This window comes from Pongo pygmaeus, chromosome 1, assembly GCF_028885625.2.
Source record: "Pongo pygmaeus isolate AG05252 chromosome 1, NHGRI_mPonPyg2-v2.0_pri, whole genome shotgun sequence".
Lineage (NCBI taxonomy): Eukaryota > Metazoa > Chordata > Mammalia > Primates > Hominidae > Pongo > Pongo pygmaeus.
The window spans coordinates 205,928,377-206,072,555 of NC_072373.2; the positions used below are offsets into that span (position 1 = coordinate 205,928,377).

Sequence of the window (144,179 nt, forward strand, 5' to 3'; positions counted from 1 at the left end):
GGTGTGATCAGCCTTCCAGGCTTGTCCCAGACACCTCTGTGGGTGAATATTTCTGGAACTGAGTATGAGTTATTACGTGGTCACAGACCTCAGTCTGCCTGCCTTTAGCTCACTTCTGTTTACAGCCCAGGCAACAGAGGCACAGAGAGATGGAGCAGCTTGCCCAAGGCTACACGGCCAGCCAGACAGAAGGACTAGAGCTCAACCACCAGGCAATGGTAAGGAGGAACCCCACTCTCCAGGGAGGAGGTGATAATGCCTCTCACCAACTGCACTGGGGAGAAAATGACATTCTAGAAAGACCCATCATGATCAGTGGATGGACGTTGGACATTTTGAGGTTTTGAGGGTGTGGGAAAGCCAGGTCAACCAGTCCAAGTCCCTGCCTCTGCTAGGGGTGCTCTCAAAATTCTGGAAGTGTGTCCCTGAGCCTCTTGTGGAACCAACACCAGGTCCCTGGTGGTATGATCTCAGCCCCTCTCTGGGCCTGCGGACCTCCTCCCACATCTGTGCAGGTCAGGGCCATTCCTGCACCGCTGCTTCCCTCTGCTCTGCCCACATGCCCCATTCCTGCCCCCCCATCCTGTCCAGGGAGAAGGGGCTCAGAGCAGGTGCCTCACCCTCCCACCTACCTCCATGGTCCTGCCTGACAGCTCCTCCCTCTTTCTCACCTGCCCAGACCTGGGAGCCTCTCTCCGCTGTCCTAAGCAAAGGACACGTGTCCACAAAGACATTCCCACCTCTAGAGACCACCTCTAGTGCACAGGCACTGCCCGGTGGGCCCCTTGCCCGTTCTCCCTGCCCCGGCCTTCTGTTCCTCACCCGCTCTAGCTCCTCCCTTCCTTGAGGCTATCCCTTGACACTTCCCATAAACAGCTTTCCATCACTGACCCGCATCACACCGCTCAGCCTCTGTGCGGACATCACAAAGTCAGAGAGGCCCCTCCCTTGCTCAGCAGCCCAGCCCTGAGGCTGCTCCATCACGCTGTCCAGCGTGGGTTCTCCACGGCACTCAACGCCGTCTGAACTGTGTCAGGCTTTCCTGGTTGATTACCTGGTTCCAACCACTTGAAAGTAACTCCAGGGACCAGGACCTCATCTGCTGTGTTTGCTGCTGTCTCCCCAGATCCCAGAGAAGGGCTTGGCATGAAAGTGGGTGCATGATAAATGCTCATTTCAGGAATGAATAAAGCGTACCTTATAGCGCACATGGTGTTTTCATGGCCATAACACTCAGTCCACACAAGCCTGCAAGGTAGGTGATTACCCGCCCCTTTTGCATATGAGCACATTGAGGCTCGGAGGGGTGAAGGGATTTGGAAGAAGTTACACAACCAGAAAGTGGCAGAGCTGGGACCACAGCCCCAGTCCTTCTGACTCTGAACCCCTTGCTCTCCCAGGTGAAGGCATAAATCCTGCCCCGGTGCCCTCAGCATTGGGCAACATCTCCCCTTGTGTGAGGAGTCTGCTCTGAGTCACTTGTCCTGTCTTGCCCGTTGTTGCTGTGATCAGTGTCATTTAGGGACCCATAATTCCCCACTGGAGTCAGTCTTGCTTGGAGGTCAGAATCTGCTTCATCCTGTTCTGGCTATGTGAGCCTGGGCAAGCCACTTCACCTGCCTGGATTTCAGTTTTCTCGTCTGTAAAATGAGCACAGTAGCCATCCTCACAGCCTGCTACAGGGTCAGAGCCCAGTAAACGGGAACTGTTATTCACGTCACTTTATTCATATGCGGATATTAAAATATTTTCACTACCAAAGTAGTTGCTCCATCCATTCTAGTTACAAAAAATTATAATGACACACAAAGTGAATGAGCTCCTGGCACCCACTGCTGGTTTGGTGAGTAATTTCCAGGACTGTTTTTTGCCTCATCGAAAGAAATAGAGGAGGGGCTTAAAATTATAAGCCTCGCCATCCTGCGTTGCTGAGTCCTAACTTGATTCTTCCACTCAGCTCTTTGTCTCAGAGACGTCCCTATGCTTTATCTTTCATTTTTATTTATTTCTTTTTCTTTCCTTCCTTCCTTTCTTTCTTATTTTCTTTTACAGAGACAGAGTCTCACTCTGTGGCCCAGGCTGGAGTGCAGTGGTGCGATCATGGCTCACTGCAGCCTGGACCTCCTGGGCTCAAGCCATCCTCCCCACTCAGCCTCCCAAGTATCTGGGACTACAGTGTGTGCCACCATGCCCCACTGGTTTTTTGTTTGTTTGTTTGTTGAGACAGAGTCTCGCTTTGTCACCCAGGCTGGAGTGCAGTGGTACTACAGGTGTGCACCACTACACCTGGCTAATTTTTCTATTTTTAATAGAGATGGGGTTTCACCATGTTGGCTAGGCTGGGCTCGAACTCCTGGCCTCAAGTGATCCGCCTGCCTCGGCCTCCCAAAGTACTGGGATTACAGGTGAGCCACCGCACCCGGCCCCAGCTGATTTTTTAAATAATTTTTTTTAGAGATGAGGTATTGCTATGTTGCCCATACTTGTCTCAAACTTCTGGTCTCCAGCAATCCTCCTGCCTTGGCTGGGATTCCAGGCATGGGCCACTCTGCCCGGCTGCTGTACCTTTTATGGAATATGTTCCCTCCTGCCTTCTGTTTTGGCCTTCACAGGTCTGTGACATGAACTGGGCAGGCAGCATCCCCTTTTTGTGGATGGAAAAACTGAAGTTCCAAAAAGTAAAGGACATCTGCCAAAGGTCACACAGGGAGGAAGCGGCTACATCCCAAATTCAGATCTTCCCACTCTGGATGGCTGAAGATGTGTTTTCCAGGATCCACTGCCCACTTGGAGACAGACTGCTCTGCACACCTTCATTGTTTTCATTCATTCGTTCCTTCCTTCATTAATTCCACCTGTGCCGGAAGCCACGCCTCCTGCTGTGATGAGTAAGATTCCAGTAGTGGCTGTGTACAATTGGCATTCACGAAGGCAGATGAGAAGTCTTCAGCTGCTCCCCACACCACGCAGGTCTTGTTCCTGTGGGGAGAGCAGTGGGAGGAAAGGAGAGAAAGAATCTTCATTTCTTTTCTTTTCTTTTCTTTTTTTTTTTTTTTGAGACAGAGATTGCTCTGTCGCCCAGGCTGGAGTGCAGTGTCATGATCTTGGCTCATTGCAACCTCCACCTCCCGGGTTCAAGTGATTCTCCTACTCTGCCTCCCAAGTAGCTGGGATTACAGGCACGAGCCACCATGCCCTCCTAATTTTTGTATTTTTAGTAGAGACAGGGTTTTTCCATGATGGCCAGGCTGGTCTCGAACTCTTGACCTCAGGTGATCTGCCCGCCTCAGCCTCCCAAAGTGCTGGGATTACAGGCATGAGCCACTGCACCCCGGCTGGGATCTTCATTTCTATGCTGCTTATAGTTTTAGAGACAAATATGATTTCTTTTGTTACTAAAAAGCAATAGAAAAAACAAAACCAATGGGATCCCTACAGAGGTACGCTCAGGGTAAAGCCAGGTGAGAAACTGGGCGTGGGCTGTGCCCTGGCCTTGCTGAACGGCTTTGCTGAAAGGCCCAGGACACCTGGAATCTGAGACGCCAGCTCCCGGGCAAAGTCTCAGAACGTGAAAGGGTAAAAAAGGGAAGCGTGGAACTGTCAGCAGTGCTCAGGCCTCATTAAGAGGGCCCCCAAAACCCAAAGGTCATTTCCTCCTGCACAGTGGATGTGTTTATTTTACATATCTGGCCAAGCACAGGGGAAAAAGCCAGGCTATAGAGCCAAGGGGCCGAGAAAGAAAGGGGAGAAAAGAAAACAGAAAGTGAAGTGGTGTTTTATGAGCAGCTTTAAATCCCCCTCCCACAATGAATCATGAGGGCTGCTAACGAGGACGACTCCAGAAAGTCTAGGGGTGGGAGTCAGGGGAAACAGGGAAATCGGATCAACATGGATGAAAACTCACGTGTGCTTGTTCACACATACACACGCACACACATGCAGACACACACACGTACACATGCACACACATGCACACACACACATGCAGACACGCATACACATGCATGCACGTATACACACATGCACGCACACACACGCTCACACATATGCACACACACGGAGCTGTTCTGAGGAGAACAGAGGTGGGGAAGAGAACACATAACCTACGAGGTTAAAAACCCCAGCTGGGCTGGGTGCGGTGGCTCACGCCTGTAATCTCAGCACTTTGGGAGGCCAAGGCAGGAGGATAACCTGAGGTCAGGATTTCGAGACCAGCTTGACCAACATGGCGAAACCCCAACTCTACTAAAAATACAAAAAAATTAGCTGGGCGTGGTGGTGTGTGCCTCTAATCCCAGCTACTCAGGAAGCTGAGGCAAGAGAATCGCTTGAATTGAAGAGGCAGAGGTTGCAGTGAGCTGAGATTGCGCCACTGCACTCCAGCCTGGATGACAGAGCGGGACTCTGCCTCGAAAAAAATAAATAAAATAACAACAATGACAACAACAACCCCAGCTGTCCCAAGAAGAGCCCTGTGTGGAGAACCTTCACAGCCGAGGCCAGGGGCAGCAGGGAGACACTGCCACTGGCAGGTGCTCAGCTCCGCTCCTGCGGGCTCCCCAGCATCATGGTCACCCTCAGGGAGCACCTGGGCCTCACTACCTTGTTCCCCACCATCCCCTCACATGGGGCCTAGGAGTTAGGCCTGGTACAAATGTGGTCTCACTCACATACACACTCACATGCACACGCACACGCACTCACTTACACACACACCTCTTTAATGTCTTTTCCACTGGGGGGCACATCTTGGCCAACCTCCGAAAGGTTGACTGTGATTCCTGTGTTTTCCACAATTGCCAGCCCCTGCCCCTTGGGTGGCAGCAGGAGGCGGTTTCTGGCACACGGGGTGACGTTGGGCGCCTGGGTCCGGCCGCCCGCCAAGCTCCTAGTGCAGGGCCTGGTTCAGAGCCTCCAGGAATGGAAGGTTTTCTTTTCAGCATCGCTGTGCTCATCCTAGGTAGGGACCTTGGGAAGGCCTGTGGGAAGGGTGGAGAGAAGAAAAGAAGGACAGAAGATGCAGGAGGAGGGTGGCCAGGGAGGGAGAGCCCAGGGAACGGTGTCCAGGTCAGCCAGCTCATCAGAGACCCAGGCCCACCTTGAGGGACTGGAAGTGGGTCCACTGTAGGGTGAGGCAGGAGCTGGTGGGCAGCCTGTGCCCCTGGTGTGGGGCCTGGAGTCACTACAGGTCACTGAGCCTGGCAGTCGGGAAGGAAAACTGGATGTGGACCCCCTGGGCCCCATGAGGATGGGGTCAGCACACCCACCACTGAGTGTGGGGAAGGGAAATGCGGGCTTGGGTGCCAGGAGGAGACAGAGTTGGCCCAGAAAGATGGCCGGTGTCCACTCAGTCATGCAGGGAAGCTTTGCCCCCAGCTGTCAGCCCTCAGCACACCACTGACTACTCCGGGGCTCAGTTTCTCGCAGTCTCTGAGAGACTGGGGGGTCCCATCTCCCATAGATTTAAGGCTCATTCGAATGCTACCGACTGTCCCTACCCACACGGCCCCTCCCCGCGTCTGCCTCTCCTCCCAGCGCCTCTCCCTCAAGACACTGCCATCAGCGGCTCAGAAGCGGCCAAGAATTTCCACTAATTGCCTCTCCCTGCAAAACAAACAAACCAAAAGGAGTCACAGTTTAAGTGTCTTTTGGTCTGCTGCCTGATCTTCTTTAAGCCCAGCCTGATTTCTTCTAGGTCCAGGTGTACGAAAACGTCATCTTTTCTGACAGTGGAGAAACAGCCACCGAGTTTTCATGCAGGCCACAGGGAGGAGCTCATTCTGGAGAATAATACAGCAAAGAAGACTGGCGAGTGCAGCCTTGAAATGATTCAGGGCCGTACCTCGCCCCTCCTAAGCACCTCTCCAAACTGCGATGCCTCTGTGGGGAGCGTGGCAAAGCTAACAGCAGCTTCTGCCAGAAGGGAGTGCCCGTCTGAGAGCCCGCGGCCACCGTCTAGGACAGGGATGCGGTAAACTGTCTGTTGTCTGAAGGAGGGGCCTGGTGGCCCCAGAATCTGCCCCTGGTCCACTCCCACCCTCTCCTTTAAGGAATGTGAGCTGCAGGCTTCAAGAGCCCCAGATGTTGGCCACCAGCTTTGCAGCTGCCACCAGCCTTCCCAGGACCAAACTGATGGCCGCGGCCAGGGTAGGAGGAGCCAGCAGCATCCCCCACCATTTTCTGAGGGAGTCCAGGACAAGTCACACTCTCTAGCCTATGCAAGGTCGCTTGTCTGGTGGGGGTAGCCAGGATGGCCGGGTGTCCATGTGGGTCATGCCACCTCACCTCCTTCCCCGCCGACCACACTCTGTGTATGGGAGGGGGAGTGATACCACAGAAGTTCTGGCACCTTCCTGATCTCCTTTTGCACTTCCAGGTGTCATGATTTCTGCTCTTGAGGACCTAAAGGTCAGCAGTGTCACCTACAATGTCCCAGAGAGGGCTGGGTTTCCATGTGCCTGAATTTCCACGTGCGCTGACCGCCCAGTGGGTCTGAACGGGGTATGGGGCATATCTGGCTGCTGAGATCCCACTGCAGACCTAACAAACAGAATCCTCAATGCCCTGGGCCCGAACAGGACTCCGGGACGCCCCCTAACAATAGCCATGTGAGACACCCTTCTTCTGACACAGCCCCAAGAGCCAACAGATCCAGGATGAACCTTATGATGTGTACAGCCTTGAGCAAATGACTGAATCTCTCAGAGCCTGTGCGCTAGTCCCTAAAGTAAAGATAACACTGGCACCTACTCCGTTAAGGTCACGAAGAAAACATGAGCTAACTCAGCCCAGGGCTTCACACAGACTAAATGCCTAATAAATGGCAGCTCTTATCGTGCTGTTGCTGTGTGGACAGAGAGAGTCCACTGTGAACGACCACCTTGCCTGCTTTCAGGCTGGAGTCTGTCTGCTCCGCCTTGCTAGCCAAGTCACCCCTGCCGGTCAGGGTTGCCACATATGAGTGTATAGCTTGTGCACTGCACAAAGTGCTAGCACCGGAATTGGGGCCAAAATCCAACGTGCCTCCACCGCTGAGCCATGTATGTTGGCATAAGAAGAGCTCTGCAAGGAGCACGTGTTGTCGTCTGCCCAGGAGCACCTCGCAGGCAGTGACGGCTGCTGTGAAGCCCGGGCTGGGCTTGCCCCAGCCTCCGCCAGTCCCAGAACCAGGGTCGGTGTTTGCCAAGTTCTGTCTCGAGCCCCAACTCAGCCACCCTGAGAAGGTAGTGGCCAGCATCGGGCTCTCAGTACCTCCCCGACAGGAAACTGCCCAACCCCGCCCCATGCCTCCACCTGGTCCTCACAGGCTGCGGACTCCTTATGTCTCTGCCCGACATCGCCACTGTCCCTGATGGGGTTTACAGGCCCAGGCCCAGGTGGGATAGGAAGAAGTTTCAGGTGGATGGAAGAGAAGAGAATGGCATTCTACTAGAAGCTGGTTTTTAATTTGCATATATAGAAATGCATATATAGGCTGGGTGCAGTCTCTTACGCCTGTAATCCCAGCACTTTGGGAGGCCGAGGTGGGTAGATCACTTGAGGTCAGGAGTTCACGACCAGCCTGGCCAACATGAGGAAACCGCGTATCTACTAAAAATACAAAAATTTGCTGGGTATGGTGGTGGGCGCCTGTAATTCCAGCTACTTGGGAGGCTGAGGCAGGAGAATCGCTTGAACCCAGGAGGCAGAGGTTGCAGTGAGCCGAGATCACACCACTGCACTCCAGCCTGGGCGACAAGAATGAATCTCCATCTAAAAAAAAAAAAAAAGGAGTGCACATATATAAATATATTTTTTATTTTTACAATATAATTATATATAGAGAGAGAGTGCGCTTGTGAGGGAGAGAAGGAGGACAACTTGAGAAGCTTGAAAATCTATTTATTATTAGATGACATTAGGAAATGATTGGTAGTTTTTTTAGATATTAGATTACGGGGCCGGTTACAGTGACTCATGCCTGTAATCCCAGCACTTTGGGAGGTCGAGGCAGGAGGATTGCTTGAGGCCAGGAGTTTGAGACCAGCCTGGTCAACATGACAAAACCCCATCTCTACTAAAAATACAAAAAATTAGCCGGGCATGGTGGCATGTATCTTTGGTCCCATCTAGGGAGGCTGAGGCTCAAAAATCACTTGAACCCGGAAGGTAGAGGTTGCAGTAAGCCAAGATCATGCCACTGCACTCCAGCCTGGGTGTCAGAGCGAAACTAAAAAAATATTATGGGCCAGGCACATTGGTTCACGTCTGTAATCTCAGCACTTTGGGAGGCTGAGGCAGGAGGATTGCTTGAGCCCAGGAGTTCAAGGCCAGCCTGGGCAACATGGTGAAACCTCATCTCTATAAATAAATAAATAAATAAATAAATAAATAAATAAATAAATAAACATATATGTATGTATGTGTGTGTGTATGTGTGTGTATATATATATTAATTAAAATTAGCTGGGCAGCCGGCATTATGGCGTGCACCTGAGGTCCCATCAAGTTGGGAGGCTGAAGTGGGAGAATCACCTAATCCCAGGAAGTCAAGGCTGCAGTGAGCCAAGATTGTACCACTTCATGCCAGCCTGGGTGACAGAATGTTGAATTAGTGAAATGTCAAAATGTTTACAGCTTACTTTGAAATGTTTTGGAATAGACAGATAAAACAAATACAGCAAGTGTCAGCAGCTATCACATCTGGTCAGTGGCTGTGTGGATACTTGTACGGAGATTTGTTAGATGACTCCTGCACCTTTTCTGTATGTTTGAAAATTTTCATAATGAAAATGTCTACATAATTTCAGGTGAGAAATAGCCTCCAGGGTCACCTCAGTTCTCTTGTTCCCTCCCCACCCTGCACTTCTGTCTTTACCTCCAAGAGGAATGCCCCTGGGCAGACCCCTGTCTCCTTTGGGTGTGGGGGCAGGGGTCCTCGCAGGGTGATGCATTACAGCCACTCAGAAGGGTGGGCCATTCACCATCTCTGACTGTGCCTCCTGGAGCAGCTGACGATGTTCTGCTCATGTTCCCCTCATCTCCTCAACCTCAGGGATACTCCTTTTGGAGTGAGACACTCTATAGAAAGATGTTATTTGCTTATTTTGTATAATTAAAAAAAGGAGAAAAAGTAGACTAGTCCAACTGCCCATCAATAGGAAATTGGCGGCAAAATTTAACAGCTGTGTTAGTACATCCCGACATGCAGGTATGTTCATGATGCTGTGAAGGAAATAGCAACTTGCAAACACTGCGTATGATATGATGCTTTAAAAAGAAAACATGGGCCAGGCGTGGTGGCTCGTGCCTGTAATCCCAGCACTTTGGGAGGCCAAGGTGGGAGGATCGCCTGAGCCTAGGAGGTGGAGGTTACAGTGAGCCATGATCGCACCACTGTGCTCCAACCTGGGCGACAGAGAAAGATCCTGTCAAAAAAAAAAACCTAAAGAAAAGAACAGAAAACACTATATGTGTAATCATGATGTATTTCTAAAGAACGATCTGGAAGGTGGCCTAGGGAAGGAACTGTTCACAGTGGTTTCTTCTGGAGAGTGAGATTAGGTGAGGCAAGAGAAACTTTCAGTTTTCATGTCAAACATGCCTCCATTTTTGGAATCTCTTTACAATTCTAATAGCACACATCTCAGACCACTTATTACATCTCAGGCACTGTAATGATATCTAGTACTCACATAGCACCTACTACGTGCCAAGCACTGTTCTAAGGGCTTCACACATATTAACTCATTGAATCTGCACACAACGTATTCCGTATTATGATCATCTCTCCCAGGTTAAAGATAAGTGATGGCTGGGCATGCTGGCTCACTCCTGTAATCCCAGTGCTTTGAGAGGATCATTTGAGACCAGGAGTTGGAGACCAACCTGGACAACATGTTGAGATCCCGTATCTACAAAATATTTGAAAATTAGCCAGGTGTGGTAGCACTCACCTGTAGTCCCAGCTACTTGGGAGGCTGAGGTGTGAGGATCGCTTGAGCCCAGGAGGTCAAGGCTGCTGTGAGCCATGATGGGGCCACTGCACTCCAGCCTGGGCAACAGAGCAAGACTTTGTCTCAAAAAAAAAAAGAGAAAAAAAAAAAAGAAAAGAAAAAATGAAAGGAAAGGAAAGGAAAAAAAAAAGAAAAAACTGAGGCACAGAGTAGTTGAGTGACTTGCTCAAGGTCACACAGCCAGGGATTTAAACCCGGACAGTCCCTCTCTACTGATAGTGCCATTACAACTCTATTCTGTTGCCTCAGAGGCTTTGTTTCATTGGATCCTCACAACAGCTCTTCCAGCGCTGCCTCACTCAAGTACTTGCCTCACTCAAGTACTCAAAGAGCAGCTGAGGAGGCTGACAAGACACAGTTCAGGTGCGAAGGCGATTGAAGGCTGGCGTGAGGTTTGTCCTCTTCTCTTCTTAGCAGAAGGAGAGGACCCCAGAGAAATAAACATCTACACATGCATGAGGTCCCACCAGCAGCAAAGCACCTTCTCTTCCACGGACGCCTCTCATGACACACAGTGTTAGACCTGGAAGTCAAGGGGCCCAGCTGCTCACTTAACAGATGAGCAAACGGAAGCCCAGAAACAAGAAATGGCCAAAGTCCGGATGAGTTTGGGATGGCCACTCCCTAAGGCCAGGGCCTTGCCGGGGAAAGGGGGCAAATGCAGGGCAGAACTGTCCCCCTCAAGGCTCCTGGTCTTACCTTCTGCAGGTGGCGAGGACTGAGTCTTGAAGTCTTATCTGTCACCACATATGCAGCAGCAAAAGTGGCCCGTTTGGGGACCCCTGTCCAGCACTCACTCCACCCCTCGATGGGGCCTGGACAGAGGTGTCACACTGCCCCGGAGCCACCCCATAGAATTCTGAGAATAAGAAGTGGTCCGACACCCAGGAGGAGACACACCCAAATGTTCACAGTGACAGATCTGGGGTGTGAAATTGCGGGTGATTTTTATTTCCTTCTTTGTACTTTCTAAATTTTTCAGTGGTGAACATGCATCGCTATTATAATTAGAAAAAAAAAAAAAAAAACAGACTGGACTTTTTTTTTCTTCAGGAGAAACCAAGGACATATCACAGGAAGTATTTCAGCCAGTAAGTGTCAAATGTGCGAACCAAGAAGGGGAAATGGGAGAGGCAGAGAGGTGGAAAACCAGCATTTGCTGGGTGCCCGCACTGCAGGAACTGCGGTGCCGGGAAGGAGGCATCGTGGCCTCTTCAATCCTCCCAGCTACCCTGGGAGGTTGGTGCTGTGATCTCTGTTTACCAATGGGGATACTGAGGCACAAGAAGGAAAGCAGCTTGCCCAAGTTCACCCAGCCAGCACGTGGTAGAGCTAAAATTTGAACCAGACTGTCTTCTTACAGGGCCCCTGTCCTCCCCACCTCCCCATGCTGCCTTTCCAAGAGGTGGTAGAAAACGCCATTTCAAAACCAGTTTGGCCCAGGCACGGTGGCTTACACCCATAATCCCAGTACTCTGGGAGGCCGAGGCGGGAGGATCACTTGAGGTCAGGAGTTCGAGACCAGCCCAGCCAACATGGTAAAACCACATCTCTACTGAAAATACAAAAATTAGCTGGGCGTGGTGGTGGGTGCCTGTAATCCCAGCTACTCGGGAGGCTGAGGCAGGAGAATCACTTGAACATGGGAGGCGGAGGTTGCAGTGAGATGAGATGGCACCACTGCACTCCAGCCTGGGTAACAGAGCAAGACTCCATCTCAGAAAACAAACAAGCAAACAAAAAACAGTTTGGTTTAAAACCATCCAGCAGAGGACCTGTTATCCAGGGCCTCCCAGAGAAGAGTCTCCAGTCTTCACTATGGAAGGTCTTCTCCAGGCAGCATGGTATTGAAGCCCACAACAGTGCCTGGTGCTTATTATTTGCCATTATCTTGATGACAGAGCATCATTTTCATGTTCTGGCACCCTGCTCTGTCTGGCGGCATTAAGGTCTAATGTAGATGGAGCCGAAGTGGACTTGGTTTACCATCGGCTTGCTAGTAGCACTGAAAATTGGTACAATCCGAAGAAATAGCCACAAATGGGTTGAGATCTTTTGACTCAGGAGTTCCATTCCCAGGGACAGATTTCTAAGAACTACTTCAGAAACAAGAAGCTGTGTGCACAAGGATGTTCGTATCAGTATTAACTACAAAATTTACTCATTTACTACAAAATCAACTCGTTAAATTTGCAAAAATTTTACAATACAACACTGTGAGGGGAGATGCTATAGAACATGATCTTTTACTATAGATGGTGGTCACCAGCCTCTAAAGGCCCCCCAAAATCCTTGCCTCCTGGTAATCACATCCTTGTAAAGTCCCCTCTCACACTGAATAGGGCTGACATGGCAACCAACAGGATATGATGGAAGCAGCCATGAGTGACTTCCAACGAGAGCTCACGAAAGATGTTGCAGCTTCTGCCTTGGTCTCTTGATCATTCACTCGGGGAAAGCCGGTGTCATGTCAAATCATAAGAAAACTCAAGCCACACTGTGGAGAGTCCCCTGCAGAGAGGAAGGAAGGCCTCCTGCCAACCGCCACATGAGTGATGAAGTTGGAGATGGAGACCCTCGAGCAACGGTCAAGTCCCAGTCAGATGTCTGCAGCCCTGAAGGACATCTCAGCTGCAATCACATGAGAGGCCCTGAGCCAGAACTGCCCAGCTAGGCTGCTCTTGAAATTCCTAACGCATGGAAACTATGCAAGATAAATGTTATTGTTTTAAGTCGCTAGGTTTTGGGGTAGTTTGTTCCACAGCCATAGATACAATAGATAGATGGCTCATACAGCGGGGTCCCGTAAGGCAATGAGAGTGAATGAACTATTGCTATGCACATCAGTGTTGATGAATTTTATAAACCTAATGTTGAATAAGAGCAGCAGATACCAAAGAGAACACATGTCTTGGTTCATTTTCTGTTGCTGTAACAGAATACCACAGATTGGGTAATTATAAAAAGAAATGTGCTGGGCATGGTGGCTCACACTTGTAATCCCAGAACTTTGGGAGACCAAGATGGGTGGATTGCTTGAGCTCAGGAATTTGAGACCAGCCTGGGCAACATGGTGAAACCCCATCTCTACCAAAAATTTAAAAATTAGCCAGGTGTGATGGTGCATGCCTGTAGTCCCAGCTACTCAGAAGGCTGAGTTGGGAGGATGGTTTGAGCCCAGGAGGCAGAGTTGCAGTGAGCTGAGATTGCAGCACTGCACACACTCCAGCCTGGGTGACAGAACCAGACTCTGTCTCAAAGAAAAAAAAAAAAAAAGGAAAGAAAGAAAAAGAAAAAAAAATTATATCTTATAGTTAGGGAAGTCCAAGGCTGAGGAGCTGCATCTGGTGAGGACCTTCTTGCTATGTTATAACATGGCAGAGGGCATCCCATGGCGAGAGGGCAAGAGCATGGCAGTTCAGGTCTCTCTTCCACTTCTTATGGGCCACCAGTCCCAACCATGGGGGGGGCCCACCCTGATGACCTTATCTAATCCTAATTACCTCCCAAAGCCCCTTCCTCCCCTCCAAATGCCATCAACATATGAATTTGGGGATTGTTTCCAATGCAGGAAATTTGGGGGACACATTCAAACCATAGCAACATACTTTATGATTTTATTAATCAAAGGTCAAAAACAGTCCAAATTAATCTATGCTGTTAGAAATCAGGGTAGTTGTTACCTTTGAAAGGGGGAGTTGGTGACTGGGACAGGTAAGGAGAGGACCTCCAGGTGCTGGTAATGTCCTCTTTCTTGATCTGGGGACTGGTTACATGTGTGTGCTTAGTTTTCAAAAATTCAAACTAAGGCTGGGCGCAGAGGCCCCCAGCATTTTGGACGGCCGAGGTGGGAGGATCACCTGAAGCCAGGAGTTTGAGACCAGCCTGGCCAACATGGTGAAACCCCGTCTCTACTAAAAATACAAAAATTAGCTGGGCGTAGTGGTGGGCGCCTGTAATCCCAGCTACTCGGGAAGCTGAGGCAGGAGAATTGCTTGAACCCAGGAGGTGGAGGTTGAGGTGAGGTAAGATTGTGCCAATACACTCCAGCCTAAGTGACAGAGTGAGACTCGGTCTCAAAAAAAAAAAAAATTCTAACAGAGCTGTACATTTAGGATTTGTGCACTATTGTGTGTGTGCTGTGTACAGACTATTGTGTATCCCAATAAAAAAGTTTTAAATATTTACATATTGTGTATTTCAGTAAAAGTGTTCTTAAATGATCATTTTATGCTCACTGTATAAAATCTAGACACACATAATCAGGCCTTGGTCAGTGAAACCAGCAGAACCACAGGAGTGTCCATACAATGATTTGCGGCCCCGTGAAATGTACACGCACATGAAAGGCAGGACGGAAACAAATGGAATGTTTGTGTTGGGAGGCAAGGATTCTGGGTAGCTTTTAAGTATTTCATTGAAGAATGTATTCTTGTCAAAGAGAGTGAAAAAAGGGCCTAGAGGTATCCTACATTTCCACATAGTGTCTAACCAAAAAGTAAAATACAGTCCTCGAAGGAATACGCTTTTTATTCACCAAAAAATTGGCCACCCAGAATAACTCCTTCCCAGAGATTTTACAAATTGTTTAAGTGTGGTTTCTCTAGCAGATTCAGTTATTGAAACTACCATTTTCCTTAAGGCAGAAAAGTGGAGGTCTACTCGCCACGCTCGCGGTTCAGCCAGGCTTGGAGGGAAGCCACGCCAAGCGGGGAGAGAAGGTGTCGGCGACATGCTGGGCAAACAAGCAGCAAGTATCAATTTGCTGCAAAGTAAGAAGGAAATGTGTGGGCCTAGAGGATCCTTCCTGGTGCTGATAGAATCAAAGCAGAAACACCACGCTCAAATCCCCAAACAGGCCAGGCGTGGTGGCTCATGCCAGTAATTCCAGCACTTTGGAGGAGAATCACTTGAGCCCAGGAGTTCAAGATCAACCTAGTCAACATAGCAAGACCCAGTCTCTATTAAAAAAATAAAATAAAATCCCCAAACAGCTGCAGACTCAAGAAATATGGGAGAATTCTTCAGTTTCGCTGAGCAACGAACTCTGGATTTCCCATAATAGATATCCAGAAGACTCATGTAGTTCTCGCGAGAAGTAAAACATTCCAATATTCATGTATCATTGTGAAGATGTAGAATCTGTATTTAGCAGCCCCTCCCATATGTCATCATCTTGCTCGAAAATCTTCAGTGGCTCCCCCAGCTTGTGACTGCACAGCACAGTCCTTTTTTTTTTTTTTTTTTTTTTTGAGATGCAGTCTCTCTCTGTTGCCCAGGTTGGAGTGCAGTGGCACGATCTCGGCTCACTGCAACCTCCGCCTCCTGCTTTCAAGCAATTCTCCCGCCTCAGCCTCCCAAGTAGCTGGGACTAGAGGCGTGCGCCACCATACTTGGCTAATTTTTGCATATTTAGTAGAGACGAGGTTTCACTATTTTGTCCAGGCTGGTCTTGAACTCCTGACCTCATGATCTGCCTGCCTCAGCCTCCCAAAGTGCTGAGATTACAGGTGTGAGCCACTATACCCGGCCAGCACAGTCTTAAAAGGTGTCTCTGACTGGGCCCGAAAGTGCAGGTTCAACTCACCATGCACCCAAGACAGTGTCTCCTTCAGCTTCCAGGCCAAGCCCCCATTGTACCCTTCACCTGAGAACTCCCTTCACCAACTGGTCTTTACAGGGTGAAGGGCTTTCCAAGCTTCAAAGCCGTGGAAGAAACCACAAGGGAAATGTTTGACAGATCTGTGTCGCATAAAAATAAAAACTTCCAGTATGATGAAAAAATACAAGCAAAATTAAAACACAAACAACCAGGAAAAATCTTGCAGAAATGCCACAAACAGATGGTTAGAATCCTTAATTTATACAGCGCTTACATAAATGGATTAAAAAAGACAAAAGTGTCCATGAATAAAAGGTAAAGGACATAAACAATAAAACACAAATACAAATGGCCAATAAATATTGGCAGGGGGTGGCGTGGGGGAGAATGTTTAATCTCTCTAAGGGCCAAAAAAAAATGCAAAATAGCAATGAAATAACATTAAGTCAGCAAAGATACTGCTCTTTGTTAGCCGAAGTGTAAGAAGATGGCATTTGCACCGGCACTGGGGGTGTGTAAACTAATGAAGTATTTCTGCAAGCCACTTGGTGAGATTTATCAGAAGCCTGAATATGTTCCTACCTTTCATCCACTTTTTTTTTTTTAACATTTCCTTAGAAACTCTGGCAAATACTTTGGTGATATTTATCATTCTCCTTAAAAATGTTCATATTTCCAATTATTTCCTCTGAAACTTAGAAGTTGAAGTACAGTCAAAGCGGTATGTACAGAGACGTCCACTGCAACATAAATGTGTGGTGATTAAAAGCTGGAAACAACCTCGATGTCCTACAGTTGGGAATGAGTGAGGTGATTATGATGGGTCCTTGTGATTGAAAACATCGGGCAAATAGCCTTAAAATAATCAAGAGAAGCCAGGTGTGTTGGCTTACACCTGTAATCCCAGCATTTTGGGAGGCCAAGGTGGGCATATCGTTTGAGCTCAGGGGTTTGAGGCCAGCCTGGGCAACATATAGAAACCTTGTTTCTACAAAAAAATACAAAAATTATCTGGGCATGGTGGTGCATGCTTGTAGTCCCAGCTACTCGGGAGGGTGAAGGGGAAGGACTGATGGAGCCCAGGAGGTTGAGGCTGCAATGAGCAAAGATTTCACTACTGCACTCCAGCCCGGGCAATAGAGCAAGACCCTGTCTCAAAAAAAAAAAAAAAAAAGAGTTCCAGATGATGTGGGAAAATGCTTATGGTATAACAGATTTGTAATAGAAATTAAGCTCTACAATTCTTAAAGGAAAAAAAAAATCCTCGCCAAATGGGCTGGAAAACACACTATAAATAGTCGTCTCTGGGTGGTAAATTTGGGGGAAATTTGAGTATGTGTTTCTTTACTCTTTTCTGTACTTTCCAAAACTTGTACAATGAGCAGAATTGCTTTGATAATCACTTAAACAATTCAAAACCTGTACAAAAAAAAAAAAATCCTCCCTGATACCCTTTTAATTTTCCTAGTGAAAAGTTCCCTTTATGAATCTTCATCAAGTAGGTTCAGTAAATTTTTGTGAATGGATGAATAAATAGTACTTTCAGTCTCTTGAGAATCGTTTCTCACCTTCTGCTTTTATGGCCCAGTTATTTGTGTTCATGTCTTTTCTCCCTTGTGATCCTGGAAGCCTCTTAAAGGCAGAAATCATGTGTCTTCATTAATTCATATCCAGCCAAGGCCTTGCACCCGGGAGGCATTCAACAGTATTATTTTTTAATGAATAGAGCATGCCATATAGTTAAGTGCGTGTGTTTTAACATTAGATAAATATATTTTTAAACATGAGATCAACATTCTGGTTGCCAAGGATTATTTGTTAAGCCCATTCCTTAGGAAGTCAGGCAACTGCCTGAAAGCTGACAAGAGGGGATAAAGATGTCATTCTAGTAGCAACTCTGTCCCAGCCTAGTTGCCATCATATGTTTATGCTAAACACACTGTCTGGTCCAAGGAGCCCCCATTCTGCAACCAACAGAGCCTAGGGTGAGTCACTCATTCTTAGCTTTTTCTTCAATGAGACGAGGGTCCTGGAATATTTCCAGCTTGATGTCATCAAGGTTTCTAAAAAATCTGATAATGCAAGCTGGCTTAGAATTTCAAGTTGAAAGGTAACTTTAGAACACTGCAGATTGAACAACGAAAAATCTCTATTGATAATCAAATCAATACTGTGCACCAGTGATTTGGGCTTCACTTTATGTACATTTTTTATATTTATTTACATTTTCTGACCAAAAATAAATAAATATTAAGGGGCAAATTCATGATGCTGGCATAAACCATAGAATTCTTGGAGGATCTGTAAAGATTAGCAGCAATTCTGCAGTAAATTATTTAAGAGATGAGATTAAATCTTTTTTCTTTCTTTCTTTTTTTTTTGGAGACAGAGTCTCACTCTGTGGTCCAGGCTGAAGCACAGTGAACCTAGTTCACTCCAGCCTTGACCTCTTGAGCTCAAGCAATCCTCCCACTTCAGCCTCCCAAGCAGCTGAGACTACAGGCATGACCCTCCGTGCCCAGCCTTTAAATCATTTTTAAAAAGCATGTCTATGAAGGAAGGGAATGGAGAGGGCCCTGGGCTTTTCTCCTCTTGCCCCTTCCTTGATTGGGAAACCTCCATTCAGCCACGTGAGAATGAGTCTGCTGGCTTGCAGTGACCTCTGCAGACGGCAGGGAGTTGCGTGAACATCTCTGAGCCAAGGAGGGGAGAGGCCCCTTTTGCCCTCCCTGACCCCTCAAAGTGCCCCCTGCCAAGCAGGACCCTTTTACCCAGAATTGTGGTGCCAATGCGCTTGGTGCGTGGTGTTGGAACCATTTGGTTCTGCTTGCATTGCGTTCATTAGGCTCCTAAACTTCCTGCTGGAAAAGGCCACTTGGGGTGGCACGTGCCTGTAGTGCCACCTCCTCAGGAGGCTGAGGCAGGAGGATTGCTTGACACTGTTTCTAAAAAAATTAAAAAGAGAGAGAGAAGGAGGAGGAGGACGAGGAGGCGGAGAAGAGGAGGAGGCGGAGAGGAGGAGGAGGAGTACACTTGGGTAGCTGGGAAGCTCTGGGCAGTTCCACAGCTGGGCTAAGAAATCAGCTTCCTTGAAGGTCACAGTGAGCCAAGATTGCACCACTGCAGTCAGTCCAGTCTGGGCAATGGGAGTGAAAGCCTGTGAAAAGAAAATAAAAAATAAAAGAGAAAAGAGAGAGAAAGAGAAAGGAGGGAAGGAGGGAGGGAGGGGGGATTGGAAAAGAGGAGAGAAGAGGGGAGAAGAGAAGAAAAGAAGACAGAAGAGAGGAGAGAAGAGAAGAGAGAAGAGGAGAAGAGGAAAAAAGAAATCAGCCTCCTCCAGTCTCCTTAAACCCTGCACAGCGGAGGTGACAGCAACTACGCCAGTGCGATGTTAAGCTCTGGAGCCAGATGACCTCTATCGGTTCCTGGTGTGATCTTTGGGCAAATTATTTAACCTCTCTAGGTTTAAGTTTCTTTATATAAAACAATGGGGACAAGAATAGTCCCTCCTCTAATAGACTGTTGAGGATATGAAAAGACTTGAAACATTTTAAAAACTTTAGCACAATAACTGGTACATCGAGTTTAATGAAAATTATTATCTGACTGAGGAAATTAGAGAAAGGAAGCTCAGGAAGAAACTGAGGTTTATCTATTTCTTATTTTATAAGAAATTGGATCAGAAATGTGTCACTGGCTTCCCCAAAGGATGTCCTGAGGCCGTCCCTCCCCGTGGATGGGTGCCTCTTCTTCTGGCAGGGAAGTGAGGCCTGTCCGAGTCAGCAGAGCGGGGACTGCCCCGCCTGGAACCGTGGCCCCTTTTCCTAGTGCCCAGGCGGGCCCCTCACGCCTGTGCCGGGCGTCCAGGAGGGCTCGCTCGGGCTCCCGCGCGCGCTCTCAGAAGCGGGGAACTGGCGCCTGGCGCGGCGGCGGGGACGCTCTCAAGTCTCCAGGCAGTGATCGGGGGCCCCCGGAGGAGGGACGCCGCTCGGGGCCAACCTCGGCAGAGCCCTCGCCCTGCCGCGACCCAACTGCCGCCCAGCCCTGTGGTTCCGCGGGCGAAGCGCTTCCTCTAGCTGCCGGTGGCCGGCCGAGAACTAGGGACGTGCAGAAGTGCCAGCGTCGAGGCCCACGTGCAACCTGACCTCGCGTGGACATTGGCTGGCTCCGTCACACCCAGACCGCTGGCACTTCCCACCCCACCCCACCTAGGGTGTGAGCGGGTCCCTGCCCTGCCCCGCCGGGGGAGGCGCGGAGGTGTCGGTGCGCGGAGGTGTCGGTTCGCAGCGGCGCCGGGGAGCGTGCGTTCGACACAGGAAGGAGGGAAGGAGGCCGGAGGCGCCTTCGCAGCGCGCAGCAGCTCTGACAGATCTGATAAAGAGGAAGGAAGCCGACAACGCTGCTGATCGGGTCTGGCAGCTCCCCAAACTGACGAGGTCCTGCAGCTGTCCCAGCCCTACTCGCAGAAGTGGCGCCGAAAGGAGGGGAACCGCGGCCCCTGCTGGCCACTTCGGAACCGCACCCGAGTGGTGACAGGAAGGCGAGCAGGGGCTTTAGGGACAAAGCCGGCTGATGCCTCTCGCAGCAGGAGGTGGGGGATGCAGGGCCCCTCTGGGCCCGGGACCTCTACCTCCTGCTTGGTGCGAGAGACCTGCCCCTCAGGACAAACCAACCAAACGTGCTCTTGGCCGGCCGCGGTGGCTCACGCCTGAAATCCCAACACTTTCGGAGGCTACGACAGGAGGATTGCTTGAGGCCAGGGGCTTGACACCGCCCTGGGCAACAGAGCTAGAATCCTGTATTTTTTTTTTTTTTTTTAAAGAATCTATATGTTCCAGCTGGACCTCTGCTTACCTGGCAACCAATTACCTTAGCTGTCAGGGGCCAGGTAGCCAAGTCCACTCTTGTAAGGAGGAAAACAGACACACTTTTAAAGATTGCTGAGCACTATCTGCATATTGCTATATTGCCTAACTTTGGCTGTCATTTACTAGCTGTGGGATTTTGAGCAAGTTTATTTTCTTATTTAGAGACAGGATCTTGCTCTGTTGCCCGGGCTGGAGTGCAATAGCACGATCATAGTTCACTGCAACCTCGAACTCCTGGGCTCAAGCGATCCGCCTGCCCCAGCCTCCCATGTAGCTAGGACTAGAGGCTCTCACAACCTTAATTTTTTTTTGTAGAGACAGGGTCCTGCTATGTTTCCCAGGCTCTTGAGCAAGTTTCTTAACCTCCACATGCCTGAGTTTCCTCACCCATAAAATGGGAATAATAGTCTCTATCTCATAGGATTGTTAAAGAGACTAAGTTAATATATGTAAAGTGTTTAGAATAGTTCCTGGTATATAATAAATACGTGTGTTAAATTTAAAAATTTAGATTTTCAGGCAGGATGTGGGATCACGCCTGTAATCCCAGCACTGTGGGAGGCCAAGGCAGGTGAATCACTTGAGGTCAGGAGTTCAAGACCAACCTGGCCAACAGGTTACAATTTTTGTATTTGTAAAAATACAAAAATTAGCTAGCATGGTGGAGGGCGCCTGTAATCCTAGCAACTAGGGAGGCTGAAGGAGGAAAATCACTTGGACCTGGGAGGCGGAGGCTGCAGTGAGCCAAGATCATGCCATTGCACTCCAGTTTGGGCAGTAGAGTGAGACTCTGTCCAAAAAAAAAAAAAAAAATTCAGCATGGGTTGTAGGGTACTGTAAGTAGTTCCTTATTCTGGGGATTTTCTTGGTATCTTTCAACTACTATTTCTAGTTTAATTCCACTGTGGTCAGAAAACGTATTTTGTATTTCATTCCTTTGAAATTTGTTGAGGCTTGTTTTATGGGTCGGCATAGGGTCTGTTTCACTAAAAGTTCCACATATACCTGAAAAGAATGTACATTCTGCAGTTGTTGGATATAGCATTCCATATGCATCCATTAGGTCAAGTGGTTGTGTTCTCTTTTCTGCTATTCCTGTGTGTACGTATGTGCACACGCATGTGTTTTCCTCCTTGTTCTATCAGTTACTGAGAGCTATGTTAAGAATCTCCAATTATGAGGATGAATTTGTCCTCATAATTGCAGATATTTCTCTCCTTTTAGCTTAGTCAATTTTTATTTTATTTAAAGGTGTTACTAGATACACAGAAATTTAGGACTGTTAACATTTTCATAGTGAATAAATTGTTCATGATTATCAAAGTCCTATATTGTAAAACATCTTTTTTCATCTCCAGTAACACTTCTTGCCTCAAAACCTACTTTGTATGATAGTCACATCTTCTTTTTATTTACTGTGTCAATGAATTAACTATTCCATTCTTTAATTTCACCCTTCTGGGCCCATATATTTGTCTCTTGTAAATAGCATATACTGGGTTTTGATTTTTTATCCAGTTTGACACTTAATATTGTTCAGCCCATTTACATTTCATAAATTTACTAAGTGTTGGATTTACAGTTAACCTTTTGCTATTTTTCCAATTTGTCCTATCTTTTGTTCATTTGATCCTCTTGTCCTTTCTTTTGGATTAATTGAATTTTTTTAAACTTCCATTTCCTCCTTGAGTCTTAGATTTTTAAGTTATTTATTCTTGTTGTTCTTTTAGTAGTTACCCTGGAAATTGTGATATTTATCCATGATTTATTATCATTTTCTTAAATCGGTATTTTCACCACTTCCCAAATAATGTAAGAATCGTGCAAGTACTTAACTCCATTTACCTTCCTTCCATCACTATTGTTATATATTTTTTGTATTTTTAGTAGAGTCAGGGTTTCATCATGTTGACCAGGCTGCTCTCAAACTCCTGACCTCAGGTGATTCCACCTGCCTTGGCCTCCCAAAGTGCTGGAATTTGAGCGACCGCACCTGACCTATTTTGGTGTTTTAATAGTTTTTTATGGTTGTTGCAGCAGTAGTATTGTGTTGCTGTGACCTATATCCTACCCATCGATTACTGTAAGTTTTTATTAAGTCTTGGTATCTTGTCAGACAAGTTCTCTTTCCCCATCTTCAAATATATGTTGGCTATTTGGGGGCTTAACTCTTCCACATGAATTTTTGAATCCATTTATCTAGTTTCCAAAAACACCTGTTAGGATCTTATTGGCAAATATATTTATAAGTAGTCAGAATTTAAATTTTCATGCTTTTGAGCTCTCCATCCATAAATATGGTATGCCTATCCATTGAACAAATTTCTATTAGGCCTTTCAATAATGTCTTGTACTTTTCTCCATAAAGAATTGCACTTAAAAAAAAAAAAAAAAAGATACAGGGTCTTGCTCTGTCACCCAGGCTGGAGTACAGTGGCACAACCATAGTTCACTACAGCCTCAAACTCCTGGGCTCAAGAGATCCTCCTTCCCCAGCCTCCCGAGTAGCTAGGACTACAGACTCATGCTACCACACTTGGCTTTTTTTTTTTTTTTTTTTCCCTGTAGAGACAGGGTCTTGCTGTATTGCCCAGACTGGTTTTGAACTCCTGGCCTCATGTAATCCTCCCACCTTGGCCTCCCTAAGTGCTGGGATTACAGGTATGAGCCACCATGCTTGGCTAGGAATTGCACATTGTTTGATTTGATCCTTAATCACTTAGGATCTTTATTCTTTTTTTAAAGCACTTTTTGTTTATTAGAATAGGTAATATATTTACCAATTTCTAAAAACTTAAAAGTATACATTGATAATTTCCCACCCCTTTACCTCAGGCACCCAATTCTCCTCCAGAAAAAAAACAATGTTACCAATTTCTCTATTGGCTTTCAATGTGCTTACTATTTGTATATAGTAGTTATATTAAATTTTGTTCCTCGATCTTACGACTAGAAATCCAGCTGAATTATTTTTAGTATTTGTAAGTTATTTTGGATTTTATACACATACACACCATCAACATCATCATTACCTGCAAAGGGCAGTCATTTTGTTGCTTCTTTTCCATTCTTTATTCCTTTCACTGATGTTACTGCATTGGCTAGGATATCTCTAAATAAAGTAGCTGTTAAAGTAGCTGGATAGTAGCTGTGATAGAGGGCAACCTTGTCTTATTCTTGACTTTAACGAGATCGCTTCTGTTTCATTTGCTATAGGTTCTCAATAAAAGTCTTTATAAGGTTAAAAGAAAAAGTTACCTATTTTGCTAAGAATGAGTAACATGAATATTTTAATCAAGTTATTTTCTGTACCTATCGAAATGATCCTATGGTTTTTCTCCTTTAACTTATTAAATGTGCTGAATCACCCACAGAAAAAAAAATAGTAGTCTCAAAACTTTTACCCCAAGTTGTTGTTTATTTTCATGAAGGGGGAAAAAAGAATCCTTTATGATAGTGAAAATATACTTTATTTTTTAATACAATAGCTGCCAGCAATATACTGGTGTTGATGTTCCAAAGAGAAAAGAAAATACATGCATTCTATAATAAGCTTTCATTTGCCTGTTCAAGAAATTATAAAGAAAATATTCCAATTCTGTTCAACATTATGGCTTGAGGAGTTGAAATTTTTCCATGATAAAAATATACTTTGTGTGGCCCAAACCTTGACTGTTTATAAAGGATGGAGTTTTTTAAAGCCCACATATATCAATAATGAATGCTCCCCTCTCTTTGAATTAAATGCTTAAATTCAAATTAATGCAAGAAATTGGTGAATCATTAAATGATGAAATTTGTATCAAAATGTTCATGAAAAAATACATTTCTATTTCCTCTACATTTTTACTTTGTAGTTATTTTCTAAATGGGTTTAAGTGCACAGAAATAAATGCTATCTACATGCAACTCTGGAGAGATTCAAAACACAACAGAAGTAAAGTTAACATGCCTAAATCCTAGAGTTGATCTCTTAATTGTATACAGATTGCTCAAGGATTTAAAGATAAATTGTGAAAGCCAAAATTACCAAGAAATAAAATCTTATTTGAATTTTATCACAAAAGTTAACAGTCCTAGTAAAAGACAACAGAACTGTATAGAATATCTGCAACTACATCAAAAAAGGGAAGTTTTATCAACTAGAACAGAGAGCTTTCCAACTGCTGAATACAAAAATTTCTCAGAATCTCTTGGAAAACAGATCCATCAGACTCCAATCTCCTCACTGAAGTAAAACACAAAAGGTGTTTAAATGAAGGGGAATGGATTTGTTAGTTGTAAAAATAGAATCAGATTATTTCCACTATGTCAATTCATATACTGCATGAACTGTCTACCATGAAAACTTTCATGTCCCAAATTTCTCAAGATGTTAAACTATGCTCTTTCCACAAACATACAATGGGGTTAAAGCATGTTGCTGGATCGTCCTTTTTACTAGCTAGCTTTTGTCCATTTACCAATTTCCATTTCATTTGACTAACTTCCCTGATAAAGTGGTATCTGTCTTTCTACAGAGAAAAATAATTCTGTCTTCATCAAAATCACAATAGACATGCCTTCCTAGAACATTTAGAGGGATGGCCAAGTGTAATCACTGGGTTAATAAAAACAGGAGAATATCCAAAATGAAAATATTTGAGTTTCAAAATGAATTTTCATCACTGTATTCTGAAGAATGGAGTTCTTTCCTCTGTTAGCCCTCCACCCCGCACCACTCAGTCCACCATTCACTGGAAAGAACAAACCTCACTGCTCTTGAATCTTTTTTATACTTTAAGCTATGAGGCAAGGTTCAGAATCACCAGAATGAATCCCAAGTTGCCACTATTTAAAAAGTAGGTGAAGAGTGATAACGCCTGCCTGTGTACTGGTGCAGATGGGACACTTTCACCCACTAAAACCACTGCAAAATAATTTCTCAACAGATAACTGAATAGTGCATCTTCCTTGAACCAGATAAATCATACAATATTTAATTACCAAAAAAAAACCAAGCGAGTACTCAAACTTTTGATAAGCAATAAAGAGTTCTAAGTAAGGTAAGGCAAAGAATCTTCCTGAGCCAAATGGATACAACATGGAGATTTTCTTATCTTTCATACTAAGCTAATTAATGATAGGTTCAAAAAATGCAGTACACTTATAAAAAGCTGCTTTCATAAAGCCAGTGCTTACTAAATGTTAGCATATCAAAGTGGGAGAAACACTGCCATTTTAAAGCAATAAACTTAAAATTTCAAGAAACAGCCTATGAGAAATAGCACTTCCTATACAAATTAGGTATAAAAAAATTACCAAAAATGTATTATAATAAGTCACAATCACAGTCTTTGGAGTAGTACGTAGAAAGTCTGGTTTTGCTTTTGTCTTTTAAAAAAGAGTAAATACATAGCAAAGTTTTATTTTCAGCAAGTTCATCCTCCCTTGTTAAAGCACAAATAATTCCTGGTTTAGGGCTTCAATTTAAAAAAACCCCAAAAAACAAAACAAAAACATGCAGAGTGCTATTCCTCAACATGGCTGTTGGAAAATTCAACTCCAGGAAGTGCAATGAGTGAGATCAGGCAAAACTACAGTAAATACACACTCACCATGACTATAACTTAGTCCCAAAGGAATGAACAATCCTCTATGCAAGGTAAATGGGGTGAAATGAGAAAATTGGTGACCTGTGTTTTATCTTTTTTTTATATAGGATGGATAATGCATTCTTTAGGTCATCTACATTAAATGTACTTTAGAAACAAAAATTTACTTGATATTTTGACAAACCCACCCTTCATTCCTTAGGTTAATTTCTGTGTTAATTTTTACATTGCTAATCACTGTACTGTTATAGCTAAGTCAACTAAAAATCAGTTACGTAGTGTTGCTCAAAAGATGTACAAATAGCAAGCTCTATGATTACCTAAAAACAAGCTTTTTAAAATAAAGAAAGCAATAAAGTTCCAAATGAATGACACAGGGCAAAACACATATAACAAACGTATTTAGACAGAGTATCAGGTGCCCATCAGTTTCTATTATAAAGATAAAATGCTTGAGGAAGGTCTTGAGAAAACCCTCACTCCCTCTAAACTTTTAGCTTCTACATGGTGTCAGATGTTACAATTGGTATGAAGGATAAATGCTTTTAGGCAAAAGTAAAAATCTATCTACAAAGCAATATAGCAAAATCTGTAGTGACTTTTGTAGAAAGCTCTCTTCTCTGGTGGTAATATTCGTTAGTACATATCCAGGATAGACTAAATTGAAACAATATTTCTGATACAGTAGCAATCCTTTCATATACTCTTACTAAATATTACAAAATTCCAAAAAATACATAAATATTCCTTGTACCATGCATTATGCACCAGTTTGGGGCTGCCTGATAAAGTCGTGGCTACTATTTTTAACAATTAAACATTGCACCTCAAAAGTTCTGCCATCTATATACACAGTGAATGGACACAATGGTGAGGGCTCCTGAGAGATGGCAAGCTACCTCTAAAGTGAAAAGTTTGTGGTGGAGTGTCTCCAAATTAAAGAGAGGGGAACCCGGGTAGGGGAGGTAGCCAGGGTAAAAGGATTTTAAAATAATACTGCTTAGGAGTGTATATTTTAAGATAACTACTATACCTTGTCTATCCTTGATCCTAATCTTCAATAACTGCATGTTCGTGCAAAATACAATTTCTGCTCTATAGGAAGGAGTAGCCTGTTAGGAAAAGCGTATTCTTAGGGGAAGACATGAAGACACCTCTTTTACAAACGCGATTTTACTTGGTGAGTCTTTTGGCTACATCACTATATGCTATTTCAACCTCCTTATCACTGGGACAGGTATTGGTGAACTCGTCCCTACTGTATGCATTAGTTAGGTATCTCCAGATGCCAGTCATTTCTTTTGGAATATCAAAGTTGCGATATTTTTTGGCCACCACCTGAAATACAAAGAGATCAAAAGTTAACAGACTTATTTTCCATGTCTTGTAAACTAGACATATCTCTGATTTTGGAGCAAATAATTAATGCTCTCGATCTTTGAGAACTGCTTCTATTTGAAAAGAAGTCCATCACCATCATTCTAACCAGAGTTTTAAATAATGACCAAGACTGCAAGCTACACCAGGGATTTAGAAGTGTGACAGTGACTGCAAATAACTGTCTTGGACACCCAGAAAGACAGCCAAGTATAATCACTGGAAAGTACTTCACAACACACATATGCTATTTTAGATCTGTTTTTGTTATCTTAGGTCTTTATTTACAACTAGCGCTTATTATTATTCTATGTAACAATGTGCCCAGCCCAGTGTCTCATATAATAAATGCTCAATACTTTTTGCCTTCAATAGAGAAAGCAAGGTGTGATCACAGAACAGAATTTGATAACATAAGTCAGTGTGGCAAACTCCAATTCAAAGTCACGCATTATATCTTTGAATTTTTATGCAGTCACAGAAAAAAAAAATTCATCTTTCTTATATTCCTCAAGTTTAAGACATAATTTTCCATTTAACTAACTCTAGGGTACTTCAACTATTGCCTAAACAGCATTGAGTTAAACAACTAGTCATATAAAATCAGAAATGTTTTGAGCACAAAGGAAATGCCACTTTAGTAAATACAATACAAGGTAATGGCAATGCAACATCACCCCCATACAGACCTACCTTGACAATATGCAGTTTGGGCAGCAGGTTGCAATCAGCTAATGTCATTTCATCGCCATCCAGAAATTTACGTGTAGAAAACTTTATGTCCTCCATACTATTTTCATCAATTTCATCAGGGAGAGGAGAATTCAGATATTCATCCAGTTTCTGCAGGGTTTTCAGGAGACCCCTCTCCAGTGCTGGGCGGGGCAGGGGGCGGGGGGGGGGAAGATGAGAATACTGTTAAGAAGGAAAACCACTCAAGTCCCCAAGTAGAAGCAGATTCTTTGAGTCAATAACTGTTTAAAAATGTTTACTCTGACACAAGGTACTGTAGAACAAAACAGACAAGGCTCCTGCTCTCCTAGAGCTTAATTAGGTGGGGCAGGGGATGAAACAAGTTTGTTCAGGTAAAAGTATAAATAAGCATAATAATGTCAGGCAGTGGTATTCGTAAAAACTTGCTAACAAATGGCCAGGCGCAGTGGCTCACGCCTGTAATCCCAGCACTTTGGGAGGCCGAGGCGGGCGGATCACGAGGTCAGGAGATCGAGACCATCCTGGCTAACACGGTGAAACCTCGTCTCTACTAAAAATACAAAAAATTAGCTGGGCATGGTGGCGGGTGCCTGTAGTCCCAGCTACTCAGGAGGCTGAGCCAGGAGAATGGCGTGAACCCAGGAGGCAGAGCTTGCAGTGAGCTGAGATAGCACCACTGCACTCCAGCCTGGGCGAAAGAGCGAGACTCTGTCTCAAAAAAAACTTGCTAACAACTAAATGTCCCACACATGAACACAAATGGTCCAACACATTTGACATTTAAACTGGAAAAATGGATGAGAAAAGGCAAGCATATTAATTCAAATCTAGGGATTAAAAAAATCTCAGAGACAGATTCTTGCCCTCATTTTTAATTCCTGCTCCCTCATGAATATTTTGATTTATCAGCAAGAAATGTGTTAAGAAATACCAATTCAAACAATCCAAACAGAAAACCTGAGATTTTCAAAACTAGACTTATAATTCACAGGAAGCCAAGAATAGCACTATCTTATACAAAAAACACAAAGGTCAGATTAAAGAGTTCAATTTACAATACTGAACTGGGAGCCTCTTTAACCAAATAGATTAAGATGCTCTGATTGTCATGATTCAGATTGCCATGATTCTGATTGTCATGATTCAGAAGAAAGGATAACAGAAGATCTGTCTGTCGTTATTCCATATTTTTGATGGCATTCATTAAAGTGGGACAGAGCACCACTGTGTATCTGGAAAGTAAAGGTTAGTGGCCCTCAGCAGAAAGTGGGTAGGAATGTCATTAAAAATATGGAATAACAACAGACAGATCTTCCATTATCCTTTCTTATCCTTTCCTTCCAAATCCACCTTCCCCCTCACTCTCAGAATAGATGAACTTACACAGATGATTGTGGTAAAACTGGCCATAAAAGAAAGTTAAATATCATGAGGTGGCAAACCATGTAGTTTTAAGTCTGAATTCAGTTGTGTCCTTTAAGGAAAAAGGTAAAGGCTTACATGCTGCATCTTAGATATTTTACCAGCAATGTACATACGTCCTAACCCCAAACCTCTTCTTCCAAATTGCAGCCACCCACTCAGCCCTTGGTCCCTTCATGGTAGTCCAGGTAATAGATGGTAGTCTTAGGCAGGCAGGCTATAGGCATAAAAAGGAATGAATGGATTTTAGGAAATAAAAACTAACAGAGTTCAGAAACCAAAGTGAATATGGAGAAAGGGGGGAAGATGTATTCGACAAAATATAATTGAGCCCCTCCTACATGCCAAGTCTTATTCTAAGGATTATTAAATTCACTGTTGAATAAAACTTAATACGTTCCTATCTTCAGAAAGTTTAGATCTTGGGGACAGAGGGTAGTATAGAGAAGCTGATCAACAAACTAAAGACTCCCAGGGTGAATGCTGGTGTCATTTACTGAGCCATTTACCTTCCCAAGGAGAAACCAATTTAGGGGCTATGGAGATGAGTTCAGTTAACGTTCTGAGTTTGAGGTGCCTGTAAGACATGGGAGTAGAGATGTCCAATAGACAGACAAATATGGTTTCAAGTGTCACAAACTGAGCTGGAGCAACGTGTTTAGAAGTTATGAGAACATAAATGAACACTGAAACCATGGAGTAAAGGAGAAGCAGAGGGCCTAGAGAAAGCCCTAAGGAACATCATTTAAAGGATAGGTAGGAGGAAGAGTCTGCAGAGAAGACCGGGTTTCACCATGTTAGCCAGGCTAATCTCGAACTCCTGACCTCAAGTGATCTGCCTGCCTCGTCCTCCCAAAGTGCTGGGATTGCAGGCACGAGTTACTGCAACCGGCCAGATTTCTGAATTTTTAAACATCTTCCATTCCTGAGAAACCCAACTTGGTAGTACTACCTTTTGTTATGTTGCTGGATTTGGCATATTTTGTTTCAGACTTTTGTATCTATATTAAAGAAAGATTGGCTTGAAATTGTCCTTTCTTTTGATGTTCTTGTACGGTTTTGGTATCAAGGCTCCCTGCCTTCAAAAAGCAAGTTAGAAAGTATTCCCTCTTTTCTGTTCCCTGGAAAGGTATGTGAAAGTATGACCTTACTTCTTCCTCAAATGCTTGGAAGAGTTCAACAGTGAAGCCATCTGGATCTGGAGTTTTCTTTTTAATTATAAGAAATTTAAATGATATAAGAATATTCACATTTTTAATTCCTCCTTGTGTCAATTTTGTTACACTGTACTTTCTGTAAATTTCTCCAATAGTTTCAAAATTATAAGCATAAATTTTTTCATAATATCCTCCGAAAATCATTTTAATGTAAGATCTGTAGCAATCCTCCTTTTTATTTCTAATATTGGTTTTTGCTGTCTTCTCTCACTTTTCTTGCTTTTTCTTTTCAAGGATTTATCAACTTTTTTTATTTGTTAGACTTTGCAAAGAACCAGCTTTTAGCTTCCTTGTTCAACGTCATGTTTGTTTTCTACTTCCTTATATTCTGCTCTTTAGTATTTCTAACTTTTACTTCACCAATATTTAGCTCTCTTCTTTTCTAATATAGGCTTTTGGAACTATAAAATTCCCTCTAAGCACAGTTTTAGCCATATCTCACAAATGTAGACATTCTGTATTTTCATTTATTCTTTTTCAATCTGTGGATTATTTAGAAATATACTAATTAATTTTCAAACATGTAGAAACTTTCTAGCGGTAGCTTTTTTCATTTTTGAGACAAGGTTTCACTCCTGCCACCCAGGCTGGGGTGCAATGGCATGATCTTGGCTCACTGCAACCTCGAACTCCTGGGCTCATGCGATCCTCCCACCTCAGCCTCCTGAGTAGCTGGGACTATAGGCACATGCCACTGCACCTGTCAAATTTTTGTATTTTTTGTAGACAGAGGGTTTAGCTATGTTGCCAAAGTTGGTCTCGAACTCCTGAGCTCAAGTGATCCACCCACCTCAGCCTCCCAAAGTGCTGGGATTACAGGCATGAGCCACTGTTTCCAGTTCTAGCTGTACTTTTGTTATTGATATCTATCATATTTTCTTTGATTGAGAAACATTCCACGTTTTCAATTTTTTTGGAAAAATTTTTAGCTTTGTTTTATGGCCCCGCTTTACCACCAATTTTGTTCCATGTGCATTTGAAAAACAAAAGTATATTCTGAAGTACAGTGAGATATGTATATACATATATGAGATTTCATTTGTTCACTGTATTGTTCAATTTTATCTTCTCATTTTTTTCCTTTTGTGGTTGATTCTAACAGTTACTAAGGGGGTAAGTTAAGATCCCCCACTATGACTGTGGATTGGTCTGTCTCTTTTAGTTCTGTCAATTTGGCTTATATTTTCAGGTTAGTTATTTGGTAACATAAGTTTAGAATTATTTTATCTTCCTGGTAGATTAACCTTTTTAAATCAGTCTGGAACACGCTTCATTATCTCATAATGCTTCTTTCCTTAAAGTCTACTTCATCCAATGTCAGTGTGGCTTTGTCAACTTTCTTTAGGTTGGTATTTATACTATTTCATTTTTAGCTCTCCTGGATCCACATTTCATGTGTGTATGTGTGTGTTTCATAGGTAGATAGATAGATACAGTCTTGTACATAAGCAACATTGTTTTTAATCCAGTTGGTAAACTTTGTTTTTTTATTTGGAATATTTAAATAATGTATATTCAATGTCATTACTAAAAACTCTGGTTCAAATCTGCTATATACTTCTTATTTGTCCACGTGTTCTGTGTTCTTTTCTTCTCTCCTACCTTCCTATGGATTACATTTTTAAAAATTATTCCTCTATTTCCACCTCTATTAGCTTAATATACATCCTTTTCTAGTCTTTGTTTCCTTGACTCATTAAAGTTTAATTATAACTGTTGCCACTTCCAGGATAATGCAAAGACCTTAGAACCCCATTAACCTCCTTTCTGTCCTATATGCCATTATTGTTATGTATTTAATTCTACATTTTTAAAATTTATTTATTTATTTATTTATTTATTTATTTATTTATAGACAAGAGTCTCACACTCTGTCGCCCAGGCTGGAGTGCAGTGGTGCAATCTCAGCTCGCTGCAACCTCTGCCTCCGGGTTTCAGGCAACTCTCCTGCCTCAGCCTCCTGAGTAGCTGGGATTATAGGCGTGAGCCACTACGCCTGGCTGATTTTTATATTTTTAGTAGAGATGGGGTTATGGGGTTATGCCATGTTGGTCAGACTGGTCTCGAACTCCTGGCTTCAAGCGATCCACCTGCCTTGGCCTCCCCAAGTGCTGGGATTACAGGCGTGAGCCACCGCACCTGACCCAGTAATATTTTTTACTTAGGAAAATATCAAACAAATTAGAATGTGTTACCTAAGTGATAAGTGACCAGGTCAAAGATCTACCCACTTTATTATTAAAGGAACATGCTAGCCACAGCCAATGATCAAGTTAGCTTATTTCTTAGAGGAAACATAACCAGCAGAGGGCACTGGAACCCAGTAAAATAAAGTTGAGACATTAGCAGAGCTCAACTACAGAAGTGACAGAGAAACAAGCCACTTAAAAATAAAAAATCAAAAACACAAAATAATAAACATAAATTTTTATTAATTACATTCAGGCCAGCGATAATGCATATAGTTAGCTGAAATGTAAAGTTTATAAATTAACAAGAGAATACAATGTGAGAAACAGCTAGGTCAGTAAGAATTCCAGGAAATGATGAAGCACTTTCTGTGGGTATATTTAAGAGGAAAAAAGAGAAAAAGGAGAGAGCAGAATCTCAAGGTTGTAAAACAAGATTTAATATGCTTCTTATTAAAGGCAGTGAATGCATGGCCGGGCGTGGTGCTTCACACCTGTCATCTCAGCACTTTGGGAAGCCAAGGCAGGTAGACCACCTGAGGTCAGCAGTTCAAGACCAGCCTGGCCAACATGATGAGACCTCGTATCTACTAAAAACACAAAACTTAGCCAGGCATGGTGGTACACGCCTGTAGTCCCAGCTACTTGGGAGGCTGAGGTAGGAGAATCACTTGAACCCGGGAGGTGGAGGTTGCAGTGAGCCGAGATTGTGCCACTGTACTCCAGCCTGGGTGACACAGCAAGACTCTTAAACAAAACAAACAAAAAACCAAAAAAAATAAAAGTAGTGAATGCAGAACAAGAACATATTAGAGTACAAGGACTTGTTCTTTGATCAGATTACAATGAATAGAATCAGTCTGTGGGGAAGATAATGTTGCCTGAATTCAAACATTGAATTATTGTCTCAAATGCTATTTGAGTGTTTTGACAAGTTTTTGAGCAAATGTTTTAACCTTGGACCTGCTCTAAATTAATGTTTTTCCTGAATTATATATATAAAAATCAAATATCCTAAATTTACAAGGTTTATAACATAGTATTCGTCAGTGCAAGGCACAGTGGTTCACGCCTGTAATCTCAGCACTTTGGGAGGCCAAGCTGGGTAGATTGCTTGAGTCCAGGAGGTCAAGACCAGCCTGGGCAATGTGGAGAGACCTTGTCTCATTTAAATAAATTTTTTTCAAAAGAAATTTAAGAGTCTAGCATAACATTACAATGACTGTTTTTTCTATAATTTTGGACTTAGCAAAGCACTTTTGATGAAGTCGAATTGCTATACCTGACTAGAGTGTTAGTAATTTTTCATAGTTAAGAATGTCATAACAAGGGTATATTAATGAAAACAAAGAATGATGAATTAGTTTGATACAATTATATGTATCAACGTAAGGTATGGCCAATAAAACAAACACAAACAGAGGTATCAAAAAGTACTAAACAGCACCATTCAATAAACACAATACAGTTTTCAAGACTAATCATCACAAAGGAGTATGTAAATATAAAGAAAATGTCAAAATTAACCACTAGAAGGCAGTAGCAAGCCATCACAAAGTAGCTCTATTATTCTCTAATACCTCTGATGTAGTAATGCTGGTATCCCTAAGAAGCTATTTCATAAAGCTCTCAAAAAATTTTTAAGTGCAACACAGCAACAAAATCAGTTTAAAATTAATTATGGAAGTCAAAACACCCTTTCTTGTCTAAGAGAACACAGCAAAATTACAAAGATTAACACACACCAGGGTCTGAAGTGTAGGGAAATGAATACTTTCATGTTTGTGGGAATTTAAACTGGTATAGACTTTTGGAGAACAATTTAGCAAAATAGAGCAAAATTTAAAATGCACAAACTTTTTGAACTATTTGGAATCTAGCTCAAGGACATTCACCAGCAGCATTGTTTATTATAGTGAAAAAAAAAAAAAAAAACTTGAGACAATCTAGATGTCTATCAACATGGAAATGGTTAAATGAAAATCCATATTATAAAATACAAAGCAGAATTTCTAAAAATTGAGGTAGATCTATATTTTGATATAGAAGCATTTCTACCATATAAGTGAAAAGTATAACCGCATAATGCATGTACATAATACATACTTACAGAAATGTTTGCAAAATTACATAGAAAAAAAGAACACTAAATTGTTGAAGAGGTCATGTAATGTGATTAAAGAGGGGCAATTAAGTTTTATTAAATTTATTTCTATACTATTTTAACTTTTTCAACAATCATGTATTCTCTGTTATTTGTATGATTTGAACGAGTAAAATTCAAGGCAGAAAACATTAAATGTAATAAGAGCATTTCTGTTATTGAAAAACAAGATAATTTACAATGACTACAACAAAGACTAAAAATTGTAAGCACTGACATGGATAAAACTATATTTTCAAGCTACCTACCGCAGTCTTAATAAAGGGTAACCTTATACAAACAAGTTTTAAGGCTAAGTGACACATCAGTGGAAAACAGAAAGAGGTAATGGGTATTTAAAGATAATCCAATATACAACGCAGGCTTACTGCTACAATAATGCACAACCATCCTCTGACTTCCAACACTTTTCCAGAGAGAAAGGCAGGAGTAGTGGGGAGAGGAGAAGGGAGAAGATCCTGAATAAAAAGGAACTAATCAGAACCTCTAGATTCCTTGCCTCCATCTAAAAATAGGAATTTGGACATCACGAAATATGCCTCAGAGTACATTCAACAACGCTAAGTTCACATCTCTCTTATGAGTATTATAAATATCAATGACTAGTCACAGTTGGGACCTTAGCAAATTACATAAATTAATACCATCACAGAACTTAAAAAAAGTAGGAGATCTGGGGACAGGTCATACTTAATACATCCCCACAAAAGAAATTACCCATGAGCTTCTCTTTGAATGCCTAAATGGTTACATAAACTTTTACTCCCAATCAACTTGAACGTGTTACCAAAAGAATTATATATGTGTTATCTATCATCAGTGTCTCTCCCTTTATTCTTCACATTTTACTTGTTTACTTTGTACCCCAACCTAACCACTAGCCCTTCTATTTCAGTTTCATTAGCCCAAAACTGCAGCATTCAGGCATCGAATCCCTTACTTAGAATTAAGTCCTAAAAGGTCTTAAAATTGTCCAAACATATTGGATTTTGAAAATATTTAATAGGTGGTAAAACTAATCAGACTTGTCTACTCTGATTTACCATGTAAAATGACAAATTCATCTCTGTATAAATTGTCAGCATCTGGGTGGGGGTTGGGGGAAATAAAAAGGTGAATTACTAATTTCCTAGGATTACTAAAGGCATTTGATTGCACTAAACGGATGTGAGGCCTGCAGCAAACATACATAAGGAGGGCCCGTTAAGCTCCAAAGTGATTTGAAATATTGTTTTCTAAAGTCTCATGGCCTCAACAGGTCCCTGTGGAGAGAAGCTGCTTGGCAACTGGAACTTTTATTTACCAGTAGGTAATTTAATATAAAGCCTTCTAGATTATGTACCATGTATTATATTATGTTGTTTGTTCTTATTGGTTACAGCATTCTGAGGACAGGAAGAGTAGGTGGCTACTTAAGATAGTAACAAATTGATAGGGAAAAAATAGAATACAAAGTTATACTTAAATGAGTAACTTTCTAACCTTTTTATTCCTGCCCGACCCACACCCCGCCCCATCCTCATCCCTCAAAGTGGAAGCAAACACATTTTATTCCTTTCTCCTCCCCACCAAGTGTCAGAGGAAATTTAACCACCCTCCAACTCCCCAAAAAACACATGGAAAAATAAAAACATAACTGTAACTAAGATTGTTCAAAGAAGTATGCAGCAGGGGCATCTAGGTATAAAAGGGTAGTTTTATGAAAAGAACAGTTATCTCGCATGAAGGAAGGGCAGAACAGAAAAGACACTGTCTGTGGAAAGGAGGGGATCCAACATAACCACTTACTTAATGTATAAATTGCTTAGACAGAAACATTAGTCAGGGGAAAAAAAAAAGCCAATTACTAAAGAAAATTGCTTCCAAACCATGGCAGCTACTGGAATACATTATTAACAGATACAAGCCAGACCTGAGCACTAACATTTTTCCCTTCACTGTAGAAAAACATTTCATGCAGTAAGTGTTATTCCAAAAACCAAGAGCAAAAGACATTGGAATCCAATACTATTATTATAAAATGCTGCAATTTTAAAATTTAGTAATAAAAAATGGCCTGAATAGCTTGGGAATTTGCCTACTGAAATAACATAAGGAAATTAGCAAGTATTTCACTTTTTTAAAAGATATTCATTCTTGTTTAACCAGCACTGATATTTTCCCCTTTGGTATTCTTGTTCATTTGCTGACATAAACTTCTTCTCAAAAGAACCCCACTCAAGCTAGGAAACTATCTGGAACTATGATAAATATTTTTAGGAGCTAGCATTTTTGGTTATTGGATTACTTTCAAATAAACACTAATGTGTGCTACACAGTTTTCCCCAGAGAGAAGAACTATGCTTAACATCCCGAAGAGAAGAGAAAAGGAAATTACTAAATTACTAAATTACTAGAGTTAAGACAAGGTTCACTGAATGGAACCTCTTCCAAAGAGACCTCCCTACACTATACATTCATTTGGTGAATAAAATAATAAAAATAGTGTCCTTTAATAAATAAAAGAAAATTGCATCTGTACTTCCTAAACAATTCTTACCGCGAAAACACGACTTGAAAATGAAATTCCAGCTTGAAGATGCAGAGAAATTTGGAAGGATAGTATGTCTAATTACCCTCTTAAAGCAACTCCAAACACTGCTCAAGGGTAATTAGCAAAACAACAACAACAAAAACAAAACAAAGCAAAAAAAAAAAAAACACCTCAGACTGACTTTAGGCTGCAGGCACTCAACAATAAAAGTTTAGTTACAGTTTAAGTTCGACCAATCTATGCTAAACCACCACAACCACACAATCCACTGTTTCTGATGCACCATTAATTCTTTGCCTAGCTCCCTTCACAGTAACTTCTCAAAATAACATGAAATCAACTTCATTCAAGAAGCATTTTATCACACACTTACTATATACTGTGCTACTAGCTAGAAACATGGAAAAACAGCAACATAGGGGCTTATTCCAGTTTATCGTCCAATTTCTGACCAACTCTAGACAGTTTTTATTACTTATGGGAATGGCTGGACTCTAAAGTATTCATTTATAATCACTGTCATAATAACAGCTTGTTGTTGTTTGGGGTTTTTTTTTTTTGCAATGTTAATTCAAGTTTTTGTTTTTTACCTTCATTAGCCTCTGGCCTTGAATTCTTGATATATGCAGAGAATTTGGCAAAGATGTCCATTCCAGCAGTATTTGATTCTGGGTGTTTTGGTGAAAGCTTTAAGTACCTAAATAGAAAAAGTGATATGGATTATCGATCCCTCAAAGATGAATTAGCATAAGTTCTCTCAAACCACCGTGCTAGCAGTTACTAGACGTCTTTTAATAGTTATTAGTATAAGAAATGCCATCATTTGTTTTCTATGGTATTTTTTAAAAGTGTTTTTTCCTTAGGAGACAAAGCTCTGCACTGTGTTTTTGTTCACATATTAATATTCTTGGCAACCACAGGGCATGTGCACTCCACCTCCATCTGATAAATTAGAATGCTGGGGAAACAGTTGACTTGTTCAGAGATTTGTGCCAGGCCAATGGGAGTCTTGGAATGAGATTGCTAGAGCAGTGCTGCCCAAGAGAACTTTCTGTGATGATGGAAATGCTCTCTATCTTCATTGTCCAATACAGTAGCCACTACTGCCATGTATCTATTTGAATATGATTTTAAATTAATCACAAACAAAATTAAAAATTCACTTCCTCAGTTGCACTAGTCACATATCAAGTGCTCAGTAGTCACCAGACAGCACAGCTCATGCGCCTTCTCAAACAGCAGTGCCAACCAGATCCTTAGTATGCCCTGCACTAAACCAGCCAGAGAACCCCAACGGCAGGAAAAGCGCCTAGGCTGGTCAAGCATCATGATCACCCATAGCAGGTTAAGGACAAAAACAGTAGGAGGCAGATCAATCGCTTGAAACCTACACCTGGGATTTCCCAAAACCTCCCTTATATTACACATTCCCTAGAATATTTATGAGGGTAGCACCAAACAACAACAAAATAAGATGTCAGAAAGCACGCTGACAAGTGTTCTATTGTGTTGTCACATTTTTCTACTTTTAGAACAGATGTAATACACCAGCTTTCTAAAACACACACAAAAATGTATATTTCACATGTTTAGATTTAAAACATACATACTCTGTGTATATTTCTTCTTCAAACTGGAAAATATATGAAAAAGCTCAATTATTCATCTTCCCTTTAGGAGGACTCATGTCAGCCCCAGGAGTCAGGGCTAGCAGAATTCAGATTCTTAGCCCCATTTTAGGGAAGATTAATCAGCTTGAAGGTCCTGCAGAACATCACTAGAAAATGGACTTGGGAGCAATAAGACTTTACAAATAAACTTTACAGTGTACTAATTATTTCAACTCATTTATTTGAAGACATTGTCTTGCCAGCTTTCTTTAAAAACGAAGGGGAAGTAGTTTTCAAAATTTAGTTCAGTTTCAAGTTGTGTTTCAGCTTTTATATTCATGTATCTTCTGTTTACTATTTTGAATTCAGGAAGAGATATATCTTCTAAATATTGGACAGAGTAATATATTGGTAAGGAAGATATAAAATATCTATTGAACACCTATATGCGCAAGACATCTTTTTAAATAAATCTACCTAGTCTCTAGATAGCTCTCATTTTTTAAGCTTAAAGATTTATCTTATAAACACAACTATTTACATAAAGTTTTTCTGTAAAAAATTACAGAGAGTTTCACCTGAATTTAGATATCTATATCTATCTAGCCATACATTAACCACACATCCCCAACTATAGGACCCTTTACCCTCTCCATTTTCTTTGTTTCTGCCTGAGCTGAAACAGTTAATCACAGATCCACCACCCCTGAATTTCCCTTGACTATACAAACAAGCCTCCAGTTTAAATGTTTGTACTGCTTGTAATACAGGACCATCATTAACTCATTTCAAACAAACAATAGTGCAGTGAACATACTGCCTTTTCAATACATCTATGTCTTCCTATAGCCAAGTTTCCCAAATTCTCCTTTTCCCCAACCACTATTTAGCTGTACCTAATTGTACCAATGAAGTAAGCCTCACAGTTCTCAAAATAATTTACAGGAAGGCAGGCTTGAATTACAGATCATTTATATATTCATCATTCATATATACAGTGTAATTCTTGTAATATGCCCTGTTGTCCCTCTGAGATGAGCCCCTCCTGGGCTCAAGCGATCCTCCCACCTTGGCCTCCTGAGTAGCTGGGACTACAGGCATGTGCCACCACACTCGGCTAGCTTTTTGTATTTTTTGTAGAGACGAGGTTTCACCATGTTGCCCAGGCTCAAGTGATCCTCCTGCTTCAGCCTCCCAAAGTGCTGGGATTACAGGCCTGAGCCACTGCACCCGGGCTGTACTATTAATTTAATGCACAGAATAGTATAGCTATAAGAGAATGTTCACCTCAGATCTCTCATTTTACCTAAAAGGAAATTATGTTCCAGAAAGCTTACACACTTGGCCCCCAAATCACTCAGCTAATTAAAAGTATTGACAAACGAGGCCAGGCACAGTGGCTCATGCCTGTAATCCCAGCACTTTGGGAGGCCAAGGCGGGCGATCAATTGAGGTCAGGAGCTTGAGACCAGCCTGGCCAACATGGCAAAACCCTGTCTCTACTAAAAATACAAAAATCAGCTGGGCATGGTGGCGGGTGCCTGCAATCCCAGCTTCTCAGGAGTCTGAGGCAGGAGAATTGCTTGAGACCAGGAAGCAGAGGTTGCAGTGAGCAGAGATCACACCACTGCACTCAGCTCGGGCTACAGAATGAGACTGCGTCTCAAAAAAAAGTATTGACAAACTAAAACTGAAATCTCCTGTCCCCAGGTCTAGTGTGTTTGTTTGTTTGTTTGTTTCTATTACAGATTAGATTATCTCTAAAAGATAAATCAAATTCTAAACCAGTAGGTTCAAAATCAACTTTTTTGCATCTTCCCCAAACATTACATTGTAATTTATGCATTATTATTGGCTTTAGCAAATAGCTTGATCGAGCAATGGTTTTCAATTATTGTGAGAACTCATTTTAACATTTAGCAAAAGGGAGGCAAATAATACAAGGCTAAGTGTCAATGACAGAATAGACCTGAGCACCCAGGGTATTCAGACTTTCAGATAAGTCCTCAATTCTGCTTACATCACACACTCTTAATATTTTAGACTAGCTGAGAACGTTTCTATGCTTTTAGGAAAGATCTCAGGCATTTTCTCCTTTCTGGTGTAAATATAAAATGAAGGCTGATTAGCCTTGTAAATTCCTTTTTTGTATATCTCTCTCTCTCTCTTTTTTTTTTTTTTTGAGACAGAGTTTTGCTCTTATTGCCCAGGCTAGAGTACAGTGGCGCAATCTCCACTCACTGCACCCTCTGCCTTCTGGTTTCAAGCGATTCTCCTGCCTCAGCCTCCCAAGTCGCTGGGATTACAGGCGCCCATCACCACGCCCAGCTAATTTTTTGTATTTTTAGGAGAGACAGCGTTCCACCATGTTGGTCAGGCTGGTCTCAAACTGCTGACCTCATGATCCGCCCGCCTCGGCCTCCCAAAGTGCTGGGATTACAGACGTGAGCCACCATGCCCGGCCTGTATGTCTCATTTTTAAAAAAGGTTTAATAACATTTTATAGCATGCCCCTCCAAATTTATCTCGCTTCCTTCTATTTTATCCTTTTATCAGTAAGTTAGGTAAGTATCTAGGCTGTTTCAGTTAAAAATCCAAGTTTCAAAGTTTTTTAGCAAAGTGGTTTCTTCGCTCAAGCAAGAACTATAAAACACACACAAAAATACTTTCCCCAGAGAAGAAGAAAAAGTTCACTTTAAAACCTATAGTTACATATACCAGTAAAAGTTATTTGATTTGAGTTTTTCATTAGCCTCCCAATGTTAAGCAACTCTAGAATAGAGAATTCTGTATTTATATTTGTCATGATTAAATCAGGAAGTGTTCACAAAAAACCACTCAGTTCTCAGTACATCAAATGCCAAAAACATGTTATTAGAAATGCTAGATTCCAGTCTACCAGCTTGCACAATTCTTCTCCCTTTTCTCCTTATCCTATTTAGAAACAAAGTCTTATAAGCAGAGCCTGAAGAAGACTAGCAATAAAGACCTGAGACCTCCTTGTTCTGGAAGGAAAAGGCAGTGAGACAGAATGGTCCCTGGGTGTCCTAGAACAATACAGCACAATAGAGGAAAGGAAAATAAATGCAGCTTGTGATCCCAGAAACACTTCCTCCTCCCACTCATCCCCTAGAAACAATTCTGCATGATGAAAATTACGCTAATTAATTAGCATTTCACATTCTGGATCCATAGAGCCCACTAAGAAGAAGGCATTCCCACTTCAAACATGCTGTTTCAATGCATACGAATAAATAAAAATTCATCAGAAGAGTTAAGATTCACCTGCTTTTTCAAAGAATTCACTGAATTAAGTAAGGGCGGGCACTGTGGCTCACACCTGTAATCCCAGCACTTTGGGAGGCCGAGGAGGTGGGATCACTTGAAGTCAGGAGTTCAAGACCAGCCTGGCCAACATGGTGAAACCCCATCTCTACTAAAAATACAAAAATTAGCCAGGCATGGTGGTGCACACCTGTAATCCCAGCTACTCGGGAGGCTGAGGCAGGAGAATCGCTTCAACCTGGGAAGTGGAGGTTGCAATGAGCCAAGATGGCACCACTGCACTCCAGCCTGGGTGACACAGCAAGGCTCTGTCTCAAAAAAAAAAAAAAAAAAAAAAAGAATTCACTGAATTAAGTTTAATAACCACCTTTGGTCCCACTTGTTCACAGTCAAGTAAACTGTCTTTGATTTCTCTCCTACCTTTCCTCTAAATTTGAGCTAGCTTTCAATTTTGTACTCATTAAAGCACAATCCCAATTAAAGACTTAACATTTTCCCTCTTTTACAAAAGCCACACTCAATAAAATAAGAAGCAGAAAGCAAAGAACAGATGAAACACAGATTTCTGAAGTCATATTGATGTGGCTTCAAAAGTATCCCTGCTCTGCCACCATTAACTGTGAAACCTTGGACAAATTATTTGGATTACATCTTCAGTTTCTTCACAAAGTCTTTGTGAGGATTAACAGAGATAATCCACAAAATAACCCACAAAGCGCAATGCATGGCGCATAATTAGCACTTGAGTGTTATTAATAACAGCAGAGGGATAAGCAACATCAAAAACAATCCCTGGCCAGGCTCGGTGGCTCACGCCTGTAATCCCAGCACTTTGGGAGGCTGAGGCAGGCAGACGGCTTGAGCCCAGGAGTTCAAGGCCACAGCTTGGGTAACATGGCGAGACCCTGTTCTCAGACACCAATTGAAAGTGATCTTACGCTCTACAAAAAAAATACAAAAATTAGCCGGGCGTGGTGGTGTGCACCTGTAGTCCCAGCTACTCAAGAGGCTGAGGCAGGAGGATTATGAGCCTGGGAGGTTGAGGCTGCAGTGAGGTAAGATTGCACCACCGCATTCCAGCCTGGGTGACAGAGCAAGGAGCGAGACCCTGTCTCTAAACAAAAACAGAACAAAACAAAAAAAAAAACAAAGAAGTAAAACTTTACCCCTACAGGGGATTTGGCACATTGTGAACATTTATAACACAAAGATTCCCATGTATTTAAACTGAATGAAAAAGACCATCTCTGGTTACAGTGTTTCTATGAATATGCTCAAATATAATGGGGCTAGAATTTTTATATAAAAAAGCAATATGAAAATGTTTATTTTCAAGGTCCAATTTAAAGCTATGATGTCTTACAGAGCATTAGATGCTAAGAATCCAGAATATTCCATATTAACTCTACTATTTCTCTTAATGTCACTTTCCATCAGAGAGAAATGAGCAGGAATAATGAAAATTCTTTTTTTTTTTCCTTCTTCTTTTTTGAGACAGGGTCTTGCTGTATCGCGCAGGCTGGAATGCAGTGGCATGATCTCAGCTCACTGCAACCTCTGCCTCCCAGGACCAAGCGATCCTCCCACCTCAGGCTCCCCAGTAGCTGGGACTACAGGCACGTGCCACCACATCCAGCTAATTTTTGTATTTTTTTGTAGAGACAGGGTTTCACCATGTTGCCCAGGCTGGTCTTGAACTCCTGAGCTCAAGTCATCCACCCGCCTCGGTCTCCCAAAGTGCTGGGATTACAGGCATGAGCCACCACGCCCAGCCGAAAAGTCTTCATTGTTGTTGTTGTTGAAGGATGTAAGAGAATATGAGGAAATGTCCATTTAACTAAATCATATGTATGTTTTCAGCACACTAATTTTAAAAACTTAAATATACTTGGAAGAATTTATATAATAAGCACTTCAGACAATACTTTAAAACAAAATAGTTTCCTTCACAGAGAATGAATAATAATTCAAACTACTTCTCCATTTATAATTTAATGTTGATACAATGATCTACAGTGACATGAGAGGACGATCATTTTCAGTTAGTGTCTGACAGCAAGTTGGCAAATATGGAACTTACCTCAGAGCTGACACTTTTAAGACTAAAAAGGGGCCAGGCATGATAGCTTACATCTGTAATCCCAGCAATTTGGGAGGCTGAGGCAGGAGGACTGATTGAGCCCATGAGTTTGAGACCAACCTGGGCAACATAGCAAGACCCCATCTCTACAAAAATTTTTTAAAACTTAGCTGGGCATGGTGGCACACACCTGTACTCCCAGCTCCTCAGGGGAATTGCTTGAGCCCAGGAGGTCCAGGCTGTGGTGAGCCATAATCGCACCACTGCACTCCAGCCTGGGCAACAGAGCAAGACCATGTCTCCAAAAAAAAAAAAGACCAAAAAGGGATCTAGAAGTGGGACATAGTGTTGCATGCCTGTGGTCCCACTTATTTGGAAGGCTGAGGCAGGAGGATCATCCTAGGCAGGAGGCTAGGAGTTCGAGGTTGCAGTGAGCCAGGACAGCAACACTGCACTCCAGCCTGGGCGACAGTACAAGATACTGTCTTTTTTTTTTTTTTTAAGTATGGCTGGGCGCGGTGGCTCATGCCTGTAATCCCAGCACTTTGGGAGGCCGAGGTGGGCAGGTCACAAGGTCAGGAGTTCAAGAGCAGCTTGGCCAATATGGTAAAACCCTGTCTCTACTAAAAATACAAAAAAAATTAGCCGGGCATGGTGGCGGGCACCTGTAATCCCAGCTACTCAAGAGACTGAGGCAGGAGAATCGCTTGAACCCAGGAGGCGGAGGTTGCAGTGAGCCGAGATGGCGCCACTGCACTCCAGCCTGGGCGACAGAGAGACTCCGTCAAAAAAAAAAAAAAGTTATGGTCAGGCTCGGTGGCTCATGCCTGTAATCCCAGCACTCTGGGAGGCCGAGGCGGGTGGATCACCTGAGGTCCAGAGTTCGAGACCAGCCTGGCCAACATGGTGAAATCCCATCTCTACTAAAAACAGAAAAAATTAGCTGGGCGTGGTGGTGGACGCCTGTAATTCCAGCTACTTGGGAGGCTGAGGCAGGAGAATCTCCTGAACCTGAGAGGCAGAGGTTGCAGTGAGCCAAGATCGCGCCATTGCACTCCAGCCTGGTCAACAAAAGTGAAACTCCGTCTCAAAAAAAAACAAGTTATTTCCACTAAGTTGAATGCATGTTCACAATAGTACCCTACTGAGACAGATAAAGCTTCAATTTATATTCACAAATATCCTAGCTTTGATTTATTGGCATTCTAATTATATGCATGGCCTGAAGGAAAAATCAAGATATGGTTTTCTTAATGTTGGTCTGGAGATACTTTACTGGGGATGAAAGGAAGGACTCCTGGGAAGGTAGAGAAAAAAAGAAGCTCCAGGCTTTTAGAAGGGCAGGAAGGATAGTAGAGGATAGGCTTTTAGAATTTTAGTAGAAAAAAAGAATTAAGAAAATAAAATCTTAGGCTTAGCACAAGATTGTTAACCAGAGAGCAATTCTGCTCACAACAGATGAGAAGCTAGTTATAGACAGAGGTGTTGTTCATCAGCCTTCCTGCCTACTACTCCAACCATGCACATCACAGTCCAGCCACTCCAAGTCTCCCCCAAATATACGTATAATATTAATATTATATTAATTATAATATACATTACAAACTATTTATGTATAGTATGTGTATAATATATATGTTTATACTATTTATTTAAAATGACTCTTCTGCTCTGGAATACCTGTCACTCCTTTGTTCAACTGCTGAACATCTTTTTTTTTTTTTTTTTTTTTAATTAAGACAGTTCAAGTGTTCTCTCTTCTCTAAAGCCTTTCCTGATTCCATTCACTTTCCCATCCCACCACCATAAACACCTCTCCACCCATACGTGACTGTACTTGTTGAGGGCAAGAACTGTGTTTTATTTACTAATATATTCACAGTGCTTTGTAGTCCATTAACTCTTTGCAGAATGAATAAATAAATCAATAAATGAATGGATGAATACTGAGTAACTGGGCCAGGTGCAGTCGCTCACACCTATAATCCCAGCACTTTGAGAGGCCAAGGTGGGCGGATACCTTGAGGTCAGGATTTCGAGACCAGCCTGGCCAACATGGTGGAACCCCATCTCCACTAAAAATACAAAAATTAGCCAGGCATGGTGGCAGGTGCCTGTAATCCCAGCTACTTGGGAGGCTGAGGCACAAGAATCACTTGAACCCAGGAGGCAGAGGTTGTAGTGAGCCAAGATTGTGCCACTGCACTCCAGCCTGGGCGACAGAGTGAGCCTCTGTCTCAAAAAAAAAAAAACAAAACCAACAAAAAAAAACCAAATTGAGTAACTTCAGGTATACCTTGTCTTATTGTGCTTTGCTTTATTGAGCTTTGCTTCATTGTGCTTTGCAGATATTATGTTTTTTACAAATTGAAGGTTTATGGCACCCTGAGTCAAGCAAGATGGCGCCATTTTTCCCAGCAGCATGTGCTCACTTCATGTCTCCGTCACATTGTGGTATTTTTCACAATATTTCACAACTTTTCATTATTATTGTATTTGTTATGATGATCTGTGATCCGTGATCTCTGATGTTACTCTTGTAATTGTTTTGGGGGCACCACAAACCACTCCCATATAAGATAGCAAACTTAACTGATTAATATCGCCTGTGTTCTGACTGCTCCAGTGATTTGCTGTTCCCCTGTCTTTCCCTCTCCTCAGGGCTTCCTGCTCCCTGAGACAAAATAATATTGAAATTAGGCCACAGTTGATGACCCTACAATGACCTCTCAGTGTTCAGGTGAAGGGAAGAGTCACATATCTCTCACTTTAAATCAAAAGCTAGAAATGATTATGCTTAGTGAGGAAAGCATGTCGAAAGCTGAGACAGGCCAAAAGCTGAGATAGGCTGAAAGCTAGACTTCTTCCACCAAACAGCCAAACAGCATACACAGAAGAAAAGTTCTTGAAGGAAATTTAATAGTGCTATTCCAGTGAACACACAAATGATAGAGAAAAACAGCTTTATTGCTGATAGGGAGAAAGTTTGAGTGGTCCAGATAATCAAACCAGCTACAGCATTCCCTTAAGCCAAAAACCAATCCAGATCAAGGCCCTAACTCACTTCAGTTCTATCAAGGCAGAGAGAGGTGACAAAGCTACAGAAGAAAAGTTTGAAGGTAGCAAAGGTTGGTTCATGAGGTTTAAGGAAAGAGGCCATCTTTGTAACATAAAAGTAAAACATGAAGCAGCAAATGCTTATGCAGAAGCTGCATGCAGCCAGTTATCTAGAAGATCTAGCTGATCTATCTAGAAGATCTAGCTGATCTATCTAGAAGATCTAGCTGATCTATCTAGATCTTCCTTCATCACTTTCATCTGATGATCTATCTAGAAAATCCGATCTACCTTCATCAATGATCTATCTAGAATTGATCTTCTAGATAGATCATTGATAAAGGTGGCTACACTAAACAGATTTTTAATGCAGACAAAACCTTCTATTGAAAGATGTCATCTATGATTTTCATAGCTACAGAGGAAAAGTCAATGTCTGGTTTCAAATCTTCAAAGGACAGGCTGACTCTGTTAAGAGTCTAATCCAGCTGTTGACGTTAGGTTGAAACCCATGCTCATCTTCCATTCCAAAATTTGAAGAACCCTTAAGAATTATACTGAAGCTACTCTGCACATGCTCTATAAATGGAACAATAAAGCCTGGATAATGGCACATCCATCTGTTCACAGTATGGTTTACTAAATATTTTAAGCCCACTGTTGAGACCCACTGCCGAGGAAAAAAAAGATTCCTTTCTAAATATTACTGCTCATTGACAATGCACTAGTCACCCCAGAACTCTGATAGAGATATACAGGGAGATCATGGTTGTCTTCACACCTGCTAACACAACATCCATTCTGCAGCCTATAAATTTTGACTTTCAAGTCTTATTATTTAATGAACACATTTCATAAGGCCATAGAAAGTGATTCCTCTGATGGATCTGAGCAAAGTGAAACGACCTGGAAAAGATTTACCTTTCTAGATGCAATTAAGAACATTCAGCCAGGTCTGGTGGCTCACACCACACCTGTAAACCCAGCACTTTGAGAGGCCGAGATGGGCGGATCACCTGAGGTCAGGAGTTCAAGACCAGCCTGGCCAAAATGGCAAAACCCCAACTCTACTAAAAAATACAAAAAAATTAGCTGGGTGTGGCGGCAGGCACCTGTAATCCCAGCTACTCGGGAGGCTGAAGCAGGAGAATCTCTTGAACCTGGGAGGCAGAGGTTGCGGTGAGCCGAGATCGCACCACTGCACTCCAGCCTGGGCAATAAGAACGAAAACTCCATCCAAAAAAAAAAAAAAAAACACGAACATTCATGATTCATGGGAGGAGGTCAAAATAGCAACATTAACAGGAGTTTGGAGGAAGTGGATTCTAACCCTCATGGATGACATTCACAGGTTCAAGACGTCAGCGGAGGGAGGAACTACATATGTGTTGAAAATAGCAAGAGAACTAGAATTAGAAGTGGAGCCTGAAAATGTAATCGAATTGTTCTACCTTCATAATAAAATTTGAATGGATGAGGAGTTGCTTCTTATGAATGAGCAAAGAAAATGGTTTCTTGAGATAGAATGTATACCTAGTGAAGATGCTAAGAACATTGTTGAAATGACAACAAGGAATTTAGAATATTACATCGACTTAGTTGTTAAAACAGCAGGAGGGTTTCAGAAGATGGATTCTAATTTTGAAAAAGGTTCTACTGTGGGTAAAACACTATCAAACAGGGGTGCATGTTCTCAGGACCTCTTGAGATTAGCCTCAGGCAAAGAATATTTACTTTAAAATTTTTAAATGCTATCAAACACTACTGCATGTTACAGAGAAATCTTTCATGAAAGGAAGAGTCCATCAATGTAGAAAAATTCATTGTTATCTTACTTCAAGAAATTGCCACAGCCACCCCAACCGGCAACCACCATCCTGATCAATCAGTAGCCAGCAACATCAAGGCAAGACCCTCCACCAGCAAAAAGATTGACTCGCTGAAGGCTCAGATAACCATTAGCATTTGTTGGCAATGATTTTTTTTTTTTTTTTGAGACGGAGTTTTGCTTTTGTCACCCAGGCTGGAGTGCAGTGGCACGATCTCGGCTCATTACAACCTCCGCCTCCCGGTTCAAGCGATTCTCCTGCCTCAGCCTCCCGAGTAGCTGGGATTACAGGCGCCTGCCACCACACCCAGCTAATTTTTTTTGTATTTTTTAGTAGAGACAGGGTTTCTTCATGTTGGTCAGGTTGGTCTCGAACTCCCAACCTCAGGTGATCCACCAGCCTCGGCCTCCCAAAGTGCTGGGATTACAGGCATGAGCCACCGCACCCAACCTAGCAATGAAGTATTTTTAAATTAAGGTACATGCAATATTTTCAGACATAATGCTATTATTGCACACTTAAAACACTACAGTATACTACTATAAATGTAACTTTTACATGCACTGGGAAACCAAAAATTTCATGTGACTCATTTTATTCCAATATTCATTTTATCACAGTGGTCTGGAACCTAACCCGCAATGGTCTGGAACCATACCCTTCAGGGTATGCCTATAATTATTTTAGAACCCTCCATCTCAATAATCCCATTCCTGGACATGGAGGGCAACAGTCAAGTTAACCAGTAAGAAAGGTTTTGGTCAGTAGAAACAAAACATGTCAATTTTCAGGATAATGAAACTGGAAAAGCCTAAAAGAAACAAATAATGCTTTGAATCTATGCCAATATTATAGTATGATGCAAAGCTGCATATCTGCAATTTAGGTAACTATCATTACAGTACATCCAGGACCTAGAGATCTGGAATACCTCAAATAAATGAGTAAATAAAAACTCTGAATCCTAGGGACACGGTCTGAAAAGTCAATTTCCTTGGATTATAGCTTTAGAAAGTTACCTTTAAAATGAACTGAAATCAAATCTCATAGCAGTCCTGTGCCACACTCCTGCTAAGACATTCTTACTGGGTTCAGTTGGAATGTGTCTTTCCCCACCCTTCTCTTTAAACTTCTCTCTCAGTTTGAGACCTACAGTCCACAAATAACCAGTCTTTCTTGACCTATCAGACACATCCCAAATCTGTTTCTACCACATACTCTACAGCTTAGAGAAATCCCCACCTTTCTTAGTATGGCTTATTGGTCTAGCTGGAAGTCAATTCTTATATCTGTGTAGCATTAATTATAAGAAACATAGAAGAGAGTCCTAGTCATTCCAAATTAATGCTGCGAGAAAGATCTCTACAGACAAATAACACAAGCTTCAAAGAAGTGACAATATTTTCATACATATTTTCCTTGATACTCACTTGGGAGGGCATAAGACTTCTTCAAGAAATTCCTCAATCTTATTTACATCCGTTTTGACTTCACTGTTGAAAGTTATAAATGGTGGGTGGGTCCCGGGAGCCAAGTTCTGCAGGTCTGCAGGCTTCCTGTTGGGCAAAATATTGGTCAAAATCAGATCATTTTTTACTCTTAAACAACAATACTTTAAATTCTCACAGTTGGCCAGGCACGGTGGCTTGCGTCTGTAATCGTAGCACTACAGGAGGCTGAGGTGGGAGACTGCTTAGCCCAGGAGTTTGAGACCCAGCCTGGGCAACATGGTAAGATCCTGTCTCCACAAAACATAAAAAATTAGCCAGGCAGGGTGGTGTGCGCCTATAGTCCCAGCTACCAGGGAGGCTGAGGTGGGAGGATCACTTGAGCCTGGGAAGTTGAGGCTGGAGTGAGCCATGATTACACCATTGCACTCCAGCCTGGGCGACAGAGAGACCCTGTCTCAAAAAGAAAATAAATAAATTGTCCGGGCGCAGTGGCTCATGTCTGTAATTCCAGCCCTTTGGGAGGCCGAGGCGGGTGGACCACCTGAGATCAGGAGTTTGAGACCAGCCTGGCCAGCATGGTGAAACCCCGTCTCTGCTAAAAATATAAAAATTAGCTGGGCATGGTTGTGCGCACCTGTAGTTCCAGCTACTTGGGAGGCTGAGGAAGGAGAATCACTTGAACCCGGGAGGCAGAGGTTGCAGTGAGCTGAGAATGTACCACTGCACTCCAGCCTAGGTGACAGAGTAAAACCCTGTCAGAAAAGAAAAAGAAAAAGAGAAAAAGAAAAAGAAAAGAGATCAAAGTAGTTTTAAATTTTAAAGTATATAAAACTGAATAAGAAATGGTATTTTTCAGCTGGGCACGGTGGCTCACGCCTGTAATCCCAGCACTTTGGGAGGCCAAGGCAGGAGGATCACGAGGTCAGAAGTTTGAGACCAGCCTGACCAACATGGTGAAACCCCATCTCTACTAAAAATACAAAAATTAACTGGGCGTGGTGGCACGTGCCTATAATCCCAGCTACTCAGGAGGCTGAGGCAGGAGAATTGCTTGAATCCCGGAAGCAGAGGTTGCAGTGAGCAGAGATCTCGCCACAGCACTCCAGCCTGGGCGACAGAGCAAGACTCCATCTTAAAAAAAAAGAAAGGAAGGTATTTTTCGACCAGGTGTGGTGGCTCACGCCTGTAATCCCAGCACTTTGGGAGGCCGAGGCGGGCAGATCACGAGGTCAAGAGATCAAGACCATCCTGGCCAACGTGGTGAAACTCCATCTCTGCTAAAAATATAAAAATTAGCTGGTCATGGTGGTGCGCACCTGTAGTTCCAGCTACTTGGGAGGCTGAGGAAGGAGAATCACTTGAACCCGGGAGGCGGAGGTTACAGTGAGCCAAGATCGCGCCACTGCACTCCAGCCTGGTGACACAGCAATACTCTGTCTCAAAAAAAAGAAAGAAATAGTACTTTTCCACTAGGTATAATAGCTGTAATAGTATTCTAATAAGAAGCAAGCCTCCACAAAATACATAATTTATGGTAAGAAAATTCTTTGATTTTTTTTAACCAAAATACAAAATCCATCATTCTCATTCCAAATTAACTAAGTCACTCATTAGAGATAGTGATAGAATGAGGAGGGGAAAAAAGATTTTGGAGAGTTAGTCTCTGGTTTCAACTCTGGCCCCAACTAATTGTGTAAAGATGGGTAAGTCATGACTTCCCTAGGCCTTTTTTTTCTTTTTCTTTTTGGCAAAATAAAAGAGAAAAGCAGCTGAATCCTGCAGTCATCTTCAACTTCATAAGATTCCAAATTCTAGTGCTATTTCTTTCCCATTATTCATAGAAGTCCAGGCTTGACAAGGAAAAGGATCACCAGATTAGACTATCTAATACCAAATTACTTCAATATACAAAAGATGGCATAATGAAGGGTAAAAAGCAACAAAGAATGGACAAAGTATTGAGTGAGAAAAGCTTAAAATCTACATTACCTAATGATTTTGTCCAAATTCATTTCAAAGGTCATCAAAAAAATCAAATAGGTATGGGTCAAAAGAAATTGACGACAGACAGATAAAACAAGTGAACACACAGAAAATGTAAAATAGCACAACTATAAAGGGAATTTAAAAGTAAACAATAAGATGTCTTCCTCCTGTTGATTAGGAAAAATTGAAAATATCACAAAACACTGATAAAGATGGTGAAACTGTTATGCTGACAACTACTAACAGCAAGAAATGTTTGTACTATCTTGTTAAAAAGCGAAATGGCTCACCCAAACCCACCAATGAATTTTAGGATCAAAAAATGAGATGACCAGATATGGTGTGTTTCCTATAGCACCATGAAGTATTCTTACCAAAAACGTTGACCATGAATCTAATCAAGCCTCTGGGGCAGGCTGGGTGCAGCGGCTCATACCTGTAACCTTAGCACTTTAAGAGGCCAAGGCAGGAGGATTGCTTGAGTCCAGGAGTTCAAGCGAGACCAGCCTGGGCAACATAGTGAGATCCCATCTCTATAAAAAAAATTTTTTTAATTAGCTGGGTGTGGTGGCATGTGCCTGTAGTCCCAGCTACTTGGGAGGCTGAGATGGGAGGATTGGTTCAGCCCAGGCGGTCAAGGCTGCAGTGAACAGTGATCATATCACTGCATCTCAGCCTGGGCAACAGAGTGAGACCCTGTCTCAAAACAACAACAACAACAACAAACCAAAAGAAAGCAACCTCTGGGGCAGCTGTTTCTCAAAATGTAAGCCAGGAGACCCTTCCACCAGGTGATCCATTAGGTCAGAACTTTTCTTATAATACTAAGGCATCATTTGCCTTCTTCACTCTCATTCTCCTCTCGTGCATATATAGTAAAATTTTCCAAATTTACTTGGCTATTTGGTATAAGATATCACAAGGTAATGAATGCAGAAGCAGACATGAGAAACCTCTTCTAAGATGTGCAAAAATGTAAAAGAATGCCACTCTTCTCACTATTTTTTGTTTTGGGAAATACAGTTGTTTTACATTAAAAATGTTTTATGATAATACGTAGTAGGTTCATTATCGTTCTATATTTAATGAATTAGTAAATAATTTTTTTTTTTTTCTGAGACAGAGTCTCACTCTGTCGCCCAGGCTGAAGTGCAGTGGCGTGATCTCAGCTCACTACAAGCTCCATCTCCCAGGTTCACGCCATTCTCCTGCCTCAGCCTCCTGAGTAGCTGGGACTACAGGTGCACACCAAGCCCAGCTAATTTTTGTTGTATTTTTTAGTAGAGACAGGGTTTCACCATGTTAGTCAGGATGGTCTCGATCTCCTGACCTCGTGATCTGCCCGCCTCGGCCTCCCAAAGTGCTAAGATTACAGGTGTGAGCCACCGCACCCAGCCGTAAATAAACATTTTTAAAATTTCTCAGGATTTTTTTTTTTTGAGACCAGTCACCAAAGCAGGAGTGCAGTGGCACAATCGTGGTTCCCTGCAGCCTTGATTTCCTGGGCTCAAGCAATTCTCCTACCTCAGACTCCCAAGCAGCTGGGACCAGAGGCACACTCCACCAAGCCCAGCTAATTTTTAAAATTTTTTTTGTAGAGATGAGGATCTCACCATATTGCCTAGGCTAATTTCTCAACTTTAATTTCTAATATAGTAAAATAGGTAGATACAACCCACATAACTGAAAGCTGTTTGAGGCCTTCAATAATTTAAGAGTACAAAGGGGTCCTGAGATTATTTACAGGAAATGCAGGGAGGGGGAAAATGAGAGGACAAAGTTAAATGATACCACAAGGAAGCAATTGCTAAATTCTGGATTTGGGACAATCTACCTTTCAGCCGAATGGCATTTTTACCAGACACAGATGGGGGACTGTTACAGATTAAGAAAAACTTAAGAGATATAACGATCAAACATAAAAAGTAGAAATTACTTGGATACTGATTTGAACAAACCAACCAAAAATTAAAAGATATTTTAGAGATAACCAGGGAAATCCCAAATTGTATACTAGGAACTTCAGGAGATCAGAGCATTGTGGTTAGGGAAGAAAATGTCCACATTGTTTGAAGACATATACTGAATTAAGTAGGGATGCAATGACATGATGTCTAGCATTTACTTTAAAACATTTCAGCAAAGGAAATAAGAAAAAAGGGGCAAAGCAAATGTGGCAAGATCTTGATAACTGAATTGGGTTTACGGAGAAGTTTGTTCTATTCTTATGCATGTTTGAAAACTTTCATAACTAAAAAAGCAAACATAAAAATGTGTACTTCAAGAAAAGTAATACAGGCCGGGCGCAGTGGCTCACACCTGTAATCCCAGCTCTCAGGGAGGCAAGAGGCGGGAGGATAGCTTGAGCCCAGGAGTTCGAGACCTGCCTGGGCAATATAGCGAGACCCCGTTCTCCAGAAAAAGGAAAAAAAAAAAAATAAGCATAAGAAAAGTAATACAACAACATATAGTTTCAAAGACTGTTTCTCCCTCCTATTATAGCCCAGAGCTGTTTATCTTGTTATTAAGTTAGCCCGCCTGCCTTCCTTCTTCCTTCCGTCCTGACCATAAATGCACAGAATTTGAATAAAATAAAGAATATTGGCTGGGCATGGTGACTCATGTCTGTAATCCCAGCACTTTGTGAGGCCGAAGCAGGTGGATCACCTGAGGTCAGGAGTTTGAGACCAACCTGGGCAACATGATGAAACCCCATCTCTACTAAAAATATAAAAATTAGCTGGGTGTAGTAGTGCATGCCTATAGTCCCAGCTACTCGGGAGGCTGAGGCAGAATTGCTGGAAGGCAGAGGTTACAGTGAGCTGAGATCGCACCACTGCACTTCAGCCTGGTCGACAGAGCGAGACTCTGTCTCAAAAAAAAAAAGAATATTTTTAAATATATCATGAAAGTGAAATACTTCGTCATCAGAATTTTCAAGATAGAGGGGAATCAAAAATCTATAACCAGTTTATAATCTATCAATTTCCCTTGGTCTTATTCATATTCTCTCTCTGGCCCCATCTTTTAATTTAGGTTAGAAAGCCTCAGGTTTCTATGACTACATTCCAAACAAAGACACAAAGATTTATTTAATTATCTCATTAATTCAAAAATTTTTAACTCAAAGTCCAAGTTCTAGAGCCTATCTTGCTTCCTAAAGAAAGAAAAATAAGACATATTTCCTATCAACTTCTATAAGAACCTAACCTCCAAAAGAGGACTTTTAAAAGTCAAAATCTGATTTGATTTTCAACTCTGAGGCTTTCACTGAACATTCTTTAGTCTGACAAGGTAAAGTTTTTCACAAAATGAAATAAGTCAGCCCTCCTTATTCATGGGTTCAGCATCTGTGGATTCAACCAACTGAGGATCAAAAATATTTTTTAAAAGGCCAGGTGCGGTGGCTCACGTCTGTAATACCAACACTTTGGGAGGCCGAGACATGCAGATCACTTGAGGTCAGGAGTTTGAGACCAGCCTGGCCAACATGGTGAAACCCCGTCTCTACTAAAAATAAAAAAAAATTAGCCAGGCGTGGTGGTGGGTGCCTGTAGTCCCAGCTACTTGGGAGGCTCAGGCAGGAAAATCGCTTGAACCCGAGAGGCGGAGGTTGCAGTGAGCCGAGATCGCGCCACTGCACTCCAGCCTGGGTGACAGAGTGAGACTCCATCTCAAAAAAAAAAAAAATTTTATAGATAGATCTCCTGTCTCTACAAAAAATACAAAAATTAGCCAGGCGTGGTAGCACATACTACTTGGAAGGCTGAGGCTAGCCATGATCACACACTGTACTCCAGCCTGGGTGACAGAATGAGACCCCGTCTCAAAGAAAAGGGCGGCAGGGAGGGGGCGGGGGAGGGGCTGGGGGGTGGTTGCAGTTGTACTGAACATGTACAGACTTTTTCTTGTCTAAACACAGTGTAATGACAACTTACATAGCATTTACACTGTATTAGGTATTATAACCTAGAGATGAGTTAAAGTATATGGGAGGCTACTTGTAGGCTAATATGCAAATACTATTCCATTTTACATAAGAAACTTGAGCATCTGTGGATTTTGGTATCCACCAGGGGTCCTTGAACCAATCCCCCATGGATACCAGGAGATGACTGTAGACCGGGCACAGTGGCTCATGTCTGTAATCTCAGCACCTTGGGAGGCTAAGGCGGGTGGATCATCTGAGGTCAGGAGTTCGAGACCAGCCTGGCCAACATGGTGAAACCCCATCTCCACTAAAAATACAAAATTAGCTGGGCATGGTGGCGCATGCCTGTAATCCCCGTTACTCAGCAGGCTGAGGAAGGAGAATCGCTTGAATCCAGGAGGTGAAGGTTGCAGTGAGCTGAGATTGTGCCATTGCATTCCAGCCTGGGCAACAAGAGCAAAACTCCGTCTCAAAAAAAAAGGAATGTTTTTTAATCTTGTCATATATAAATTGTGATTACCTGGAAAACAATTTTCTCACTCCAAATTCATAAAACATATCCATTAACATTTTTATAATGAACAGTCAATTAAATGCCTAACTGTAAGTTAATAATATAAGTCTGTTTTTCACAAATAGTTTTTTTTAAGAACAGGGTAGATTAGATAAAGGGGAAGAAGGTCTTGTTAGATATGAGTTCTAAATTTCTTTTCAAACAATCAATATGTCAGTATGTTCAATTCTTCGCCTTCTGCTTTTAAACTTAACTTTCTCGTAAAGTGACCATTTTCGATTACCTGCTCCACCTTGACTCATTCCAATTACCTGCTCTGTCATAACCATTTTTCCGGCCAAACCACTCACCCGGTGACTCTCTTTAAATTAGCCAATCAGAATTAGTTTAGCCTGTGCGGTCTAACCCTAGCCAATAGGGGAACGACACAGCAGCAGGGGCCACACGCGTCAGGGATAAAAACCCCTTCCCCTCCCTTATCCAAGTGTGTGCTCACCAATTGCTCCATCTCTAAGAGCGCACCCTTGTATAGAAGTAACTTGCCTTGCTGAGAATTAAAAAGAAAATTTTATATTCAAGTACTATTTCTTTTGCGGCACCTAAAATTTATTTATAACAGTCTCGATGCTTTAAAAAAAAAAAAAAAAAAAAAAAACCCCAAAGGGGTAGGTCGGGTAGGGCATGTGGGACAAAATAAATAACACTTATTACTTTTATAATTAATTATGAAAGTTTTTAAGCTCTCTAAACAAAAAGATTCTTAATTTTCTTAATTTTTATTCAATTTTTCTTTTTTTTTTTTTAGAGATAGGGGTCTCTCTCTCTTGCTATGTTGCCCAGGCTGTCCTCAAACTCCTGGTCTCAAATGATCCTCAGCTGCGAGTAGCTGGGACTAGAGAGCACACCACTGCACCCGGCTCCCAAATAAAAATATTTATTGGGAGAGGAAGAAAGCTAGCATATCAGAGAAAAAAGAACCAAGGCTGAATAAAAAGGACTGGCTTGAAGTCCCAATTTACCAGCTACATGACTAAGTAAATTACAACCTCTTTGGGTCTGGATTTCCTCTTTATAAGATCTGCTTTGTCTGTAAAGATTAAATCAAATAAGACACGTGAAAGTGAACTAAAAGTATGCAAATGAAAGCCATTACCACTTTTAGTATCACATTAACAAAGCATTATGCGGGAAATAAGATTGGCAGTTTTAACTTTAATAGAGCTGATGGTTGATAAATGGTTACCTAGCATTAACTGATTGGTAATAAACAAAATCTGATTAATTTAGAGTCGTATAAACAACCAAGAAGTTTAAAGGGCATATGATTACCAATTTTCCATTAATATTTGTGATTAGTGAATAGTCTATCTTGTTTCGGTTGAAAGGCTATATATATTTTTTTTAAATAAATAAAGCGATAAAACTGTTTCCCAGGATTAACTGTTGAGATGACAGACAACCATGGCAGGTCCTGATTCCAAGTGAAGAATCTGAGAAGAAACTTTAGTGCCTTCGAACGTATTAGTAGACTTAAAATAAATGGACAAGTTCTAAACAGTAATCTGATTCACTCACAAGCTATATATCAACCAAACAGAATCTAAGATTCTTCAACTTGCAGTTCTCACCTGCACTCTCAGGCCTCAGGTGTTCTGTTTGACCCACAAAGGCTCATTTTATAGATGTTTCACAGAAATGTAACACTGTAAGAATTGCAGTTTGAGATAAATGAAACTGAGCCAATAGGCAATGGCTAAAAATTTCAAGACATCTTTGGTTTACTTCCAAAAAGACCTTCAGTAAATACTCAACACTTGATTAAAACTCATTCAAATATTTCCCTTAGGTGACATCAAGAGCAAAGTGCACAGAACTCATGCCTTGCAACAGGATGCAAATATTCTCCAGTGTTTTGGGGTGTATTATTTTTACCCCCATTTATCATGGTAGTCTTTCAGATGAAATAAATTATTCTGTTGTTTCCCATTTTCTTTCCAGATGAAGAAAAGGAAATAAAAACAAAAACCAAAAGGAAAGAAACGAATGAAAAGGAGGAATCCTACAGGAGCTAATATTTTAAGAGACTTGAGTGGCTTAATTTCTATTAAAATGTAGTTCAGTACAATTGCAACAAATGGAGGAAGCTGGGCTGGTGACTCAGTTCCAGCTGCTTGGTATGAAATGAGTGCAGCATAGCTATAGGACACTGGAGCTGGCTCTTGAAGATGACCCATCTGTAACAAGTTGACTTGCCCAACGAAGAAAAAAGTACTAGGTATGTAGGCCTTATCTTTTAAATTGAGCTCCTTTTTTCTCCAGAAAGAGAACAATAACAAAAAAAAAATCGAGTTCCTTTTTGAAGGTGCTGATTTTCAGGGCATAAAATTAATTCACACATATCAAAGAGACTACTGGACACTATATAAACATATAACAACAACAACAAAAAAACCTCACAAAAGTTAACACCATAGAACCAGAATTATTTGTTTCAGAACACTTTACTACTATTAATTATTCTTTACTAGATTTGCTATATTCTGGTTTGACTGATAGTCAAGTCACTAACTGAACAAATTAATCATGGACTCAACAAAACACACACACCAAGACCCCTTGTCACTAAGAATTTGTCTTTGTCCCAGTTCAACCAGTTAAAGAATTTTACTGATTTGGATTAAATATTGTTAATCTGTCTACTTTTAAGGTCAATTTTAATGTCAATCTGTGGAGGAATACTTCAAAAAAAACAGCACCCATGAAAAGATTTCAAATATGGATTCCATAATTCTTTTGTCTTTGTTTTTTGTTTTTTGGTTTTTTTTTTGAGATGGAGTCTCACTCTGTTGCCCAGGCTAGAGTGCAGTGGCGTGATTTCAGCTCACTGCAGCCTCCACCTCCTGGATTCAAGTGATTCTCCTGCCTCGGCCTCCCGAGTAGCTGGGACTAAGGCACTCACCACCATGCCTGACTAATTTTTGTATTTTTAGTAAAGACAGGATTTCACCACATTGGCCAGGCTAGTCTTGAACTCCTGACCTCAAGTGATCACCTGCCCTGGCCTCTCAAAGCGCTGGGATTACAAGACTGAGCCACTTTGCCTGGCCCAAATATAGATTCTATAATTTTTAACATCTTGATAACAGTTTAGGAGTAAAGTGTATACTGATAACAGGTTTAGAAAAACATTCACTAATAATTCTATTAATGCAGCTCTTAGCGGCCTCAACAGGATGTATCATCTTTGAAATCGTCTTAAAAAAGAACATAAAGACATAGCAACAAAATACTCCCTCTCTGTGTGTCTATGTCTCCCTCGACTCTCAATCACACACACACACATCCCCACCCACCCACATACACACACACCCTCAACCCACACACCCCAACCCACCTACACACACCCCACCACCCACACACACACTCACACACACACCCCCACCACCCACCTACCCACACACACACACACCCTCCACCCACCCACCCACCCACACACACACACATATACACATACACACACCCCACACACACACAGTGGGTACACATGTGATTCTGAATGCAGTCATAAAGCACAATTATCTTGAATTGGACTGTTCTAACAAGTGCTTCGTGTAGCTCAAGTCAACTTTACAAAGGGGAAAAATGGAGTCTGACTTTCCTGTCTGGACAGCAGCAGGAAATAGATGATCTCTCTGAAAGACAGGCCTGTCTCATTCCATTTAGTCTCTTTGCATGTGTCATTCATGCTGCTGCTACTGAAGATCATGGAAATTGAAATGATTTCTCAAGTTAACAAAGACTGTTTTCAGAAAGGTGGAACCACAGAGACATGATCATGAAGATAAAATTATCTGAAGAGTCTATTTGGGAATCAGATTTTCTTCTGAGTTTCTAACTGCCTTTGAAGATATGCAGAACTATCAGTTTCATAGTTCCATTGTAACACTTTAAACTATTACAAAAGTGAAGTTTTTTTCCCTTCCTTTTTCTTGAATTTAAATATAAGGTAACTGACTCCAAGGAAGATGAGGCAGCTTGCCCCAGGTCCCAGTGAAATCAGTGATAGAGCTCTCTCCATACACAGCCAGGTCTCACTCCTGAAATTTTCTATACTATGCCATGGTTGTTTCCCAACTGATGACATGCCAGAACATCTTTAACTCTGCCCCCAATTTTAATATTTTCACTTATATTATCTGAAGCTTTTGTTCAAATCGTTGATGTAAACTGAAATTCTTTGTGAAGCCTGGGCCCGTTTTTTTTATCTAAACGTTCTTTAAATTGCAATATGAACAGAAAATTAGGTTTGGAAATGACTCCCACCAAAGCACTAAGGCTGCTCTGGCAGGCAAGTAATGGGAGATTGTTCACAGCCTCACAAGGGACACACGAATACTACCAGCATAGTCATTAATGCCAACTGAGATTCAAAGAGAACATGTCATACAGTGCCAGAACTAGAAATGGGCTTGTTCTTATGGATGAAATGTCATGTAACAATCATTTTTTTCAAATCATAGAGTGAGCTGCTAAGTAACTCTCAGAGGAGTTCTATTGTTCTCCACTGGTTTGTTCTGGAGTCAGTACTTCTCACCAAGATATTAGGCAATTACCAGGAAAAGCAGGAAAATAAGCACTGTAGGCATTTTTTCTCCCCCACAGATTTCTAAAAAGAGTCACATTTAATGTTTTAAGATTAAGAACATATCATGAAAAGTACTACAGGGATGTTTTATTCCTCTGTGATAACTTTCATATATACTGGTGGGTTGTTTCTTTGTTTTTGTTTTTTGAACCAATGTTCACTTTCTTGAGGTACTTTCTCTTTAAAATTTTGTTCAAGACTGCAAGTGTGTAAACTCATAGAAAAGATCTGGACGAGGCCAGGCACAGTGGCTAAAGTCTGTAATCCCAGCACTTTGGGAGGCCAAGGCCAGAGGACTGCTTGAGCCCAGGAGTTCAAGACCAGCCTGGGCAACACAAGGAGACCCTGTCTCTTAAAAATAAAAAATTAGCCAAGTGTGGCAGTAAATGCCTGTAGTCCTAGCTACTTGGGAGGCTGAGGCTGGAGGATTACTTGAGCCCAGGAGCTCAAGGCTACAGAGTAAGCCGTGATTGTGCCACTGCACTCCAGCCTCGGTGACAGAGGCAGACCCTGTCTCAAAAAAAAAAAAAAAAAAGAAAAAGAAAAAAGGAAACGATTTGGAAGAATAAAGACCAAACCTAAAATAAATTATCTCTCTGAAGGGGAAGTTGATGACTAGGGGGTAGGGATGGTAGAGACTCATTATCATGTACTACTTGCTTAGTTTTAGTTGCCCTAAGAAGCATTTTTTAAATTTACTGGAGACCTATGATTGCTAAAGACCAAAAAATCTAAGCTTCAATTTTAAGTGCTCTCTACTGTTGATTTTACATAAAGCCCTAGGTAATAAAGATATATCTTCTTTGATATTTTCTAATTATAAGGCCCCGAATGCCTACCTCCCATGCGCCACTTTTTATATATATAAACACTTAACATATACACTTAAATATATACACTTACACATATTTCCACATATACACCTAAACATATATATACAAATCTGCAAATATCAATCAACCGATAGGAGTAATGCCTTTAAAAAGTCTGCAAATGAAAAGAAACAGACAACTCTGAAATAGCTATAATGGGTTTACTTCCTTTTCTGACCCAGATTCCCATGTTTATGGCACTATTACTGGTATGTATCACAATTAAAGCACTGTATTAAACTATTCAATGACGGCTTTTTCAAAGCATGGCAGTCAACTCACTTGCTCCAAGCCAAAAATGGAATAGGAGAAATTCATGTATTTTAGGACACAGGGTGTGTGCCTGGTGGCACAGTCTATTTTTAGGAGTTATATTGGGAAACTTCCTTTGTGTACACATGTATAAAAAAAAAACAGTAGTAGAAGGGTAACTACATGACTTACTTCATTCTTACAACATCTCTGTCCAACATGAATAAAGTAATATCTTCCCAAGAGCTTGTAGTTTTAACTCACTATTCCCAAAGGCTTATTTCTACATTTATATACATAACTAAAGGGGTTCCTAGATGACTTTATGGCTTATGTTCAATAAATTTTAAAGTCTGTAGAATTTCAAATATATGCACTAGCAGTAAGTAAAAATGTATTTTAAGGGAATGACAGAAATCTGAGTACACTAACCTAGAACTGGGAATGGAATTATAGCTCTCAGGTAACTATCAGCATGTGATGCTCAGAGGGATAACATACATGAATTCTGCCACTTTATCAAGTGATAGGCTGTCAATATCTTTTCCTGGACACTGTTCATGACTTGATATACAATATGATTTAAATTTGTGTCCTTGCCCAAATCTCACATCAAATTGTAATCTTCAATGTTGGAAGAGGGGCCTTGTGGGAGGTGACTGGATCACAAGGGCAGACTTCCCTTGCTGTTCCTGTGACAGTGAGTGAGTTCTCACAAGATCTGGTTGTTTAAAAATATGTAACACCTCCCCCTTCTCTCTTCTTCCATCTCCGGCCATGAAAGACATGTCTGCTTCCCCTTTGCCTTCTATCATAATTGTAAGTCTCCTGAGGCCTCCCCAGCCAGGTTTCCTGTACAACCTGCAGAACTGCCAGTCAATTAAACCTCTTTTCTTTATGAATTACCCAGTCTCAGGTAGTTCTTTATAGCAATGTGAGAACAGACTAATAGTTTTAAAAATAAGTATAATAGCAAATCATGTTGTGACACTTGCATCAAGAGGAATCCACTGCCAAACCCTAGATTTTTCCATTAATACAACTATTCTTAACCCTTGATTTAAATCTTTTGGGGAAGGGGATGTATGAATGTTCTTCACCTCAGACCTGTTTGCTAAAGGTGAATAGACATTCCTGAATAAAACAGAGCTTTCTACTCATCACGGCTCTTCTCAGCCCTCTCCACTACGGAAAATAAGCCATAAAGTCATCCAGGAGAGAAAGCTGCAAACAACTCTTCACTTAGCAAGAACAGACACCGGGCCACAGATAATTGCTCTTATTTTACAATACATTTAAACAAATGTGATTAAAATATTTGCATTATAGCTAAAATGCTATAGAAAATTACTGTTATTTTCTGAAAAATAAATTAAATGAAATTGACAACAATGGTATTCAACCTCCTAAAAATCCTTGTCTTTAAAGATCCAGATTATAAAGGTCACATGTTCAACACATTTGGGGCCAAGATGATGTCTGCTTAGAAAGTTCTTCATGACTCCATGTTTACACTGGAAAAAAGAAGTCAAGGATTTCACTGCATCCACACTAACACTTAGCTCCTGGTGCTGCTCATGAAATTTAAGGTAAACATACAAAAGTTCCTAAAAAAGACTGAGTAGCCACGCAGTATACTGACAGCATGACTTGTCCAAAATAGTTATATACAAGTTAAGTTTGTCCATATACCAGCAGAACTTTAATGCAATATATTTCCTTTAGAGAATACATGCCATCAAGGTGAAAACAGGATCAAACTGAAAAGATAGTTCAGCTTAAGTTGATTGCAAACTGCGACCATGTCTTACCTTTTCAGGTCAACAGTCGTCACACTAAATACAACTCCTTTGAGCCAAAGAATCATGAAGAGCCTCTGGGAAAAGGGGCAGTTTCCTATGCTTTCACCATCACTGCCAGCCTGGAAAACAGAATTAAACATTAAAAACAAGGTCAAAGTGATGATACTCAACATGACATATCTTTTTCTGAATTTTAATCAAGAGTACAAGAAGCCAGGAAAAGTTACATTGTGGAAGGAAGAGTAGAAATTTGGGTCTTTATTATTTTGTTCTTTCATTAGCCTTTTTTTTTTTTTTCTTTTTTTGAGACAGGGTCTCCTTCTGTCACCCAGGCTGGAGTGCAGTGGTGCGATCTCAGCTCACTGTAACCTTCACCTCCAGGCTCAAGCAATCCTCCCATCTTAGCCTCCCAAGCAGCTGGAGCTACAGGCACGTACCACCATCCTGGCTGATTTTTAATAGTTTTAGTAGAGACAGGGTTTCACCATGTTATCCAGGTTGGTCTTGAACTCCTGGGCTCAAGTGATCCACCTGCCTCAGCCTCCTAAAGTGCTGGGATTACAGGCATGAGCCACTGCACCCAGCTAGCACTAGCCTCTTTCTTTTCTTAAAAATGATCAGTCTAGGGCCAGGCGTGGTGGCACACACCTGTAATCCCAGCACTTTGGGAGGCCGAGGCAGGTGGATCACACGGTCAGGAGTTTGAGACCAGCCTGGCCAATATGGTAAAACCCCATTTCTACTAAAAATACAAAAATTAGCCAGGTGTGGTGGTGGGTGCCTGTAGTCCCAGCTACTCAAAAGGCTGAGGCAGGAGAATCACTTGAACCCGGGACGCAGAGGTTGCAGTATGCCGAGATCGTGCCATGCACTCCAGCCTGAGCGACAGAGTGAGACTCTGTCTCAAAATAAATAAATAAATAAATAAATAAATAAAATAAAAAATAAAAATGACCAGTCTAGTATAGCACTGCCCAAGAGAATTTAATGCATGATGGTGATGATCCATATTGCCAATGTCCAATATGGTAGCCACTAGCAATATGTGGCTAGGGAGTATTTAAATGGGGCTAGTTCAAGTGAACTGAATTTTTTTGTTTCATTTATTTTAAATTACAGTCATGCATCACTTACTGACAGGGACACATTCTGAAAAAAATGTGCTGTTAGGCGATTCTAGCATTTTACAAGCATCACAGGGTATGCTTACACAAACCTAGATGAGATAGCCTACTACACCCCTAGTCTACATGGTATAGCCTATTGCTCCTAGGCTACAAACCTGTACAGCATGTTACTGTACTGAATACTGCAGGCAAGTGGAATATAATGGTAAGTATCTGTACATCAAGACACATCTAAACATAGAAAAGGTAGAATAAAAATACGAATTATAAGCCAGGTGCAGTGGCTCACGCCTGTAATCCCAGCACTTTGGGAGGCCGAGGAGGGCAGATCACGAGGTCAGGAGTTTGAGACCAGCCTGGCCAACATGGTGAAACCCCATCTCTACTAAAATACAAAAAATTAGCTGGACGTGGTGGTGCGTGCCTGCAGTCCCAGCTACTTGGGAGGCTGAGGCAGGAGAATTGCTTGAACCCGGGAGGCGGAGATTTTACTGAGCCGACATTGTGCCACTGCACTCCAGCCTGGCGAAAGAGCAAGACTCCGTCTCAAAAAATAAAAATAAAAAATAAAAGTGAATTACAATCTTTTGAGACCCTGGCATATGCAGCACATGACTATAATTTATAATTTAAAACATAAACAATATGTTTTCATAATTTAAATAGCCACATATGACTAATGGCTACTATGTTGGACAGAACAGTAATTCCTAGGGGGTACATAAACCCTTGCCTCAGGGCAAAGGCAAAGTCTGTTATGGGTTTTCTGAAATGTAAAAATCATTTTTCATTCTATCAGACAGTATTCTTCGTAAGGCAAAGTAAAAAGGGAAACTTGTAGGTGTACCTGCCTCCAAAAAAAATTCATTATAAACATCCCATATCCTGGCTGGGCGCAGTGGCTCACTCCCGTAATCCCAGCACTTTGGGAGGCCGAGGAGGGCAGATCACGAGGTCAGGAGTTTGAGACCAGCCTGGCCAACATGGTGAAACCCCATCTCTACTAAAATACAAAAAATTAGCTGGACGTGGTGGTGCGTGCCTGCAGTCCCAGCTACTTGGGAGGCTGAGGCAGGAGAATTGCTTGAACCCAGGAGGCGGAGATTTTACTGAGCCGACATTGTGCCACTGCACTCCAGCCTGGCGAAAGAGCAAGACTCCGTCTCAAAAAATAAAAATAAAAAATAAAAGTGAATTACAATCTTTTGAGACCCTGGCATATGCAGCACATGACTATAATTTATAATTTAAAACATAAACAATATGTTTTCATAATTTAAATAGCCACATATGACTAATGGCTACTATGTTGGACAGAACAGTAATTCCTAGGGGGTACATAAACCCTTGCCTCAGGGCAAAGGCAAAGTCTGTTATGGGTTTTCTGAAATGTAAAAATCATTTTTCATTCTATCAGACAGTATTCTTCGTAAGGCAAAGTAAAAAGGGAAACTTGTAGGTGTACCTGCCTCCAAAAAAAATTCATTATAAACATCCCATATCCTGGCTGGGTGCAGTGGCTCACTCCCGTAATCCCAGCACTTTGGGAGGCCAAGGCGGGCAGATCACGAGGTCGGGAGTTTGAGACCAGCCTGACCAACATAGTGAAACTCCGTCTCTACGAAAAGTACAAAAATTAGCCAGGCGTTGTGGTGCATGCCTATAATCCCAGCACCCGGGGGTGCTGCGACAGGAAAATTGCTTGAACCCGGGAGGTGGAGGTTGCGGTGAGCCGAGATTGTGCCACTGCACTCCAGCCTGGGCGACAGAGTGAGACTCCATTTCAAAAATAAAAATAAATATCCTATATCCTGTTTTGTTTTTTATTTTTTTTCAATTAGAGATAGGATCTTACTATGTTTCCCAGGCTGGTGTGCAGTGGTTACTCACAAGCACAATCACAGCATACTGCAGTTTCAAATTTGTGGACTTAAGAAATACTCCCGCCTCAGCCTCCCCAGTAGCTGAAACTACAGGCATGCACCATCATACCCGGCCCATATCCTGTTGTACACATTCCTTCAGAGAGCAAGAAAATAACAAAATATATATTTATAATAACCTATTTCTAATCCTACTTAATGAATGGCAATGGTGAGGTAGATTTTCCTAAAAATCAGAGTGGTACAAATCTTTTTCAGTCACATCATGTATGCCCAAGGTGGTGGTGGTTGTTTTTTTTTTAACTTTTATTTTAGGTTCAGGGGTATTATGTGCAGGTTTGTTATATAGGTAAACTCATGTCACGGGAATTTGTTGTACAGATTATTTCATCACCCAGGTACAAAGCCTAGAGCCCAATAGTTATTTTTTCTGATCCTCTCCCTCCTTCCATCCTCCACCCTCAAGCCCAGAAATAAGGCCACACACTTATAACCATCTGATTTTCGACAAAGCTGACAAAAACAAGCAACGTCAAAGACTCCATATTCAATAAATGGTGCCGGGATAACTGGCTAACCATATACAGAAGATTAAAACTGGATCCCTTCCTTACACCATACACAAAAATCAACTCAAGATGGATTAAAGACTTAAATGTAAAACCCAAAACTATAAAAACCCTGGAAGACAACCTAGTCAGTGCCATTCTGGACATAGGAACTGGCAAAGATTTCATGACGAAGATGCCAAAAACAATTGCAACGAAAGTTGACAAACAGGATCTAATCAAACTTAAGAGTTTCCGCACAGCAGAAGAAACTATCAACAGAGTAAACAGACAACCTACAGAATGGGAGAAAATATTTGCAAAATATGCATCTGACAAAGGTCTAATATCCAGCATCCATAAGGAACTTAAACAAAATTACAAATATAAAACAACCCCATTAAAAAGTGGGCAACTGACATGAAGACACTTTTCAAAAGAAGACACACATGTGGCCCAACAAGCACATGAAAAAAAGCTCAATATCACTGATCATTAGAGAAAAACAAATCAAAACCACAATGAGATACCATTTCACACCAGAATGGCTATTTTCAAAAAGTAAAAAAAGTAACAGATGCTGGCAAGGTTGTAGAGAAAAGGGAACACTATACACTGCCAGTGGGAGTGTAATTAGTTAAACTATTGTGGAAAGCAGTGTGGCAATTCCTCAAAGAGCTAAAAACAGAACTACCATTCGACTCAGCAATCCCATTACTGGGTATATACCCAAAGGAATATAAATCATTCTACCATAAAGACACATGCATATGTATGTTCACTGCAGCACTATTAATGATAGCAAAGACATGAAATCAGCCCCAAGTTTAAAAAGGAAAGATGGACTGAAGGAAAAGGAGAGATGGGAAGGAGAGAGAGCTGGAATGCTGGAAGAGAACGTTCTGACATTGCTAGAGATCAACACAGCCTGTTGACTACGACATCCATGGAAAGTGCCAGAAATAACTCTCCAATAAGTCATTCAAAGATGCTGGTAAAAGTACTGTTTATTATCCTAAAGTAACTCTCAAAAAATTCAGAAGCATTTCAGTAAAATGCTACATCAGTAAAAAGTCATTAATTCCTAAACTAATGGAGAGGTAAAGGGAGTTTAAAAAACAAAAACAAAAAAATGTGGGCTTATAGTGAAGATTCTAGAACCCTAATCAGACAGCATGGAACAGTTACAACAGAGCTTGGTTTAAGAAAAAAAAAAAAAAAAAAATCCGATCATTCTTTATCAGTAACAAAATATACACAGAATTTGAAGGCAGAATGAACCATATTAATTCCTAATACTACATACAACTTGTACAAAAATGTACTTCCTAAAAAAGGCCTAGTTCTTAAATTTTATTGTGATTACAAATAACCTAAGGAAAACATTTAAAATGAAGACCCCAGGGCCTCATATCTAGAGATTCTGATTCAGCAGAACTCCTGGGTTGGGGCCCAGGAATCCTTATTTTGTTATAGGCACTCAAGGAGATTCCAAAGTAAGGCAACTGCCTGCTGGATACATTAAGAAACAGTGGTGTGGGAAGGTTAGGATGATATTTGATTCTCAGAACCCAAGTCAATTTACAGCACTAACTCATCCTACTATATAACAAACTGGTGCCCAAAGTTGCCTTTTTGAAGATACCGACCATTAATAGCATGGAACACTGATAACACACAAGTGGATTTACTACAGACAACAAAATGTTAATACACTACCTTTCCAATTAGCTTGATAATCCAAATTTGAGATTTACTGAAAAAGAACACACAGTAGTTTGGTACACAAAGAACTAGTCTGACTCAAGGTCTTTATCCTCCTCCACTTGATCTATAAAATTAACTAAAATTTCCCAAGCTGCCTGTCAAAGCAGTGTTAAAATCATTAAGTTGGTAAATGAGACATAATAAAGATATTACATGTAGGAACTTAGAAACTTGTTAAACTAAAAGCAGGCTAAAGATGAATGGGGACGGGCTACAGATCAGTCACCATACATAATCTACAGTGGTCTGCAGAGCCAGTCCTTGAGCATGGGCAAAAGAATCTCAGAATACAGAACAGTTCATGAAGACCTGGTCAGGACACAAATGCCCCTTTCCTTTCACAGGTGACTGCCTCCTTTTTCTAAAATTTTCTAGCCAATTTTCCCAATTTACTTTTGTTTCAGGTATATCAGAAGCTCGTTACACATCTCATATGCCTAATAAGCACTTTCCTTCATGCACACATAAATAAAAGGATGCATATTCTTCAAGATGGACCTGAAAAAAGTCCCTTTTTTACTAACCACTAATGACAAGTCAAATAAGAAAAGTCATCGTCACCATGAACAACTTTTTCCAAAGTTTTAATAGCATCAGAAAATTGGGAGCTACTAGTCAGATGAAATATTTATTTTTATTTTTGAAAATTTTTAAAGTATAGAAAAGGCGACGCACAATAGTTCATGCCCGTAATCCCAACACTTTGGAAGTCCAAAGCAGGAGCAACACCTGACACCAGGAGTTTGAGATCAGCCTGGGCAACCGAGCAATACCCCATCTCTACCAAAAAAATTAGAAAATTAGCCAGCGTGGTGGCACTCTCCTATAGTCCCAGTTATTCAGGAGACTGAGGTAGGAGGATCACTGGAGCCCAGGAGTTCAAGACTGCAGCGAGCCATGATTATAGCACTACATTCCAGCCTGGGTAACAGAGCAAGACCCTGTCACTATTTAAAATATATATATATTATACATATACACACACATACACATATACACATACATATAAATACATATATATACACACATCCACATATATATGTATAATTTATGTATATACAGTAAAACTGTGGAAAAATTCAAATTTCTTTTTTTTTTTTTTTTTTATTAGATGGAGTCTCGCTCTTTGCCCAGGCTGGAGTACAGTGGTGTGATCTCGGCTCATTGCAACCTCTGCCTCCCAGGTTCAGGCCATTCTCCTGCCTCAGCCCCCCGAGCAGCTGGGAGTACAGGCGCCCACCACCATGGCTAGTTTATTTATTTATTTATTTAAAAAATTTTTTTTTTTTTTTTTTTTTTTTTTTTTTTTTTTTGAGATGGAGTTTCACTCTTGTCACCCAGGCTGGAGTGCAATGGTGTGATCTCAGCTCACTGCAACCTCCACCTCCCAGGTTCAAGTGATTCTCCTGCCTCAACCTCCCGAGTAACTCAGATTACAGGTGCCCATAACCACGCCCAGCTGATTTTTGTATTTTTATTAGAGACGGTGTTTCACCATGTCGGTCAGGCTGGTCTCGAACTCCTGACCTCAGGTGATCCACCCGCCTCGGCCTCCCAAAATGCCCGGATTACAGGCATGAGCCACGCCGCCCGGCCCAATTTTTGTATTTTTGTTAGAGACAGGGTTTCACCATGTTGGCCAGGCTGATCTCAAACTCCTGACCTCAAGTGATCCACCCACCTCAGCCTCCCAAAGTCCTGGGATTTCAGGTGTGAGCCACTGGGCCTGGCGAAAAATTCAGATTTCTAGAATTCACAAGTCAAAAACTTTCTCCTTTAATCCAAGTTAAATATAAAATTCAATTTCAACAAAATTATAGAATCAAAATTACCCTGTTTAGTATGAACTACACTGAATACAGCCTATTGCTACAGCTGACTGAGGGCATTGTGATACAATGGAAAGCATCCTACACTGGGAGCCAGGATACGTTTATTCTATACCCAGTTTTGTATTAGTAACCATAAAAATTAACATATAGTTAACAATAGCATTTAAGAAAAGTATGCCTTTAAAAAATACTTTACTTTTCACTGCTTCTAACAGTTATATTCATTATTTTTAAAATAAATAAAAACTGAAACACTAGAGAAAGTCAGCGTTCCCTTACCCTTGGACCATTAATTTGCTACTTATTCTTCTACATTTTTATTTTCTATGTACATACTACTGTTTTTCTTTCAATAGAGACGGGGTTCTAACTATGTTACCCAGGCTCGTTTCAAACTCCTGGCCTCAAGTTATCCGCCCACCTTGGCCTCCCAAAGTGCTGGGATTACAGGTGTGAGCCACCACGCCCGGCCCATACTTTATTCCTTGAAAAATATGATCACATATATATAACTTTTTTTTAGTTTATATATTTTATTTCCAACTTAATGTAACCAGTCCTCTGGAGGCTGTAATGTCTCTGCCAGAATACTGTCAGAGATGGCCAGGGAGGAAACCAGGGCCTTCAAACCCTGCCAAGCCCCTGCCCCTGGGATGGGGTCAGAGGAGGCCTAACAGAGTCAGGACTTTGAACATTAACCAGTGGTAATGAGGCCACCTCCACTAGTGTATCAGGGAGGTCACACAGGGAGCTGCAACTCCCATTCCCCCACCCCAGCAGTAACAAGGAGCCTCCTCACCATGGTTGCTGGCTTGTTTGGTTCCAAGTCTGAGATGTATAAGGCAAAAAACTAAGAAACTCACTACCATCTAATTCTGTTTTTCCAGAAGCAGAAGTCTCTCAGAAGTATTAAATTTATTTATTTATTTTTCTTTTCCTTAAAATCACATTCTGGAAGCAAGAAGTATTAAATCTAAAAAATGGGGCTAGGCACGGTGGCTCACACCTGTAATCCCACCACTTTGGGAGGCCAAGGCAGGCAGATCACCTGAGGTCAGGCGTTTGAGACCAGCCTGGCCAACATGGTGAAACCCCGTCTCTACTAAAAATACAAAAATTAGCCGAGTGTGGTGGCGCACGCCTATAATCCCAGCCACTCGGGAGGCTGGGGCAGGAGAATTGCTTGAACCCAGGAGGCAGAGGTTGTAGTGAGCTGAGATCGCGCCACTGCACTCCAGCCTGGGCGACAGAGCCAGACTCTGTCTCAAAACAAATAAAAATAAAAATAAAAAAAATAAAAATGAGATAGCCCAGTGGGGCGCTTGGACTTCTGTCTCCACCTGGTTATAACAAAGCAGTGCCATCTCCCTTCTCCTTTTCCCTCCACAGAAATGTCAAAGGAGTCTTACTTGAGTGTCAGAATTTTAAAGAGAAGGATTAAACAAGATCCAGAGTCTCTTAACATAATATGAAAATGTCCATGTTTCAACTGAACGTGTCATACCAAGAATCATATCAAACGGAATGATCTGCTTGAAGCAAATGAAAAAACAGAAAGCCTCAGCAAAAAAAAAATAGAAGATATATGTCAGAAGATAAACACAATAATTAAAGTTAAAAAAAAAAGAAGATATAAAGAAGTCCCAGATGGAAATTTTAGAACTGAAAAATACAGTAACGTAACTGAAATTTAAAAACTCAGTAGATGGGTTCAAAAGCCAAACGAAGGGGACAGAAGAATCAGTAAAATGGAAGGTAGAATAACAAAAATTACCTAGTCTAAACAACAGAGAAAAACTACACTGAAAATGTAATACTTCTTATATATTTCCATGTTTTTGTTTGTTTGTTTGTTTTGAGACAGAGTCTTGCTCTGTCACTCAGGCTGGAATGCAATGACACGATCACGGCTCACTGCAACCTCTGCCTCCTGAGTTCAAGAGATTCTCCTGTCTCAACCTCCCGAATAGCTGGGATTATAGGCACACATCACCATACCCAGCTAATTTTTGCATTTTTAGTAGAGACAGGGTTTCACCATGTTGGCCAGGCTGGTTTGAACTCCTGACCTCAGGTGATTCCCCCTCCTCGGTCTCCCAAAGTGCTGGGATTACAGGCGTGAGCCTCCATGCCCAGCCTGTTTCCATGTTTTGAGATCATCCATCTAACTGCCATTCCTGAAGGCTTCACTGGATGCTATCTATTGTCCCAATAATTTTATATCTAGAAATTTATTCTATAGAAACAGTCATACAGATGTCCAAAGATACGAGAGAGGAATACTGAGGCCTTATTGTTTGTAACAGCAAAACACTAGAGACCACCGAAGCCCATCAGTAAAAGATTTGTTAAATTTATAGACCACCAACAGAGGTCTATCAGTAAAAGATTTGTTAAATTTATAGACCACCAACAGAGGATGGAAGTCTAGGCCACACAATTCAGCCTTTGCTGGCATGGTGAGGATGGAGCCACAGCTTTTTCTGTGGTGTTTACAGTAGAGCAGTAATTATCTAAAAGTTTGTGGTCTTGTTTAGGCTTCCCCTTCCCTGGTTCTCAGGCAAGAGGCACTAGGATTTGGTTGGAGTTTTTTCTCTCAGTTCCTGCTAGTGTGTCCAAGTTGCTGGCTTCTTTAGCTCCAAGTCAGGAATATAGGAGGCAAAAAAGCAGGAAATTCTATATTCCCAGGAGGAGAAGTCTCTCAGAAGTATTAGATTTAAAAGCAAAATTAAAATGCATAATATGTGACATATCCATACAGTGGAATATTATTTGACAATTAAAAGCAATGAAGTATGGATACATGCTATAACTTGAATAAGTGAAAGGAACAAAACACCACATATCACAGCTGGCCTTCCGTATCCACAGATGCAGAACCCGCAGATACAGGGACAACTGTAATGGACTTCTACATCCACAGAGGAGTCCTGGAACCAATCCCCCGTGGATTCCAGGGGACAACTGTATATGATACCATTTATATGAAATGTCCAAAATAGGCAAATTCATACAGATAGTAGACTACCTGTTGCCAAGAACTGAGGATGGGGAAGAGGAGTGACTGCTAATGGGTACATGGTTTCTTTTTGAGGTGACGACAATGTTTTAAAATTAGACCCTGGTGGCTGGGCATGGTGGCTAACATCTGTAATCCCAGCACTTTGGGAGGCCAAGGCAGGTGGACCACTTGAGGTCAGGAGTTCAAGATCAGCCTGGCCAACATATAGTGAAACCCCATTTCTACTAAAAAATACAAAAATTGGCCAGGCGCAGTGGCTCATGCCTGTAATCCCAGCACTTTGGGAGGCCGAGGCAGGTGGATCACGAGGTCAGGAGTTCGAGACCAGCCTGACCAACATGATGAAACCCTGTCTCTACTAAAAATACAAAAATTAGCTGGGTGTGCTGGTGCATGCCTGTAATCCCAGCTACTTGGGAAGCTGAGGGAGGAGAACCACTTGAACTTGGGAGGCAGAGGTTGCAGTGAGCCAAGATCATGCCACTGCACTCCAGCCCGGGCAACAGAACAAGACTCTGCCTCTCCCAAAAAAAAAAAAAAAAAAAAAAAAATTGGCCGGGCGCCGTGACTCACTCCTGTAATCCCAGCACTTTGGGAGGCCAAAGCAGGTGGATCACGAGGTCAGGAGATCGAGACCATCCTGGCTAACACGGTGAAACCCCATCTCTACTAAATATACAAAAAAAAAAAATTAGCCTGGCGTGGTGGCAGATGCCTGTAGTCCCAGCTACTTGGGAGGCTGAGGCAGGAGAATGGCGTGAACGTGGGAGGCGGAGCTTGCAGTGAGCAGAGATTGCGCCACTGCACTCCAGCCTGGGTGACAAAGTGAGACTCCGTATCAAAAAAAAAAGAAAAAAATTAGACCCTGGTAATGGTTGCACAACTCTGTGAACATACTAAAAACCATTGAACTGTATATTTTAAATGGGTGAATTATATTGTATATGAATTACATCCAATAAGTTGTTTTTTAAATATATATATAGATTATAAATATAAATATATACATGCTGAAGATGATTTTAATTTGGATTACATAAGTTTGTTTTGTTTTGGTATCTTTAGTAGAGACGGGGTTTCACCGTGTTGGCCGGGCTGGTCTCAAACTCCTGACCTTGTGATCCACCCGCCTCAGCCTCCCAAAGTGCTGGGATTACAGGTGTGAGCCACCGCACCTGGCCTGGATTACATAAAGTTATGATTTCATGTTACAAAAACATACATGTCTACTATGTTTTCTTAAAAATTAGAAAACCAGTCTGAGAAACACATAGTGAGATCCCATCAGCACAAAAAATTTTTTAAAAATTAGCCAGGTGTGGTGGCTCATGCCTGTGGTCCCAGGCTACTCAGGACACTGAGGCAGGAGGATCACCTGCAGGACCTGGCAGGTCGAGGCTGCAGTGAACCATGATCACACCACTGCACTCTAGCCTGGGTGACAGAGTGAGACCCTGTCTCCAGAAAATAAAAATAAAAATTGGCCTGGCGTGGTGGCTCACGCCTGTAATCCTAGCACTTTGGGAGGCCAAGGCAGGCGGATCATGAGGTCAGGAGATCAAGACCATCCTGGCTAACATGGTGAAACCCCATCTCTACTAAAAACAAAAAAAAATTAGCCGGGTGTGGTGGTGGGTGCCTGTAGTCCCAGCTACTCAGGAGGCTGAGGCAGGAGAATGGCGTGAACCTGGGAGGCGAAGCTTGCAGTGAGCGGAGGTAGCACCACTACACTCCAGCCTGGGCGACAGAGCAAGACTCCGTCTCAAAAATAAAAAAATAAAAATAAAAATAAATTTTTAAAACTCGAATAATTAAAGAGAAAAATAATCCCACTGACAGAAATAACAATGACTCTCTAGATAGAGTCTTAGCATTCATTTGGGTTTTATTCTTATAAAAGGAGTATTTTCTTTACCTTGCTGTCTGGGTGTTCCTCACTAGCCTCACCCTCTTCCCTTCACACCTCTGTGGTAATTCTTTAATTGCATAATACTGTTATTTAATCAGAAACTGCTGGATTAACTCCAATATTGCAGAATAGGGGTCAATGGCAGATGCCAAATATTTTAATGTTTTACTAAGTCAAGATTAAGGAACTGCTCACTTAGAAAACCTAGTTTAATCAGTCTTTAGAATAGTCAGGTTTTTAAACACCTAAGAAGAAAAGCTTTAACTTCATTCTTCTCTTTATTTATGTTTATGGAACTGAGGGTAAGGGGTGGTGATGACTAGGGGAAGAGAGAAGTCAGGACCTGAAAGTAAGAACAGGCTCCTGACCATTAAATTATTTTCCTCGACATATTTTCTGGGGAGTATATAAAGTAATGTGTTGTTAAAGAATGAACTTTAAAACTGTAATACCTCATTTACCTTTAGTATGAATTCTATCTAAATTAGCTGTCTAAATACACAAAATGGTTGCTTTGATTTAGACTAACTTAAAAGTCCCAAAACAATGTGATAAATGGGCAAAGTCACCTGGCTTCTATTACCTATTTCTTCAGTTTTTTTTTTTTTTGTTTTTTGTTTTTTTTGAGTTGTAGTCTCGCTCTGTCACTCAGGCTGGAGTGAAATGGCGCGATCTCAGCTCAGTGCAACCTCTGACTCCCAGGTTCAAGCAATTCTCCTGCCTCAGCCTCCCAAGTAGCTGGGATTATAGGCACCTGCCACCATGTCCGGCTAATTTTTGTATTTTTAGTAGAGATTGGGTTTCACCATATTGGCCAGGCTGGTCTCAAACTCCTGACCTCATGATCCGCCCACCTTGGCCTCCCAAAGTGCTGGGACTACAGGCGTGAGCCACCGCGCCCAGCCTATTTCTTCAGAATTTTTGCTAACACATGCTAGAACCAAGTTTGGAGTCTAGAAGTTTTATAAGCTGTTCTTCTACAGGGTCTGCAGAGCATGTGAGAAACCACAGTGTAGAATCACACATATCTAGGTTTGAATCCTGACTTGCCTACTTCATTAGCTGTGTAATCTTCAGTAAGTTACTTAACATCTGTGAAACTTGACTTACTATATACCATGTTATTGTGGGGATCAAATAAGTTAGGATACACACAGTTCCTGGCACATCGTAAGAGTTTTTAAAATGTTACTTGACTTAAAGACACTCCATGCAAAGAACTCAAGGCCTAACAACAGATTCTTCAGTTCAAGCACTTAGTGGTTAGAATCCCTAGATTGCTTTATTCTTTCAGAAAACAAGGAGAGAAGGGAAAAAAATCTAAATATCTTCCACATTAAATTATTCCAACTGACATAGATTATGACCCGATGCTTTAAAAAAAAAAAAAAAAAAAGGTCTACATAAAGTTTAAATGTTCACTAAATAGAAAAAAGCAAAGATATTCTTTTCTTTTCTTTTTTTTTTGTTTGAGACAGAGTCCCGCTCTGTCGCCCAGGCTGGAGTGCAGTGGCACGATCTCGGCTCACTGCAAGCTCCGCCTCCCGGGTTCACGCCATTCTCCAGCCTCAGCCTCCTGAGTAGCTGGGACTACAGACGCCCGCCACCATGCCCAGCTAATTTTTGTATTTTTAATAGAGATGGGGGTTTCACCAGGTTAGCCAGGATGGTCTTGATCTCCTGACCTTGTGATCCGCCCACCTCAGCCTCCCAAAGTGCTGGGATTACAGGTGTGAGCCACAGCGCTCGGCCAAGATATTCTTTAATATGTCAAAAATCTCTGGCCATGCAAAGATTATATTATTGTTTCCTGGCCATAACCATGTCACAGAACGAACTCGATAAATAAAGTCAAATGATATGTAATGGAAGAATTACTATGTGTCCAAGCTCTGTCTATATAAATAAAACAGCTAAGTAGAGGATACTGCAAAGACTTCGGTTGCTACCATTTCCTTACTCAGCATCACCAATTCATGAAATCTGCTCTTCAGATAAAAGCTTGTGCAATTTAGAGAGGAAATGATTAGCTTGAAATTACATCAGGATGCCCAATTACCAGGGCTAGATGAAACTCCAGGATAGACTATTAAGGGTTCATTCACATTTACCTTATTGAAGACAAATCTCTCTGCTCATCCAAAACAAGCTCTTCACATGTATTAATCTAGTTAATCCTGATATCCTCTTGCTCAGCAGAGAATGGTGGTTAAGACCACTAATTTAGAGCCAGACTCTCAGACAACTCCACTACTTCCTACCTAAGTGACTGAAAAACTGGGTCTGTTTTCCTTTTCTATAAAATGGGAATAATAACCTCATTGGACAGTTGGGAGAACTGAATGAGTTCATACATATAAAGGACTTAGAACACCACAACACTCAAGGGACGGGGTTAGGGGGAGTTGTTTGTTGTGTACCTTTCACACTTTTTGATATTTGTAATATGGACATGAATCTTTCATTTTAAAAAAGCAAGCAAACAAAAACCCTCCTATCAAAAACATATGAAAATAGACTGAAACACAAGTTAAAGAATGAATGTGGAAAAACTCTGAAGATAAACAAAATCTGGGTGACAGAGCAAGACTCCATCTCAAAAAAAAAAAAAAAATCAAAACTGGAATGAAGAAGTTTGCCCCATGGTTAAACTTTGAATTCCTAATGATGCCTTTTGGACTCAGCTCTCTGTAGGCCAGTAACTGGTCACTGTTTGTTAGGGTCAAATTTGGTAAATAACAGTCTATTCCCTCCACACTATCATGTCTTAAACTTGGACAAACTCAAACTTAAACTAAGCCAAATAGAATGTCAAGGACAATTTTGGTGATCCAAAGTCCTTTATAGATCAAGTGCTATTGGATGGTTATATCTGGTTTAGAAGATAATTACAAATTTTTCTTTTTTATTTTTTTGAGACACAGTCTTGCTCTGTCGCCCAGGCTAGAGTGCAGTGGCGCAATCTCAACTCACTGCAACCTCCACCCACTGGGTTCAAGTGATTCTCCTGCCTCGGCCTCCCAAGTAGCTGGCACTACAGGCATGCGCCACCACACCCAGCTAATTTATTGCATTTTTAGTAGAGACGAGGTTTTGCTATGTTGCCCAGGCTGGTCTCAAACTCCTGACCTCAGGCAATCCACCCGCCTCAGCCTCCCCAAGTGCTAGGATTACAGGCGTGAGCCACCACGACTGGCCACAAATTTTTATTACTGTATTATACTACTAAATAATTTGGTGTGTTGGGGAAAGAAAAAAAAAGATTCTGTTGTGATGTTAGGGACCAGGGCTAATACCTGACTAGCAGAGTAGGCTGGATTTTCCATTTAGAACCTATCTAACCACAGGGCAAGTCACTTAACCTCTTTGGGTCTTAGTTTTCTGGAAAAGGCAGGTGGGAAGAGAGATTAATTTATTGAAATTGTAACTGTAACGTAACAACATTACATACACAAGATATATCCCTACTCTTAAGGAATCCACACTGAAGTATTTGGGGATAAAATGCCACAATGTATGCAACTTATGAGAGAAAGAGCAAATAATAAAGCAAATAGAGTAAAATGTTAACAATAGGTAAACCTAGGTAAACAGTATTCTTTGAACTGTTTTTTTGTTTTTGTTTTTGTTTTGTTGGGTTTTTTTTGAGACAGGGTCTTGCTCTGCTGCCCAGGCTGGAATGTAGTGGTGCCATCATAGCTCACTGCAGCCTTGAACTCTCCAGGCTGTAGTGATCCTCCCACCACAGCCTCTGCAGTAGCTAGGAATACAGGCAAACACCACTATGCCTGGCTAATTTTTTTACTTTTTTGTAGAGACAGTTTTGCTCTGTTGTCCAGGTTAGTCTTGAACTCCTGGCCTCAAGCAATCCTCCTGCCTCAGCCTCCGAAAGCGGTGGGATTACAGAGCCACTGTGTCCGGCCTCTTATGCTTGTAACTTGTCTGTAAGTATGAAATTATTTCCAAATAAAGTGCTTTTTAAATTATTAATCTAGTTTCCACTTCAGTCCTAATAGTTTCTAAATACATTACAGCTCACTTTTATTGTCCGTCATTTATATATTATCTTCAAGGGCAGATAGATATCAATCTTTTAAAATTAAAACTTTTTTTTGTATTCATTCACCAGCCATGTGAGGACCTACACTAAACACCAGAGATCTGGTGATGAAGAGAAGAAATGGTTTCTGCCTTTGCATTACCTATAGCATCCAAAGTCTAATCTGAATCATTTAAGAATTTCAGAATACCCTAAAAGTACAAAATTTCAATTTAGAATACAATGAAACTCAAAATATACCCCATGACTTTACTACAATTAAAAAAGCACCTGTTTAATATTTCCCAAAAGTGACATAAACATCTCCTGATAAATCATGGTTTTGTGAGTTTCAGTTTTATGGGCTTGCCAGTGGTTCCTCATCTGAGTTAGTAGTTCAGCTTATAACAGTACATTTGATGTTCTCTTGCTTAAGTCTAAGTCACTGTGAATTGAAGTCATTCAAATGTTGAATGGGAGAGATGATTCACCTTCCAGTAGTTTTCAAAGGTTATCTGTTGCTGTTTCTTTCAGTAAATGACCAAATTATGATCAATTACCTAATATAATAGTTTCATTAAAAATAAAAACCATAAAGTGTACAATAGTCTTTAAAAATTAGGTCTTACAAGGCCCGGCACAGTGGTTCACGCCTGTAATCCCAGCACTTTGGGAGGCCGAGGCAGGTGGAACACGAGGTCAGGAGTTTGAGACCAGCCTGGTCAACATAGTGAAACCCCGTCTCTACTAAAAATACAAAAAATTAGTTGGGCGTGGTGGCGGGCACCTATAATCCCAGCTACTTGGGAAGCTGAGGCAGGAGATTCCGTTCAAGTGGGGAGGCAGAGGTTGCAGTGAGCCGAGATCGCGCCACTGCACTCCAGCCTGTACAACAGTGCGAGACTCCATCTTTAAAAAAAAATAATAATAAAATAAGTCTCACAAAGTTCTCCATCCTCTTTTCCTAGAATGACTTCCCCACTGATGTCCTTGAGGACCCACAGCACTGCTCCACCCCCACTCCCGTTTATCCTGTACAATAAGACCACATAAATCTGGACCCTTATGTGACTACAATCACATTAACCTCCACTGAAATGATCACTGCCACACCCGTGCTTCAGGTCAAGCTCAAGTCTCACTATAAGAATTCAGTTACCTTGCCGGATGCGGTGGCTCACGCCTGTAATCCCAGCATTGTGGGAGGCCAAGGAGGATGGATCATGAGGTCAGGAGTTCAAGATCAGCCTGGGCAATATGGTGAAACCGCATCTCTACTAAAAAAAAAAATACAAAAATTTGCCGGGCATGGTGGCATGTGCCTGTAGTCCCAGCTACCCAGGAGGCTGAGGCAGGATAATCGCTTAAACCAGGGAGACAGAGGTTGCAGTGAGCTGAGATTGTGCCACTGCACTCCAGCACGGGTGACAGAGTGAGACTCTGTCTCAAAAAAAAAAAAAAAATTCAGTTACCTGTCCTTTCAATTTCTTTCTTTTTTTTTTTTTGAAATGGAGTTTCACTCTTGTTGCCGAGGCTGGAGTGCAATGGTGCGATCTCAGCTCACCACAACCTCCACCTCCCAGGTTCAGGCGATTCTCCTGCCTTAGCCTCCCGAGTAGCTGGGATTACAGGCATGCGCCACCGTGCCCAGCTAGTTTTGTATTTTTAGTAGAGACAGGGCTTCTCCATGTTGGTCAGGTTGTTCTCAAACTCTTGACCTCAGGTGATCCACCTGCCTCTGCCTCCCAAAGCACTGGGATTACAGGCATGAGCCACCGCGCCCAGCTGTCCTTTCAATTTCTATCCCAGTTTCTCAAACTCTGATGTCCTCACAACTTATTAGGAGATCTTGTAAAAATGCAGATTCCAATTCAGTAAATCTGGGGTGACAACCAAGATTTTGCATCTCTTACAAATTCCCAGGGAATAGCAAGCCTATATCATGTATTTAACAATTAATCATGATTTGCCTAAAGTAAAACAAAGTACTCAGAGAGAGGACAAGAAGCACCTACTTTAGATAAGATGACCATGGAAGACCTCTTAGACATAAAGAATGAGAAGGAAACAGCCATGCAAAGAGCCAGTGTGACAAGATTGCCATGAGTACATGAGAAAGTGGTGTTGGCAGGGGCCAGATCGTGAAAGATTTTCTAGACCAAATTAAGTGTTTGAATTTTATGCAAAGAGGGAACAATTTATTCATTAACTTAACAAATGTTTACCAAGTACCTACTATGTAGAAAAAAAGCATTTAATACGACATTTAACAGCAAGGACTGAAGGCAGAGTGCCTGGTTTGATATATTGATTCTTCTACTTAAGCATGAGTGTGATATTGGGTAAGTTACTTAAACCTCTCTGGGCCTCAGTTGGTTTATACATATAATGGTTGGAAGAATACCTACTTCACAGGGTTATCATGAATATAAATGAGTTAATAGATGAAAAGCTCTTAAAATATTGTCCAGCATGTGGTTAAGTGCTCAATAAAACAGTATGTGCCAGAGAACATATTCCTGACTTCACGGAGCTTCCACTGGTGGGAGGGGAAAGGGGGTAAGGAATGTCAGAACAGGGTAACAGGATACCACTGAAGGGTTTTGATGGGTGCAAGATAAGGGCAAAATCTGATTTCCATTTAAGACAATAAATAACACTCTGCCACATGGAAAACAGGTCAGAGGCATCAAACTGATGAAGAATTGAAGCTGGGTGGCCTCTTGTGGTAGTTGTAGTGAAATGTGCTTTGGATTAGGTAAAAGCAATGGACTTGGAAAGAAAAGTGTAGATTAAATTGAATTGGGGTAGCATAATCCTAAAGACGTGTGGATTGTTTGGATGTAGAAAGCGGGAGAAAGAAATCAAGTAATTCCTACATAACTGCTTTGAGCAACTGGGTCAAGGAAACCTCAAGATGGGAGCAACAGTAGGCCTATACTTTGCTGGAGGATGGAAAGGGAAATAAATCCCTTTAAGAGATACCACAGATCTATAACCCTGGCATTTACATCTTGAAAATACTTCTCGAGTATGGAGGGCTATAAACCAAAATTAACATTGTTTACCTCGGGACAGATCTGGGGAGAGGTAGGGACAGGAGATTATTTTTAATTTTTTGAGACAAACACTCGCTCAGCCGCCCAGGCTGGAGTACAGTGGCACCATCAGGGCTCACTGCAGCCTTGACCTCCTGGGTTCAAGCGATCCTCCTACCTCACCTTCCCAAGTTGCTGGGACTATAGGCACATACCACCATGCCTGGCTAATTTTTGTAATTTTTGTAGAATCAGAGTTTCACCATGTTGCCCAGGCTGGTCTCGAACCCCTGGGCTCAAGTGATCCGCCCACTTTGGCCTTCCAACGTGCTGGGAGTACAGGCGTAAGCTACCATGCCCAGCCTGGGGGTATTAATTTTATATACTTGTGTCCTATTTGTCTTTTTATAACAAGCATGTTTTTCTTTTCTATTCTTTGTAGATTTAAGAAAATTATTTTTTAATGTTTATACATGATAATCTCATTACTGTCTCTAATCAGTGCCAAAATGTTAAACTGCTTAAATATAATAGAACTTCTTTTGAATAAATGCTAAATGGAAAGTAGTCATTCAAAAACTACTAGATGAAATAACAAACAGAATTAATGTCACTTGAGTTTCTTTTGAGTACTTTTGTTACTTGCTTGAAGTATATGCTGAAGATGGAAAGAAAGCCTTTAATCTGTAGGAAAATCAAATCTGAAATATCTCAGCCAGAACCACTTTTTAAAACAAACTGTCAGATGTACAATGACCAGACTTTCCATCTAGGCACAATAGACCCATGATGAAAACGAGTTCTGCTTGTTCACATTCACTCATCAAAAGCCTAAAAGGAGGAACAAAGTCTATTATCTCTTCAGAATAACTAATAAACCATATAATTTAAAATATTGACTGTCTGGAGGCAATATCTCTTCTTTTTACAGAAGGTCCATCCTTTTTTCTTACAAATTCTTCATCAAAGACATATTTTTTAGTGGTAGAAAAAAACTGAATGACAACAAATGAAAGAAAGAAAAAAAAAATGACGAAAGCTACAGTCCTTTTTTCCTAGTCTGGATCTACCTTGATTATATTCCCTATAAGTATCAACTACAATAAATCAAAATGTTACCAAAATGGTCCAGAAACAAGTTAAAAGCTACTATTTATTGAGTAGTATATTTTGCAGTTGACGTGCACTATATAAAACTAGTTTTATGCATTTCACAATAACCACATGAAATCAGGGGTTGTTTTCCTCATGTTTCATATGAGTTTCAGATGAGGAAACTGAGGTTCAGAGAAGCTCAGTAATTTGTCATAGGTCATACAACTGAGGAGTGTCAAAACTGAGGTTTAAACTCCAAGGTCCATACTATCTACCAACCACTATGATAGTTTCTTACACCAGAGCAAAGAAGGAGATGCTAGAATCTCACCTGCTTGATCTCAAGATTCTTACAGAACCACCACCATCTCACTCATAGACACTACTATCAGGTAAGATAAATTACCAGAGCTATGACCAATATAATGTAGGACACAAATGTTATATTAAATTTTCTAGCAGCATATCGAAGACGTAAAAAGAGTACTTACTTTGACAGCATGAATACTAAAATTGGAACAATTCAAAACAGGTTAGCATGGCCCCTGTACAAGAATGACGCACAAATTTGTGAAGCATTCCACATTTTTTTAAAAGTAAAAGAAACAAGTGTGATTAAATATTTTTTTATTTAACTCAATATATCTAAAATCATTTCAACACATAATCAACATAAAAAGTTATTACATTCTTTTCTTTTTACTACATCTTTAAAATCTGGTGTATATTTCATAATTATAGTACATCTCAACTCAAACTAGACATATTTCAAACACTCAATAGCCATGTATAGGTAGCGACTATTATATTGACAGCACGCGTCTAGAGAAAAGGTCTCTGGGCACCAATGTCACCAAGACCAGATACAAAAGATGATGTACCTGACTCATTAACTCAACATTCAAGCTCTCAGAAACTATTTATTCTTTTTTTTTTTTTTTTTTTTTTTTTTTTGCTCTATCACCCAGGCTAGAGTGCAGTGGCGTGATCTCGACTCACTGCAACCTCCTCCAACTCCCCGGTTCAAGCGATTCTCCTGTCTCAGCCTCCCAAGTAGCTGGGATTACAGGCACATGCCACCACGCCTGACTAATTTTTGTATTTTTAGTAGAGACAGGGTTTCACCATGTTGGTCAGGCTGGTCTTGAACTCCTGACCTCGTGATCCGCCCGCCCTGGGCTCCCAAAGTGCTAGGATTATAGGCATGAGCCACCGTGCCCGGCCTGAAACGATTTATTCTTATTTCAAATAAATTTTATTTCAAACAAATTTTAACAGTTTATCTGGTGTACTGAGCCACAACAAATTACAATAGAAAATTAAAGGAAATGGGCTGCATCAATAGAGCTAAGTTGGCAAAGGAAGAAATACAAAATATACACACACATGCACGCATGCACCCATCCACACATGCACACACACAAAGCAGATTTAGGTTCGAAAAGCACAATAGCTGAGGCCATTTAGCAGAAAGACAAAAATAGTCTTACATGCCTCAATGGCTCCCAAGGCCATTGCTGCATTACTGAATTTATATTCAGAATGTTGACATTAATTGGCAGTTAAACCCAGCATTTTCGGGTTTTTTTTTGAGACGGAGTTTTGCTCTTGTCGCCCAGGCTGGAGTGCAATGGCATGATCTTTGCTCACTGCAACCTCCGCCTCCTGGGTTCAAGGGATTCTCCTGCGTCAGCCTCCCGAGTAGCTGGGACTACAGGCCCCTACCACCATGCCCAGCTAATTTTTGTATTTTTGGTAGAGACAGGGTTTCCTGACCTCTGGTGATCCACCTGCCTCAGCCTCCCAAAGTGCTGGGATTATAGGCGTTAGCCATCACACCTGGCCAAACTCAGCATTTTCAAAAGTCAAGGAAGCATTAATATATTTTAGAAATACTTTCACTTAAAATAAATTTCAGAACTCTGTATTATTTTTGCAATTTTTCTATAAATCTAAAACTATTCTAAAATTTAAAGGTTTCTGTTTTAAAAAAAAAAATTTGAATCTTCTAGTAAGACCAGGCAGTTCTTCCTATAGGATCAACTCTGCCTATCATAACAGCTATAACTTCCAGACAAAAACAACCACCTGAAGGCACTGGAGAGTGACAAAAGCAGGCAAATATTGGAGGGGAGTTGGCACTTGGAGGAAGGGAACTGCACTGGACAAGTTTCCCCAATTTTTATCTTTTAGCCTTGCACCATGCAGGGCAGCTAAAACTCCAATGGAAAATTCACAGTTCTGCTGACTTTAAAAGCCAAAAAACAGTCTAGAGTAACCATCACCACTGCAAAGAAAATAAAGACACCGTTAAAAAGAGAGAGAGAGAGAGAGAGAGAGAGAGAGAGAGAGAACCAGCACAGGGGAGCCCTAAAATCTGCATAAATCTGTCTAAATCTCTCGCTGATCTGTGAAACACACATGCACAGAGCAGGCTCCAAGTAGGCCAGCTAAGAGAACTGAACTGAAATGTACGCTGCCACCTACTATGGGGGGACAGTTTTGCAGCTTGAATTCAGCTAAGTTAATCAATTGCCTGCTTTCGAAAAGAAAATCAATGCTCTTAAGAGGGGCATAACAAAATTTATATATATAAATTATCATTTATCATTTGTAATATCCAGAATATAATCCAAAATTACTCCCTATAAGAAATGGAAAAACCTGACTCATTCTCAAGAAAAAAAAAAAAATTAGTAATCAAGGAGACTACCCTAAGATGACCCAGATTCTACAGTTTGCACTCAAGGATTTTAAAGCAGTTATGGTAACTATGTTCAAATACCGAAAGAAAAATATGCTCATAATAAAGGAAGATAGGAAATCTCAGTAGGGAAAGAAATCACACACAAAAATGTAAATTCTAGAACTAAAAACTACAATATCTAAATTATTTTTTCAAATTACTAGATTGGCTTAACAGTAGAATAAAGAAGGAAAAGAAAAAAGAAAAGAGAAAGAGAAAAAAAGAGAAAGAGAAAGAAAGAAAGAGAAGAGAGAGAGAGAAGAAAGAAAAAGGTCTGTGAACATGAAGACAGAACCAAGAAATTATTCAATTTGAAGAAGAGAAAAAAAGAGCCTCAAAGACCTACGGGAAAATACTAAAACATTTATATTTTAGGGTTCCACAAGGAGACAATGAGGAAAAAAATATTTCAAGAAATAATGGCCAAAATTTTCCCAAATAAAGACAAATTTACAGATTCAAATTTCATGAACATCAAGCAGATTCAATATAAATAATGCCATACCTAAGTATATCATAATTGAAATAATGAAAAGCAAAAAAAAAAAAAAAAAGAAAAAGGAAGAAAAAGAAAATCTTCACGGTAGCTAGAAAAAAACAACACACTGCATACAAGGACATAATAATTTGAATAACTGTTGAATTATCATTTGGAGTAATGGAGGCCAGAAAACATGGAACGAATTTTTTTTTGTTTTTTTTTTTTTGAGATAGAGTCTCACTCTGTCACCCAGGCTGGAGTACAATGGCATGATCTCGGCTCACTGCAACCTGTGCCTCCCGGGTTCAAGCAATTCTCCCGCCTCAGCCACCCCAGTAGCTGGGATTACAGGCATGCACCACCACATCCAGCTAATTTTTGTATTTTCAGTAGAGTCAGGGTTTTACCATGTTGGCCAGGCTGGTCTTGAATTCCTGACCTCAGGTGATCCACCCACCTTGGCCTCTCAAAGTGCTGTGATTATAGGCATGAGCCACCGCCCTCGGTCCTTTTTTTTTTTTTTTTTTTTTTTTTTTTTTTTTTTTTTTAGACAAGGTCTCACTCTGTCGCCTAAGCTGAAGCACAGCTCTCACTGCAGCCTCGATCTCCAGGGATCAAGCCATCCTCCCATCTCAGCCTCCCAAGTAGCTGGGACCAGGCACCTGCCACCATGTCCAGCTATTTTTTCAATTTTTTGTAGAGACAGGGTCTCACTAGGTTGCCCAAGATGGTCTCGAACTCCTGGGCTCAAGAGATCTCCCACTTCAGCCTCCCAAAGTGCTGAGATTACACACATGAGCCACCATGCCCAGTCAAGAACATTTTTTAAAATGCTGAAAGAATAACAACAATAAAAATAACTCAAAATTCTATTTCCAACAAAACCATCTTTAAAGAATGGAAGAGAAGTCAAGGCATTTTCAGATACAACTATTTAGAATGTGAAAGTTTGGCATTAAATGACTTAATTTCAGAAACACAGAACACTAAGTTGTTTTTATTATATTAAGCCATGATTATTTTATTTAAAAAAGAAGTTACTTAGCTGGGCACGGTGGCTCACACCTGTAATCCCAACACTTTGGGAGGCTGAGACATGCAGATTGCCTGAGCTCAGGAGTTTAAGACCAGCCTGGGCAACACGGTGAAACCCCGTCTCTACTAAAAATACAAAAGAAATTAGCCAGGCGTCGCAGTGTGCGCCTGTAGTCCCAGCTACTCGGGAGGCTGAGGCAGGAGAATTGTTTGACTCCAAGAGGCAGACGTTGCAGTGAGCCGAGATCACACCACTGCACTCCAGCCAGGGCCACAGAGCGAGACTCCATTTCTACAAAAAAAAAAAATTAAAATTAAAATAAAAAAGAAACATGCTCCTTTATAATTATTCTCACTTTGGTTACATCAAAAAAAGTGCATCTCTGGCTGGGTGCAATGGCTGACACCTGTAATCCCAACACTCTGGGAAGCCAAGGTGGGAGGATCACTTGAAGCTGGGAGTTTTGAGACCAGCCTGGACAACACAGTGAGACCCCATCTCTACGAAAAATTAAAAAATTAGCCAGATATGGTAGTACACACCTTTAATCCTAGCTACTCAGAAGGCTTAAGCAGGAGGATCCCTTGAGCCCAGGAGGTCAAGGATGTAGTGAGCTATGATCTTACCAATGCACTCTAGCCTGGATGACAAAGTGAGGCCTTGTCAAAAAAAAAAAAAGGGGGGCATCTCAAACTTTTTCATTGTCTAGCCCTCATTTTTAAAAAACATCTGCTAACCAAAGATAAATTCACTAACTGCCAGGGTCTTCCCTTGTTTATCAACTTAAGACAGCTATGTTGGGGGATGGGTGAAATTCTTCTGCAAGTCAAAATGCAGCAACCCACTATCCTTAAGGGTATACACATTATACTGTAGTATAAACTAGATTCAGAAAGAATCCCAAGAGTACAAGAAAACAATGAAATATTTCAGGAGTGAATTCTTTGGCCAGAAAGAATATATTTTATTTCCCAGATGAACTCCTGAAAGAAAGTTTAAGGAAAGATTTTGTTTGTTGTATCTAAAATAAAGCAGACACAGAACCATTCTTCCTCTTCTTTTTTTTTTTTTAAAGCCAGTCAAATTTGTAGAATTTTCCTTCATCATATTTGAGGAACCTGTGCATTGAAATCCGAAGTAAAATATTTCAGTAAGAAACATCCTGCTATGTTATACTATTCAGATATTTGAAGTCTTAGGCCAGCAAAGAAGATAGACAAGAATTCTGAATATTAACTTTCACAGCTGAAATACAGTGTTGAATATATAATTTTTACAGAAACTGATTTTGTAATGTATATGTATAGAGAGACAGAGTCTTGCTCTGTCGCCCAGGCTAGAGTGCAGTGGCACGATCTCAGCTCACTGCAGCCTCCGCCTCCTGGATTCAAGCAATTCTCCTGCCTCAGCCTCCTGAGTAGCTGGGATTACAGGCGCCCGCTACCGTGTCCGGCTAATTTTTGTAATCTTAGTAGAGACGCGGTTTCACCATCTTGGCCAGGCCGGTCTTGAACCCCTGACCTCGTGATCCACCCACCTTGGCCTCCCAAAGTGCTGGGATTACAGGTGTGAGCCACAGTGCCTGGCTGATTTTGTAATATATTTTAATGAACATTTAAAAATACATAATCCAAAATTAAAACATCTGAGGAAGATTCATTAATTTATTCATGTTTATTGAGAGCTAATATTTTATAGTATTAATAAAATATTCTATAACATTTTCATGATTGCAGTTTTTCATTGTTTATTGTCATCTTCATTAATCCATTGTTCTTATGAGAATTTAATTCTCTGGATCTGACGTTGGAATCTCAGGGCTCAACTTTCTGCCTAAGCCTAAGCTTAAGCCAAGCCTAAGTCTACCTTGGCATATAAAATAATACAAACTGGACTGAACATCACCTCCAAGAAACACACCCACTTGACAGATGAGATAGCAGATCAATTAGGATACACATACATGAGATAGCAGATCAATTAGGATACACATAGGACTTGAACCTGGCCTTCCAGTTACATAATATTCTAGTTCTCTAAACCAATCTGTTAAGTTTAGACCAATAGCTATATAGTGAGCAGCTAGTTACAAAACCCCAATTACATGTCTCAAGTTCAATAACTGAATACTACTTTTATCTCTGGTATTCTACTACGAGGTAATATAGAACACAATAACAGAAAATATTTAATATATTCTCTCTTACATGCTTATATTCCTATACTATGCACACCAATTTGCCCAAAAACACTAATAAATGCTTACTGAATTAATGAATTATCTCCTATATATAAAGATTTGTGGTAGGGGGTAGATATAAAAGATGAAGAAAATAGTCCTTTAGTCTTTGGAAGACCATAATAATTTTTTTAATTTAAAATATAAAAAGAAGAAAAAAGAAAATAATCCCTTATCCTTGATCTCCTGGAATTTACATTCTACCCTGGAACAAAAATGTAATTAAAGGTGATTCAGATGAGTGGCAGAATACAAAAATGCACGAACTGCCCCAAACAGTAGGAAAGAGTAGTTCTGCTAAGGGAACAACAAGGTCAGAGAAGGATTCAGAACAGATTTCAACTTAGGCTTGGAGAACATTTAGTTTCATGACCTGATCCCTAAAACCCTGAAATATGTTAAGCTAAACTTTTGACACAATTAGTTGTATTCCAAAGTATTTACAGTAAGATACGCCATAGGTGTGTGTATATAGTTCTTCTCTTCAGAAGCATAGCACGTTCGTAAGGGCTTGAGTGTTTAGGCATGCTTGCAAAGGGCTCTAAGAAGGAGCACAAGAGTTGCAAATGATTATTGTAAGAATGTTTTGGGGGACTTTTCAAAGTCCTTATTTGAGAAGGACATGTGCTGTGGCCAGAAGCAGATTTATTCCATCATTCCGTTCTACTGCAATCTCTCTTCACCTGCCAATCAGAAGAAATCCTATTACCATTCAGCCACACTGAGATCTGCTTTAATGGTTAAAAATGGAATAAACCAAGAAAATACTAAGTAAAACAGATGTTTCTTACAACTTACAAAGATGAGTCCAGCCTCACAGTAAAAATATGTGACAAAGACTCAAGGATAAAACCAACTCAAAAAACAAAAAAAGAAGAAGAAGAATTGCTGTGAGGAAAATGACAAGGTCAAGAAATTAAAGAAGCTAATTTATTTATAACCTCCCCTCAAAGGGGGGCATAAGTAACTATGCTTCATATACAAAGCAACTTTTTAAAAATTTGTGTGCTTGTTTCACAGAAAGATTCCTTATAATTTTTTTATTCTTTTTTTAAAGAAGCAAAGGCAGGCAGACTATAAGACTAATCAGTTTGGTAAGTGAGCCAAAAGCAAGGGGGAAAAAACAGATCCAAAAGCACTGGCTGATCTCATTAGCTTTGCTTAAGAAACTTTATAGATGTGACTTCACTCCTGGATTACACGTCTATATTTAGTTTATACCTAATATGGATAAAGTCTTGAACCAACAGTCATTTCCTCTCTCCACAAAAAGAAACTTCCTTGCCTTTTTTTTTTTTTTTTTTCCTACCAACCTCTAAAGGGGAAGGAAGGGAGAAAAGGAGGGGGCAGAAAGAAAAGAACGCACAGAAAAATAATTAACAAATTAGTATATGATTTTTGTTAAACTTGAACCATTTAGACATTTCTCAACTGGAAAACAATCCTAAAATCAAAATATGTGAGGCCAAGCACAGTGGCTCATACCTGTAATGGGAGGCCAAAGTGGGAGGATAACTTGAGCCCAGGAGTTCAAGACCATCTTAGGCAACACAGTGAGACCTCATCTCCACAAAAAATTAATTTTAAAAAAATTAGCTGGGCATGGTGGCACTGCAAGTCCCAGCTACTCAGGGGGCTAAAGGAGGAGGATCACTTGAGCCCAGGAGGTCAAGGTGGTAGTGACCTGTGATGACACCACTGCACTCCATCCTGGGCAACAGTGAAGTCTTAAAAAAAAAAAAAAAAATGACATTCAAGTCAGGTTCTTTAACAAGTTTATAAATAAACCCTCTAAAGTGCTTTATAAAATACTAATTAACCAGGCCCCCAAAATGCAACGAGGTGAGGTAATGGAAATTTTAGTTTCCTTTCAAATTTTACGAAGAGAACTGAAAGCAACCAAAGTCATCTAATGAACGATCTAGGCTCACTAGTTGTTAGTATGTTTTAGAAATATCCTTAAATATTCTCAGAATTTTTTTTTCAGGGTGACTGAAAACAGAACATAAGAAATTCTGTTAGGAAAGCATTCAAGTTTCAAATAAATAGAGAAAAAGAACATAAACAAAGTTATTGATTCAGGTTCTGAAATCCCAAAGACGTTAGTACAAATCGCAGTACTGCTACTTACTGGCCCTGCAACCATACCCAAACAATGATCTCTCTAATTCTCATGTGTTAAACAGTATTGATAGCACCTATTTCAAAGTTTATATGAGGATTAAATTAGCTAACACATGCAAAAGGCTGGCATACTGTGCCTGGCCCATAGTAAGCACCCAATGCTATCTATTACCTCATGACCATTATTCTGGCTTTAGTAGGGAAACAAAAACTTACTGATCATTTTTTACATATCTGTTTATTCTGTATAGTGATAAATTAAGTAGCTTCAGAAAACTTATAACATTATTATAAAATGAAGATTTTAAAGTCACTTCATGATTCTTTTTGTTTATTTTCTTCTGTTTTGAGACAGGGTCTCACTCTGCCATCCAGGCTGGGGTGGAGTGGTGCAATCACAGTGGCTCACTACAGCCTCTATCTCCTGCTTCAGCCCCACTAGTAGCTGAGACCACAGGCATGTACCACCATGCCCTGCTATTTTTGTTTTAATTATCATTAAACAAATGATAGAGATTATATCTACCAATTACAGACATGCTAAAGTTTGCTCTTTTTTTTTTTTTTTTTTTTTTGGTGAGATAGTATCTCACTTTGTCGCCCAGGCTGGAGTGCAGTGGCACGATCTCGGCTCACTGCAACCTCCACCTCCTGGGTTCAAGTGATTCTTCTGCCTTAGCCTCCCGAGTAGCTGGGACTACAGGCACATGCTGCCATGCCTCCTAATTTTTGTATTATGAGTAGAGACGGGGTTTCACCATCCTGGCCAGGCTGGTCTCGAACTCCTGACTGATTGCCTCAGCCTCCCCAAGTACTGGGATTACAGGCGTGAGCCACCGCGCCCGGCCGACATGCTAATGTTTTAAGCTTTATCATCCCATTGTGGTATAAGATGAAAAACTCTAAAAACAATAATCTTAGATAGAGTCCAGAAAAATTAGGAGACTTCATTTTTACTCCTTAAAAATTACTAAATATAAAACCTGTAGATCTACACTATCTCAACTTCTTCCAGACAAATTAAATAAAAAGAGCTTAATCTCTTCTCCTTAAGAGAAATGTAGATGTGTTAAAAATATAAGCACGTCTACATTTCCTTTAAAGAAAGCATTAGATAAAGGCTAGTTAATATATGACCTGTTCAATTGTAAAGGTGAATACCACAAAAATCAAGAAATAGTGAAATTTGGTAGCACAGGAAGCCAAAATCCATAGTTCAAAAGTACTTTTACCCAGCACTTTGGGAGGCCACCGCAAGGGGATTACTTGAGTTCAGGAATTTGGGACTAGCCTGGGCAACATGGCAAGATCCCCATATCTTAAAAAAATGAAAAATTTGGCTGGGCGTGGTGGCTGATACCTGTAATCCCAACACTTTGGGAGGCCAAGGAGGGCGGATCACCTCATGTCAGGAGTCTGAGATCAGCCTGACCAACATGGAGAAACCCCGTCTCTACTAAAAATACAAAAATTAGCCAAGCATGGTGGCAAGCGCCTGTAATCCCAGCTACTCGGGAGGCTGAGGCAGGAGAACTGCTTGAACCTGGGAGGCAGAGGTTGTAGCTAACCGAGATCATGCCACTGCACTCCAGCCTGGGCGACACAGCGGAATTCCATGCCAAATATATATAATTTTAATTAAAAAATTTTAATTAAGAGTATTTGTACAGAACCAATAAGATCCTATGTCATAGATTATTCCTCTTTACTTCTTTTGTGCTTTCACATTAAAAAAAAAAAGAGAGAGAAAAAAAGAAAAACATTCTCACTAGTAATGGACTCTCAAGCTTTAGCTACAAGTCCAGAAAGAGCTGCTGAGGCCGATGGACTAAAATGGCAGAGTCCAATCTGACTGTTCTTTAGTTACCTAGTAAGTGTCAACAGGATCAGGGTTCACTGAAGTTAATTCAAGAGCAAATTCAAGCTTAACCTTGAACTTTTTTTGTACTAACCCTGCTCTTTTGATAAAGAATGAAAAGTTCCCACCTGGTGGTAGTGGCAGTGCGGCAGATGCTTCTAATCCTGGAGGTTGAAACCACATATGGTATATTGAATATATAAACTAACCATAGGCCAAGCCGACATGGTCTTAATTCTGCATTCCTAAAGGCAAAATAGTAAGCAAACAAGGCTTACTATGAGTTAGACTCTAAGGGCTTTTCTTATATTAACTCTTATAATCTTTACAAAAGCCCAAGATTACCCCAGTAGGGACACCAAGGCAACTAGTGAAGGGTAGAACTAGGATTCAAACACAGGCCACATGGCTTGGGAGTCCACACTCTTAGCCACTACATCAAGCTTGTCCAACCTGAGGTCCGTGGGCCACATGTGGCCCAGGACCGCTTTGAATGAAGCCCAACACAAATCCATAAACTTTCTTAAAACATTATAAGGTTTTTTTGCTTTTTCTTTTCTTTTTTTTTTTTTTAGCTCATCAGCTATTGTTAGTGTATTTTTTGTGTGGCCCAAGACAATTCTTCTTTTTCCAGTGTGGCCCAGGGAAGCCAAAAGATTGGACACTGCATACTCTAACAGCATAACACTAAAGATCCAGTCTTCCATTATGATGACTCAATTGCCTACTTGAAATATTAATTCGAATGATCTTCAACTCCAAAAGAAACTATTTCAGCACCTACATAGAAATACTGGCTAGGCATGGTGGCTCACACCTATAATCCCAGCACTTCGGGAGGGCAAGGTGGGCGGATCACTAGACGCCAGAAATTCAAGACTAGCCTGGCCAACATAGCGAAACTCTGTCTCTACTGAAAATACAAAAAAATTAGCCAGTTGCAGTGGCTGTAGTCCCAGCCACTAGGGAAGCTGAGGCACAAGAATCACTTGAGCCCAGGAGACAGAGGTTGCAGTGAGCTGAGATTGTGCCACTGCACTCCAACCTGGGTGACAGAGTGAGACCCTGTCTCAAAAAAAAAAAAAAAAAAACAGTCTGGGCAACATAGCAAGACCTGATATCTAAAAAAAAAAGAAAAAAGGTGCAGTGGCTCATGCCTATAATCATAGCACTTTGGGAGGCCAAGATAGGTGGATCATTTGAGGTCAGGATTTCAAAATCAGCCTTGCCAACATGGTGAAACCCTGTATCTATTAAAAATATAGGCCGGGCGTGGTGGCTCACACCTGTAATCCCAGCACTTTGGGAGGCCAAGGCGGGTGGAATAGGAGGTCAAGAGATCGAGACCATCCTGGCCAACATGGTGTAACCCTGTCTCCACTAAAAATACAAAAATTAGCTGGGCGTGGTGGTGTGCCTATAGTCCCAACTACTCAGGAAGCTGAGTCAGGAGAATGGCTTGAACCCAGGAGGCAGAGGCTGCTGCAGTGAGCTGAGATCATGCCACTGCACGCCATCCTGGCGACAGAGCAAGACTCCATCTCAAAAGAAAAAAAATTAAAATTAAAATTTAAAAAAAATTTAAAAATTAGCCGGGCGTGATGGTGGGCGCCTGTAATCCCAGCTAGTTGGGAGGTTGAGGCAGGAGAATTGCTTGAACCCAGAAGGTGGAGGTTGCGGTTAGCCAAGATGGCATCACTGCACTCCAGCCTAGGTGACAGAGTGAGACTCTGTCTCAAAAAAAAAAAAAAAAAAAGAAAGAAAGAAAGAAAAAAGAAAAAGAGGGAAAGAAAAATACAAATGATACTTCAAGTAAACAATCATCCCTGGCTCTGATTTTGGGATCTATGATCTCAAATATTTCAAAAGATATAAAGAACTTTTTACGTGCAATACTGAGGCAACGGTATAATCTAACACAGGGGTTCCTGCTGAGTCATCAGGACAATAGCTGCTCTCAACACTCTTAATCTTAATAGCTATCAAGCCACATGCTCAGGGTCAAAACACAGTTGCAGACTCTCCCTTAAATCTTTTTTACTTTGCAAAGAAAAACAAGTAAATCTGTTTATTTCAATCTAAAATATGAACTTAGCCCAGTCATTTGCATCACCCTCTCGGCCTATTTCTCTGGCTTCTTGTTAAGCATTTGCTTTTTCCCAATCATGTGATTTTTTATTTCTTCTTTTCCTCCCAACCTCCTCTGAAATTAAGCCTGTGCAAGGAAAAAATAAAAGCTTCTATATATTCCTTCAGCAAACATTTTATTGAGTAACAATCAAATGAGTTAATATTTCATAGATGTAATGTAGTTAACACAGTGCCTGGCACATAGAAAGCACTCCATAAGTGTATATATTATTTCAATTAAATATGAAATGCTTTTCCATATATACTTCTTCTATCTCATGCATTTAAGAAATCCAACAGAAAACGAAGTCAATGGGAACAGTATCTATTCTAAATATAGGAAAACCAGGTCTTCCTAGAAGTGAAAAGGCCTCCCAGTCAGTGAGTTACAATAACTCCAGCAGAAAATATTATCCCATCTAAGATAATGGTGTATAGTACGCCTTCCTTATAGCTCATTCATTACTGACACCTGAGGGTACATTTTCTTGCTTCCCAGAGCTTAGAGCAGTTCCTAGCAGGCACTTAGTAAAGACATGTTTAATGAAAGATTTTTTTAATTTGTAGTCTCTGTATTTACCAAAAAACCAACAACAACAACAACAACAGCAACAAAAACCTGCAGAGAGAGAGAGTTAAAACACAAAGTAAATAAAAAGGAATTTAGGGCTTTAGTGGTAAATCTCAAATTTGCTTGAAAGATTATTTTTAATAAAAGACAAAAGAATCAATTTTGGCAGGAATCCAGATGCCCTTCTGTGAAATGCCAGAAGATACCGGAGTACGATTTTTTTTTTTCCTTGAGATAGGGTCTTGCTCTGTCGCCCAGGGTGGAGTACAGTAGCTCCATCTTGGCTCACTGCAAACTTCGCCTCCCGGGCTCAAGCAATCCTCCCACCTCAGCCTCCCAAGTAGCTGGGACCATAGGCGTGTGCCTCAATACACAGCTAATTTTTGCATTTTTTGTGGAGACAGGGTTTCACCATGTTGTCCAGGCTGGTCACGCAATCCACCTGCCTCGCCTCCCAAAGTGCTGGGATTACAAGTGTGAGCCTCAGCCAGACATGGTGGCTCACGCCTGTAATCCCAGCACTTTGGGAGGCCAAGGCGGGCGGATCACCTGAGGTTAGGAGTTTGAGACCACCCTGACCAACATGGAGAAACCACGTCTCTACTAAAAATACAAAATTAGCTGGGTGTGGTGGCACATGCCTGTAATCCCAGCTACTCCAGAGGCTGAGGCAGGAGAATCGCTTGAACCTGGGAGGCGGAGGTTGCGGTGAGCTGGAGACTGTGCCATTGCACTCCAGCCTGGGCAACAACTACCCACCAAACAGTGCTGCTAAGCAGATGATCCTTTTCCAAAGCACAGCACTTACAAAGAATATTTTTAGCCAAATATAATTTACTAGCAGTAGGTTAAGGTCTATCAACTATACTTAAGGGCATTTACTCATTCAATAAGACTTACTGAATGCCTATTATGAGGCAGACAATCTACTAAATATCGTGGTGGACACAAAGATGAATAAGACAAGGAATCTACTCTCCTGGAGCTTACTTTATTATAGCAAAGATAAGACATACAGGCAAAACTATCAACAAAATAGATAACCGAAGAGTCATATAAGAGGCATGAAATATGAATCTTGAAGGATTAACAAAGGGAGACACATTTAAATGGAGATTTACAGGATTATGGAGTTTAAACAAATGGGAATGGAAGAGATGGGAAAGGTTGCTTCAGGGAAACAAGACAGCTCACATGGAAACAAAGAGTTCAATTCAGCCGGACTGTAAGACCCAGGAGAAGTAGGAGATAAATTTGTTCAATTAATTGGAGCTAGACATGAAGGCCATAGACGTGAATGCCAGGCTATAGATTTGAACTTAATTCTTTTTTTTTTGAGACGGAGTCTTGCTCTGTTGTGGAGTGCAGTGGCATGATTTCGATTCACTGCAACCTCCACCTCCCAGGTTCAGGTGATTCTCCTGCCTCAGCCTCCCAAGTAGCTGGGATTACAAGCATGCGCCACAACGCCTGGCTAATTTTTGTATTTTTAGTAGAGACGGGGTTTCTCCATATTAGTCAGGCTGGTCTCAAACTCCCGACTTCAGGTGATCTGCCCACCACAGCCTCCCAAAGTGCTGGGATTACAGGAGTGAGCCAGCATGCCCAGCCAATTCTTTCTTTAGTAGAGAGCAACAAAATGGTTTTTGCACTTGCAGAGTGTGGGGGTCAGGAAACGGAAGAACCTGTCTTAGCTGGTTCTTCAAAAAAACATAGTGTTGGACAGTCTGGCTTATACAAAGATGAAGAACAAAATCTCTTCCTCACAGTTTACTTGGCCTCAAGTAAAGAAGTAGAGGGGAAGGTTGTATGAAAATTCATACGAAGAAACAATACATACCACTGAGGGGGACCTAGTGGAATAGGTGGCCATTTGGGAGATTCCTTGAAGGACATCCATTAAACCATGTCTCTGTTTAATTTTCCACCTCTTTCTCTAATAAATCAGCATTCAACCCAGCTCTTACAGCTCATACTTTTTAAAGCCTTCCCTTCATATGTATCCCCCTTTACAGCTATCAACCTGTCTCTTCTACATAGCCAAGTTTCTTGTTAGAGTTGGCTTTACACACTGACTCCAGTCTCTTCCTTCCTATTTCATTCTTCTACCCTCTGTATTACGACTTCCCCACCACCACTACTCCACCAAAGCTGTTACTACTAAAGTTGCCAGTAACTTCCAGGATGTTAAATCCAACAAACACTCAGCTTGATACAACTGGTCACTCCCTCCTTACAAACCTCTCCTAGCTTCTTCCTACCTCACTCTAGTAGTTTTCCTCTCACCACTCACTATTGTTCTCCCACAGCTCGTCTTTGTTCTCCTTGTCTAGCTTCTCCTCCATTACCCAACCCCTAAGTGTTTAGAGTTCCTCAGAACTTGCTTCTAGGCATTTTCCTTACTCTTTACTCATCCACACAATGATCTCATACACTTGTTTTTTTCTTTAGAGACAGAGTCTCACGCCGTCATCTGGCAGTGCAGTGGCATGATCATATCTCACTGTAGCCTCTAACTCCTGGGTTCAAGATCCTTCCTGCCTTAGCCTCCTGAAGTAGCTAGGACTATAGGCATGTGACATCATGCCCAGCTGATTTTTTATTTTTATTTTTGCAGGGATGGGGTCTCGCTATGTTGCCCAGACTGGTCAAAAACTCCTGGCCTCAAGCAAATCTTCCACCTCAGCCTTCCATAGTGCTGGGATTATAGGTGTGAGCTACCACATCCAGCCTCATACACTTTAAATACCAAATATTATATGTGTGTGTGTATGTCATATATACATATATGTATGTCATCAAGTATGACATATATATATATGTCATCAAGTCCCAAATGTCTCTACCCTGCCTAGACTCCTTTCTGAACAGATCTGTATATCCAACTTTCTACCAACATCTCCACTTGACATCTCAGCCATCTTATACTCAACAAGTCAAAACTTGAACTCTGTCTGCTCCTCCTCCCTCTCCATGAACGGCAACTCTTGACCAGCTACTCTAATTACAAACCCAAGTCATTTCTCACACTTTTCTCTCTCACATACCTCCTTAACATCCTCCTATTGACACCACTTCCAAAATCTACCTCAAATCCATTCTCTTCTCTCCATCACCTCCCTAATCCAAGCCACCATCACCTTTCTTGATTGCAACGGCCTGGCAAATAGTTGTCCTTATTGCCACTCTTGCCTCCCTTAAATTCATTTTCCACAGAGCCAGGCTACTCATATTAAGATGCAACTCCAATCCTGAAGCTCCCTCACTTAAACCCATTTCTACTAAGGACAAAATTCACATGACATACAAGGCCCTCCATGATGTGGCCCCTGTCAATTCCTCACTCTACTGCTCACTTTTGTCCTCTATTTTCCAGTCACACCCTTAATTGATTATTTCCAGTCTTTACACATGCTGATTCTTTCAACCTAGAATGCTTTTCCCCTCATTCTAATTACTACTCATCCTACATGTCATTTTCTCAGAAAAGCTCTCGCTGAGTCTCCACCTAAATTGGGTTTCCTGTCATTCTTTCTCAAGTTGCCCTGTTCTTTTCTTTGATATAATAACCTACTGTCCTTATTTATATGTTTCTTTAACATATGCCTCTCCAAGTAGACGATAGGTTCTATGAGGTATTAACAAATTTGAATTTAACATGTCAAAAAACTAAACTCCTGATCTCCTCCCCATTAGAACTAGCCCTTCTCATGGCCTTTTCCACCTCAGTTAATGACAACTCCATCATTCTGGTTGTTCAGAACAAAAATCTCAGAATCATCTTTAACTCCTCTTTCTCTCACATTCCACATCCAGTCCATCAGGAAATTCTGTTGTCTCCATCTTAGAAATATATCCAGAATCCAGCAACTTCCCACCTTATTCCAAGCCACCATCATCTCGTGCCTGGATTACTGGAAAAGTCACCTCTAATTAGTCTCCCTGCTTCTGACCTTGCCTTCCTAATTGTCATTCTCCACAGGGATAACGGAATGCCCCGTTAAACTGAAAATAGCACCCCCTATCATTATCAATACTCCTTAACCTACTTCAAAAAATTTCCTTAACCTACTTCATTTTCTTCACAGCATTTAATTGCCAGCATTTATTGTTTGCCTCCCTCAACTGAATATGACTGCCATAATGATGGGAACTTCGTTCATTAGGTGTATCCAAGCACCTAGAACAGTGTCTCAATAGTTGTTAAATAAATGAATGAAAGAAGAACAGATACTATTCTGGCAAGCGGAAATTGGGGGCAGGGAGAGGGTGGAAAAGCCAAAAGTATATCAGGTGAAGGAAATATCAGCGAAAGTCTTCCACGAAGGCAGAGAAGTGCAGGGCATGTTTAAGACCAATCTAGATAGAATATGAGGCATATCTGCAGCTGTGGTGGGGGTTAAGAGTGGAAATACAAGTTAGATCAATGCCAGATCAAAGACTTCGTATCTAATTCAATAAACAACTAGGGAAAGTAGGATCTATTTAAGATTTTCTTTTCTTTTCTTTTTTTTTTTTTTTTTTGAGATGGAGTCTCCCTCTGTCACTGGAGTGCAGTGGTGCAATCTAGGCTCACTGCAACCTCCACCTCCCAGGTTCAAGCGATTCTCCTGCCTCAGCCTCCCAAGTAGCTGAGATTACAGGCACCCGCCACCACGCCTGGCTAATTTTTTGTAGTCTTAGTAGTGACGGGGTTTCCCCATGTTGGCCAGGCTGGTCTCAAACTCCTGACCTCAGCTGATCCACCTGCCCCAGCCTCCCAAAGTGCTGGGATTACAGGCATGAGCCACCACATCTGGACCCTATTTAAAATTTGAGGCAAGAAGTATCCATTTTATTTTAGATAGATCAAAACTAGCAGATATAACATGCAACTAATTATTGAGGGAAAAGATAAAAGTTTTGGTTTGGTTTTTTTTGAGACACGGTCTCACTCTGTGGCCCAGGCCAGAGTGCAGTGACACGATTATGGATTACTACTCACTGTGGCCTCAACCTCCCAAGGTTCAGGTGATCCTCCTGCCTCAGCCCCCAAGCAACTGGGAATACAGGCACGTGCCACCACATTTTTGCAAAACACAAAAAGATGGGGTTTCCCCACGTTGCAGAGGCTGGTCTTGAACTCCTGGACTCAAGCGATCCACCCACCTAGGCCTCCCAAAATGCTGGGAGTACAGGCGTGAGTCACCATGCCTGGTCAAAAGTTTCTTTAAACAACTGATAATAAGCAGTATAATAGATTCAGTAATACTAGCAACCCTTAAACTGTTAGAATACAACACAAACATTTAACTCATCTCTAAATCAATTATCTCATTTAATTTCCCACTTAAATCATTTCTTAAGCTTTTATTTCAGCTAGAATAAAAAAGTGCATGAGACAAAAAAAAAAAGTCACGTATTGTATAGGAAAAAGATGGCGCTAAGAACCTACCACCATCAACCATGGCTCATTTACTCACCACCTGACTGTCTACTTGGTTATAATGAGAGCTCCTTGAACACAAGGGGCTCATTCTTACTCCTTTACCTCTCCAGCACTTAGTGCATGGAAAGTATTCAATTGATGTTTGCTTCTGTTATGATCCCCTATACTGTGCTCAACTGTTCCTAGGCAAAGACTGGTTTCTTATTATACTTGAACTATAAAATGGACATATATTACCTATTACATAGATATTGAAGGAAGAAATTAATACTGAAAAATAACTTTCATTTTTAGAATAGATTTCCCCTAAAGAGCACAAGAGGAGGATCTACCTTCAAACCATTTAATCAATATCCATTCTAGGTGATGGAACATTTCATGTCATACTTTCATAACCTGCTTTCTTCCACCAAAGATCAAATGTTCTAAGGAAGATATAGGCAAAATCTGAGTTTCTTTTATAAAATCTAAATAAATTTTCTTTAAACCAACTCACTTAATGCAACACATATTACATATCAGATCAGTCCTCATTCTTCACTCATTCAAGTATTCTGTCATGAACAGCATTAAAATATTATATATAAATTCTCAAAAATTCATGCAAGCAAAAATAAAAATAAATAAATAATAATTCATGCAAACTTATAAAATAAAGACTAAGGGCCGGGCATGGTGGCTCACACCTGTAATCCCAGAACTTTGGGGAGGCCAAGGCGGGCAGATCACCAGAGGTCAGGAGTTCAAGATCAGTCTGGCGAACAATGGCGAAACCCTGTCTCTACTAAAAATACAAAAATAAGCCGGGCATGGTGGTACGTGTCTCTAGTCCCAGCTACTTGGGACGCTGAGGCAAGAGAATCACTTGAACCAGGAGGTGAAGGCTGCAGTGAGCTGAGATCGCACCAGTGCACCCCAGCCTGGGCGACAGAGTGAAACTCTGCCTCAAAAAAAAATTATCTGGGCATGGTGGCAGGCGCCTGTAATCCCAGCTACTTGGGAGGCTGAGGCAGGAGAATCGCTTGAACCCAGGAGGCAGAGGTTGCAGTGAGCTGAGACTGAACCACTGCACTCCAGCCGGGGAGAAAGAACGAGGAAAAAAAAAAAAAAAAAAAAAGACTAGGACATACAATAGCAACAACTATTTCTAGTCAAGGGGTTATAAGTAATTTTTACTTTATTTATGCTTTTCTATTGTTTTCTAAGTTGTCTAGAGTACATACATATAGCTTTTATAACTGGAAAAAGACACTTTTTTAAAAAGAGCATAATACACACAATGAATATACTAGAAAGCAGAAGGAAATGACATTACCTTTTCAAACTTAGGACCAATATTTAAACTAAAACAGAGAAAGGCTAAATAGGGCTGGGCACGGTGGCTCACGCCTGTAATCCCAGCACTTTGAGAGGCTGAGGTGGGAGAATTGCTTGAGCCCTGGAGTTTGAGAACAGCCTGGACAACACTGAGAAACCCCATCTCTACAAAAAGCAGCCAAGCATGGTGGCGCGCGCCTGTGGTCCCAGCTACTTGGAAGGCTGAGGTAAGAGGATCACTTGAGCCCAGGAGGTTGGGGTTGCAGTGAGCCATGATTGCACCAGCGCACTCCAGCCCGGGCCACAGAGCAAGACTGTGTCTCAAAAAAAAAAAAAAAAGAAAAGAAAAGAAAAAGAAGGGAAGAAAAAGAAAAAAATTCATTTCAGTCTTAGGTGCATGTTATGGTCAAGGCTTAAATTTAATTTCTTAAGTCTAATCACCTTCTTTTTCTCCTGATTAGTCTGTTTTCACAGCTACCACGTTTTCCGTTTTCCTAGGTAGCACAATAATCTAGTTTGGTTCACCTTTTGTTTTCTTGTAGAGACAGGGTCTCACTATGTTGCTCAGGCTGGTCTTGAACTCCTGGGCTCAAATGATCCTCCTGCCCCAGCCTCCCAAAGTGCTGGGGTTACAGGCATGTGCCACCACGCCTGGTCCATCTTTAGTTTTTAATGAATATTCACTCCTGTAGTCCACCACCTGTTCTCTACTTCCAAAATAAAGTAACTGGTTGTTAGCAGAAGAAAACATGCAGAGAATTTACAAATCCTTAAAAGTTCTTAAGGCCAGATGCCTGTAATCCCAGCACTTTGGGAGGCCAAGGCAGGCAGATCACCTAAGGTCAAGAGTTCAAGATCAGCCTACCCAACATGGTGAAACCCCATCTCTACTAAAAATACAAAAACTAGGCCAGGCGTGGTGGCTCACGCCTGTAATCCCAGCACTTTGGGAGGCTGAGGCGGGTGGATCACCTGAGGTCCAGAGTTACAGACCAGCCTGACCAACATGGAGAAACCCCATCTCTACTAAAAACACAAAATTAGCCGGGTGTGGCGGTGCATGCCTGTTATCTCAGCTACTTGGGAGGCTGAGGCAGAAGAATTGCTTGAACCTAGGAGGCGGAGGTTGTGGTGAGCAGAGATCGTGCCATTGCACTCCAGCCTGGGAAACAAGAGCAAAACTCGGTCTCAAAATAAATAAATAAATAAAAAACTAGCCAGGCATGGTGGTGGGTGTCTGTAATCCCAGCTACTCAGGAGGCTGAGGCAGGAGAATCGCTTGAACCCGGGAGGCGGAGGTTGCAGTGAGCCAAGATCACGCCACTGCACTCCAGCCTAGGCGACAGAGTGAGACTCTATTTCAAAAAAAAAAAAAAAAGTTCTTAATTACCTCAGCTTTCATCTGATTGTTTGGTTTTGTATTCTCCAATATTTGTTCAGATTCTCTTTTTTCTTCTCTCACATACACAAATAAATAGCTATGCTGCACAGTGGTAAAATTCAATACTTAAGTTATCACAGGTGATTGACATTTTCACAACTATATTATAATGAGAACTAAATCTTTTCATAAGAATGAGTTATTCACATGTAAGTTGGAAGTAATAATTCTGTTACAAAAAAAGGGAAAGAAAACCTGTCATACTCCTAGTTTATTTCAGCTTCAAGAAAAAGCTTGTATTTCAACTTCAAGAAAAGCAAAGAAACCTATGAAAGGATGCTTAAAGGTACAAAATATATGCATGTTGAACTCAGGTCCATTCCTGGCCCTGGTTCTAATAGTTACTTTTTCAAAACATTAATGTTAGCAGGGCGCGGTGGCTCACGCCTATAATCCCAGCACTTTGGGAGGCTGAGGCAGGTGGATCATGAGGTCAAGAGATCAAGACCATCCTGGCCAACATGGTGAAACCCCGTCTCTACTAAAAAATACAAAAAAGTAGCTGGGCGTGGTGGCACGTGCCTGTAGTCCCAGCTACTCGGGAGGCTGAGGCAGGAGAATCGCTTGAAACCGGGAGGTGGAGGTTGCGGTGAGCCAAGATCGGACCACTGCACTCCAGCCTGGGCAACAAGAGCAAAACTCCATCTCAAAAAAAAAAAAAAAAGTTAAAATTTAAGATACTCCTAGTCTACATTTGATACAATTTTCAAATGCAGTCTTATTTATCTGCATTAAGTTGTCACTTTCATAAATTAGACTAATACATTATCCTGGTTTTATTTTTTTTTCTTTTTTTAATTTTGTTTTTTGTGATTTTATTTTAAATAAAGGAAAAAACAGAAACTATATAAGGCTAATTATATGGATAGTTATTTTCTTTCTTTCTTTTTTTTTTTTTTTAAGAGATAGGATATCCATTTATTTGTCACCCAGGCCAGAGTGCAGTGGCACAATCATAGCTCACTGCAGCCTCGAACTTCTAGGCTCAAGTGATCCTCCAGCTTCAGCCTGCCAAAGCTAGGTCTAGAGGCACTCATCACCACCACCACACCAGACTAATTTTTTTTTTTTTTGAGACAGAGTCTCACTCTGTTGCCCAGGCTGGAGTGCAGTGGTGTGATCTTAGCTCACTGCAACCTCCGCCTCCTGGGTCAAGAGATTCTCCTGCCTCAGCCTCCTGAGTAGCTGGGATTACAGGCGTGCACCATCATGCCTAGCTAATTTTTGTATTTTTAGTAGAGACGGGGCCGGGAGTGGCAGCTCACGCCTGTAATCCCAGTACTTTGGGAGGCCAAGGCACGCAGATCATGAGGTCAAGAGTTCAAGACAAGCCTGACCAACATGGTGAAACCCCATCTCTACTAAAAATACAAAAATTCAGTTTTTATAGAGATGAGGTCTCATTATTTTGCCCAGGCTATAATTTTTTTTTTTTTTTTTTTTGAGACGGAGTCTTACTCTGTCGCCCAGGCTGGAGTGCAGTGGCATAATCTCAGCTCACTGCAACCTCCGCCTCCTGGGTTCAAGCAATTCTCCTGCCTCAGCCTCCCGAGTAGCTGGGATTACAGGCACCCACCACCACGCCCAGCTAATTTTTGTATTTTTAGTAGAGACAGGGATTCACCATGTTGGCCAGGCTGGCCTCGAACTCCTGACCTCAGGCGATCCACCCACCTCGGTCTCCCAAAGTGCTGGGATTACAGGTTTGAGCCACCGCAGTGGGCCTATCATTGTTATTTCTTATTTCTTATACCAATATCTGGAACTGACCATTGAGAGATAAGAGGCAAGTCTCGAAATAGACAATATAATTAAAAGCCACAAGAAAATTCACCAGCTGATGCCCTAAATTACATTTACATGTCTTAAACCATCCTTGGACAATAGGTAACCATGACCTAATGTTATTTTCCTTCAGAAAGTCCCTTTCCATTCTCTATACAAGCGTCTAAAATGGGCAAACCCATCCTAGCTTACTCCTCTACTTGACCAAAATCTTAACTCATGCCTTAATCACACTTCCCATCCTGCCTAACACATTTTCCTTTTATGGACTCACAATTCCCTATTCAGGGGACATCAGAACACGGAGGCTCCATAGCTCTAATGAAACAGGAAGCGGGAAAGGATGGCTCACCATCCTTACTTACTGGCTTCTAGGCACCTCTGCAGGCATCCTCCCAAACCAATTGTGACTTTTCGTGACAGCCAGGTTCTTCTCCCAATTGCCTCTTTCCTATTATTATTCATACTCTGTTAAGCTTTTCGTGTGCTCAGTCTCCTAGGCTCAAAGCCTCCTGCCTCTTCCCCATTCTAGGCTCCTTTCTCACAGGTTTTTACATTAAACCAAAATCATCAACTTTGGCCTTTGCCAAAAGTAGCATTGTTAGGTCTTCAGGAACAGCTCACGCAAAAAGTTAAAATAATAGGGTTTCATTAACTTCATACTTTACATTCATTTCTGTCTCCTGAATTTTCCCCCTGGAAACCTCAAATGAATGGCAAATCAATTAGATTCAAGGTAATATTGTCTGAATATTGAGTTAGCTTTTGTTAATTACCAGAACAAAGTTTTCAGCATCATTTCCTATAGAAAATTTATTTCATTTTTTCTGTTTGAAAAAACAAAGACGGGGGGAAGTCTGAAGCCTGCCCTTGAAACAATATAAAGAATTCCCACTTTAAACTGTCAAAACAGTCCACCTGTACAATCCATTTGCACCTTCCCAAGTACCACTGAAAAGTTATTGAACAGACAGCAATCCAAAAACACAGGAAAGTATGGGGAGAATGAAAAAGGCTAGGAAAATGTATACATTAACAAAAATCCAAGTTAGGTTTTAAAAGTCTCAACCTCAACTTTTAAATAACTTGTCTCCCTGGCACTATAGATCTGAATCACTCCTGGTTCCTTCTTAGGTCTCAATCTACCAATTGTTTCCTGCATACGGAGTTTCCGCATGATGTCAAAACTCACGTTCCCATTCTTGGCTATTCCGAACCCACCTATTCACCTCCTTTTTCAAGGTCAAGTTTAAGCCTCCTTCCATCTTTCCCCATGTCTCCTAGCCCTACTTAATGTGAGCCCCACTTGACTCTTTAAGCATGGACCATCTTGTATTGTTTTCTTTCCAATAAAATTTGTAAATCTAAAAAAATTAACTGTTTAATAATTTCTTATATCTTCCATAGTACTTAACTCAGTATCAGCGCTTAGTTCATGTCGGTACATTCTTTAAGTCATAGTTAATAATAACTAGAAGAGACCTCAGTGATTATCTAGCCCAAGCCCTTCTTTTATACTTTGTTTATATAAAGTATTCTTGACTCTAAGAATTCCACTATTTACTTCTTTTAGAACAGTGGTTCTTAGCCTTGGTTTAGGAATTTTCAGAAAAAAAGCCTCACATTAGAATTTTTTACTGTAATTTTAAGGATTTACAGAACTCCCTGATCCTACTAATAGAGCCCACATTTAAAAATAATATATTATTAGGCTGGGCGCAGTGGCTCACGCCTGTAATCCCAGCACTTTGGGAGGCCAAGGTGGGCAGATCACGAGGTCAGGAGATCGAGACCATCCTGACCAACACGGTGAAACCCCCATCTCTACTAAAAATACAAAAATTATCTGGGCATGGTGGCACGCGCCTGTAGTCCCAGCTACTCCAGAGGCTGAGGCAGGAGAATCGCTTGAACATGGGAGGCAGAGGTTGCAGTGAGCCAAGAATGCGCCACTACATTCTGGCAACAAAACGAGACTCCGTCTCAAAAAAAATAATAATAATATAATAATAAACTATTATATTATATATTTATAATATAATAAAAAACTATTATCGATGACAAAAGCAGGTGTTTACTATGTGTCAAGCACTCTTCCTAAAGCTTTACATAGGATGGTATACGGTTACACCACACTTGCCAGCCTCTCTTGCAGATGAAGCTATGTGATTAAGTTCTCGCCAGTAGAATGTGACCGGAAGTAACAGGTAGAACTTCTGAGCTGGGGACCTTAAGATGTGCTTCCTCCATATTTTCCACCCCCCACTGGCAGCAGACAGTACTTGTCACCCACCAACTTTGACAATTCAGAAGAGGACAATGCTCTGGGTGTTAGTGGACAAATAAGCTAGAAAGAGCCGGGGTCCCTTAATGACTCTGAGGAGGAAAGCCACCCTAACATCTAAGACATTCTCCTGGACTGAGGGGTGAGAAATAAACTTCCATCATATTTGAACCACCGTTTGTGGGGGGATAACTTATTACAGCAACTTAAACTACCCTAACTAATATGCACAGATTAACAGTTTTAATCCCCTCAGTAACCATATAAAATTGTTACTATTATTATCCTGATATTAGAAGTTAGGAAACTGAAGCACTGAGAGCTTAAAAACTTGCCTGACATACTAGAAGCCAGATTCAAGTCAAGCAGTCTGGCTCCAGAGTCCATGCACATTAGGAACCTCTGCCAAATATCTCAAAAGAAACAGACTCTTATGTGTTACGCCACCCTGCACCAGATTAACTTTTTACAAACATCACCCCAATCCCAGCAGCTTGGTGACTACTTGCTGACAGTGATCGTCCCAATTCACAGTGGCACAACAACAAGTTTAAATTCCAGCCCATAAAACTGAACTCCGCAAAGGGATTACTTTCTGTTTTTTGATTTGATTGTTTTTGAGACAGAGTCTTGCTCTTGTTCCTCAGGCTGGAGTGCAATGGCACAATCTTGGCTCACTGCAATCTCCGCCTCCCGAGTTCAAGTGACTCTCCTGCCTCAGACTCCCAAGTAGCTGGGATTACAGGCGCCCGCCACCACGCCCGGCTAATTTTTATATTTTTAGTAGAGACGGGGTTTCACCATGTTGGCCAGGCTGGATGGAGAAACCCCATCTCTACTACTCTCATTTGTGGTTCAAGAGTTAATATTTAGTTTTACCCAAACAAAAATCTTGGTTCCCCAAATTCTGGACATAGCCAAGAAGAAACACTAGTAAATATATAAAAGACTGGCACGGTGGCTCACGCCTGTAATCCCAGCACTTTGGGAGGCTGAGGCAGGTGGATCACTAGGTCAGGAGTTCAAGACCAGCCTGGCCAACATAGTGAAACCCCATCTCTACTAAAAATACAAATTAGCTCCTCGTCTCTACTAAAAATACAAAAAGTTAGCTGGCCATGGTGGCGGGTGCCTGTAACCCCAGCTACTCCGGAGTCTGCGGCAGGAGAATCGCTTGAACTCGGGAGGCAGAGGTTGCAGTGAGCCAAGATCATGCCACTGCACTCCAGCCCGAGTAACAGTGCAAGACTCCATCTCAAAAAAAAAAGACTGGAAGTATTAAATGGAGAAAAAAAGAGGTGAGTAGATAAAATTACACTGGGTTTGGAGACTGGAGGCTAGAGAAAACAGGATGAAGAACCATGCTTTGACGCTCCAACCATCGGGATCTCAGTAAGTGGTTTCTAATTCCAAAGCATGGTAGAGACATACATTGACAACAAAATGCTCGACAACAGAATTCTCTGAAAGAAGGGAGCAATCTCATTTCAAACATTTGGCATCCTCTTAAGTTGCAGGCACTCTGAACCATATGCACACCCTATCCTCAAGGAATTTACTGTCTATCTAGTAGGGGAGATCTGCATATAAATATATATTCATACAAAATTATACACAACTAGCATTTATTTGCTTACTGTGTACTAGACATTGTTCTAAGATTGTTGCATACTACATATATTAATTTATCCCATAGGACTGTTCTACTAGTATCCCAACTGTGCAGATGTGGCACAGACAGGTTTAAGTGATGTATCCTGGGATACACAATTAGTAACTGGACATTTTGGATTAGAAACCCAGGTAGTAGGCCAGGCTCGGTGGCTCACACCTGTAATCCCAGCACTTCTGGAGGCCAAGGCAGGCGGATCACCTGAGGTCAGGAGTTTGGGACAAGCCTGACCAACATGGAGAAACCCTGTCTCTACTAAAAATATAAAATTAGCCAGGCGTGGTGGTGCGCGCCTGTAGTCCCAGCCACTCGGGAAGCTGAGGGGTAACAAGAGCGAAACTCTCCATCTTAAAAAAAAAAAAAAAAAGAAAGAAAGAAACCCAGATTACAAGGGACCTTATGCGCTCGCTAAAAGGTCAGAAATATACCGTATCTGTTGGTGGTTCCCAGCTGGAAATACATATACCTACCAGGCCACCTCTGGGTGGGGTAGAGAGCATCTCCACTGTTGACGATGATTGCCATTGTAAGCCTTTTTTTTTTACCCTGAAACAGGGTCTTGCTCTGTCACCCAGATTGGAGTGCAGGTACATGATCATAAGCTCACTGCAGCCTTGAACTCCTGGGCTCAAACAATCCTCCCACCCGCAGCCTCTACGGCTAGGGCTACAGGTGTGGGCCACCAGGCCCAGCTTAGTTACTTACTTATTTATTTATTAGAGATAGGGTCTCACCCAAGCTGGAGTGCAGTGACACAATCACGGCTCACAGCAACCTCTGCCTCCCAGGCTAAAGGAATCCTCCCATCTCAGCTGGGGCCACAGGCATGTATCACCACACCCAGCTAATTTTTTATATTTTTTGTAGAGATGGGGTTTTGCTACGTTGCCCGGGCTGGTCTCGAACTCCTGGGCTCAAGAGATCTGCCTGCCTCAGCATCCCAAAGTACTGGGACTACAGGCATGAGCCACTGTGCCTGGCAATTTTTTAAACAGTTTTTGTAGAGACAGGGTCTCACCATGTTGCCCAGGCTGGTCTAGAACTCCTGAGCTCAAAAGATTCATCCTCCTTGGCCTCCTACAGTGCTAGGATTACAGGCGTGAGCCACCACAGCCCAGCTGCCTTTTTTACTTTTGAGAGGGCATCCTATCTATCCTCCAGATGTTGAGGGTAAAACAAAACAAAAACAAACCAAAAAAACCATCCTGCTGTTATATAGATGACAGGGAGTTAATGGGCTCACGGGCAGACAACTCCAAAAACTACTCACAAGGAAGGAAATGCAGCTGTGAGTTCAGTCACACTATTTGAGAAGGTGCTCATCTCTCTCTCTCTTAAATGTAAAGCTCAGTGCTAGCTAGACAGGTAGGCTCAAAGCCCCATTACATCTCTTGGCCTTCCCCCAGCACCACCACCAAATTTCTAATTTCTATACATGCTATGTGCTTCAACTGTAAATAGTTTTCTTCTACAAACTCAGATACCTCTTGGCAGGTTAACACTGTTCAACATACCACTCTGGACAACCACAGCCTCTGCACCCTCTCTACTTTCTTTTTTTTTTTTTTAATTTTTATTTTTTGAGATGGAGTCTCACTCTGTCGCCCAGGCTGGTGGGCAGTGGCACCATCTCGGCTCACTGCAACTACCGCCTCCCAGGTTCAAGCAATTCTCCTGCCTCAGTCTCCCGAGTAGCTGGGATTACAGCCATGCACCACTATGCGTGGCTAATTTTTGTATTTTTAGTAGAAATGCAGTTTCGCCATGTTGGCCAGGCTGGTCTCAACCTCAAGTGATCCACCCCCCTCCACCTCCCAAAGGGCTGCGATTACAGGAGTGAGCCACCACACCTGGTCCACTGCTTTCAAAATAACTATATTTACAAGGGTATTTCCCCCATTTGCATTTCCCACACATAGGTTTTGAGAAGAGATCAAGAATGCCCTTTAACACATTTTACCTGCCCTTTTTTCCCCTTTCAAACAAACTGGTCTAGGGGCCGAGCACAGAGGCTCAAGCCTGTAATCCCAGCACTTTGGGAGGCCAAAGCGGGCAGATCACTGAAGGTCAGGAGTTTGAGACCAGCCTGGCCAACATGGTAAAACCCAGTCTCTACTAAAATACAAAAATCAGCCAGGCGTAGTGGTGCATGCGCTCCTCGGAAGGCAAAGGCAGAAGAATCACTTGAACCTGGGAGGCAGAGGGTGCAGTGAGCCGAGATCGCGCCATTGCACTCCAGCAGCCAGGGTGACAGAGCGAGACACCATCTCAAAAAAAAAAAAAAAAACAAAACCTGATCTGTATCAGTGCAAAGTTTGCCTATGTTGAATCCCTGGGTAGCAGAAGACATTTCTTATTTCACAAATGAGACAAATAAGGCTTAAAGAGTGAAAACAAACTACCTAGGGTAACCCAACCAAGGAGTAAAGAACTGTGACTTGAACCCTGATTCTCTGCCACAAAGCCCAATGAGAAAGGCTTACAACTAATGGTAGGAAGGATGATTTTCAGTGGTTCTCAATACAAATATGAAAAACAGAAAGGGGATGCAAGTGACTCAAGTTTGGAAAACTGCACCATGCCCCTCTGCTATTCTAACTGAAAGATGAAATTAATAGTAAGCAGGGTGGTAAGCACTGATCTCTTCCTAATTCAGATACTTAATTTTTCTTGTCTTCTTTGATTAGCTCCTCCAATAGAATAATAGAATGCTGAATAGAGCCATAACTGATAATAGCTTTATCTTTTTTTTTTTTTTTTTGAGATGAAGTCTCACTCTGTCGTCCAGGCTGGAGTGCAGTGACTTGATCTTGGCTCACTCCAACCTTCGCCTCCCTGGTTCAAGCGATTCTCATGCCTCAGCCTCCCGAATAGCTGGGCCCATCACCATGCCTGGCTAATTTTTCTATTTTTAGTAGAGACAGGGTTTCACCATGTTGGCCAGGCTGGTCTCGAACTCCTGGCCTCAAGTGATCTCCCCATCTCGGCCTCCCAAAATGCTACAGGGCGTGAGTCACCTCACCCGGCCCGATAGTAGCTTTATCTTATTCTAAGTTTAATACTGTTCTAAAGTTTCATTGTTAAGTATCATGTTTTACAGATTATTCATAGATGCACTTTTTTTGAGTTTATGGAAATTCCTTCCTATTCCTCACTCAGTAAAATTTTTTTTAACACATCTCTGGCCCACTTGTTTCCCTTCTCCATGCTGTTTTCCACCCACCACCCTTCCTTTCTTTTTTTTTTTTTTTTTTTGAAATGGAGTCTTGCTCTGTTGCCCAGGCTGGAGTGCAGTGGCGCAATCTCCACTCACCACAGCCTCTGCCTCCCGGGTTCAAGCAATTCTCCTGCCTCAGCCTCCCGAGTAGTTGGGACTACAGGCACGCGCCACCACGCACAGCTAATTTTTGTATTTTTAGTAGAGATGGGGTTTCACCATGTTGGCCAGGATGGTCTCGATCTCCTGACCTCGTGATCTGCCCGCCTCAGCCTCCCAAAGTGCTGGGATTACAGGCGTGAGCCACCGCGCCCGGCCTCCTTCCTTTCTTATATTTCAGGTTCCTTCCTACATTCTACGCACCTCAAAGTACTATATCTGCCACTCAAAGTAACCGAAACGCTTTGATATTTTGGGGGTTCTATACCTGTCTGTTGTTTCAGTTCCCTGGACCAAAAAAAAAAAAAAATCGAAAATTGACAATTGAAAGAAAATCCTAAGGCAAACACTGTTTCAGTCATTACTGATGACTGCAGAAGTAAATGCAGATTATTTCTTCTCTCCACCTCTTTTGTTTGTGAGAGGGTCTTGCTCTGTCGCCCAGGCTGGAATGCAGTGGTGCGACGTGGCTCACTGCAGCCTGGACCTCCCGGGCTCAAGCGATTCTCCCACCGCAGCCTCCAGAGTAGTACAGGCGCGTAACATCGCTCCCAGCTAATTTTTGTATTTTTTTGTAGAGACGGTTTCGCCATCTTGTTCAGGCTGGACTCGAACTTTTGAACTCAAGTAATCCTCCCACCTCGGCCTCCGAAAGTGCTGCGATTACAGGCATGAGCCACCGCACCCAGCCCTTCTCTATCTCTTAAACACATCCTGAAATGGCCTTTCTTTAAAGTAAAAACTCGGGGAAAAAAAAAGAACCCAATAGTTCTAGATGACCATTTACTTTCCGGTATGTTGCCTAGCTCTGAATGAGCCTGGCTTTTTAAGTGGCTGGAAGAAGCTCAAAGTGTTTTTTTTAAGTTTTGAGGGAAGGAGCTGGATCCAGATGTTTATAACTTCGACTCTCTCCTTTGCTAAAATAAAAAGTATTAAAGAGAAAAGCAAAGGAAGAGGGGTAGTATGTGTAAGCAAATAAGTTCCAGAACATGAAAGCCGAAGACACAAGGGAAAACCAACCCTTTAAAGCCCAAGCAAGTTAAGAATTCTCTCCCTCAATTTCTTTCAAAACAAAAGGGCCCACACAATCCTTCCCCAAGCAGCAACGCCGGGGGGAGAAGCCAAAATGTTGCATCATACAGAACACTCCGCGCTTGAGAAACGAGAAAGCCAGTAAATGCCCAAGACAGAAAAACACAAGTTGGGAATCTCGGTCTTTTCCGAAGGTCCAAGAGCACCTGCTCTTTGGTAAATTTGTTTAAGATTGCATCGAAAATTAAAGTTTCCGTTTCAGACCAGTGGGGAGCAAATGCTTTTTCAAAAACGCGTTCAAAGAAGTTCGTTTGAAAGCTCATCGGGCGGCCGGCCGCAGTTCGGGCTCCGGGCGGCGGAGCGGAGCGCTGGGAAGCGGGTGGGGCCGGGCCCCGGCGCCCGGGCGGGGGTGGTGACAGGACCCGCACGCGCCCGGCGCTGGGGCCCCGGGGCAAGCAAGTCCCGCCCGCGGGCTCTTCCCGACCCACCTAGGGGCGGGACGCTGGTCTGGCGTCCGCCGATGCCCGCGCGCTGGAGACGGTGGCCGCCGCCCGGGTCCCCAGCCCGGACCCCTCGACGGGCCCTCGGAGGCGGGAAGGCGCGGGCGGTCCCCAGACAATGGGCCGGGGGCGCGGGAGCCCGCAGCGGGATGGGTGCTGGCGCCGAGCGGGGGCGCCGAGCGGGGGCGCCTCGGGAGAGCCCCGGGACGCCGCTCCCCGCAGCCGGGAGGGCGCCGGGGGATCGGCCGGGCGGGACCGCGAGGCGAGCGCTCACCTTGACGAAGAGCTCGATGAGGGGCTCTTTGTCCTCCTCCTTCAGCCCATTCAGAGGCATCGACAACGCCATGGCCGGCTCGGCTGCGCTCCGCGAACGGCGAGGGCTGATGCTGCTGCTGCTTCTGCTCCGGGACTGCTCCGGCTGCCGGTTCCCGCCGTGCTGCTCGCTGTACTGTCCGGCGTCTAGCTGGCCACGGCTTCAGCTCCTCAGCACCGCCCCACGCCCCCCGCGCCACTCTGAGCCAGCCGCAGCCTCAGCCGCTTCAAACGGCTGGGAGGGGCGCCGGGGGCGGGGCCTCGGGCTGTAGGCGGGGCCAAGGCGCAGCGCCTCGGGACTCTCCGGGGAAAATAAGGCGGCAGGAGCACGGGGGCGTGGCCTCGAGCGGGGAAGACGGAGGGACCGCTCCAGAGCCGAAGAAAGGACCTCTGCGACGCCTCAAAGCTGGTAGGGGGCGTGGCCTTGGTGGGCGGTACAAAGCTCAGGCTCTGGCGGGCGGGACCCGGGTACGCCTCTCGAGGGGACGGGCGCGGGGGGAAAGGGGGGAGGGAATTCCCCAGGGGCCCGAGCCTGACACTGCCTCCCGCCGCAGCGCCTGCGCGTCCTCCGCAGCTGCTGCTGGTGCTGTGCCAGGTGACCTCATGCTTCGGCCGGCCTGGGGAAGCGAGGAGGCGCCTCCTACCCACTCCCCCGCTGCAGCACCCCAGGACTCATCGCCCTTTCCCGCAGCGGCCACCTCCCCAACTCCCTCTATTACGCGGAGTTGCCTTTTCCAAGACAACTTACTGGAAAGTTTTCATCGCCTGGGGAACACCTTTTTCTTCTGCCTCTGACTTCGTTTTCCCTTTGACGCTCCTGATCGTTTCGATCTTGGCAGCCAGCATATTCACAAATATATATATATATATATATTTTTTTTTTTTTTTTGAGACGGAGTCTGGCTCTATCGCCTAGGCTGGAGTGCAGTGGCACGATCTCGGCTCACTGCAAACTCTGCCCCGGGTTCACGCCATTCTCCTGCCTCAGCCTCCCAAGTAGCTGGGACTACAGATGCCCACCACCACGCCCGGCTAATTTTTTGTATTTTTAGTAGAGATGGGGTTTCACCGTGTTAGTCAGGATGGTCTCGATCTCCTGACCTCGTGATCCGCCCGCCTCGGCCTCCCAAAGTGCTGGGATTATAGGCGTGAGCCACCGCGCCGGGCGCATATTCACAAATATTTATGAAACCTTACTGTGTTTCAGGCTCTGAGCTAGCCCTTGGAGAGTAGCAACTCCCAAAGCTCAAGATCTTGAACTGCAATCTCAGTGCCTGCAGGCCACTAAGGACTCCCAAGTCGTTGTCTATCTTGTTCCCCACTGCCCACACCCATTTCTTCCCCGCCCCCCCCAACCCCGCTCACTTGGCAAATTTGAGTGTGCATCAGAATCACCTAGGTGCTACACGCAGCCCCGCTTTATGTTTCCCAGATCCTCTGGGAAAAAGAGAAATCCACATCTTAGTAAGCACCAGGACAATTCTGAAGTAGGTGGTCCGCAAACCAGTTAAACTGCCCTGGGATTTAAGCCCCCGAGGGCAAGAGCTGTGCTTGCCTTGAGATTGTAGGCACCTGGTCCTAGTTTGCTGCTGTTAAGTGCCTGGGGCAAATTTCACCTCCTCTGGAAACAATTACTTGTGCCCTTTTCTGACTTTCCATAATAATTGACTCACAGCTACTCCTCCCAACTTCCCAGGTTGGGATAAATAGTGAGTTCCAGGAGGCCCAGACATGGGAGGTTTGTCTCCATATCCTCGGTGCCTAGCACATACCAGAATGTTTGAACAAATTGTATGTAGGCATGAAAATACAGTGAAACTTGAAATTTCTTCTTCTGCCAGCCCAAAGCAAGTTGCTCAAATTTTCTCATAGAGGCTCCGTGAAAGAGCCAGTGTATCCCAGTGGTCAGGAACACGTGCTCTGTAGTCTGACTGTTTAAGTTCAAATCCGACAAGGCAGTGTCCTTAAAACCCCTAAGCCTCAGTTTCATTATCTAGAAGTGGGCGGGGCTAATTGCTGATTCTTGCCTTACCATATGTGCTGCTCCGTCAGTATGGCTGTTACCTGCATTGAGACTTACTCTGTCCCTACCACCCCTGCAGGCTAGAATGTGGCATCATATTCTACTCTCTCTATGCCCGGCTAGTTCGTTGAAAATAAATAAAAAATAAATTCCAGGAGGCTCCCCTTAGATGGGGGCTTAAACCATGAAAATCCTGAAGTGACTGACTGGACTCTGGACTGAACCCAGTGTTAATTTTTCATAGAATCATGAACTGAAGCAAAGTTTCCTTCCAGAATCCACCCTCTCTGCCCTATCAAAAAGGAACCAAATGGTGAATCAGTTCAAAGCAGATCTAAGCCAAAAAACAATTCAGCAGAAACTCAATGTGCCTGAGAATTGATCAAATTGAGGCCGGGCACAGTGGCTCATGCCTGTAATCCCAACACGTTGGGAGACCGAGGCAAGTGGATCACCTGAGGTCAGGAGTTCGATACCAGCCTGGCCAGCATGGCGAAACCCCATCTTTACTAAAAATACAAAAATTAGCCGGGTGTGGGGGCACATGCCTGTAATCCTAGCTACTCGGGAGGCTGAGGCAGGAGAATCGCTTGAACCGGGGAGGCAAAGGTGGCTGTGAGCCGAGATCACGCCACTGTACTCCAGCCTGGGCGACAGAGCGAAATCCGTCTCAAAAAAAAAAAAAAAATTGAGTTAGAGGCAGCAAATATTCCCAGTGGTGAGTTGCCCGTCGCAGGCTCCAACTGGCCTCACAGCACCAGGGTATGGAAGGAGGAACAAGACCAGGGTCCTTTAGGCTTCATTGACTAAACACAGATCTTAGCTGGGAGGAAGCCAGTGGCATTCTCCTCCACAGAGCCCTGAGGTGGTGATGATCTCCTGGGCTCCTCCTACCCAACAGGAAGCCCCCCAGGAAGAGGTTCAGACCCAGAGCCTGTGCTTAGACCTAGTCACAGTCACACCTACAGTTTCCCAAGTTCCGCCCTCATGTGGCTCCCACGGATGGGCAGTCGGTCCTGGGAGTGGGTGAAAGGGAAAGAGGATGTTTATGCAGGGGAGGCCCCCTAAGCACATTGCAGTCAAGTCTCCTCTTCCAATTTTGAAATGCATGCCTGTTTTACATTCTTTACTCAGGCTTGTTTTTATAGCACACAGAAATCTTGAAGATGGGTGGAGATGTGTTGTCTCCTCCCACATACACCCCTCTGACCTCATCTCCTACCATTCTCGCCTTTGCTCTCCCACCCCAGCCTCACTGGCCTCTTTTCTAGTCCTTGAATATGCCAAGCACACTGTGGCCTCAGGGCCTTTGCATTTGCTCTTCCCCCTCTCTGGAACATTCTTCCCCCAGAATTTCTGCAACTCCCACTCCCTTACTTCCTTTGGCTCTTTGCTCAAATGTCATCTTCTCAGAGAGCTCTCCCCAAATACTACCCTATGCAACGTTGCAAGTTGCTATCTTTCACTCCACCCTCCACTTTATCTCTCTTCATAACACTTACAACCCTCTGATACATATCTACCTATTTATCGGCTTATTGTCTGTCTTCTCCCACTAGAACATAAATGCCATAAGGGCAGGGATTTTTTGTTTGGTTTTGTTTATGGCTATATTCCTGGCTCAGAGGATAGCTCATGGTACACAATAAAAATTTATGGAGTGGGCCGGGCGCAGTGGCTCAGGCCTATAATCCCAGCACTTTGGGAGGCCAAGGCGGATGGATCACCTGAGGTCGGGAGTTCGAGACCAGCCTGACCAACATGGAGAAACCCCGTCTCCACTAAAAATACAAAATTAGCCGGGCGTGGTGGTGCATGCCTGTAATCCCAGCTACTTGAGAGGCTGAGGCAGGAGAATCACTTGAACCTGGGAGGCGGAGGTTGCAGTAAGCCAAGATTGTGCCATTGCACTCCAGCCTGGACAACAAGAGTGAAACTCTGTCTCAAAAAAAAAAAAAAATAGCTTATGGAGTGAGTGACTGTACCATGTTTATCCTATGGTTTCATGTACCCCTGACATAACATTTGGATTGTCACGCTCTTCCAGTCTGGGAAGCCAGGTGGTTTGTGTTTATGACTGCCCCTTCACAGGGGGTCAGGTTTTCCTCCAGTAAGCCTCCCTTGATGACACACTTTCCTCCTCTCACTTCTAACTCTGTGGTGCTGCTTGCTGACTGTCTCAGCCCAAAGTTCTGCAATTTTAGCAGCAGAATGAGCTACTATGTACATGGACTCTGGGGCCAGACTGCCTGGGTTCCAATCCTGCCTCTGTTATTTACTAACTCAGGATACTTACTTAACCTCTCTGTGCTTCATTTTCTCATCAGTAAAAATGGATCTAAATCAGTACCATTTTCTCATCTGTAAACATGGATCTAAAATTAGTACCTATGAATATTTAATAGGATCATTGATAAATTAGTCTATGTTAAGAGCTTGGATTGTAAGTGCTCTGTAGACACTAGCTGTTGGTATTATTCCCATCTGTCCATATTCTTGACCGGTCACTGACCTCTCACACTGCATGCCAGACACCTAGCTGGGCGCTTTCATAGCTAATCATATTTATTCATCATGGTCTTGCAAGGCTTGATTTATTTATTTATTTATTTTTATTTTTATTTTTTTTTTGAGATGGAGTCTCACTCTGTTGCCCAGGTTGAAGTGCAATGGCACAATCTTGTCTCACTGCAACCTCCACCTGGGGCGCTTTCATATCCAATCATATTTATTCATCATGGTCTTGCAAGGCTTGATTTATTTATTTATTTATTTATTTATTTATTTATTTATTTTTGAGATGGAGTCTCACTCTGTCGCCCAGGTTGAAGTGCAATGGCACAATCTTGTCTCACTGCAACCTCCACCTCCCAGGTTCAAGCGATTCTCATGTCTCAGCCTCTCAAGTAGCTGGGATTACAGGCACGTGCCACCATGCCTGGCTAATTTTTGTATTTTCAGTAGAGACGGGGTTTTGCCATGTTGGCCAGACTGGTCTCAAGCTCTGGATCTTAAGTGATCCACCCGCCTCGGCCTCCCAAAGTGCTGGGATCACAGGCATGAGCCACCATGCACAGCATTGCAAGGCATAATTTTCACTGTCCCCATTTTACAAATAAGGAAACTGAGGGCCAGGCACGGTGGCTCAAACCTGTAATCCCAGCACTTAGGGAGGCTGAGGCAGGTGGATCACTTGAGGCCAGGAGCTCGAGACCAGCTTGGCCAACATGGTGAAACCCCATCTCTACTAAAAACACAAAATGTAGCTGGACATGGTGGCGCACGCATGTAATCCCAGCTACTCCAGAGGCAGAGACACAAGAATCGCTTGAACCTGGGAGGCGGAGGCTGCAGTCAGCCGAGATCACACCACTGCACTCCAGCCTGGGTGACAGAGAGAGACTGTTTCAAAAACAACAACAACAATGAAAACCACCAGGAAACTGAACATCACAGGACAACTAACCATAAGTCATTCAACTGGGAAGATGGTGGAGCTGGGATTCAAACCACAACTCTCTAGGAGAATATGTTCCTCTTCACTACACTGTATACTAAGTGAGCATGGGAAAAGGTAGGCTTCTACCCATTCTTCAAGGCTCAACTCAAATATCCATCTGCCTTAAGAAGCTTCCTTGCACCATGCAGAGGGAGTTATCCTTCCTTCCTCTTACCAATCTGCTGCATTGGTCTGGATTCTACATCACCCATCAGGGAGGTAAGGGTGGTGTTGCAGTTCTCAATATGGGCTTCCCTAGCAAACTGCCAGACTCCCAGATTGGGCAAGTTATAATACCTAACCCAAATAAGTTTCCTCTGAAGCACTGGCATTAGTGAGATGGTGTTGAGCATAGCTGCCTTCCAGGTAAGTTTCCTCATTGCTTCAGCGGGAAATATAGTAGTCCGCTCTTATCTGCAGGGGACTATGTGTAAAGACCCCCCAGTGGATGCCTGAAACCATGGATAGTAATAACCCTATATATACAGCACTGTGTTTTCTTCCATATGTGTATACCTATGAGAAAGTTTAACTTATAAATTAGGCACAGCAAGACAATACTACTAATAAAATAGAACAAGTGAGTAAAATAAGGATTACTTAAACACAAGCACTGAGATACCTCCATAGCTGATCTGATAACCGAGAGAGCTACGAAGTGACTAATGAGCCCAAAGTGTAGACAGTGTAGAGATGCTGAACAAAGCGAAGATTCCATGTCCCGAGTGGGATGGAGTAAGACGGCATAAGATTTCATCATGCTCTACCAGGCGCGGTGGCTCACACCTGTAATCCCAGCACTCTGGGAGGCCGAGGCAGGTGGATCACTTGAGGTCAGGAGTTTGAGACCAGCCTGGCCAATGTGGTGAAACCCCATTTCTACTAAAAACACAAAAAGTAGCTGGGCTTGGTGGCAGGCGCCTGTAATTCCAGCTGCTCGGGAGGCTGAGGCAGGAGAATCACTTGAACCCAGGAGACAGAGGTTGCAGTGAGCTGAGATCGTGCCAGTGTACTCCATCCTAGGCGACAACAGCGAAACTCTGTCTCAAAAAAAAAAAAAAAAAAAAAAAAAAGATTTCATCATGCTCCCCAGAATGGCATGCAACTTATTTTTTATTTATTTATTTTTTTAATAGGAGAAAAGGCATACAAATTTATTTCACATGCATACACAGGAGCCTTCAGAATGAAGACCCAACTCCCCCATGAATTACAGAAACTTATATATCATCTTGAGGTTATAGAAAGAATGGGAGCTTGCATCCTGGTAAAACAGGCTATGGGAAGGGGGAGAAGCAGCATTCTGTTTAGGGGCAATAAGGGGTTGGGAGGGAGAATGACTGGATGGGGGAACAGGGATTAACTTGTAAATAGTTTTCTTTAGAATTTAAATGATCCTTGGAGACAGTCATTATCCTCATAAAAAGACCTGTTCAGGTGTGGTCACATCTTAGTCTTCTTTTCTATATCATAAGATGTAAGTTTTAACTTGCAGGGCCACAGGTCAGGAACCCTCTAAAGGACCTGCATAAACAAGGCACAAGGCCAGTCTTTCTAAGGGGCATTTATCAGTTCTATAAAGTCTATTTCAATTCCTCAAAGCAGTTTGCTCATATTTTAAAATATCCCATTCTGGTCAAAACCTTGATAAAATAACCGGTGTTTCCAATTGTGTCCCCTTTGCAGGCAGGTGAGTTTCCTGGGTTCTCTTCACTGTGGCTTCCAGAACAGAACAGTAGCTTTGATCACCCCGATCACTGCACCATACTGTGGAGGCCGTAGGCTCCCGGTCCCCTAAAAGTTCACTGAAAAGTTACTGACATGAGGCAGATTGGTTAATAGGAGAAAAGGCATACACATTTATTTAATATATATACACAGCAGCCTTCAGAATGAAGACCTTGACATGTCACTTAAATCTAATAAATGGGGCCAGGCGCGGTGGCTCACGCCTGTAATCCTAGAACTTTGGGAGGCCAAGATGGGCGAATCACTTGAGGTCAGGAATTTAAGACCAGCCTGGCCAACATGGTGAAACCCCATCATTACTAAAAAAAAAAAAAAAAAAAAAATACAAAAATCAGTGAAGTGTGGTGATGTATGCCTATAATCCCAGCTACTCAGGAAGCTGAGGCAGGAATTGCTTAAACCTGGGAGGTGGAGGTTGCAGTGAGCTGAGATTGCGCCACTGCACTCCAACGTGGGTGACAGAGCAAGACTCTGTCTCAAAATAAATAAATAAATATTAATTAATTAATTTTTAAAAAGCTAATAAATGGTTTATTTCTAGAATTTTCCATTTAATATCTTTGGATTGTGGGTAACTGAAACTGCAGAAATCAAAACTGTGGATATAGAGGATACTACTGTATAACAGAACCTAATTCAGGTACTCATTGTGAGGATTATATGAGATAATCCATTTAAAACATTTAATAATCAGCATTTAATAAGTGTTAGCTATTACAGGCTGAGCATCCCTACTCCAAAAACCCCAAATCCAAAATGCTTCACAATCTGAAACTTTTTGAGTGCCAACATGACACTACAAGTGAAAATTCCACAAAAAAGTACTGAATACAAGCATTTTGGGAGGCCAAGGCGGGCGGATCACGAGGTCAGGAGATCGAGATCATCCTGGCTAACACGGTGAAACCCCATCTCTACTAAAATACAAAAAATTAGCTGGGTGTGGTGGCGGGCGCCTGTAGTCCCAGCTACTCTGGAGACTGAGGCAGGAGAATGGTGTGAACCCAGGAGGCGGAGCTTGCAGTGAGCTAAGATGGCGCCACTGCACTCCAGCCTGAGCAACACAGCGAGACTCTGTCTCAAAAAAAAAAAAAAAGAAAAGGTACTGAATACAAACTTTGTTTCATGTACAAAATTATTTGAAATATATAAAATTACCTTCAGGCTATGTGAATAAGGTATACATGAAACATTAATAAATTTCGTGTTTAGACTTGGGTCCCATCCCTAAGATATCTCATTATGTATACTCAAATATTCCAAAATTCAAAATAACCCAAAATTTGAAATCTGAAACACTTTTGTTCCCAAGCATTTTTTTTTTAATTTTTAAGTTTTAATTTTTGTGGGGACACAGTGGGTATATATATATATTTATGGAGGTCCCAAGCATTTAAATAAAGGATCCTTGCCTGGTTATGGTGACTCACACCTATAATCCCAGCACTTTGGGAGGCTGTGGCAGGAGGATCACTTGAGCCTTTTTTTGTAGAGAGGAGGACCCACTATGTTGCCCAGGCTTTGTCTTGAGTTTGAGACCAGCCTGGGCAACATAGTGGGACCTCATCTCTCCAAAAAATCCCAAAAATTAGCCAGGCATGGTGGTGCACACCTATGGTTCCAGCTATTCAGGAGACTGAGGTGGGAGGATCACTTGAGCCCAGGAGGTCAAGGCTGCAGTGAGCCGTGATCACACCACTGCACTCCAGTCTGGGTGATCGAGTGAGACCCTGTCTCAAAACAAATAAATAAAAATAGGGCCAGGCAGGGTGGCTCGCCCTTATAATCCTAGCACTTTGGGACACCAAGGCAGGATGACTGCTTGAGCCCAGGAGTTTGAGACCAGCCTGGGGAACACAGCAAGACCCCAGTCTCTGTTAAATTTAAAAAAAAAAAAATTTAAGAAAAAAAAATAGATAAGGGATACTCAACCTGTATTACTAGTCATATCAATGTCCTTTTCCTTGGTATACTGTGAGATTCTTGGAGGCAAGGAACCCTGCCATATACATCTTTACTTGAATAAAATATCTCACTTCCTATCTGTGTGATGTTTGAGCAAGTTATGCTCTCTACACTTCATTTCCACATGTAAAGTGATGCTAATTATACTTCATGGTGTTGTTATGGAGAGTAAATGAGTTAATAAATGTAAAGCACATAACAGTGCTTGGCATAGAGTAGATGTTCAATAAATGTTATTATTTTACTATTATATGCATTTCTTTCTGGAAGAATACACAAAAAATGTTTAAGTGTTTACTTCCAGGGAGGAGAACTGGGGAACTGAGTCACTGCTGACTTATATACTGTTTTGGTTCCCATTTTGTAACTTTTGTCTTAGGGGTATGTGTTATCTATCAACAAATTGGTTTAAACAAGGGAAAACAGGAGCCGGGCCTGTAATTCCAGCACTTTGGGAGGCTGAGGCAGGTGGATCGCCTGAGGTCAGGAGTTTGAAACCAGCCTGGCCAACATAGTGAGACCCCTGCCTCTACTAAAAATACAAAAAGTTAGCTAAGTGTGGTGGCGGGCGCCTGTAATCCCAGCTACTAGGGAGGCTGAAGCAGGAGGGTCACTTGAACCCAGGAGGCGGAGGTTGCAGTAAGCTGAGATTGCACCATTGTACTCCAGCCTGGGCAACAAGAGCAAAACTCTGTCCAAAAAAAAAAAAAAGGGAAAACAGGGCCAAGCATAGTGGCTGAAAGCCTGTAATCCTAACACTTTTGGGGGGATGAGGCAGACGGATCACTTGAGGTCAATAGTTTGAGACCAACCTGGACAATATGGTGAAACCCCATCTCTACTAAAAATACAAAAATTAGGTGGGCGTGCTTGTGGGCACAAGTAATCCCAGCTACTCGGGAGGCTGAGGCAGGAGAATTGCTTAAACCAGGGAGGCGGAGGTTGCAGTGAGCCAAGATTACACAACTGCACTCCAGTCTGGACAACAGAGTGAGACTCCCTCTCATAAATAAATAAATAAATACAGTTGAAATAGACTTCTGAGTGCAATTAAGCCTGAATGCATGTTCAGTTTCCAGTTCTGTGTGTAGGGAACTGGAGCCTCAGGCAGGGCTTGTGTTCCCTGGCTCACTTGGTTTTCTTCCCTGTCCCATAGTTGGGTGGAAACAGAACTAAGACTAGAACCCAGGACTCCTCATTTGGCATTTGAACCCTTTCCATTGCTTCCCCATGAGGGACTGAATCCAGCTGCTGTTCCTGGCTCTTCCCACCACACGTGTGCACACATGCACACGCGCGCGCACGCACACACACACACACACACACACTCTCTCTTTCTCTCTCTCTCTGCATTAAAACTATTCGGGCCCAATGCAGATCTGTTCCCCTGGGAGCAGAAACCTGACTATCAGCCCCTTTCTGCCCTGCTCGCCTGGAGACTGTCTCATCCTGGGGACATTACAGGTTTCATTTTGTCACTTGGAAGCTGCTCCATCCAGGAAGGGAACCCGAGTTGACTTGAAGCCAGGCCCTTAATTGGATTGGATCCCTGTGGAGGCCATTAGCCTCTTGCTGCAGCTTGGCAGAGAGGAAATACTTCCTCCCCCACCCCAACCCCCACCCACATCCACCCTGGCCAAGATCTTCCAGAGCTCTACCACCTACATAAGACACTGTCTAGAGTTTCCAATTACTATTACTCTCCCTCTCATTAGGACAGCTTTGTGCTGTTTGCAGACACTAACAAATATGCTAAGTATTGTCAGCAGTCTCATTTGATCTCTTTGTCTACTCAGGCTGCACATTTTCAGTGAGAACCTACTGTGTGTGCTGGGCACGCTTCCAGGCCCAGGACAGACAGCATCTTGGCTCTCGTGAAGATTACATTCTATTGGGGAAGGCAGACAATAAACAAATATCCAGGCAAGTATGTCTAATCAGGAGATTATAAGAGCTATAAAGAGGAGTAAAGCAGAGTGAGGGGCTGGGGAAGGACACGGGGACAGGGAGGAGGAACAGTCTCTCTGATAAGATGACATTTGAGTAAAGACCAGAAGCCCGTGTGGATAATATCTGGACACACAGTTCTCTTTGCTGGCAAAGGGAACAGCAAGGCCGAAAGCATTGAGGCAGGAATTTCCTTGGTACGTTGGGGGAACGGTAAAGATGCAGATGAGAGATCAAGGTCCAGAGAGTTTGGGTGACTTGTTTGCTCAGACTTCCTGCCACCAATACAGTGGCTTTTGTCCACCACTCTGCCTAGTGAACCCTGAAGAATAGCAGAGGGTTAAAAAAACTTATGCAGCTGGAGGCCGGATGTGGTGGCTCAAGCCTGTAATCCCAGCATTTAGGGGGTTTGAGGCAGGAGGATTGCTTGAGTCCAGGACATTGAGACCAGTCCCGGCAACATAGTGATCCGTCTCTACAAATAATAATAAAATATTAGGGCTGGTTGTAGTGGCTCACGCCTGCAATTCCAACACTTTGGGAGGCCAAGGCAGGTGGATCACTTGAGCCCAGGAGTTTGAGACCAGTCTGGGTAACATGGCAAAACCCCATCTCTACAAAAAATACAAAAATTAGATGTGGTGGTGCATGCCTGTAGTCCTAGCTACTCAGCAGGCTGAGGTGGGAGAATCACTTGAGTTCAGGAGGTTGAGAATGCAGTGAGCTGTGATCATGCCACTGCACTCCAGCCTGGGTGACAGAGTGAGACCCTGCCTCAAAAAAATAAAATAAAATAAAATAAAATAAAATAAAATAAATAAAATAAAATAAAATAATAAAATAAAATAAAATATAAAATAATAAAATAAAATAAAATAAAATTTAGCTGGGTATGGTGGTGCACACCTGTAGTGCCAGATAATTGGGAGGCTGTTGTGGGAGGATCACTCGAGCCTAGAAAGTCAAGAATGCAGTGAGCCGTGGCTGAGTCACTGTACTCCAGCCTGAGTGACAGAGAACCTCTCTCAAAAAACAGCCTGGCATAGTGGCTTATACCTGGAATCCCAGCACTTTGGGAGGCCAAGGCAGGTGGATCACTTGAGGCCAGGAGTTTGAGACCAGCCAGGCCAACATGGCGAAACCCCATCTCTACTAAAAATACAAAAATTAGCCAGGTGTGGTGGCGTGTGCCTGTAATCCCAGCTACTTGGGAGGCTGAGGCAGGAGAATTACTTGAACCCGGGAGGTGGAGGTTGCAGTGAAGCGAGATCATGCCACTGCACTCCAGCCTGGGCAACAGAGCGAGACTCTGTCTCAAAAAAACAAACAAACAAATAAACAAAATAAAACAACCAAACAAAAAACTTATTTAACTGGATAACCCAGATCACCCCGTGATGAATAAATAACCCAACCCCCCAAAGAAAAAGATGGCATTTAGGAGGATATCCATGGCTATATTATCTATAAAAGCAAAAGAATAAGAAAAGCAGGCCAGACACGGTGGCTTATGCCTGTAATCCCAGTACTCTCAGAGGCCGAGGTGGATGGATCACCTGAGGTCAGGAGTTCAAGACCAGCCTGGCCAACATGGTGAAACCTCGTCTCTATTAAAAATGCAAAAATTAGCCAATCGTGGTGGCATGCACCTGTAGTCCCAGCTACGCGGGAGACTGAAGCAGGACAATTGCTTGATCCCAGGAGGCGGAGGTTGCAGTGAGCCGAGATCGCATCACTGCACTCCAGCCTGGGTGACAGAGCGAGACTCTGTCTCAAAAAAAAAAAAAAAAAAAGAAAGAAAGAAAAGCAGTATTTAAAACTACCAATCATTAGAAGGTAGAACCAGGCTGGGTGTGGTGGCTCACACCTGCAGTCCCAGCTACAGAGGAGGCCAAGGTGGGAGGATCACTTGAGTCTAGGAGTTCAAGACCAGCCTAGGCAACATAGCAAGACTCTGTCTCAAAATTTTTTTTTTTTTTAAAGAAGAAGGCTGGGCACAGTGGCTCACGCCTGTAATCCCAGCACTTTGAGAGGCTAAGGTGGGCAGATCACCTGAGGTCAGGTGTTCGAGACGAGCCTGGCCAACATGGTGAAACCCATCTCTACTAAAAATACAAAATTAGCCGGGCGTGGTGGCACATACCTGTAATCCCAGCTACTCAGGAGGCTGAGGCAAGAGAATCGCTTGAACCCAAGAGGCAGAGGTTGCGGTGAGCCAAGATCACACCATTGCACTCCAGCCTGGGCAATAAGAGTGAAACTCCGTCTCAAGAGAAAAAAAAAAAAAAAAAAAGGAGAAGTAATGTTTGCTGGGTTTATATTATACTGTGCTTGTAACACTCTATGCTGAGCTTCTACATATGAGGAAACTATGGCTTGGGGAAGATAAGTGACTTTCTTTTTTTTTTTTTTTGAGACAGAGTCTCGCTCTCGTTGCCCAGGCTGGAGTGCAGTGGTGCCATCTCAGCTCACCGTAACCTCTGCCTCCTGGGTTCAAGTGATTCTCCTGCCTCAGCCTCCTGAGTACCTAAGATTACAGGTGACCACCACCATGCCGGGATAATTTTTTTGTATTTTTAGTAGAGACAGGTTTTCACTATGTAGGCCAGGCTGGTCTTGAACTATGTAGGCCAGGCTGGTCTTGACCTCAAGTGATCCGCCAGCCTCGGCCTCCCAAAGTGCTGGGATTACAGGTGTGAGCCACCACCCTGACCGATAAGTGACTTGTTTGAGATCACATAGCTTGGGTTAAACTCAGGTCTAGTTATATGCCTGTCTCTCCTTCTAGACCATAAGCTCTGTGAGGCCAGGCTCATCTCCATATTCACCTTCGTATGGCCAGCATGTAACGCAGAGCCCAGCTTAAAGTTGGTGGTCAAAAATGTTGACTAAATAATTAAAGATCTCTAGCTCCACAGCCTGTTCCAAATCTAATACAACACTTTGCTTTCCTGTCTAAATATGCCAGACTGGGCGACTTGGTGAAACCCTTCCTTTACAAAAAATACAAAAATCAGCTAGACGTGGTGGTGCACACCTGTAGTCCCAGCTGCTTGGGAAACTGAGATGGGAGGCTCGCTTGAGCATGGGAGGTCGAGGCTGCAGTGTGTTGTGATCATGCCACTGCATGCCAGACTGGGCAACACAGTGAGTGACCCTGTCTCAAAAAAAAAAAAAAAGTCCATCCAGTCATTAAAATATTCTGCAGCTGTTAAAAATTATAGTTTGCTTAAAGTAAAACATAGTTCATCTATATAATAGAATGATACATAGTCACCAAAAATTATGTTTGCACCTACCTAGGTACACACACACACACACACAATTATGTTGAAGGTTGCTGGAATGGAGCTGCTGACAGAATAGGCACTGATGGAGGTCGCCATCAGGATGATGACATTCTGTGCCTGGTGGCCTCAGTTCATTGCCGCCCACTGCTCCACTAGCCTCTGTCCCAACCCCAACCCAGCTTCAATTTCCTAGCTAAGCCTAATATAGCAGCCTAGAGGGTCAGAAATCAACATCATCATTACCACCACCACCACCATTATTATATTATTATCCTACACTATTACTAAGTGTAGTCTATTTAGTAGTACTCATAATTACCAGTATAGCCTACACTATTACCTTATTTATTTATTTTATTTATTTATTTTGAGACAGTCTCATTCTGTTGCCCAGGCTAGAGTGCAGTGGTGCGATCTTGGCTCACTGCAACCTTCACCTGCTGGGTTCAAGTAATTCTCCTGCCTTAGCCTCCAGAGTAGCTGGGAATAGAGGCACCCACCACCATGCCCAGATAAGTTTTTTGTTTTTTTTTTTTTGAGACAGAGTCTCACTCTGTCACCCAGGCTGGAGTGCAGTGGCACAATCTCAGCTCACTGCAACCTCCACCTTTTCCTGGGTTCAAGCGATTCTCCTGCCTCAGCCTCCCAAGTAGCTGGGACTACAGGCGCATACTACCACACCCTGCTAATTTTTGTAATTTTAGTAGAGACGGGGTTTCGCCATATTGGTCAGGCTTGTCTCGAACTCCTGATCTCAGGTGATCCACTAGCCTCGGCCTCCCAGAATGCTGGCATTACAGGCATGAGCCACTGCGCCTGGCCTAATTTTTGTATTTTTAGTAGAGACTGGGTTTCACCATGTTGGCCAGGCTGGCCTTGAACTCCTGACCTCAGGTGATCTGCCAGCCTCAGCCTCCCAAAGTGCTGGGATTACAGGCGTGAGCCACTGCACCTGGTCTAGCCTACACTATTACTAAACAAGCACTTAATATGTGCCTGACTGAGTGTATTTCATATACAATCTCACTTAATACCTATAACCTGGGTTGAGTATTACTCCCGTTTTGCAGAGAGGAAAATTGAGGCTTAGCAGGATTAAATCACTTGCCCAAATCAAACAGCTTAGTAGGTAAGCAGCAGAGCTGGGATTTGAACCTGTCTGTTCTGACTCCAGATGCTGCACCTTGCTATGCTGTCCTGCCCTGCTCCTATCACCCATCACCTCTCTATGGGCAGTGCCCTGTGTCCAGCAGTCTCCCCACAGATGCCCACTCTGCCATTTGCCCTTTGACCTCAGAATATGAAGATGACCTTCATCACAGAGAAGTGGTTCACACCACAGAGCTGGGGCGCATTTCCTACTGCCTAAAGGTGCAAGTACAGCCAGCTGTGGCCCCCAGAGCATGTAAAAGGTGGTCTACTTCCCAGCTGCTTCCCTGTCACAACAGAGCAAAACTTAACAATTCTTTCCATTTGCAAAGTTTGATTTGAATAAGGACATTTCTTCTCCATTGCTGGATGCTCATGGTTCATTTATTTGGTACTTGAAGGCCTGAACAGTCAGTCCTTTAGATCACAGCTAGGTAGCAGAGGGGGCGTTAAGCTATTTGAAATTCAAGCCAGCAAATGTATTATTTCAAAGCTGACAAGTGCCCTTGATGCTTCAAAAGAATAACCGAGTTCCCCAGCTCTGAGCCGGGCTGAGTCTCTGCAGCCAGAGGAGACGCAGCAACCTGGAAAAGCAGCGGGTCGGATGTTTTCCCAGCTGCATCTTACGCCATGGAGGTCCACCTGGCTCACTTGCTGGCAGCCTGGGAGAGACTTGCAGGCTTTGGCTTGGTTGGTTTGTTTCCCGCGTGGAACAGTCGCTAATCTCCTCACGTAGAGCTAAGCTTCCTATGGCAGTGTCTGGATTTGTACCAGGACTGCAGGTCCTTGTGTGGAACACCGGGTCCTGCCGCATCGTGCCCTGCTGCATCTGAAAGCGCACCAGGGACAGTCCATTACAGAAGGACAACAGCCTTGCCTGAGCTGACTGCAGACATGGCCAGGGTCCTGAGGGTTGAGCTCGACACTTATTTTTTTCCCACCTTGTTTGCCTCTTAATTTTTAGGTGAGGCTTGGGAAGAAGTCCCCTCTTCCTCCCCCTCCCCTCCTCCCCTTCCCCCCTCCCCTCCCCTCCCCTTCCCCCCTCCCCTCCCCTCCCCTCCCCTCTTGAGATGGAGTTTGGCTCTTGTCGCCCAGGCTGGAGTGCAATGGTGCTATCTCAGCTCACTGCAACCTCCACGCCCGCCCCCCAGGTTCAAGCCAATCTCCTGCTTCAGCCTCCTGAGTTCAAGTGATTTCTCCTGCCTCAGCCTCCCAAGTAGCTGCGATTACAGGCACCTGCCACCATGCCCTGCTAATTTTTGTATTTTTAGTAGAGACAGGGTTTCACCATGTTGGCCAGGCTGGCCTCAAACTCCTGACCTCAGGTGATCCGCCCACTTTGGCCTCCCAAAGTGCTGGGATTACAGGCGTGAGCCACTATGCCCGGCCAAGGGAAGGAGTATTTTTGTTTGTTTGAGACAGAGTCTCGTTCTGTCGTCAGGCTGGAGTGCAGTGGTGCGATCTTGGCTCACTGCAACCTCCACCTCCTGGGTTCAAGTGATTCTCCTGCCTCAGCCTCCTGAGTAACTGGGATTACAGGCATGTGCTACCACGCCTGGCTAATTTTTGTATTTTTAGCAGAGACGGGGTTTCACCATGTTGGCCAGGCTAGTCTCGATCTCCTGACTTCAGGTAATCCGCCCACCTCAGCCTCCCAAAGTGTTGGGATTACAGGTGTGAGCCACTGCGCCTGGCCAAGGGAAGGAGTCTTTTCTTCCCCTGAGCCTGCCCTTATCCTTTAACTGGTGGATCTGCCCCACAGTATAGGGACCAGTGTCCCTGGATTCACTCAGTAAGGCTCCTGAGAGGGCTGAGTATGTCCAAGCCCCACGAACCCATCTCTTGTTAGCATTAATGGCCTCTCATAGCACAGTGCTGATAGATCAGGCTAAGGGAGGCTCCGTCCCAGTCCCCATAGCACGTGAGGATGGCAAGGATGAAGAATGTAAGAGGGGGACCAAAGCACCAACTCCTGCTGATAAGAAATAAGCACTACAAGAATCAGCAGGAACAGTACATTTACAGGACCTAAAAGTGTCCACACAGATTGCTCATAGCTTGCATGAAGAAAAATTGTAACTTATACAGAAGAACTAGACCACCCCTTAGCCAGGTGATCAAAATTAACATCACCCTTTCCAGGCAAACAGACCTCAGGTGCTTCCCGAAGTCACGCCCTGCAAAGCACACTATATCACTTTTGTAATATTCCAGCTGAGAATGCATAGCTGAATGTGTTCATGAGGAGACATCAGATTCATATGAGTTGAAGAACATTCTGTAAGAAAGATAACTTAACAGGCACGGTGGCTCACGCCTGTAATCCCAACACTTTGGGAGGCCAAGGCGGGCAGATCACCTGACATTGGGAGTTCAAGACCAGCCTGACCAATATGGAGAAACCCCATCTCTACTAAAAAATACAAAATTAGCTGGGTGTGGTGGTGCATGCCTGCAATCCCAGCTACTCAGGAGGCTGAGGCAGGAGAATCGCTTGAACCCGGGAGGCGGAGATTGCGGTGAGCTGAGATTACACCATTGCACTCCAGCCTGGGCAACAAGAGCGAAACTCCATCTTAAAAAAACAAAATAAATAAATAAATAAAAATAAAAAGGGTTGGGTGTGGCGGCTCACGTCTGTAATCCTAGCATGTTAGGAGGCTGAGGTGGGCAGATTACCTGAGCTCAGGAGTTCAAGACCAGCCTTGGCAACACGGTGAAACCCTGTCTCTACTAAAACACAAAAAATTAGCTGGGCATGGCAGCATGTACCTGTATTCCCAGCTACTCGGGATGCTGAGACAGGAGAATTGCCTGAACCCGGGAGGCAGAGGTTGCGGTGAGCCGAGATCGGGCCACTGAACTCCACACTCCAGCCTGGGCGACAGAGCGAGACTCCATCTCTTAAAAAAAAAAAAAAAATTATATGTATGTGTATATCCACATCTATGTCTATCAGTTTATCTCCATATATACATATAGATATGTATCCACATTTATTTTCTCTATATATAGTTGTAGATACGGATTCATATCTACTCTGTAGAAAGAGAGAATAAATGTAAAATGCAAAACAATTGATGAATCTGGGTAAAGGGTATTTAAGAGTTCTTTAGATTATTTTTGCAAGTTTCCTGTTAGTTTGAAATTACTTCAAATTAAAATAAACGGGGGCCAGGCAAGAGGATCACCTGAGCCCAGGAGTTGGAGACCAGCCTGGCAACATGGTGAAACTCTGGCTCTACTAAAAGTACAAAAAAATCACCCGGGCATGGTGGCTCATACCTGTAGTGCCAGCTACTCGGGAGGCTGAGGTGGGAGGACTGCTACAGTCCAGGAGGTCGAGGCTGCAGTGAACCATGATTGTGCCACCGCATTCCAGTCTGAGCAACAGAGTGAGACCCCGTCTCAAAAATATAAATAAATAAATTAATTACATTAAATAAACATCAAAGAGGTTCAAAGAGAGGGAAAAGCTGGATCCCCAAGTGATATTTAGGGGAATTTCCCCACTCCTGTTGGAGTTAAGTGAGGTGCCAGAACTCATCTTATTACTTCTCTTTTTAAGGACTTTGTGGTGAATTAGTTGGTTTCTCTTTTGCTAACAGTCAAGAAGACACTCCAGCTGTCTTAGATCATCGTCCCCAAGGCCAACCCACAGTGTCTGGTCCTTGGGGCTGGGCCTCCTGGGCCGGCCAGCTGGGAAATAAGACAGCACTGCTCACATACTGCATCTTTCCAAAGTGAAACTGGCAAGGGAGTCTGAGCTGCTGGGGCCCACTTTTGAAAGTGGAGGAGAAAGTGCTGTTATGCTCTTTCTAAAAAGCTACACATATAGGCCGGGTGTCGTGGCTCACACCTCTATTCCCAGCACTTTGTGGGGCTAACACAGGCGGATCACCTGAGGTCAGGAGTTCAAGACTAGCCTGGCCAACTTGGCAAAACCCCTGTCTCTACTAAAAATATAAAAATTAGCTGGGCGTGGTGGTGCATGCCTTACAAGCCCAGCTACTCGGGAGGCTGAGGCAGGAGAATCACTTGAATCTGGGGGAAAGGAGGTTACAATGGGTCGAGATCGCGCCACTGCACTCCAGCCTGGGCAACAAGAGCAAAACTCCATCAAAAGAAAGAAAGAGAGAGACAGAGAGAGAGAGGAAGGAAAGAAGAGAGGAAGGAAAGAAGGAAGGAAGGAAGGAAGGAAGAAGGAAGGAAGGAAGGAATGTGACCTCACTGAGTGCGGTGGTTCACGCCTATAATTCCAGCACTTTGGGAGGCTGAGGTGGGAGGATTGCTTGAGTCCAGGGATTCAAGACCAGCTTGGGCAACATGGTCAGACCCTGTCTCTTCAAATAAATAAATAAAAAGTTTTTGTAATTAGTTGGGCTTGGTGGCACACACCTGTTTCAAAAAAAAAAAAAAAAAAAAAAGTGTGGCCTCTCTTCCTGGTGCAGAAGTGCAGGGAGGAACGAGTGAAGAGCAGCTGCCTGCCTCACCTGGCCTGGGGTCCTGCAGGGTGAATGGGAGAGGAGAGCTTATTCATGTGGACACTTTGGTGGGAGGGAGTACAAACCAGGACGGGCAGAGGGCATCTTTGAAGTTTTGTTCCCTGAGCTTGGAGGTGCTCATTTCTGTGGAAACAACCACTTGGCTGGCAGCATACCTGTGCAAGTCAGCCTTGGCTCCTTCCAGGTGGAGCCAGAGTCTCTCCAAAAGGGGTATCCCTTAAAGAGCCAGAACAGTCAATGGAAGGGGTGGGAGCCACAGATGGATTCCAAGAATAGCAAGAGGGGACTCTGGGGATTTCAGGAGACAGTCTGTTTTGTTTTTTTGTTCTTTTGATACGGAGTTTCGCTCTTGTTGCCCAGACTGGAGTGCAATGGCGCGATCTCGGCTCACCGCAACCTCTGCCTCCCGGGTTCAAGTGATTCTCCTGCCTCAGCCTCCCTAGCAGCTGGGATTACAGGCGCCCGCCACATGCCCAGCTATTTTTTTTTTTTTTGAGACGAAGTCTGACTCTGTCACCAGGCTGGAGTGCAGTGGCGTGATCTCGGCTCACTGCAACCTCCACCTCCTGGGTTCAAGCGACTCTCCTGTCTTAGCCTCCTGAGGAGCTGGGACAACAGGCACACACCACCATGCCCGGCTGATTTTTGTATTTTTAGTAGAGACGAGGTTTCACTGTGTTGACCAGGATGGTCTCAATCTCTTGACCTCTTGATCCGCCCGCCTTGGCCTCCCAAAGTGCTGGGATTACAGGCGTGAGCCACCGCACCTGGACAATTTTTTGTATTTTTAGTAGAGACGAGGTTTCACCATGTTGGCCAGGCTAGTCTTGAACTTCTGACCTCAGGCGATCCACCCACCTCAGCCTCCCAAAGTGCTGGAGTCTTGTTGTTGTTGTTGTTGTTGTTGTTTGAGACAGAGTCTCACTCTGTCACCCAGGCTGGAGTGCAATAGCGCCATCTCGGCTCACTGTAACCTCCGCCTCCCAGGCTCAAGCGATTCTCATGCCTCAGCCTCCTGAGTAGCTGGGACTACAGGCGTGTGCCATCACGCTTGGCTAATTTCTGTATTGTTTGTAATGACAAGGTTTTGCCATGTTGCCCAGGCTGGTCTCGAACTTCTGAGCTCAAGTGATACATCCACCTTGGCCTCCCAAAGTGCTGGAGTTACAGGCATGAGCCACCTCGCCCCAGCCTATTTTTCTTTTTCTCACTTTTTCAAGATTCAACTCAAGTCCTGTGAAGCAAGATCTCCTGGCTCTTGATCTTTTACGTATCAGTTTCCCTGTCTCTCAGGCCTAAGGAGGGGGTCAGGCTTATACAATGGCCATCTCCCTGCCCTGCCTGCTGGAGACAAAACCCAGCTTCCCGCCTTTGTCTGTCAGATGCGGGTCTCCCTGCTGAGGCCACCACCAGCTGCTGTGATCATGGCTTTGGACTAACAGGACTTCTCTCTCTCCTTCCGGCTGCCCTCCTCCTGCAGGGATGGGGCTTGGGAGGGCAGTAGAGGCATGTTGAAAGCATTGGCTTTGGGGTCAGACTGCCTGGATTCATAGCCCAGCTCTGCCCTTTCAGCTGTGTGACCTTGGACAAATTATTTAACCTCTCTGTATCTCACTTTCCCCATCTGTAAAATGCGGAATAGCAATACCTCCCCTCCGTTGATAGCTCTGTCCTGCGGATTAAACCCCGGGGAAGTGTGCACTCAGTAATGTTAGCTATTCTGATTATGCTGTCAGCCCAGAGGTGGGGGTGGGAGGAGCGAGTTCTGCTTTCAAAGGGGCCGTCTGCACACTCCTCCACTCCCAGCTACTCTGCCCCATGAAGCCCACAGATCTTTGCTTGTGCTGGGACCTCTGACCCTCTTCTCAGGCTTTTCCGGCTGGAGAAATATTTCTCATATTTCAGGATTCAGGGGCAAAGGCTCCAGGGATCTCCCACAAACACACCTCCACCCTCAGTCCAAATAAACCACTTCCTCCTCTGGATCCTGCACTGCTGGACACTGGATGCCACATTGTATTGAAATTATTTGTGTAACCCAGGGGTTCCCCACAGGCCCCAAGCCAACAGGGGTCATTAGTTCTTTAAAGTTGCTCCCATAGCCCCCACCCAAGCCGTCCCAACGGAACCCACCTCTGCCTTTCCCCCCAGCCCCCCATGGCCACCCCTGTCTCAGCTCCAGGGGTGAATCCAGAGGAATGTAAGCCAATCAGCTCCTTGCATTGTCTTGGTGCTGTGGTTGGTACAAAGGTGACCACATGACCCAGCTCACCCAATCAGACTGAAGGGAAGGATTTAAATGCCTGGCTTAGGAAGCCGGCTTTCTTGCTAGGGAAGACCAGGAGACCTCGTCCCTTAGGTGTTGCTGGTAGCCGTCTTGTTACCAAGAGAGTAGTTGCCCTTGAGCTGAAGCCAACCTAAAGGGAGTCAGCAGTGGAGACAAAGTTCCTGGGTCCGTGTACCATCATTGAACCACCGAATCAATCCATTCCAAGGCCAAGAATCCCCTGGGACTTCCTGTTGGTAAAATAATACATTTGTTTCCGCGGGGCACAGTGGCTCATGCCTGTAATCCCAGCATTTTCAGAGGCAGAGGCGGGGGGATCACTTGAGGTCAGGAGTTGGAAATCAGCCTGGCCAACATGGCAAAACCCCGTCTCTACCAAAAATACAAAAATTAGCTGGGTGAGGTGGCGCACCTTTGTAGTCCCAACTATTTGGGAGGCTGAGACATGAAAATCGCTTGCACCTGGGAGGTGGAGGTTGTAGTGAGCCAAGATCCACCACTGCACTCCAGCCTGGGCAATACAGCGAGACTCTGTCTCAAAAAATGATAATAAAAATAATAAATAGGCTGGACACAGTGGCTCACGCCTGTAATCCCAGCACTTTGGGAGGCCGAGGTGGCAGATCACGAGGTCAGGAGTTCGAGACCAGCCTGACCAACATGGTGAAACCCTGTCTCTACTAAAAATACAAAAATTAGCTGGGTATGGTGGTACACGCCTGTAATCCCAACTACTCAGGAGGCTGAGGCAGGAGAATTGCTTGAACCTGGGAGGCAGCGGTTGCAGTCAGCTGAGATCGCACCACTGCACTCCAGCCTGGGCTGGAACAAGACTCCATCTAAAAAAAGAAATCAAATATTAGCCAGGCATGGTGGCACACACCTGTAATCCCAACTACTAGGGAGGCTGAGGCAGGAAAATTGCTTGAACCCAGGAGGTTGCAGTGAGCTGAGATCACACCAGTGCACTCCAGCCTGGGCGACAAGAGTGAAACTCCATCATAAATAAATACATTAATTAATTAAAAATAAATTTTATGTTTAAGCCAATTGAGTCGAGTGTTCACACGTAATCACATTGCACAAATTCACATTTAATTTATTGAGTGCTTGGCCCTGTGCAGTGGCTCACACCTGTAATCCCAGCACTTTGGGAGGCCAAGGCAGGTGGATCACTTGAACTGAAGAGGTCGAGACCAACCTGGGCAACATGGTGAAATCTCATCTCTACAAAACACAAAAATTAGCTGGGCGTGGTGGCGCACACCTGTAGTCTCAGCTACTTGTGGGGCTGAGGTAGGCAGATTGCTTGTGCTGGGAGGTTGAGGCTGTAGTGAGCTGAGATCATGCCACTGCACTCCAGCCTGGGTGATGGGAGTGAGACCCTGCCTCAAAAAAAAAAGAAAGAAAAAAATTGAGTGCTTAATGTGTGTCAAGCACTGTTCTGAGAGCTTTATGTGCATAGATAACACTCACTGCACTGCAGCCTGGGTAACAGAGTAAGACTCTGTCTCAAAACAAAATAAGCTGTATAGCCAGGCGCGGTGGCTCATGCCTGTAATCGCAGCACTTTGGGAGGTCGAGGCGGGCGGATCACCTGAGGTTGGGAGTTCAAGACCAGACTGACCAACATGGAGAAACCCCGTCTCTACTAAAAATACAAAATTAGCCGGGCGTGATGGCACATGCCTGTAATCCCAGCTACTAGGGAGGCTGATGCAGGAGAATTACTTGAACGTAGGAGGCGGAGGTTGTGGTGAACTGAGATCACGCCACTGCACTCCAGCCTGGGCAATAAGAGTGAAACTCCGTCTCAACAACAACAAAAAAAGGCCGAGCGCGGTGGCTCACGCCTGTAATCCTGTGTCCGGAATTGGTGGGTTCTTGGTCTCACTGACTTCAAGAATGAAGCCGTGGACCCTCGCAGTGAGCGTTACAGTGCTTAAAGGAGGCGTGTCCGGAGTTTGTTCCTTTTGATGTCTGGATGTGTTCGGAGTTTCTTCCTTCTGGTGGGTACATGGTCTCACTGGCTAAGGAGTGAAACTGCAGACCTTCACGGTGAGTGTTACAGCTCTTAAGGCGGTCCATCTGCAGTTGTTTGTTCCTCCTGGTGGGTTCGTGATCTCACTGGCTTCAGCAGTGAAGCTGCAGACCTTCGTAGTGAGTGTTATAGCTCATAAAGGCAGTGTGGACCCAAAGAGTGAGCAGTAGCAAGATTTATTGCAGAGAGTGAAAAAACAAAGCTTCCACAGTCTGGAAGGGAACCCTAGCCAGTTGCTACAGCTGGCTCAGGCAGCCTGCTTTTATTCTTATCTGGCCCCACCTACATCCTGCTGATTGGTCCATTTTACAGAGAGCTGATTGATCCGTTTTGACAGGGTGCTGATTGGTGCGTTTACAATCCCTGAGCTAGACACAAAAGTTCTCCATGTCCCCACTAGATTAGCTAGATACAGCATGTCAACACAAAGGTTCTCCAAGTCCCCACCAGAGTAGCTAGATACAGAGTGTCAATTGGTGCATTCACAAACCCTGAGCTAGACACAGGGTGCTGATTGGTGTGTTTACAAACCTTGAGCTAGATACAGAGTGTGGATTGGTGTATTTACAATCCCTTCGCTAGACAAAATGTTCTCCAAGTCCCCACCAGACTCAGGAGCCCAGTTGGCTTCGCCCAGTCGATCCCCTACTGGGGCCGCAGGTGGAGCTGCCTGCCAGTCCCCTGCTGTGTGCCCGCGCTCCTCAGCCCTTGGGTGGTCGATGGGACTGGGCGCCCTGGAGCAGGGGGCAGCGCTCGTCAGGGAGGCTCGGGCCGCACAGGAGCCCACGGTGGGGTGAGGGGAGGCTCAGGCATGGTGGGCTGCAGGTCCCGAGCCCTGCCCCGCGGGGAGGCAGCTAAGGCCCAGTGAGAAGTTGAGCACAGCAGCTGGTGGCCCAGGTGCTAAGCCCCTCATTGCCCAGGGCCGGCGGGGCCGGCCGGCGGCTCCCAGTGCAAGGCCCGCCGAGCCCATGCCCACCGGGAACTCGCGCTGGCCCGAAAGCACCGCGCGCAGCCCCGGTTCCCACCTGCGCCTCTCCCTCACACCTCCCCGCAAGCTGAGGGAGCCGGCTCCAGCCTTGGCCAGCCCAGAAAGGGGCTCCCACAGTGCAGCGGTGGGCTGAAGGGCTCCTCAAGCATGGCCAGAGTGGGCGCCAAGGCCGAGGAGGCGGCGAGAGCTGTGAGGGCTGCCAGCATGCTGTCACCCTCTCAATCCCAGCACTTTGGGAGGCCGAGGCGGGTGGATCACCTGAGGTCGGGAGTTCAAGACCAGCCTGACCAACATGGAGAAACCCCGTCTCTACTAAAAATACAAAATTAGCTGGGCATGGTGGCCGGTGCCTATAATCCCGGCTACTCGGGAGGCTGAGGCAGGAGAATCGCTTGAACGCGGGAGGCGGAGGTTGCGGTGAGCTGATATGGCGCCATTGCACTCCAGCCTGGGCGACAAGAGTGAAACTCCGTCTCAAAAACAAAGAGTCTAGCAAACCTTTCCAGAGACTTCTCTTGGGCCAGCCTTCCCCATGGACTTTTGGCAGGTGGCTTCTTTCTTCAGGCTCTGAGAGTTCTCTACATTCATCCTTCCCACTGGCTTTCAGGTCTCAAGCCTTCTGCCCTCCTGCCCCATTTCCTTACCCAGAGCCCTCTCTCCAGTCCTCCAGGCCATGGCCAGGAAGAGGGCAGTGCCTTTCACACCCAAGAAAGTCATCAAAGTATTCGGCCATGCAGAATCTTCATCTCTCCAGCCGAATGCTATGGCCTGGTTTTGTTTGTTTGTTTGTTTCTTTTCTGAGACGGAGTGTCGCTCTGTCCCCCAGGCTGGAGTGCAGTGGTGTGATCTCGGCTCACCGCAACCTCCGACTCCCTGGTTCAAGCGATTCTCCTACCTCAGCCTCCCGAGTAGCTGGGATTACAGGCACACGCCACCACGCCCAGATAATTTTTGTATTTTTAGTAGAGATGGGGTTTCACCAGGTTGGCCAGGCTGGTCTCAATCTCCTGACCTCATGATCCACTTGCCTTGGGCTTCCCAAAGTGCTGGGATTACAGGCATGAGCCACCGCACCTGGCCTGGCTTGGTTTTTAACCTCACATGTGTTTCCTCCCTGGGAGTCTGTGAGCACCCTGAAGCTCCATGGTGGGTGGA

At 43.0% G+C, this 144,179-nt stretch overlaps 1 protein-coding gene and 1 non-coding gene across 2 annotated transcripts; one reads left to right on the top strand and one right to left on the bottom strand.

Annotated features, from left to right (window-relative positions):
- Positions 1–23,863: 23,863 nt before the first annotated feature.
- Positions 23,864–118,289, bottom strand: CLIC4 (chloride intracellular channel 4). Its single transcript, XM_054500026.1, has 6 exons — positions 117,544–118,289; positions 64,999–65,108; positions 50,967–51,092; positions 38,266–38,372; positions 28,130–28,311; positions 23,864–27,397 (listed from the first exon to the last, which is right to left on the bottom strand). Exons 1-6 carry the CDS (start codon positions 117,613–117,615, stop codon positions 27,233–27,235), a joined length of 762 nt encoding a protein of 253 aa, XP_054356001.1. The 5' UTR covers positions 117,616–118,289; the 3' UTR covers positions 23,864–27,232.
- On the top strand, positions 85,733–85,839 carry LOC129023293 (U6 spliceosomal RNA). The gene has a single exon (XR_008496759.1). It is a non-coding gene; the product is annotated as a U6 spliceosomal RNA (small nuclear RNA).
- Positions 118,290–144,179: the final 25,890 nt, after the last annotated feature.

Coding starts and splice junctions, on each gene's coding strand:
- CLIC4 (XM_054500026.1), bottom strand. CDS start 117,615: ATGGCGTTGTCGATGCCTCTGAATGGGCTGAAGGAGGAGGACAAAGAG. Junction 38,373..50,966: donor GAAGTCTTATGCCCTCCCAA/GTGAGTATCAAG, acceptor TTTTCTATTTAG/GTACTTAAAGCTTTCACCAA. Junction 27,398..28,129: donor CCAAACTGCATATTGTCAAG/GTAGGTCTGTAT, acceptor TTTGTATTTCAG/GTGGTGGCCAAAAAATATCG.